Genomic DNA, 122,744 nt, shown 5'->3' with positions numbered 1-122,744 from the left:
GCTCATATTCATTTTCTTTATCATGTTCAACGTTCTTCCCCTGGTGCAATCTGTCCTTTACAGAGCCCCCTAGGGGACATGAAAAAAAAAAGATTGGTTAAAAAAAATTAAAATTGCGAGATATCGCAAAGTCAATGTACTTCTGCGGCAGTTCGGCAACCTACTGCAGCACTCTGAGGCAGCTTTTAACCGATGGAAGGGTCATGGAGGAGGATTTGGCAAGGTTTCTTCGCTCCAGAGAGGTCCCACAAGAGGACATCATGAAAATGCGAAGTGACAAGGTGGGCAGAACATTCAGTCAATTCACGCAATAAGTTACCGTAACAACACAGAGTCCGGAAAAGTCAAACACTTTATAAGTAATATGGAGCTAGCATGGCAGCTTAGTTAACCTTAATACAAACGTGACACAGTAAACTGTGTGTGTTTCTCATCATGTACCGTGCAGTTTAAAAAAAAAGACTTCAATAAAACATTTAAATTTCGGAATTTGGGAAACTAGTGTTAGGTGGGGAACGTTAGTACTAGTGTGTAGTTACTAGCTGGCTACCTAGCTAAACATGCTGATTTGTGGTGAAAAATAATGGTTGTTGGTAATATATTAGCGATTTTATTTTTGCAGGTTGACAAGGCAGTGCTAACCATCATGACTGATGAACAAATGGCAAAATATATCACTTCATATGGTGACCAAGTAGCTGTCCTCTCCTTCTGTCAACAAACAAAGTGCAGCACAGATAAAAGAGACTCTTCTACAGAAATTAAGAGATAAAATAGGAGCACGGAAAAGTAGATCAAAGACAACAGGAGCATTGTGTGGTGCATCAGGTGTGTTCCAAAAGGAAGGTGAAGGCATGTCAAGAAAAATGAAATAATGCAGCAGAAAAGACTTGCAGGAAATTGGATGGCTTCATTTTAACAACAAGGCATACCAACAAGTGAGGACCAGCAATGGCGGAGGAACAAGACATGCAACGGTGGAAAAAACAACAACTGTTGCTCAGCTTTTGGAAATGGGAAAGAAGCTATTTTTCCCAAATGGCCACTCAACAAATGGGCGAGTTGAAGACTTCACCTTTGATGTCTGGGATTTTAGAAGAAACCAGATCCCTTTAAATGACACTGTTGGCAGACTTTATGAACAAACCAAACTGAAGCTGCTTAGATTTTACATATCCACAAAAGAAGAACCCCACTCAACAGATCAATCCTCATCGGAGGTAGAAAAACATAGTGAAGATTCCTTATCTGTAGATGCATTAGCTGACATCAGGGAGCAGACTCACCGTTGACTACACATGGATCTGTTGATGCAGATGAATTGATTAGAGATCTGCCGGAGCGTGGATATTCATCTGACAGCAACAATATCGAACAGGTGTGTGGCAGTAGGAAATATAAAGTAACTTTAACTACAGGGACAGATGCAAAGAGATAGTGCTTGAAGATTAAACTTCAGGTAATAACTTAATAAAAAAGTAATACACATGGATTTCATAAAACAGAAGGTTCCATTGTGTGCCATCAGTCACCACAGTGTGTGTCACCAACGTTCTGTATATCTACATAGTTATAGTTATGGCAGGCCTATTTAGCACACGCTTTTGTCCAAGGCATTACCAACATACTTGCGCCTGTTTCCTTTTTTCCAGGACTTTGTTGTTGACGTGTGGTCAGGCGCATACATTTTTTTGTTGCATCTTTTTTTGCAATTTCATATTTATTTTGAATGTTTTGAAAAATATCACTTGCTGTATGTATATGTTTGCTGCCAATGTGTCTTAGAGACTCTGAGGAAAGATTGAAGAATATCTAAAAAATATTGCACAATGTCTTTTATTCTTAATAGGCTAATGTGGAGTTTCTTTGCACAGCGTTTAATATTAATTGTGAAACATGTTTTACTCCCTGCCATTATTACAAATGACTGCTGACAACAAAACATTTTCTATTTGTTGCAGAATCTGTATTTCCAGATACAACCAAGATCCAAAAAACAAAGAGCAACCTCTGAGACTGCAGAAGGTCCAAGAAAATCACATTGATCACATTCAACCCCAACAGACATGAACACAATTCACAATGGCCAGATGCAGGGCACCAACTGCCTTGAAATGATTGATCTGACCAGTGCAGTTTCTGATGACTCCCCACAAACAGAGCCTGAAACTGTTGAAGATGTTCCAGAATCAGACGATACAGTTGCATGGGATCCGGAAGAGGATCTATGCGGAGCAGATGGTGATGAGACAGTTGTGATAACATGGAATTACGTCAAAAATGAGGATGTCACTCAGGTAATGTGATCAGGAACGTTTTTGGGTAAGGGAGTAGAAATGCAAATATATGTATTAAAACCAGTAAACACAGAACAAATTGAGAAATGTATTGCTACTTCAATTCAATAAATGATATACTGTAGCTTTTGGTAGATTTCAATAGTCAGTAAATTCGATTCAATTAATTACAAAAGTCAAATGTGCAATTCCTACTTTTTTTTTCCATGTCCTTTTATTTTTATGGCATTTGTATTCTGTTCCCCCATTATTCTTTGGACACACAAATGAAATACCCTACAGTGCTGTGAAACGCTTACTGTACTTACTGAAATGTTAGCTCACCTCTTGTATATTTAGAGCTTAATTTTGCCACAGCATATTGATTAGCATTTAATTGTTTATGCTGCTTTAGAACCTTTTTCAATTTCAACAAACTAAACGCTGATTTGTGACTTTATTATACTCTTTCCGTTTGTCTTTTTTCCATTTTCTCAAAATCTAAGTGTACATTTTTACAGAGGTTTTAAATAGAAGATGTAGAAGACTAGTGCGGAAAACTTAAATTAACGGCCTGCAATAATGTCTAAGACTTCAAAGTGTCTGCTGTCAATTAATAACATACTTAATTCATCTTTCATAGTGAGGAGATGAATGGAGTACCACTGCAGGATTTACAGCTCCCCTCGTCTTCAGATTATGGCCTGACTTCGGCAGATGTACAGTCTATACATGAGGAAGCAGTGCAAACTGCACGGGTAAGATGCATCACTGCAAGAAACCCTGAACACATCCTTTAAACTACCGGTCCTGTAAGATTTCAAATAACTGTGGCCTGTAAAACATTTGTATAATGTCCTGAGAGGCTCTGGAGGAGCTTGTCAGGTATTAAAAAAAAGTAAGTTTGATGATGTCATACTGTTGTCAGTGTTACCTCGGCTTTGAATTGGAGACAACGGTCTGTTATAAACTGGAGGTGTGGTGGAGTTTGAAAGAAGGTCTTATAAAGAGATGCATTTGAGTTGCATTATGGGAAAACACATAGAATCCAATATTATATGGACCTTGATTCACACTCAACATAAACATTTTTTGGACATTTTGGCCTCTGCTTTATTCATTGACCGCTCTCGTGTGTGTGTGTTTGTGTGTGTGTGTGTGTGTGTGTGTGTTTTGTTCTTCTACTGCAGGATTTGCTTTTAAATTTGAGCAGCCAACTGTCCCCATAAACCTCAGCTGAAAGCTCAGGAAATCCAGAAAGCACGCGACATGCATCAATTCACAGGACAAAGGTGGTTGAAGATCTTTTGGCTGTATTTATGGACAGTAGCATCATTAATTTGACTCTAAAGATGGACTTTGTAAATAAAAAAGCTATTGATGATGCTGGAGTGTCAAGGGAGGTTTACACTGCATTCTGGGAGCAATTTCTTGAAACGTGTGAAGGGGAAGCAGAGCGAGTTCCAAGGCTGAGGCCAGATTTCTGTGAGGCTGAATGGCTAGCAGTTGGATGGATCTGGGTGAAAGGATTACTGGATCATGGTGTCATGCCAGTGAGGCTATCAAAGGCTTTCATTTTAGCCTGCATTCATGGAGACGACTCCGTTGATGTAGGAATCTTGATGGTATTGTTTCTCAACTACCTCTCTCCTGTTGAGAGATCAGCCATTGTGAAGGCTCTCCAGGGCACGGAGGAGACTGATGAAGAGGACTTGCTCGACCTTTTCACAAGGATGGGTTCCCATTTCCTACCTGCAAAGAACAACATGGAGCCTGCCATCGAAACAATGGCTCATAAAGCCATTCTCCAAGAGCCAAAGTATATCGTCGATGCTTCTTGACACCAATGGCACTGTACAGGTGAAACTGCCAGACAAGGACAGTGTTTTGTGTCTGTATCAGAAGAAGAGTGTTCCAACTGTTGAAAGTTGTCTGTTCTCTCTGAGACAGCACCTTGTTGGTTGTTTCAACCATCTTCAACGATATGTGAAAAATGCTGACCAAGACAAAGCTGAAAAAATCCTGCGTTTCTGCACTGGTGCTTCTGTCATATGTGTTGACAAAATTGGGTTGTGCTTTAATGCTGAAACTGGGCTCAACAGAAGGCCTATTGCTCATACCTGTGGAGCTACCCTTGAAGTACCATGTACCTACAGTTCTTTCCCTGAATTTCGCACTGTTTGACAATATCCTGTCCAGCAACTACTTAGAAATGGATATCCTTTGAACTTGAGTGCGCTCCTTATCAGCCCTTATAGTAACAGTATGGAATGTTACTTTTATTTGATATTTTTGTTGTTTGTTTTGTCATTGAAACAACTGATGCACTGAACCGTGTGCTGCGCAGTCTGCAATTCTATTTTCTGTTAGTGCAATAGAACATCACAGTAGTTTTAACAAGGATGTTACATTTTTTGACTGCAGTTTTCATTTGTGTCAGTTTGATCCAAACCCAGCGTAGAGGCTGAGGTTAATATTGTGGGGTTTTTTAAACTAAGAAAGCTAAACGATGTCGTCCGTCACTGGTAGAATTATTAATTGTTGATGTTATGGTGATAAAGAGTCAGACCTTTTCTGATAAAGCGTGTGCATGTGAATTTGCATATGAAGTGACTTATACATAATGTGCAATGTTTTATTTATTTTTATTTCTCAATTGGTCTTAATAAATTGACAAACCAAACTGATTAGGCACATTTAAAATTTAATCAGGGTTGCAGGCCAGGATTTCACACTAGATAACAATACAGAATACTTATTAATATTTCCACACTGTAAAAAGACCAGCTGTTATGTTCTACCCCTGTCTGACATTACAGTGCATGGCAACGCAGGCATCACTGTGTTTTCTGTCAATTACATGTAACTTGATGTTCGTACTACTTGGTTCTAGCATTAGTAAAATCCTATACATTTTCACACAGACTATTTTTGTTTCACAGTTCGAAAACACATGCCATCACATGTATATAAAAGGGAGGAGTGATGTTGACGAGGCAGTATTTGATCTTAAAGACCATAAAACCTTAACAGGACTGGTGTCTACAGAAACTAAAATATTCAACAGCTTAGACTTTACTTACAGATTCTAGATTGTTAGTCAATTTAAAGATTACATTTTAAATAAATTATATGAACTATGCACACACATGACCTACGTTCATCAAACAAACAGTGCGGTGACAGTAAGTTCCAATGTCATGGTGTATGTTTGTAAAAGGAAATATGGACATTTAATTGTGTACAAAATGCAGTTGGGACAAGGGGAGGCGCACTGCAGGTGAGTCCGTAGGATCAGGGGGAGGCGCACTGCAGTTGAATAAATATTGTACTAGAGAGATGCACTGATGGCCTCTCTTAGGTGCATATAGACGTTCACAGCCTGACATGGCTCTGTTGGTGGAGTCAGATGGGACTCGCCCATAAAGATGTGGCATAGTTTGTACACATCTGGATCACATGGTATGGCCAGCCGAAAGACACATTCATTTTTGCACAGTTGAAGGTGTTCGTCTTCAACAGGGGAAAGGTAGTCTCTTGTCCGGTAAAGGTCAGGCACAGCATACATCAAATTCGGCCGACCGCTGGGAACGTTCAGGTTTCTCGACGGCCTGTGCAGTGTCATCCAACTCATCCTGTTAAAAAGAACATATAATTACATTAAGGAAGAACTGTACATACCATCAACTTAAATAGAGAACAACATTATGGCATTCACACATGACCACCAACCCCGCCCTCTGTCTGTCTCCTTCACACTCTTCTGCTCTGTGTCTGTCTCCTTCACACTCTTCTGCTCTATGTCTGTCTCCTTTACACTCTTCTGCTCTGTGTCTGTCTCCTTCACACTCTTCTGCTCTGTGTCTGTCTCCTTCACACTCTTCTGCTCTGTGTCTGTCTCCTTCACACTCTTCTGCTCTATGTCTGTCTCCTTTACACTCTTCTGCTCTGTGTCTGTCTCCTTCACACTCTTCTGCTCTATGTCTGTCTCCTTTACACTCTTCTGCTCTGTGTCTGTCTCCTTCACACTCTTCTGCTCTGTGTCTGTCTCCTTCACCCCTCTTCCTATGTCTGTCTCCTTCACTCTCTCCTGTCTGTCTCCTTCACACTCTCCTCTCTTTCTCTTGCTTTTTTTCTCCTCCCTCTGTTTGTCGTCCTACCTCTATCTGAAGTCACATGCACAGCACACACTTATGAAAACATAATTAATTAACTCACCTGTATGTCCCATGTAACAAAATTGAAGGAGGCTTTTGTCAAGAAACCCACCATCAAATAGCCCGTTGTCTCTGAGTTCTGCAAACAATTACAACCAAAACTCTGCACACTCTCTGCGAAGAAAACCCCACCAATATTCGATTTGTTGATTGGCGGTGCTGGCTCCCTCCAAGTAGCTGTCAAGGGTGCCGTCTGGGTGAGTAGGGACGAGGAAACGCTGAATGCCTCGAACATAGCCATTTTCTGTTCCAAGATCGCCTCTCACACCTCTCATCTAGGGCAGCCCCCTAAACGCTGCACTGCTTCCATGTAGTAGGCCTACCCCCCAATCAACTTTGGGTCACTACTTGTTGTTAAGCCAGATTATTTTTCTTGAATACCCATCGATACATCCATTTACACAAATGCCTTATGGCTTCAGTTTATCATAGGAATCCAGGTGCCATATGAAGTTTGGCCCTTTTGAGAAGTAACGCCTTCGTCTGAGTCGTCCTGCTTACCTTAATGCCACTCCTCTGGGACTCAGCTCCTTCAGCACCAAGTGCACATCCTCTTCCCTTACAAGCAGTCCATGCTCTCTGCGTTTTGCGTAGATCCAGCGGTACCCATGAAGCTGCCCAGAGTACTGCAACTGGTTGTGAATTAAATCCACCAGGACCGCCAACTCAGAGTACGCTATGCGACGTGCATGTCCCCTCGCTCTGAGTATTTTCTTGAGGTGTCTTTCACTTATGTTAAACCCGTGCTTATTGCCAAGCACTGATGTTATGTCTTTATATTTTAGGCCAAGCTCAAAGTAAAATTTGATGAACCACTCCATTGTTGTGGTTTCTGTGTCGCCGAACTGACCCGGAAATACATTGAATCAAATGAAAAGGTTTTGCGATATCTCGCATTTGTGGCTTCTGTTTCTAGGGTCTCTGGTTATGTGATTATCACCACGTTCTGCAATGTTTTCTGCAGTCCCTTTTCCTGATCTGCAACCTTAATCTCAGACCTGGTGTCACCGTTTTCCATATCCTAATTTTTTCTGGGTCCTTCCCTACATTTTTTCCCCAAAGTGTCACTTTCCACTCTTACTCCACCGTCACTGTCCCTGTTATTGCTACTCTTTTACTTCTGCCTCAACAGTGCTCTTGTCCTGATACCCTTTCTGTCACAGTTCCATACAGTGTACAGCCACTTACTTTTATTAACAGCCTTGTCATCAAATATTTTCCCAGCCAAGGTTTCCCACATGGGGCTGTTCCAAGGGATTTTTAAAAAAGATTAACAAAAGATGACAGTACAGTAACTATCTTCCTCCTCTCCTGACTGTATCCATGAATGTGGACAGCCATGTCTTTGCCCTCTTCTTAACTTATCCATTCTTTAAACCTGACAAATCAAATAAACACATGAATTTCTTATGATAGCTTCCAGTAGTAATTAATGCTTGCACACAAACAGTTTCTTTTAGCAATAAATGAATCTGTAAATGTGTTTAATTAACCTTTTTTGTTGTTGTAAATAACAGTTGTCAGGGTTCGATTTGCAAGGGGGATGAGGGGGTCTTAATATCCCTGCCTCAGATTAATTATTTAAACGGCACGTTGTGCTATTTCCTATGTGTTTTGGCACGCCTGGCCAAAACGTGCTTTCCATGGTACTTAAACGGGCAAGACAGTCTGGCTGTAGACTTCCACTTTCAGGCTCTTCTGTATCAGGCTCCAGTGGCAGGCCGGAAAGTGCCGCAATAGCATTTGACCGTGCAGTTCTTTATTTCTGCCAATCAAGGGCTTCTCCGAGGCTGCAGCAGGATATTATTGAACGGATCGAGACGGACAGTGGAGTTCTACAGTCAGACCCATCTCGAAATGGGGATTATATTCTTACATGTTTAGCTAACATGCAATAATGTTGAATAGTATATGTCCCCATGAGGAAAGCACGATAAACCATAAGTAAGACCCAGCATAAAGTCAGAGCCAACCGTCTTACTTCCTCTTCTTTTAAGAGGATTTGTTCGAGAGTGGCAGACTTCACTGTATTAGCAGAGAACCTCAAAAAGAAGGTAGTGCAGACGAAGGCGATGAAGAGAGGCCTGGAGCTGGAGCCTGTTGCTGCGACTGAGTATCAAGCTCTCACTGGTTTTGAGCTCTTCCCCTGTGGTTTTGTCATCAACCCCCACGCCCCACACCTAGGTGCCTCACCTGACCGGAAGGTTATTGACCCCAGTGCCTCACCAACGCACAGCGTCCTGGAGATCAAGTGCCCCAACAAAGACAGCATGAGCGATTGTAAGTACTTGCGCTGCAAGGCTGATGGTACTCTTATCCTGAAGATCACACATTAATACTACTTCCAAGTGATGGGGCAGATGGGCATCACTGGGTTAGAGTGGTGTGACTTTTTTGTCAAGTGCAGAAATGACCATCACTTGGAGCGGGTGCACTTCCACCCAAAGGAGTGGGAGAACATGAAGTGTAAATTGGACACTATCTATTTCACTCACTTTCTGCCTGCTATGTGTAACAAAATCATATAATCACCGATAATCTGTTTATGTATATAGTTCTCTTTTGTTAATGTTTTTGAATGATTTGTTCCTAATGTAATTTCAAATGTTCTGACCTGTTCTGGTTCCTTTTCCATACGTACAGTATACAAGCAGGCCATTTTGACAACGTTTATGTACAAAGTTACCTTTACAAACCTAGACCAGTGTGCCCATCAATGTTTTTGAGTGGCCTGTCTTTTGATGTTCTGACCAGTTCTGGTTTCTGTATACAAAGTTATAACTTACAAAGGACATCATCCATGTGTAATAAAAAAACAAAAACTTTTATCAGTGTTTTAAGAGCTTTGTATGGGTTTGTAAACATAACCATGTCAGTTCAAGTATGTAGAAGAAAACACATTTTAGTTCGCATTTTAAATAGGCAAAAACAAACAATACAAGTTCACATATTGTCTAGATTCATAAAAAAATAAACAATATTAACAGTGAAAGTTTTGTATAGATTCGTAAAACAAACAATAATAAAGGTTAAGGTTTTGTATGGATTCGTAAAGATAAGATAAGTAGATATTTACACTAACATTACAATTTCAAAAGAGAGGACCTTGGATATTTGTTAAAATGGCACAAACGGCCCATAGTTATGGTTAACAGAGCCCACCAGTGTCATGGGTAAGACTTTATCAAAAATATGGTACTCTTTAATCCGTCTAATAGCGCGTTCCACATGAATCCGAAGTCTTGTTATTGCTTGTGTCTGTTGAACTTCATCTGCACTGAAATGTCCACTTGGGCCTTAAAAAAGAGGGATCACAAGGGAGACATTTTTTTCAGAGAGAAGGTCCTCGATGAGAAAGCCTTTATCGGCCATGACCACATCTCCCTCCTCAAGCAAAAACAGGATACCTGATTTTTTTGTCATCTCTTTGTCAGATATTGAACCTGTATATAAATCACTGACAGAAGTCACTTTGGCCAAATAGGGCCTTAAATGCGATGTTACCTTTGTAGTGTGAGTAAATCGCTGAGTTAAGGACCTTAGAGCTAGGTTTCTGTACATACATTTTTGTACAGTCCTATATATCTCTAGTGTCCGGGTAAGTGTTTTAAAAACAAGCAGGCATGAGCTCATTCACAGTTGTTCTTGAAGGCCAAATTTGAAGTGATCCCAACATATAGTATAGGAAGTTAACCCAGGTAACCCAGATCCTGCTTACTGTTGACTGTGATATAACGTGTTGCAAGGTCCTGCTCACGAAATCCCTGCCTCAATCTACAGAGAAAGAGGAAAAACTGGTCCATAAGGGACAATTTAGAAGTGCTAAAGCCTTGCCGAAAGACCTCTCCACCTGTGTGTTTTAGAAGCTGCGCCTGATTCCATCCCACCATAGTGTCTGCAGTAGGTTGCAGGGCCATAAACACAGCTTTAAAAGTTGGGAAGTCTGGGAACCCTGTATAAAAGGGGAAACCACAAACTGTTTTGTTTTTTTAGCTCTGCTATCAACATTTCTTGCTCACTGATTTTTCTTTGGGCTTCCTCAAGTTGATTGATTCGACTGGGGGAGGCAGTAGAGCATAGTCATGGTCTGGGTGCGGAGGGGGCGTCTGTTCACTGGAAGTATAAGAGAAACATTGATGGCCACATTAGGTCTTTTACAAGGGTTTTTATTCGTCACATACAGTGGGGCAAAAAAGTATTTAGTCAGCCACCAATTGTGCAAGTTCTCCCATTTAAAAAGATGAGAGAGGCCTGTAATTTTTATCATAGGTATACCTCAACTATGAGAGACAGAATGAGAAAAGAAAATCCAGGAAATCACATTGTAGGATTTTTAAAGAATTTATTTTCAAATGATTGTGGAAAATAAGTATTTGGTCAATAACAAAAGTTCATCTCAATACTTTGTTATATACCCTTTGTTGGCAATGACAGAGGTCAAACGTTTTCTGTAAGTCTTCACAAGGTTTTCACACACTGTTGCTGGTATTTTGGCCCATTCCTCCATGCAGATCTCCTCTAAAGCAGTGATGTTTTGGGGCTGTCGCTGGGCAACACGGACTTTCAACTCCCTCCAAAGATTTTCTATGGGGTTGAGATCTGGAGACTGGCTAGGCCACTCCAGGACCTTGAAATGCTTCTTACGAAGCCACTCCTTCGTTGCCCTGGCGGTGTGTTTGGGATCATTGTCATGCTGAAAGACCCAACCACGCTTCATCTTCAGTGCCCTTGCTGATGGAAGGAGGTTTTCACTCAAAATCTCACGATACATGGCCCCATTCATTCTTTCCTTTACACGGATCAGTCGTCCTGGTTCCTTTGCAGAAAAACAGCCCCAAAGCATGATGTTTCCACCCCCATGCTTCACAGTAGGTATGGTGTTCTTTGGATGCAACTCTGCATTCTTTCTCCTCCAAACACGACGAGTTGAGTTTTTACCAAAAAGTTCTATTTTGGTTTCATCTGACCATATGACATTCTCCCAATCCTCTTCTGGATCATCCAAATGCCCTCTAGCAAACTTCAGACGGGCCTGGACATGTTCTGAACTAATGTTGATGGCTACTAAAATAACGAAGGGAGACGTCCGTTCATTTCAGATGTTTACTAAAATAAAGAACTTAACATATTTACAGCGAGTGGTTGGCTTGAATTGTCAGCATCCTTAACAACATAGAACAATGGCCGCTGTACGACCTACAACACTGCGTATGTGACGTAACACGCACAATGTCCCATGGGTAATGAAGTCCATTTCAAGTCCATTTCCTAAGTATATCCCAACTTAAATGACCTAAAGTCCCTTTTTAATCTAATCCCATATCTGAAACATGAACTGTTATTCTTAACACTAACTTATAAATTGACTAACTTATTAAATGTTGCTTTTAACTATTCCTTTTAAATCATCTGTTCTAAATAAATTCTCTTCCTAACAAATAAATTCACAACATCCTCCCCCCCATAAACTACTGTTTATACTATTTCCAACGGATACAGAAGCTGGATGGGCCTCCGCAGAACAGTCCCTGTGCTAGTGCGAACTGCACATGACCTCACAAGGCCATCACGACCAGGAAACAGCTCTTCGATCTTCCAGCTCTGCCTTGGGGCGTTGTCTTCTCCGATGAGCGCAACATCGCCAACCTTCAGCGAAGAAGGCTGTGGGGTGTCACAGCGACGGGCCGACTTCAGATCCAACAGATATTCCTTCTGCCAGCGGTTCCAGAAGTTGGTCACGAGTCGTTGTCTGTAGCGCCACCTCTTGGTCATCTCCTCCTTGTTGGCTGTTGGACGGTTGATCTCAGCTGGAAATGACTTAGGAGGCAAGCAAGTCAGTCTCTGACCCACCAAGAAGTGGGCAGGGGTCAGTGGTTCTGGCTCATCCACATCATTGGACACATACGTGAGCGGCCTTGAGTTTATTACGGCTTCAGCTTCGGTCAGCATGGTGCACATCTCTTCAAAGTTGAGTTTAGCTTTGCCAAGCACCTTTCTGAGAATGATTTTGACTGATCTAACAAGCCGCTCCCAAAATCCGCCCCACCAGGCTGCTCTTTCAGCGATGAACCGCCAGGTGATGCCCTTCTCTGAGAAGAACTCTCGTAGTTGTGGATCTTTAATTCGTTGCCAGAGCTCCTTTAGATCTTGATCTGCCCTCTTGAACGTCTTGGCATAATCTGAATAGATCACCTTGCATAATCCTCTTCTGGAGATGAATCGTTTCAGAGCTAGTAAGAAGTGTTCCGTGGACATGTCTGAGACTAACTCTAAGTGGATCGCTCTGGTCACAGCACACGTGAAAAGTGCTATGTACGCCTTTGTCATTGAGCTCTGTATCTTCACATAGAGTGGCCCGGCAAAGTCCACACCGGTAACTTTGAATGGTGGTGATTCTGTTATCCTGTCCCTTGGCAATGGTGCAGTAGTCTGTTGCCCAGGCCTTGCTTTGAATTTCCTGCAAAGTACACATCCGGACACCACCTTCCTCACTATCTGCCTTGCCTTAAGAATCCAATATTTCTCTCTTGTCTGCACTAAAGTGTCTTGTACACCTGCATGGCATATTTGCTCATGTTGATTCTGCACCACCATCTCTGTGTATTTGTGTTTGCTGGGCAAAATCCAGGGGTGTTTTTCTCTCTAAGAGAGATCTGAATGCTGTAGCCGTCCTCCAACACTAAGCAATGCGTCTTCATCCAGAAATGGTTTGAGCTCCCGTATCCTGGAGTCAGTGTTGGGGCATTTCCCTGCTATCAGCAGATCCATTTCGGAGCAGAAACTTTCTCTTTGAGTCACCTTCGTCCAATATTTTTCTGCTTCATTCAGCTCTTCCGCTGTCAGTTCACCGCTCACCTTAGATCTTGAGCGTGCGTTGGTGATGAATCTCTTGATCCAGGCTGTCACTCGGAACACTTTTTTTAGTTTGCTGTACTTCTCTAGACATAAGACAGGACTTAGGAAGTCTGGCTCTTGCTGAACAGCCTGTACTGTAATCTGGTATTTGGATCGGAGTTCAGATCCGACCTCCTCTTCCTGAACATCTTCCTGAGTACTCTGTGAGTGATCAGCTGTCATTAGAACATAAGGTCCTTTCCACCACAATGTGCTCTGCTTCAGGTCCTGTACAGTTAGGCCTCTGGTGGGAAGGTCGGCTGGGTTAAGTTTCCCCTTGCAGTGAGACCAGGACTGTGGGTCGGTTAGGGTCTGGATTTCTGTGACTCTATTCGCTACGAACTGTTTCCACCTATGAGCAGAGCCGCAGATCCAGTGCAGAACTATCATTGAATCTGTCCACAGTCTGAGTTGTGTCTTGTCTAGCTGCAGCGCTTTCATGAGTGTGTCCCCCAACCTGGCTGCTATCACGGCACCCATCAGCTCCAGGCGTGGCAGAGTCATTCTTTTAAGCGGGGCCAGTCTTGACTTGGATGCAACCAGGCTTATGGTCACTTCTCCTTCCCTTGTTTTTCCTTCGACGTAAGCGACTGCACTGTAAGCTCTTTCGCTCGAATCACAGAATACATGCAGCTTTAGCTCTTGGTTGTTCTGCTGTGGCATATGCGTTTTGTACCATCGTGGGATTGACACCTCATGCAGTTGAGGGAGCTCTGAACACCACTGTTGCCACTTCTTTGTCATGTCGGGTGGCAGCTCCTCGTCCCACTGGAGCCCTCTCTCCCACATCTCTTGGAACATGATCTTGATCCTAATCGTGAAGGGTGTCAAGAATCCCAATGGGTCAAAGATTCGAGCAGAAGACTGCAGAACACTTCGTTTTGTGTTTTCTCTATCCTTCAGGATATCCAGCAGCCCTCTGAGGTCGAACACGAAGTCATCAGTGGCCGGTCTCCACACCAAGCCCAGCACCTTGAGAATGGACCTGTGTGGTTCTGGCTGAGCAACGCAATCCATCGAGCTCTCCTGCCATTTCTCTTTGAGCTCAGCAGAGCTCGTCATCCATTTGCATAGCTCCATGCCTGCTTCAGACATTATGTTCTTGGCCGTTTTTGTCACTGTATAGGCCTCTGTCACCTCACTTGAACTTGAAATAAAGTCATCGACATACAGTGAGGAGCTGATGATTCCTACCACCTTTGGGTGTTCTGATTCGTACTGTCTTAGATGCTTCCTAATGGTGGCTGCGAGTAGGAATGGGCTTGACGAAGCTCCAAACACCACCCTCGTCATTCTGAGCATGCGCAGCTTCATGTCCTTGTCCAGTGTTGGTGGACCTGTGAACCACAGGAATCTCACGGCGTCCCGATCTCTTTCTGTGAGTGAAATCTGCAGAAATGCTTTCTTGATGTCTGCCATATAAGCAACTTCATGCAGTCTAAACTTGATCAAAACACTCATCAGATCTGGATTCAGATTGGGGCCGGTTAAGAGACAGTCCTTCAGTGAGGGACTTCCATCTTCATGAGATGAAGCATCGAATACGACTCGCAGTTTTGTTGTCGCCTTGTCTTCCCTCAGTACAGCATGATGGGGTAAGTAGTATGTCTGAGTGTCTTGCGGTGATGCACGCTCCTTTGGCACATCCTCAGCCATTCCTTGCTTTAGGTAGTCTTCCACGACTTCGTTGTATCTGCTGTACAGAGTGACATCTTTGCTCAGTTTCCTTTTCAAACTCTCCAGTCTCTTTTTGGCTATGCGGTAGTTGTCTTTAAGTGGTGGATGATCTTGTCGCCATGGCAACTCCACTTGGTAACGCCCGTCCTTGAGAATGGAGGTTTCTTCAAACAGCTGCAATGCTTCCGCATCCTCTGGGCTCTCAGGCTTCTCACTTGTGATGCCCAGGGACTCGAGCTCCCAGAACGCATGCAGTTGTTTGTCCATCTGTGCATCGTTGCTGAGCAGTATGTTCATGCATGTTGACTCCGTCATGCTGGACACTGCCATTGGGCCTTGCACTGCCCATCCAAATGTGCTCTCTAGTGCCACTAGGCTCTTGGTCAGTCTTTCCACTCGGCCAGACACTATCTGCCAGTAATAATCAGAGCCAATTAGCACAGAAAGTTCTGGTTTGTAATCTCCATCACAGTCAGCTAATTGGAGACCTCTTCTTTTCATCTCTTTCTGTATGTGTTCACCTGGAACCCTCATCAGTGCTGTGCACACTTGTGGGGTCACAACAGCTTCTATTTCAATTCTCTGCTGCTTATCCCACACATTCTCCAAGCTGAGCTTCACTATGTTGCGACTCACCGTTGTTGGAGCAGAGGAGCCAAATGTGTGAAGAGTAAGCGTTCCTTGTCTAGTAACAGGTAGCTGTAGCTCCTTCACTACATTCTCATGCACAAAACTCCCCTGACTGCCTCCATCTAGCAGGCAGCGGACCATCTTCCTGCTTGTGGGCCCTACGGCCCATGCCTTGGTGGTCTGTAACAGCACTGTGTTCTCTGCTTTAGGAATTACTGAGCTTACAAGTGTGTCTGTGTTGGTTGACACATCAGGTGGGGGTGCCAGATTTTTCTCACACACGGCTGCATGATGCCTGCCACCACATGTGGCACATGACACACCCTTCGTCTTGCAAAACTTAGCAATGTGTTTGGATCCCAGACACACAAAGCACCTGCCTAGCCTTTTCAGTTTTTCTTTGCGTGCTGGCACATCGTGCTCTGGACATTTCTCGGATTTGTGTTCAGCACTATCACAAAACAAGCAATTGTTGACTTTCTGTTCAGTAATGTGTAGCGCAGCTGCAGATGTCATATTTGGTTTCTTTATTTTCATGTCACTAGCTGAATGTGATTTGCTGCTGAATTTATTAGTGAACTGGCTTTCTCTCTGATTAAATGATTTCATCATCTGTACAGTTCTCTCTCGGGTCTGAACCTCTGTCTGGAGGAATTTAAGCACATTGTCCACTTTCCACTCATCATTGTCACCTCTTTGACGGCTGTATTCAAGAGCCATGTCATCTGGCATCATCTGGAGCAATATTGGGCATAACATTCCACCATAGGTGTCTGATACCACTCCTAATGATTGTAGGCTTCTGGTTTGAACTTCACATTCATCATACAGCTGTCTTATAGTCTAGACGGATTTCAGAAAAAAGGCCTTTTATAAGAAGTAAGGAGCATTTATGGGTACAAGTCGGGAACCGCCTACCTTACATATTTCAAGGGTGCTGAGTCCAAAAAAACCGGTACCCGGGTGAAATTTTGAGGTTTTGACCTTCTAATTTGCATATTAAAATGGCCGCCAAATTGCCCATCTTGCACAGTTATTGGACCATTTCCTCCTAGTTTTTTTTGTAAGTAGGCAATCAAGATGAGGAAATTAAGTTTCTAGATCGATAGTCAAGGGTCAAACAAGGATATAGTGGAGGCTCAGTGCCTTTTTTATGTATATATATATGCAAAATACCAACTTTTAAGGTGAAATTAAGCATTATTTGTGTCATTTTTTAAGGCCGACATAAATATTAAATAAAAGTTACTCTGAAATTTTCCCTGTTGATATGACATATGATGTACACCATATTATATGATAACAAAGAAAAAAATCCATTGCAAGTTGTCTGAGATTTCATGTTTTTTTTTTTTTTTTTTTTTGCAAATTAAGCATTTGTTCTCTAAATTCTAAGACGGGAAAAACCCAGGTGAATAGGGAAAAATATTCAAAAAGAGACCACCATGAAACGTACCAAGTTGAATATTTAGATCAGTACATAGCATGGTCAGTCCCATCGCTGAGGACCCTTTGCCTGAGGTGAATTAACAGCAAAGAGGATCGTAACAGTTTCACACGCTTTGGTAAGTTTCCTGCTTTTTGATTTTTTTAGACAAAAAATGTCAATATTCCTTAGTTATTGATTGAGCTTGTTAACCCTATTTATCCAAAATGATACTTTTTCAACCATAGTGGGTCAAAATTGTGTATTTCAATGATATTGAGATGGCTAGCAACTGGGAGAAAACTAGCTAACAGTTAGCTAACAGTTTTGGAGGGGAAAAAAACAGCTAGCTAGTTTTTTTTTCTTCCAGTTGTGCCCTAAAGATGACCACCTCTGTTGATACAAGTTTATTTCTTATAATTCCAACCCAAACATAGCCCTGTGGCAGCATAAATCCCCCTACTTTCTAGCTAGCTAGCTAGCTAACAAGCTATCATAGGGCAATGGATGCTGGGGAGTGACTGCTGTGACAGGGCTAGATTTGGGGGGAGGAATTATCAAAAATACATGTGTCAACAGAGGTGGTATATCCTCAAAGGGCCATACCAGTTATGAAACATTCATGTAACATTAGGGGTGGGAGAAAAAATCGATTCACATATACATCACGATATCTTTTTTGACGATTTTTAAATAGATCTTTTTCTTCTTTATTGTGCAATGTGCATTTGTTCGCCTTTTTTACATACAGAGAGTACAGGTTTTGAAAAGGGTTTAAGTTCACTTTATAATGGAGTATGTTAATTTGGCTCCTACAGTATTTGTGTGCAGATAAATGTTAAAAATGCAGACTAAAAATCGAGAGAATCGGCAATATCGTAGAATCGTAATTTAAATCGAATCGCCATCCAAAAAAATCGTAGAAGAATCGAATCGGGAGAAAAGCATATCGTCCCAGCCCTATGTAACATTTCTTCATTTTCCAATCTACAGCTGGGATGGAGCCATTCAAAAGGAGGCTTTCACATGTCTGAAGCATTGGGAGTGTAAGCTGTGACTTTTATTGTCTTTAAGAGAACACATTTTCTTTAACATTTTAATTTAGATCTTCTAAAGTAAATTTAAAGTTATTTTTCTTTGATTTTGCTTTTCAGCTTCAAATGGATCCAATAACAAACCTGGGAACAGAAGATGTCTGCCTTTTTTGTTTAAGCAACAAGGGGAGTCTTAGTAATGCATCTGACCAAGGATTGGCAAAAGCTAGGCATGCTGCCAGAACCAGGAGAAATCTAAATGACTCAAAGAACAGTGTTTTGATTGATCGTGTTGAAGATGTATTGGACTCCACTGCAGCCCAGAGTGTTGTATGGCATAAAATGTGCTATTCCCACTTCACTGATAAAAGCAAATTAGAACGTTTGCAAAAGAGTGGGTTCTGAACATGCAGGTAGCAGCAGACAAACTGCACAAGAACATGCCTCTGAACTTGCAGGTAACAGCAGACAAACAGCACAAGCACATGACTCTGAACGTGCAGGTAGCAGCAGACAAACGGCAGAAGCACAGCCTTGCAGTAGCAGGCGTTCACTGCGAATGCAAATGGATCCAGTAGATTGGAGTTTATGCCTGTTCTGCCAAACAGATGTTTTGAAGAAACCATTGAGATCAGTAATGACAACAAAACTGAGTGATCAAATTATTCAAGCTTCTTCTTTAGACCATAACATTTATGTTCGGCTGGCTGGAGTGATTGATCTAATTGCAGCTGAGGCAAAATATCACTTACCATGTTTAAGAGCATTCATCAGATCTACGGACAAGACAAAGCAGGCAATACAAGAACACTCTGGAAACTCAGACTACCCAGACCTTGCGATGACATGGCTATGCAAAGAGCTGCAAGGGGCAGCAGATAAAGGACATGTACTTCTTCTCGATGATGTCTGGGAACGGTATAAGGTACTCAGTGAAAAATCATCAACCACAATTCCACTCTCTTACTGCAGTAGAAGGGCAACATTTCGTGAAAAGTTGCAGTCACAGCTGGGTGACATCTTCAACTTTTTTCAACCTCTTGATAGGTGTCCATCCGAGCGAAAAACCATACTAATTCCGACAAGTACGATACGGGCAAATACAGCAGTGTTGGAAATGATGGATGAGGATGAGAGTGAGAAAACATTGCCTCAGTATGTGCCTACAGATGACAGTTTCTTATCACTTGTATATGTAGCGCTGAAAATTCATCAAGAGTTGATAGAAACCCCAGGCCATAAAGGTTTCTCTGTAAGTGAGGATGACGCTATTGCATGTGTCCCAGATAGTTTATATATGCTACTGAGACTAATCGTTGGTGGTCAAGAGGCATTTGAAAATGACAATTCTGAAAAGAATGAAGACCTTCTCCGTAGAAAAGTGCTGAGCATAGCACAGGACCTGATCTACTGTGTCAGTCGCGGCAGAAAATGGACACCTAAACATATCGGACTGGCTACTACACTACATCAGGCTACACGATCAAAACAGCTGGTAGAGTTATTCAACAAGGCCGGCCACTGTTTGAACTATGAGCAGGTGATGAAGGTAGACAATGCCTTAGCTGAGAGTACCTTAAAATCTATGGACCCAGCAACCGGTGCCATTATTCCACCAAACATGGTAGCAAATCGATTCATCCACTTCACTGCTGACAACATTGACATCCTTGATGAGTCCTTAGATGGAAAGAACACCTTTCATGCAACCCAAATGGCAGCCTGGCAACGGGGAAAAAAAGATATAGAACTTGACATGCTGAAGCCCTCCACTAGCCGTACACTGGTTGTGCCAGATGTCCTGGAGAACCTGCACCACGTCAATGTACATTCTGCCACAAGCAAGCCAGTATTCACATCACATGTTAACAAGACCTGGTTTACCAGACCTAAAGGAGACAGTGAGTGTGTGAAACAAGCACAAGCAACAGACATGGCTTTCTTCCTGCGACGTCAGGATTCTGAACCCAAACCTTCTTGGACCGTTTTCAATCAGTCAGTCTCGTCAAAGGAACCAGAGCAGACAGCAGTAGGATATTTGCCAATAGTCCTTGCTCCAGCTCATGAGTATGATACGCTCAATACAGTTGTGAAGAGGTGCATGGCAATATCATCACATTTTGGCCAGGAGCATACAGTCATAACAGTGGACCAAGCTCTTTACTGCAAGCTCATGGAACTGAAGTGGTGTGTTGAGGAATATCAGGGCAAGTTAATCCCTCGGCTTGGTGGACTTCATATTGCAATGAACTTCCTAAAGACTATCGGAGATCACATGGCTGGGTCTGGTCTAGCTGAAGTGTGGCTGGAGAGTGGATTGCTGGGGGAGGGTGCTGTCATGCTTGTCATGTCAGGGAAAGCATACAACAAGGGTATGAGAGCTCACAAACTGACCTTGCAGGCCCTATGGCAGCTTTTGTTGCCAACATTCCTCGCGTTTGCTGCAGAATCAAACAAGGAATGCCATGATGAGATCTCTGCTATGGCTGCTGATGAAAATCCTGAAATGATTCCTCAGTTGATAACATATCTGAAGCAGGAACAGTTTGACAGTCTCCTCAAAGATTTCATCGCAAGTAAATCTGAAGATGTCAACTTTGTCTTCTGGTGGAACTACATGGATATGGTCTCAACACTGTTGCAGTTTACACGAGCTCAGCGTGATGGACTCTGGGAGCTTCATCTTCACTCCTTCAGCTGGATGTTGCCGTACTTCATGCGATATGACCACCTGAACTATGCAAGATGGGGGCCAGTGTATATTGCTGAGATGCACCAACTCCCAGAACCTGTACTATCTGAGTTCCAAAGAGGCAACTTTGTTGTGAAGCGGTCCGATCAACGATTCAACCAGGTCGATCCAGACCAAGCAATGGAGTGGATCAACGGAACAGGGAAAAAAGGAGGGGGGATCATTGGCATTACTAAGACACCTTCAGCCCTTTCCAGATGGACACTCTCCTACAACATGAGGTCCCATGTAGCAGAAGAGACACATTTGATGTTCAGCAACACACCTGAGAAAACCTACGTCCACAATGAAGCTACCAAATCCCGTGAAAAGAGAGACAACAGAGACGAAATGGCATTGGTTTTAGTCTTCAAAGGGTTCAAGGTGTTTGATTCAGTCTCCTCAGGCTCATTGCAAAATCTCGCCACGAAAGACGTTGCCACAGAGGCTATCCAAAGCTCATTACTTTCTGCCAAAGACCTAGGACAAGAAAAAGTGAATTCATTCATTGAGAAAAGGATGATTGTTCCTGAGGACAAAGATAAACCAGAGGTCCCAATCCATGCAACCCTACATAAGAGCAAAGCTAAAACATTTGCATCTCTGTATGAAGTGGCCAAAAATCCTAAAATCAAAGACAACAGAACTGTCATAAAGGCTGACCGAAACATTCTCAAACGCCTTGTTACGGCCTATGAGGCAGGTCGTCCAGTTGACTTACCAGCTGTCCTAAAACACGAGCTTCTGCCAGTTCCCATATCCCTTGCTGAAATGAATGGGACACTTCGCACTGGAAACAAGTCTGTATTAGTAAATAAGTTAACTGAAGACATAGTCTGTCCTGAGGCTATTGAACTTCCCGACATGTCATCTTGTCTCATCATAGATGGACAGGCACTTGTGGTTGCCCTTGGAAAGCCAGACAAAGCAGTAACATTTGGGGATCTGGCCGACACATTTGTCAGAGCAGTGTTGAAAGCAGGATGTTACTATAAAAGGATAGACGTTGTGTTTGACAGATACAGAGAAGAGACCATCAAGGGTGCTACCAGGACACGACGCACAAAAGCAGCTCAACCAATCAGACGACTTGTTGAGGGTCGTGATGTGCCTCTTCCAAAAAACTGGACCAATTTCCTGTCCCTCCCTGACAACAAAGCTGATCTTGCCAATCTACTCTCTGAAGAACTATGTGCTCAGGCACCGGATGATAAAGAGATAGTAGTTGCTGGTGGGTTCAGAGACGAAGAGACGGAGGTTAGGTCATCAAAAGCAACAACCAACCTGACTCATCTGAGAGCCACACACGAAGAGGCAGATACCCGATTGGTATTACATGCAGTGCACTGCCAGTCAGACACAGTAGTCGTGTCATCTAGAGACACTGATGTACTTGTGATTCTCGTTTCCCATTTCCCACACGTAGCATGTAAAAAACTCTGGCTGTTGTCTGGTACCACAAGGAAGCCACAATATATACCAATTGATGCTGTTTTTAACAAACTGCCAAAGGATTCAGCACCAAGCCTTGTAGCATTTCATGCACTAACTGGTTGTGATACCACATCATACATTGCAAGTCACACCAAAAGTACATCATGGAAAGTCTGGAAAATGCACCATCAATTGCTCAGCAACCTCGGAATTGGTGATCTCACGGAGGAGACTCAAAGATCTTCAGAGGCTTTTGTCTGCAGAATATATGATGTGCATAAAACAGACTCTGTTGATGCAGCAAGGCATATACTTTTCTCCAGGACAGGTAAACCAGAAGCAATGCCGCCTACAAGCGATGCGCTCCACTTCCATCTGCTGAGAGTACACTACCAGGCAATGGTTTGGAGAAATGCTCACTATGCCACACCTGAGCTTCCTTCACCCTTGGACATGGGATGGAAAGATGGTGATTCAGGACTACAGCCCATTCTTATGTCACAGAACCCAATACCTGAAAGTTGCCTGGAAATGATCAGGTGTGCCTGTAAAAAACAATGCACAACACGCCAGTGCAAATGCCGAAAATCGGGGCTGTTATGCACTGCAATGTGTACATGTCAGAGTGATGACCAATGTCCTTGTTTAAATGTGGAGTTGTAGTCCTCAAGCATACCAAGGCAATGGGTAACCAAAGAACTTGGAAAAGGACTGCAGAAAGAAATACTAATCAAAATGAAATTCCAAAGACAAATGGCACACAAGCAAACTAGAAAGGTATAAAAACAATTTACCAAAACAAGTGACCTATGGAACTTACAGAAGACAGATGAAAGCAAAGCAATTCAGCTAGAAACATGAAAGAAAATATACAGAAACAAGATGTGATCTGTAGAACTGTTCAAGGGAAGTTTCATGTTTTTTTTTTCCCTATTCACTTGGGTTTTTCGATGTTTGAATTAAGAGCATTATGCTTTGTTTGCATAAAAAAATGAATTCTCAGACAACTTGCAATGGTGTTTTTCTTAGTTATTATGTAATATGGAATACATCACATATCATATATACACTGGGAACATTTAAGAGTGATATTGACTGAATATTTATGTCGGCCTTAAAAAATGACACAAATAATGCTTAATTTCACCTTAAAAGTTGGTATTTTGCATATATATATATACATAAAAAAGGCACTGAGCCTCCACTATATCCTTGCTCTGACCCCAGACTATAGATCTAGACACTTAATTCATCATCTTTGATTGCCTACTTACAAAAAAACTTGGGGAAAATGGTCCAACGACTGAGCAAGATAGGGAGTTTGGCGGCCATTTTGATATGCAAATTAGAAGGTCAAAAACTCAAAATTTCGCTCGGGTACCGGTTTTTTTGGATTCAGCACCCTTGAAATATGTAAAGTAGGCCGGTTCCCAACTTGTACCCATAAATGCTCCTTACATTCACTTTTTGGGTACATCCCGTCTAGTCTATTAAGGCAGTGACATCAGATGATCTCTTTACAGGAGTGAGATTCAGTAGCTTTGACATATGTGCATTTACAATGAGATCTTTCCTTCCAAATCTTTTTTGAAGTAATTCGATTGCAGCATCATAATTACTGTCTGTCAGTGTGAGCCCTGCTACTGACTTTGCAGCTGTTCCAGTAAGATACGTTTTCAGGTAGGTAAACTTCTCTTTCTTGCAGAGTGCACTGTTGTTATGAATAGCAGTCTCATACTGGCTCCAAAATTCCTGCCATAAGCTTACATCTCCGTTGAACTTGTCAATTTGTAATTTTGGCAGTCTCACTGTCTGTCTATTTGCAGTACTAGCATCACTTTGCCGAGTAGGCGGGGGGTTACTCACAGTCTCGCTGATCACTCGGTGAGCAAGCGTCTTTACCTCAATGAGGCGGTCTCTGTAATCTTCTGCGAGTTCAATCTCCGCCTCCACATCTTCCAGTGAAGTGTGTTCCTCCACTATGTTGTCAAGCTCGCGCAAAGTGTCCTCCTTTGTCGACAATACAGCTAACATCTCCCGCACACGGTTGAGATCCCTCTGTTGGTCTTCCTTTCGCAGTTCAACATCAATCTGGTTGATCACTCGCGTAGTGGAGCTACGAATCGTCCGACGTTTCCTTCTCGCCCTTTCTCCTTGCTCCGCTACAAGTGGTCTCTCTTCAGCCGGGTCGTCAGCCATCTCGTTCTAATTCCCGGGTTTCGGCACCAAAAATGTTCTGAACTAATGTTGATGGCTACTAAAATAACGAAGGGAGACGTCCGTTCATTTCAGATGTTTACTAAAATAAAGAACTTAACATATTTACAGCGAGTGGTTGGCTTGAATTGTCAGCATCCTTAACAACATAAAACAATGGCCGCTGTACGACCTACAACACTGCGTATGTGACGTAACACGCACAATGTCCCATGGGTAATGAAGTCCATTTCAAGTCCATTTCCTAAGTATATCCCAACTTAAATGACCTAAAGTCCCTTTTTAATCTAATCCCATATCTGAAACATGAACTGTTATTCTTAACACTTACTTATAAATTGACTAACTTATTAAATGTTGCTTTTAACTATTCCTTTTAAATCATCTGTTCTAAATAAATTCTCTTCCTAACAAATAAATTCACAACAGGACATGTACTGGCTTAAGCAGGGGGACACGTCTGGAACTGCAGGATTTAAGTCCCTGGCGGCGTAGTGTGTTACTGATGGTAGCCTCTGTTACTTTGGTCCCAGCTCTCTGCAGGTCATTCACTAGGTCCCCCCGTGTGGTTCTGGGATTTTTGCTCACCGTTCTTGTGATCATTTTGACCCCACGGGGAGAGATCTTGCGTGGAGCCCCAGATCGAGGGAGATTAGCAGTGGCCTTGTATGTCTTCCATTTTCTAATAATTGCTCCCACAGTTGATTTCTTCACACCAAGCTGCTTACCTATTGCAGATTCAGTTTTCCCAGCCTGGTGCAGGTCTACAATTTAGTCTCTGGTCTCCTTTGACAGCTCTTTGGTCTTGGCCATAGTGGAGTTTGGAGTATGACTGTTTGAGGTTGTGGACAGGTGTCTTTTATACTGATAACGAGTTCAAAAAGGTGCCATTAATACAGGTAACGAGTGGAGGACAGAGGAGCCTCTTAAAGAAGAAGTTACAGGTCTGTGAGAGCCAGAAATCTTGCTTGTTTGTAGGTGACCAAATACTTATTTTACCGAGGAATTTACCAATTAATTCATTAAAAATCAGACAATTTGATTTTCTGGATTGTTTCCCCCATTCTGTCTCTCATAGTTGAAGTGTACCTATGATGAAAATTACAGGCCTCTCTCATCTTTTTAAATGGGAGAACTTGCACAATTGGTGGCTGACTAAATACTTTTTTGCCCCACTGTACATACTACTGCAAAACTTAGTGAAATAGCATTTTGCTGTTCATTTTTAAAAGAGAGAAAGATCCAGAAAGAAGTGAATAAATAGCATGAGAGAGGAGTAAAAGTGCAATTTGCAATGCATGTACTGTATGCAATGACACCTTTTACTTACCTCAACACATTCGCACCATGTTGATCATCGAGGTCTGTGGAAACATTACTGGAAATCATCAGGGAAATAATTTCACCACACAGTTAATGAATGCATTATGAACAGGTAACTTCACTCATCTAACTAAATACTACCTTGCAGTTCTCGCAACCATCATCCTCTCTGGCTTTGAAGAACTCCATGCAAACACAGTTGGCACTGCACCCTTTTCCAGTTTAGTGATGCCAGCCTGGGTTTTCACAAAGCAGTCTGGGAGGAAATGTTCCGAGCACACTTTTGTGTATGCAACTATCTGGACCAGTAAAAACAATGTAATCATATAACCATTTTTACCTTCATAATTTGATATATCAGACTCGATGTGATTCCTATAGCAGCATCCTAGCATAGCTAGAAAAGGAAAGTCAACACAGGTGTCTGGTTCCTAGGCTAACGGGTGATATTACTGATAAACTCGTCTTAAAACCCATTTCTATTCCTTGGCTTTTAACCCAGCATGAGACTATGTTTCTGTATTTGTTTCATTGGTCTTGTTGTTTTCATATTGTTATTGATTTTTTATTGTTTTTTTTATATTGTTTTTGTGTTTTGTGCTACGTGTTTTTATCCATGTGCAGCACTTTGTTTCAGCTGCGGCTGTTTTTAAAGGGCTTTATAAATAAAGTTGATTGATTGATTGATTGATTGATTGATAAGAAGCCAATGCAAACAAGGTCCCTCACATACAGTGGGGAGAACAAGTATTTGATACACTGCCGATTTTGCAGGTCTTCCCACTTACAAATCATGCAGAGGTCTGTAATTTTTATCATAGGTACTCTTCAACTGTGAATGACGGAATCTAAATCAAAAATCCAGAAAATCACATTGTATGATTTTTAAATAATTAATTTGCATTTTATTGCATGACATACATATTTGATCACCTACCAACCAGTAAGAATTCCGAATCTCACAGACCTGTTAGTATTTCTTTAAGAAGCCCTCCTGTTCTCCACTCATTACCTGTATTAACTGCACCTGTTTGAACTCGTTACCTGTATAAAAGAGACCTGTCCACACACTCAATCAAACAGACTCCAACCTCTCCACAATGGCCAAGACCAGAGAGCTGTGTCAGGACATCAGGGATAAAATTGTAGACCTGCACAAGGCTGGGATGGGCTACAGGACAATAGGCAAGCAGCTTGGTGAGAAGGCAACAACTGTTGGCGCAATTATTAGAAAATGGAAGAAGTTCAAGATGACGGTCAATCTCCCTCGGTCTGGGGCTCCATGCAAGATCTCACCTCGTGGGGCATCAATGATCATGAGGAAGCTGAGGGATCAGCCCAGAACTACACGGCAGGACCTGGTCAATGACCTGAAGAGAGCTGGGACCACAGTCTCAAATAAAACCATTAGTAACACACTACGCCGTCATGGATTAAAATCCTGCAGCACACGCAAGGTCCCCCTGCTCAAGCCAGCGCATGTCCTGGCCCGTCTGAAGTTTGCCAATGACTATCTGGATGATCAAGAGGAGGAATGGGAGAAGGTCATGTGGTCTGATGAGACAAAAATAGAGCTTTTTGGTCTAAACTCCACTCACCGTGTTTGGAGGAAGAACAAGGATGAGTACAACCCCAAGAACACCATCCCAACCGTGAAGCATGGAGGTGGAAACATCATTCTTTGGGGATGCTTTTCTGCAAAGGGGACAGGACGGCTGCACCGTATTGAGGGGAGGATGGATGGGGCCATGTATCGCGAGATCTTGGCCAACAACCTCGTTCCCTCAGTAAGAGCATTGAAGATGGGTCGTGGCTGGGTCTTCCAGCATGACAACGACCCAAAACAAACAGCCAGGGCAACTAAGAAGTGGCTCCGTAAGAAGCATCTCAAGGTCCTGGAGTGGCCTAGCCAGTCTCCAGACCTGAACCCAATAGAAAAAATTGGAGGGAGCTGAAAGTCCGTATTGCCCAGTGACAGCCCCGAAACCTGAAGGATATGGAGAAGATCAGTGGGCCAAATCCCTGCTGCAGTGTATGCAAACCTGGTCAAGAACTACAGGAAACGTCTGCTCTGTCATTGCAAACAAAGGTTTCTGTACCAAATATTAAGTTCTGTTTTTCTGATGTATCAAATACTTATGTCATGCAATACAATGCAAAATAATTACTTTAAAATCATACGATGTGATTTTCTGGATTTTAGTTTTAGATTCCGTCACTCACAATTGAAGAGTACCTATGATAAAAAAAATACAGAGTTCTACATGCTTTGTAAGTGGGAAATCCTGCAAAATCGGCAGTGTATCAAATACTTGTTCTCCCCACTGTATGTATACCAGTGAATCTGTGGAGGTAGATACTACTAATTTCGTTCGGCCAAGGCGGTAGATGTCAAAAACCTGGCTCTTTGACTTTATCTACTGAAACTTGCTAACCAGCCTGGCTAGGGATACGAGCTAGCTATGGACTCTAGTTGACAACACCGCCAGACATATCGGGACAATTACCTTAAAATGGCGACCAGGATCTCTTCTTATGTTCTTTCTCCACTGTTGGCGTATTCCCTGATCATTTGGGAAGCGGTGAAAGGTTTGTCCTCTGTAAGACTTTTTCCTGTGTGATGAAGTGCATTGGGGCACACAGCAGTGAGGCGCAGTCTCGCATGTAAATGTGTGATTTTCAAATGTAAAACAGATTTTCAAATAAGCAAAAATATTTCTCTGAAAAAACATCTGTGAATACTATAATTACATTTGTGAATCTCTCTCTAACATTTTCAGGCATTTGTGAACAGGGACGCTGGAAGTAGGGGTGCTGAGGGTGCTGCAGCACCCCCTGGTGAAGGACTATTGCGACACTGCAACACTGACGTAGTAAATTAATCATTTTTATTTTCAACTTTTTACTTTTCAAAATAAAAACATTAATTTCCTACTTTTACATAATCGTGATATTTTTAGTTTCTCGTCTCATTTGTTATCACACCATTTTAACAAATGTAGTTGGCTAATTGCTTATGTCTTGTTTTACTTTGTAGTTCTTTGAATGAGCGCAAGAGGATGGCTGTTCATGCTGCAGCTTCAGCTGCTGTTGTGTGTGTGAGTGTGTGTGAGTGAGTGAGAGAGACGAGAGAGAATGTTGCGTATAACGACAGACGACTGACGTCACTCAGCACCCCCAACTCTGAATGACTTTCAGCGTCACTGTTTGTGAATCAATTTCGTGTTTGTCGACCGAAAATGCGCTCATTTAACTCAATTCTCTGCTTGAAAATCTCGATTCTGTGACTGCGGTCAAGCCAGCCCCGTCTTCAGAAAACATAGTCAAGCCAGCCCCCTCGTTGTTTTGCGGTGCGCGTATATCCTATGCATTACGGTAACAGCGTACAGGAACAGATTTCAAAATAAAGCTGGTGAATGTAAATAAAAATGCAAATATAATAACAATAATAAATCAAACTAAATGAATAAATATTAAATCATAAATGAAATAATTGCAAATAGCTTCCGCCTGCAAACTGTATTTCGGAAAACATTTTAATTCTAATTGTGTGTACAATAAATCAAAATTAAGAATGAGGAATACATTGTCAAAGTCCATTCTGACATCAAAATGACAGACCAAGTGTCACAGGTCATTCAGGACATTTTGATGTGGAATTTCAAAATAAAAGCCCTTCAAAATGTCTTGTTAAAGCAATATTTTTACACATTTTCATATTAGGATTAAGAGGAAACGGTATGTTGCTTGGAACTCATTTAATTTCAGATTGATAGCAGACCAGCTCAGAGTGTCAATAAAACATTATCAGGACATTCTGATGTGGAATTTCTAAATAAAAGTCCTTCAAAGTTTCTTGTTAGAGTAATATTTTTACTCATTTTCAGATTAGGATTAAGAGGAAACGGTGTGTTGCCAGGAATTCATTTCACATCACAGTGATAGAAGACCACCTCAGAATGTCACTCAGAAAGTATCAGGACATTCTGACTCTGATTTTTCATGAAACATGTATACTGTCTGGCAGCCCATGTATAAAAGCTAGGTTTTCTCTAACCGAAGACTTTCTTACACAAATAAAAAACATCACAGTGTTGTGTATAATGCGATGGTTGTGTAGTGACATCTTAGCAGGAGTGTTCACTGTCTGAATGATTCCCTGACACATAAATCCTACACAATATTACAGCTTAGTAGAGCAAATATAATTAATTAAAAAGAAGACAAAGTTTTCCTATGACACTGGAAGCAGTCCTGACTCAGTTGAGGAAGCTCTGGGGTCAGCTGCTGCAGGTCAGACATCTGTAGATTTGCTACGTTTCATTTCACTGAAATAAAAACAGAAACACACTCAATTAGAAAAAGGAGAAAGGCCACACTACTGTATCACAGTGAGACTGAAGATGTTGAACAAGTGCTTCACTATTTTCCATCTGGTTAAATGATGTTTAGTCTTATAGTTGTGGTTATTAATGTTTTGAAAAGCAAACAGCAGTTAGAATTTTTTATTTGATACCAGACGCCTTTGTCTCACAGCTTAAAATGTGTTCCCATCATGAGCTTTAGGTTCATGTGTTGACCGTTGCTCTCTGGCACGCTGCCTACCGTAGCTCCTCTTTCAGACGGGCCAGTTTGTCATGCAGTCGGTCATTCTTCACCTGAATGGGGTTGTTGGGAACGAACCAGGCAGCAATGAACTTACACACCACCACGACATGCTACAGGAAAAACAAAAGAAAAAAAAACACAGAAGCTATTTCACTGCCTTCTTCAGTTCAAATGGACAGCACTGACGAAGACAATATGGAGTACACACCTCAAACAAGATGACGAAGGCAAAGCGCACTGCCAAAACTAACCAGAACTGAGAAGTCAGAGTGTAGTCTGCAGCACTCCTGTAGTCTCTATAGCTGCAGAAACACACCACACAGACAGTCCTGTTTATCACATCTGTGACATATTTGTCTTTAATAAATGGACCAAATCTCCTCACCTGCACTGTGTGACGTTAAAGCCGTCTGTGATCATCTGGTTTGGAGTAAAGTCAGTTCTAACTGCCTGGTCTCTTACAAAAGCCGTGGAGAGTGTGTCATTTATGTAGCCCTGCATGCAGCTGCAACAAGATCACAAACCATCATGGTGACACTATACAATTTGCTGAAATGTAAACATATATTAATCCCAGCTGTTACAGAACTCACTGTGTGGAAGTGCTTCCATTGGCACAGGGGCCATAACGATAATGGTAAACAAGGCGTGGAATGAAGTCTGATGAGACTCCAATAACTAAACCGTTAGCAATCACTGCTAACACACCAATGGCCTCCAACACCTTTGTCCAAACACCTGCAGACAGAGGACAGTGCTGTTACACTCACACACATACACACAACATAAACAACGGCAGACTAAAGGACCTAACAGAGGTAAAAATAGACAATCAGATTGTCACAAGTTATAGAAAAAAAAAAAGAGTAACTTTGTATCATCATAGAAAAAACTCATCAAAATATGATTCATACATTATATAAGATAGAGGGGTGAACAAATTATTTCTACGTGAGTAGCGTTCAGGAGTCTTCAGATCACATGGTGGCAATGTCCGCACCAAAAATATTATATCTGGGATTTTTTTACCTTCCAAACAATTATTTTCCATAATTTCAATCTGTGAGTTGTTGAGATGTCTTGCTAACTGACAGACAAACAGGACATACTAAATACATTTATTAGATGCTGTACATGTTTCAGTACAGGTGAATGTCATTGCAGCAGGATGTGGAAGGTTTCTTTTATTTAAGGCTGTTCTCAAACTTCAGAGGGCTACTGCTCTCATGTATTGTTACAATAACAGACTCACCGATGTCGTTGGTCTTTCTAGGGACCAGCCGGCGCTCCAGGCGGACCATTTTGATGGCGTCAAGACGGATCTCGAAAATGTTGTTGATGAGAGCAAGCAGGGGGGCCAGGGGGAATGCTGCCACGAATATGGTGGTGAAACTGAACTGGACCACTGGAGGGGATGGACAATAAGTAAGAAAGATGGAAAGGTAATGAATAAGTTCAAAAAGTTCTGAGTAAGTAACACATATTAAATTATATTCCCATATGTCACTAAATTCTGAAGTTGCTGTACTTACCTACTTACATGTATTTGCCTTTATTTCATTCTAGTATAACTAATGTGTGCTTTTCTTCTACATATGAATATGTGAGCTTATTCTGTGTGATTGAATGCCTTTTCTTTACCTGCAATGCCTCTTTAGCTGTGACAATGTAAATGTCCCCACTGTGGAACTAATAAAGGATTTCTGATCCGGATTCTGATTGAATTGTTTAACCCCATAATGCCAAAGCCAAAACCGAATGAAGGGCAATGTCTACATTACCAGCATTTTTTTTTTTAAGTCTTGAATTTTAAGAGAAAAGTCTTTCAGTGCGGATGTTCTGAGCACTTTAAGATGAAATGATTTACTGTAGAAATTGGAGGAAAATCTGATTTGAAATGCAAAACGATCATAATAGTTGCTGCAGTTGAGTGTTGTACTTTAATATGTAAGACATTTACTTTCATATGTATGACATGAGTGTTGTATTTTTATCACCGCACGCAGATCTTCCTCCTCGCTGTAAGGCCGTCATAACATCATTCAAACAAAGTGTAGGAGAAACAATCCTCCTCAGATAGCCTTTATTTGATAATGAAGTTGATAATTCCTTGTTGTTGAAAGTGTCAATTATTTGTGAAAAAGTGAAGAGAGTATTCTGAAGAGTCTTCTTAACAACAAATCCTTTTCATCTCTGAAGAGGAAATGTTTTTTTCTACTTCTACCCTTGGGTGGGATTTTCTTTTCCTTCTTATCTTTTAATAAAATAAAGCACTTATCATCATATTAGGCCCATGCACAAACAATCTCTTAAAATCAACATCACTTTCAGATAGTGTCAGGACTTCACCAAAATGTCTCACGGGGATACAATCGCTCGTTGAACTAAAGAGCTGGGTTTTTGGTTGTGAGTATCAGCGGCGCAGACTGTGGACATACCCATTTCCAGGAACTCATTGAACAGACTGAAGGCATCCGTGTGGGCCAGGTGGTAATTAGACAGCCAGTGGCGAAGTTTGCAGACATCACATGGCTCAATACTTCCATGTTCGTCACGGCAGGTCTTCCTGTAACAGTGACCGCACTTCCTCTCCAGCTTCTTTGCAGTTTTTCTTTTCACACAGCTCTTTAACCAACTGGAAAACACAACATTTTGACATTGATTTAAAGTCTGAGCGCTTTGCACTTTGATTTTCAATGAACACTATGACCATCGATGCGTTATAGAAGATGCTTAATAAAAAACAGCATACTCACGGCACAATGAACTCAAAAATGTTGTTGAGAGTCTGTTTGAGCAGCATGATGACAGCCATCTGGATGAAGAGGTCTGTCAAACAACCACTAGGATGGCACTACAACACACACAGCATATATCATAGTATAAGTAATGTGGTGCAAAAATGCTGTATGAAAGACAAAAAAAAAATAAAACCCTAAACTAAAATTTCTTCACCTCCTCCAGTCTCCATCCAGCGATACGCACATAGTTCCCTGGATGGCCGTTTATCCTGTGAAACAAAACCTTAGTTTCAGATCAACAAAGAGCTTTTTGAAACTGGCTACAGTCCACCTGTAATAAGTGGGAGAGCAGTACATGCTGAGGAAAAAGGAACAGTAAGAATAAAATACAAGACAATAATTACAAAGCTGACAGCGACTTTGTCAATGTGTTATAGTATATGCTGGACTTAATGATGAGAAATAGTCCAAACTAAGCTGATATGTTGTAATATCTAACCAGTCCGTCAGTGGCACTTCCTTATTACAACACCACACATGTACTTGGTTAACCCCCCTCCCAAAATATAAATAAATATAAGTATTTTAAATTTGATTTATTGACTGTGGACAGGTGTCTTTTATCCAGGTAATGAGTTGACATCAGGAGTCCTTTTCAAAGCGAGAGGACTTATTTAACCGGTCTGTTGTAGCCAGAAATCTTGTTGGTTGCAAGGGGATCAAATACTTATTTCCCCCAATTAAACACAAATCAATTTATATCTTTTTTTATGTACATTTCTGGATTAAAACAAATATATATTCTGTCTCTCACTGTTAAAATAAACCTACCATTAAAAGAATAGACTTTTAATTTCTTCTTAAGTGGGCAAACTTACAAAATCGGCAAGGGATCAAATACTTATTTCCTTCACTGTATGTGATTTTTTAGCTACTCACATGATTTATTTAAAAACAAGATGTTATAAGTAGGAAATCATAGTGTCATTTAAAGTGTCTTCAGAGAAGTGGACTATGCTCACATCTCCAATGTGAGTTAGGGCATTGTGCGTAAATAAAAACAGAATACAATGATTTGTTAATTCTTTTAGACCTATATTCAATTGAATACACTACAAAGACAAAATATGTAATGCTCAAACTGATAAACTTTATGTTATTTGCAAATATTGACTTCTTTTGAATTGGATGCCTGCAACACTTGCACAACTGTGAAGGCACCATTAATTCTAAAAGGTACCTACAGGTTTTGGAGAAACATATGCTGCCCTCGGAGCGACATCTGTCTCAGGGAGGTCCCTGCTTATTTCAGCAAGACAATGCCAAGCATTATGAAGTGCAAAATACGACAACGGAGACCCCGGACTGCTCCCAAACGCTTATTGAGTGTTGTTGAAAGGAAGGTGATGTCACACAGTGGTTAACATGCCTCTGTCCCAGCTTTATTGGAACGTGTTGCAGGCATCAAATTCAAAATGAGTCAATATTTTTTAAATAACATAAAATGTATCAGTTTGAACATTACATATCTTGTCTTTTTACTGCATTCATTGGAATATAGGTTGTAGAGGATTTGCAAATCATTGTATTCTGTTTTTATGTAGGTTTTACACAACGACGCAACTTCATCTGAATTGGGGTTTGTAGTTCACACATTCATGCTATCAGTCCAGAAATGCAATTAAAAATAAAATGAGTTCAATATCAATTCATTGAAAGTGACCATGAAGCACTTGGCGGCTTACTGTAGCTGTTTCTATCTTGGATGTGTTGTTTCTGTTTTTTTTATCCGCTGTAAGGACGGCCAATACGCACAGCAAATAGCTAAGCTAGGTCACTTAGTGCTGCGGGCATTCAAACAAATAAGCAGTCGAAGGATATCAACACAAAGGCTTAGGTAAACGCTCTGCCGATGAAATGTACATGCAGGGGGCCTGCATGAGCTTCAAAAACATACGAACAAATCCAGACACAGACAGTGACAGTACCTGCCCAGGAAGAAGGCCACATAGAAGAGTGAGGAGAAGAGAGTAAAGAACTGGAAGGTGAACATCTTCACTGTAAAGTTCCTCTCTGTAGCCGCAAATGAGTTTGTCTTCTCTGAAACACACACACACACACACACACACACACACACACACACACACACACACACACACACACACACACACACACACACACACACACACACACACACACACACACACACACACACACACACACACACACACACACACACACACACACACACACACACACACACACACACACACACACACACACACACACACACACACACACACACATTATTTCTCATATGTTAATATTGTTTATTTGTTATAATAGTCTTTTTTAAATAGCTAAATTTTATTTTGCTATGTGTTGTTCGTTCTGTGTGTTTGTATGCACCACATATACTAAAGCAGATTCCTGGTATGTGTTGTAATAAAAGCGAGGCTGATTCTGATTCATAGCAGTAATGTATGATGATTTGGTCTTACCTATGTCACATAGTTTAAGCGAAACCCATCTGTTTACCTACAGGTGAGAGAGAAGCACACAAAAGATTTGATGGTTCCTCTGCTGGCAGTTAGACCTACAGTTCATAAATACGGCTGAAAGATGTTCCTATTTCTCAACTGTTTCTCAGGGGCTTCCAACACAGCCGTTTCCGTTGTGATTTCTGAATGTTTGTGTCACTTCAAACACCACCTACTAAGCTCACTGTCAGATAAATCAATATGTAGAGCTGTTTGTGTGCATGAAATACAAATATACCAGATTAAATCTGTAATTCGGAGGTTTGGTTTTTCCAGCAGGACAGTGCTCGATACCACAGTGCATCGTCAATCAAATAAAAAAACTATAAGTAGTAAAACTAGAGAAACTACAGTTTTTGCAGTGGTCACTTATTTTATTCGATGGCTGTAAATATGTTTAGGAATAATTATTGATTAATATGATTGTTTATACAATTGGGCAGCACAATTTATAATAATATATAAGGCTTATATGATTATAAAAAAAACAAGATATGAACTATCTACAGTTCTGTCTGGTGGGGGTTTAAGAAACAATCTGCAAGAAGTTAGTGCTTTACCCTAAAAAGTGCATTCCTTTTCAGTTGTACATGTCTGAATGCATCGTCACTCTTGCTACTGTTATTCATTAAAAGCTTGGATGGATACATAACTTTAAAGGTAAAAATGATGATAAATTGAGTCCAAATGACATTTTATTCAAATTAAACTCTGCTTAGAAGTGGTATTAAATCTTATATTGTTTCTGGTCATCAGTTTGAAATTGGTGGGAAGTATTTTGGTTGAAAAGTTTTAGAATACAAATAACTTCATGGCATCTTAGAGTACAAATGGTAACAAGCGCAATCTCTGTTATAGTGAGTACAGTACTAAATTACATTTCACATCTGTACATCCGGGTTAATGCTGTTTAAATATGTGATTGTTATTGAGAATAGGGGAAACAAACATTATCAAAATTCAAGCAACTAATGTTTGTGTGGGAAACATACTGTGCAGACTGTGGCTCTCAGTGCACTCAGCTGGTTTAAGGGTAAAGGAAACTCCACCTCATGGTGAAACTCTGCAACTGGTCTACAAGAGTTCTGACATGACATGAGTTCTCATGTCAGTCAATAACCTGAAGTTTCAATGTTTCAACAAATATGTCAGAAAAGGTTTTATTCTATTTAGATAATTATGCACATACAGTGTCATTATGTAGTTTACATTTTCTTACAGAATAAGCAATGATGTGTTGAATGATGTGCTAAATCTTAGCTAAACCAATTTGTCCTGTTCTTCATGTGAGTGTGAATGCAACATGAAGATGAGGAGATGTGTCGATGTATACGTACCCGAGTCATTATCTGAATGGTGACATAGTGCAGCACAGCTCCGAGCATCACAGCCACAGTGTTGGCATGATCCCTGATGAACTCCCAGCTGCCCTCAGACATTAAGGGTGCGGCCACCACTCGAAACACCACCAGAGCATGAGCCAGGCCAATGATCAGCATGAGCTAGAATACAAATACACACAGACACACAGACACACACACACACACACACACACACACACACACACACACACACACACACACACACACACACACACACACACACACACACACACACACACACACACACACACACACACACACACACACACACACACACACACACTCACTATCACATCTTCTACTGTGCTCATTTAACTTTAAATGCTGTTCCGTCAGGCTGCAATCTGCCTTTACATTTGCTTTGTTAGAGTCACGTGGGTGCGGCGAAAAAATTATGCCTGTAAGGGGCTCTCTCTATTCCAAAATGTGAAGTTATAAATTATTCTGAGGAATAGGCATTTCTCAAAGATGTATGTCTGTCTTGTAGAGCAAACGCTGGATATTGTTTTGAAAATTTAGGGAAGACTTAAATTAAGATGTCGGCATTGAAGTATTTCAAAGCCATAGGCCGCATGTCCACTCAGAGAAGCCCTTACCAGAGCTTCATAGAAATTAATAAAATGAATGCCATGCTGCAGATTGCAGCGACAGAGGTCTTTGATTTTAAACAGAAGACAGTCGAGTTGAAAACTACAGTAATTACAGTAGCGACCATGCAGGAGAGATTTGAGAAGGCCGAAACACGTGGTCTACACCTGGAGGAGACCACGGAGAGGCTGCACATAATGAAGGCAATAAAAAATAAAACTAATGGATGCAATTTGGGACTGTACTCAACCCCTGGAATATGATAACGATATGCAGTCTTACAACAGCAACATGGCAGCAAACATTGGTGTTTTTTTTGTTTTTGTTTAAGCTGCATGAAAGCGACTTCCGGTTTGATGGCGAAGTGAGCTGGAGCCGGTCGGATCAAATAACCCTACAAAATGAGTCTACTCAACAATAAAAAAGTAAGCTATGACTGGGGGGAACAATCGAAAAAGCCACAAATCCAGCAATCAGCAAAATAAAGTGAAGGAAGAGCCTGAAATGGAAGAGATCTCTAAAGTTAGCGAACACAAGAAAGAGTTGGGGGTGAGGTGATGATTCCAATTTTTTTTCTTTTTGTTGAACATTGAAAGTACAGCAGAAAAAAGAAGAGTGTAGAGGGGTTCTAATGCATACATGAGGGGAAAACTGAAATCAAGGCTTTCTCCATAAAGAACTAAGGCATGTTTTGCAAGGAGATCAAATACTTATTTCCCACAATTAAACGCACATCATTTTATGTCTTTTTTTAATGTAAATTTCTGAATTTTTGATATTCTGTCTCTCACTGTGAAAATAAACCTACCATTAAAAGTATAGACTGTTCAATTCTTTGTAAGTGGGCAAACTAACTAAATCGGCAGGGGATCAAATACTTATTTCCTTCACTGTATATTATAAGAAACAAAGTCTATAGTGATAACCAACAGGATTAGTTCACCCTTCAGCTTGTCTAGTTGGACTCGTCAAGGTTGTCGTTTGAGCCCCTTAATGTCCATCAATGTAATTAAGGGAGTGAACAAGGAACACAAGCTACTAATGTACGCAGATGACATTAAATGTGGCGACTCATCCTGTGACGTCCGTACAATATTTAATAGACACTATTGAGTCATACTTTACTTGTTCTGCCAGTATTTTACAGTTGAAAAATATCAAATGTTTTTTGTGATATGAGTTTGTGTGTGTGTGCGTGTGCGTGTGTGTGTGTGTGTCTCTCACCATGACGGTTACCAAGATGAGGACCAAGGTGCTCCGCAGATAGGAATGACTGAACTGTTTGGGTGTGCAGTTTGGGTCATTGACTATTTCAAGAATGAGTTCTTCCTGTCCCCACACACACACACACACACACACACACACACACACACACACACACACACACACACACACACACACACACACACACACACACACACACACACACACACACACACACACACACACACACACACACACACACACACACAGTTAAGAGATTGAACATAACACCCACAAATAATAATTTACACAAAATGGAGTTAACTATGACTTGTCTAAAATAACAATAAATCAATCAACACTTTTTCAGACGACATTATTTAAACAAGTTAATATTTTCATACAGTAAGTGAAGATTTTGCTCTGCTGATTGTTTCCTAAAGTAAATAGTTGGTGTCTGTTGTATGTCCTTGTATGTTAATTATATTGGTTGGATGAGGGTAAAGGTACACTGTACTGTTTTACTGCATATTATGCTCTATATGTTGGATAAACTTTATCAAATGTGCGTCTTTTTGCCATTGTCTTCGGGAAACATTTCATCTTATCTTATCTTATCTGATCTAATATTGTCTATACTATCCACTGCATATTAGCTGTGTAGTCTTCAAAGAATTATTCTTTCTACCTAAAGTTTTGGATTTCTGTTTATGAGTTTTTTGTTAATGTTGGTCAAGCGTTATCTACCAAACTACCAGCTTCTCATTGCAGTCCTCCAGAGTTTATTCCAAGAAATGTTCTGATAATTTATTCTCTCAAGCCCCCTAATGTGACAAAATAGATTTACTAAAACCATCTTCAGCTGGTCAGGACGATATTTCAGCATCCCTTGTCAAACAGGTGAACCGGTCAGTTTTGCAGCCACTTGCTCACATCTAGCGATTCCATGGTCTAAAAGTGATGATCCATGTTGCTGCAATGACTTTTGACCTATATCTGGTTGGCCATGTTTTTCAACCACATAAAAACATTCAAAAAGGATTGTGTTTCCAATTCAATTTACACACACCCAACAGTTGCGTAAATATGGTTTCCAGAATACTACGTACAAATGGCTGAAATATTGTGTTTGCCACAGAAAACAATTTGTTTGTGTTAAGGATTTCAATTCCAGCAAAGCCAGGCCACTGTAGGGGGTCCTGCAGGGGTCCTTTTAGGGTCCAATATTATTTGGTATTTATGTTTATGATTTGTCAAATGTTTCAAACATTCTTTCTCCAATAACGTCTGCAGATGACACAACCCTAGTTCTCTTCTTGTTAAAGGGATTTCCTAATTCTGAAAGCTAATTCTGTTTTAATTGCCTATGCTAATTGGTTTAGATGAAATAAGCTATTGTTTATAAACATTTAAAAAACATTTAAATATATGATTATATGTAACAGAACACTGCAGACAACAAGACAGGATCTAGATTTAAATTTGACTTGAGTACCTCCTCCTCACACCAGTCATAGACCTTCCACTTAGAGACATGTCTGGCTCTGTGTCTCTTCCACAGCTCGAGGAACAGAGTGGCTGAAAAGAGTTAACCAGTTAAAGAGTATACACATTGCATAACACTTTAAAATACAACACGTTAGATAGATTTTAGAGTACAACATGTAAAATAGACTTTAGAGTGAAAACACATTGGATTAGATATCATAATACATTGAATTAAATCATATTAGAAACTCACCCCAGATCGCCATGCACATCGCAAAAGCCACAGTTCCTTCATTGTCGAACAGGTGGCTGACCTGTGTGGATATGAACACGTCGCTATTAGGGCTAGCCCCAATTAGTCGACAAAAAATTAGTAGGCTAAAAAAGTTAAGTCGTCTCATTTTTCATTAGCCAAAAAAAAACTCAACGTGTAAAGGACGAGCTCCCGGGGTGACATACAAACTCCACGGGCAAAAAGTTGCATCCATATTAATGACATCAGAGCATAGCTTCGCAAATGCCGGCTTCATTACATCTTAATAATAATCTGAATTGTCCCTGACAACTGGAATCAGACTCGGAGGAAAACAGCAGCAGTGAGTCTGATGTATAAACATATATAGACCTATAATATATAATCATTATGACCTCAAAACAATAAACTAAAGCTTTCATTTCCTGATGAGGGCGTAATGTGTGGAGGTATTTTTGCCGATGCGCATATATGTCTGTGTTACCGCTCCCTGTGTAGTACTTATTGGATGCTTATCTTCAGATATGAATTATAGAAACTAGAAGTAAATGCTCAGTGTGTGTGCTCGCTGCTTGTTCACACAAACATTAAGAATCCTTCCCGGAGTTTCTGCTGTTAATGTAAAGGTTCATTATTACAGTTTTATTTTATATTAGCACAACGTACCATGCTTTTATAATAACGTTCTTTAAAGTGAAACCTTTTTGGGAAAAATAAATAAATATATATAATATTAATAATCAGAATATAAAGTCAGGCCCATAAATATTTGGACATTGACACAATTTCTCATCATTTTGGCTCTGTACACCACCCCAATGGACTTGAAATTAAATGTTCAATATGTGCTTTAAGTGCAGACTCTCAGCTCTAATTTTATGATATTTACATCCAAACCTGATGAATGGTGTAGGAATTACAAAACATTTTATACGTGGTATCCTCCGCTACTGCAGATGTCTTCAGTTCCTTCTTGTTCTCTGAGCAGTTTCCCTTCAGCTTTATCTTCAGCTAGTGAAGTGCATGCTCAATTGGATTCAGGTCAGGTGAATGACTTGGCCATTGCAGAACATTCCATTTCTTTGCCTTAAAAAAACTCTCTGGTTGCTTTTGCAGTATGCGTCGGGTCATTGTCGATCTGCACTGTGAAGCACCGCACAATGAGTTCTGAAGCATTTGGATGAATATGAGCAGATAATATTGCCCGAAACACTTCAGCGTTTATCCTGCTGTATGCTTTGGATCAGGAGCAGTTCTTTCCCTTCTCCATACTCATCTCTTCCTATTGTTCTGGAACTAGTTGATCTTTGTCTCATCTGTCCATAGCATTTTGTTCCAGAACTGTACAGGCTTTTTTATAGATGTGTTTTTGCAAACTCTAATCTTGTGCTTCTGTGTTTGAGGCTCACTAAAGGTTTACAATGTGTGGTGAACCCTCTGTATTTACTCTGGTGAGGTGTTCTCTTGATTTTTGACATTGGTGTTTTTTTTTAGTCTTGTTATTTAAATTAGTTAAATTTCTTTCTCCGTTTTTATTTTGAAGGCGTATTAGGGCACCTGGTGTAATTGCGTATATATTGGAGACAGGTGGTGGTGGGAGCAGAGCACCAGAAGGAACATAGTTTTTTACCAGTCGGATAGATTCAAGCTAGCAGGAGAGTTGTAGGAAAGGATCTAGAAAGGCAAGATTGGAAACTGTGTTCTTTGTTAATGATATTACAAATACCCGAACAAATGGTGACTTGTCTGGACTTGGATCATTTTTCCCTGCGTAAGATTCGCTATCGAGTGCCTCAGCGGCCAGTTCAGTTTTAAGTACATTTTCTTTTATAGATTATAGGATTTGGGCCGCTACAGTGTTCTTCCAGGTCTTTTGGTTCACCGGTGTGTTCTTTCTTTCTAAGGCGTACCAAACAGTTGATTTGGGCACACCTAATGTTTTTGCTATTTCTCTGATGGTTTTTTTTCTTTCTTAAATGTTTCAGCCTAATTGTGGCTGACTTCTTTTGGGCTTCATATTGAGAGTTGACAACAACACATTTCAAATACAAATACCACAATTGAAATTAACTCTAGTCCTTTTATCACTGGTACACTGGTGCTCCCCAAGGAACTGTGCTGTCACCATTCCTGTTCACCCTCTACACCTCTGAGTTCCGCTTCAACTCCGGCTCATGCCACCTAGAAGTTCTTCGATGACTCCTCCATTGTCAGCTGCATCACAGATGAAGACGAGGAGGAGTACAGGGCCCTGGTGGAGAACTTTGTAGACTGGTGTGACAACAACCACCTCCAGCTCAACATCAGCAAGACTAAGGAGCTGGTGGTGGACTTCAGGCAGACCACGAAGAGGTCTCTAACCCCCATCACCATCAGGGGGGAGGACGTGGAGGTGGTGAACAACTACAAGTTCCTATGAGTGCACTTGAAAAATAAACTGGACTGGAGTGACAACACTGATGCTCTCTTCAGGAAGGGAGAGAGCAAGCTGTTCTTCCTGAGGAGGCTCAGGTCCTTCAACGTGTGCACGAGGCTGCTGCAGACGTTCTACCAGTCTGTGGGGGCCTGTGTGCTCCTGTTTGCCGTGGTGTGCTGGGGGGGAAACACCAGTTAAACTGGACAATCTGGAGGAGGATAACTCCTCCCACCCCTCCATGCAGAGCTAGTGAAGATGAGGAGTACGTTCAGCATCAGACTCATCCCACCTCGGCACAGCACTAAGCGACTGGGAAACTCCTTTGTGCCTGTAGCCATCAGGCTGCACACCAAGGGGTTAACCAAGTAACTCACTGACAATAACCCGGACTGCACATAAAGACTGCACTCTTGCACTTTTGCACAATAACTTTGACCTGCACTCTCTTTCTGAACACACATGTGTATATTTTTAACAATACTCTCGTTACTTAAATGTATATATATATAGATATATATATATCTATATATATATATTCTTTTTTTTATTTGTGTTTCATATCCCTGTGTGAACCTGTACTGTTTTTCCTCTTCTCTGTTGCTGCTTAAATACTCAAATTAAACATAATAAACATACATCTTATCTTATCTTATCTCATCAGCTCCTTGTAAATGAACTAACGAGGAAATAACACACACCTGGCCATGCAACAACTGAGCAGCCAATTGTCCAATTACTTTTGGTCAATTTTTAAAAGTGGGTACCCTGTATACCCTGTATTGCCACGGAGCCCGGCCGGGCACAGCCCGAAAAAGCAACTTGGGCAACACCTCCGCTTCCCCCGTCCCCCGGGCCCACCACCTACGGGAAACAGCGATGGGGTCGGGTGCGCTGCCATAAGGGTGGCAGTGAAAGCAGAGGGTCTTGACGGACCAGACCCAGGCGACAGAAGCTGGCTTTGGGGACGTGGAATGTAAAATCTCTGGGGGGGAAGGAGCCGGAGCTTGTGCGGGAGGTGGAGCGTTACCAGTTGGATCTGGTGGGGCTCACCTCTACGCACAGCGTCGGCTCTGGAACCTTACTTCTTGATAGGGGTTGGACTCTATTCTTCTCCGGAGTTGCCCAAGGTGTGAGGCGCCGAGCGGGTGTGGGGATACTCACAAGCCCCCGGTTGAGTGCCGCTTTGTTGGAGTTTACCCCAGTGGACGAGAGGGTCACCTCCCTACGCCTGCGGGTTATGGGGTGGAAAACTCTGACTGTTGTGTGTGCTTATGCACCAAACAGCAGTTCAGAGTATTCGGCCTTCTTGGAGACCCTGAAAGAAGTCCTGTATGGGGCTCCTGAAGGGGACTCCTTAGTCTTGCTGGGAGACTTTAACGCACACGTGGGCAATGATGGAGACACTTGGAGGGGCGTGATTGGGAGGAACGGCCCCCTGATATGAACCGGAGTGGTGGTTTGTTACTGGACTTCTGTGCTAGTCATGGATTGGCCATAACAAACACCATGTTCGAACATAAGGATGCTCATAAGTGTACGTGGTACGAGAGCACCCTAGGCAGAAGGTCCATGATTGGGTTATCGTATCATCGGACCTGAGGCCGCATGATTGGGACACTTGGGTGAAGAGAGGGGCGGAGTTGTCAACTGATCATCATCTGGTGGTGAGTTGGGTCGAGTGGCAGGGGAAGCCTCTGGACAGACCTGGTAAGCCCAAACGTGTAGTGCAGGTGAACTGGGAACGTCTGGAATCCTAAGTCCAGGAGGCCTTCAACTCACACCTCCGGCGGAGCTTTTCAGGCATCCCTGTGGAGGCTGGGGACATTGAACCAGAGTGGGCGGTGTTCAAAGCCTCTATTGCGGAAGCTGCGGCTTCCTGGTGGACACGACAACTCCGCTCTCTATGTTAGAAATGGAGCTGGAGTATGAAAGGGGATCAACTCCAATCTCACGGGGGGAAGTCACTGAGGTGGTTAAACAGATTCACAGTGGCAAAGCCCCGGGGGTGGATGAGATCCGCCCAGAAATACTGAAGGCTCTGGGTGTTGAGGGACTGTCATGGTTGACACGTCTCATCAACATTGCGTGGAAGTCGGAAACAGTACCGAAGGAGTGGCAGACCGGGGTGGTGGTTCCTCTTTTTAAAAAGGGGGATCAGAGGGTGTGTGCCAATTACAGAGGCAACACATTACTCAGCCTCCCGGGAAAGTTAACTCTAAGGTGCTGGAAAGGAGGGTCCAGCCGATTGTTGAACCTCAGATTGAGGAGGATCAATGCGTTTTTCGTCCTGGTCGTGGAACGACAGACCAGCTTTTCACTCTCGCAAGGATCCTGGTGGGGCCTGGGAGTACGCTCATCCGGTCTACATGTGCTTTGTGGATTTGGAGAAGGCGTATGACCGGGTTCCCAGGGAGATACTGTGGGAGGTGCTGCAGGAGTTTTGGGTGAGGGGGTCTCTACTCAGGGCCATCCCATCTCTGTACTCCCAAAGCGAGAGCTGTGTCCGGGTCCTCGGTGGCACATCGGACCGATTTCCGGTGAGGGTTGACCTCCGCCAGGGCTGCGCTTTGTCACCAATCCTGTTTGTGATATTCATGAACAGGATTTCGAGGCGTAATCGTGGGGGAAGGGGTCTGCAGCTTGGTGGGCTAAGGATTGCACCTCGGCTTTTTGCAGATGATGTGGTCCTAATGGCTTCATCGGTCTGTAACATTCAGCACTCACTGGATCGGTTCGCGGCCGAGTGTCAAGCGGCTGGGATGAGGATCAGCACCTCCAAATCTGAGGCCATGGTTCTCAGCAGGAAACCGATGGACTGTCCACTCCAGGTAGGGAATGAAGCCTTACCCCAAGTGAAGGAGTTCAAGTATCTTGGGGTCTTGTTCTCGAGTGAGGGAACAATGGAGCCTGAGATGGGCCGGAGAATCGGAGCAGCGGGAGCGGTACTGCAGTTGCTTTACCGCACCGTTGTGACAAAAAGAGAGCTGAGCCAGAAGGCAAAGCTCTCAGTCTACCGGGCCATCTTCGTTCCTAACCTCACCTATGGTCATGAAGGATGGGTCATGACCGAAAGAACGAGATCGCGGATACAAGCGGCCGGAATGGAATTTCTCCGCAGGGTGGCTGGCATCTCTCTTAGGGATAAGGTGAGAAGTTCAGTCATCCGGGAGGGACTCGGTGTAGAACTGCTGCTCTTTCGCGTTGAAAGGAGCCAGTTGAGGTGGTTCAGGCACCTAGTGAGGAGGCCACCTGGAACACCTCCCTAGGGAGGCGCCAGGCACATCCAGCTGGGAAGAGACCGAGGGGTAGACCTAGGACCAGGTGGAGGGATTATATCTCTTCGCTAGCCTGGGAGCGCCTTGGAATCCCCCAGTCAGAGCTGGTTGATGTGGCCAGGGAAAGAGAAGCTTGGGGCTCTCTGCTGGAGCTGTTACCTCTGCGACCCTGACGGAAAAGCAGGAGAAGATGGATGGATGGATGGACCCTGTATAAAATGTGTTGTAATTCCAACACCATTCACAAGATTTGGATGAAAATACAAATAAAATTTGCTAAATAAATAAAGCTGAGAGTCTGACATATTGAGTGTATCATTTCAAGTCCGTTGTGGTGGTGTACAGAGCCAAAAATATTAAAATTGTGTCAATGTCCAAATATTTATGAACCTGACTGTATCATATGTACAACAATAAGTCGACTAATCACCGGTATTGACGACTAATGATCGGCGAGAAAAGTCTTTAGTTGACGGCAGCCCTAATCAGGATATCTCTCAAAAAGCAAGGGAATAAATATGGTATAAAAAATAACGATATAAAAGCACAAGTAAGTGTAGTCCTGACAAACCTCGTCATCAAAAAGCAATAGCTCAACACTCATTACACAACACTGACAAGCGGAAGACAGCCGGCTTGATGAAACCGCTGTTACCCAGTCTCCAAAGTAATCATGAGGACACAAGAAGGAACAGGTTACATATACGCAATACATACACACTGAAGACAAGACGCAGGACACACTTTTATCCACATGTTGGATCTATTTGTGGAAACCTAATGTATAGTGCAACTAATCTGCCTGTCTTCCTGTAGAATGTGCCTCACGTCACATGAATACAATTCAATATCATCTTGACACATACAAATTTCAGTAGAAAAACAACACACTTTGTTGTATATCTAGCATTGGGTTATATTTCCCCCGATTATTCTGCTTACAAGATTTCCATCACACCAATCATCAATTATTTTGGTGAAGTGAATTGTCTGCGCAGAGCCAACTAAAAAGACACCAAACCCCGCCCACCGGCAACCTACTGTTCAGCATGCTATACCATCTGGCATAAAACACACCCACCATTAAATCATTTATGATGTATAGTTGTCTAGCATAAAAGGGACTACAACATGCAATGTGAACAATGGATACAGTTGGGAGGTCCTTACCACTGCTCACTCCAATGTGAGTGATCAAATCAACAGAATAATATGACATAAGAAGAGTTTACCTTAGCGTAGGTACACGTGTCTGACAGCTGCCACACAAGACAACTCTTATCACAGCGAGGACACATAATGATGCTGGACTGACACACCTCCTTACTAAGGACACAGAGACACAAAGGGATTTGATAATAAAATGTCATTCAGATGCTTTTTTTTTTTCAGAACAAACTTAGGTAACAGAAACTCATCACATAGACTTTGGACCTCATGTAACAACTGGTCGTACAATCACATTAGTTCCAATGGCCAATAAACATTTATAATAGAACCTGTGGAATTAACCATTTTAAAAAATTTTAGATTTGAAATCGGTAAGGAATTTTATGAGACCTACCCAAACCCTCTCACTGTTCACACAATCAACCTTGAACTTGGGTAGGGCATCGAAATGGAATTCGTCAGCCAGACCACACAGATGTCTTTTGTTTCCACACTAAGCTGGTTTAAGTCCTATTTATCTGTACTGTCTCAGTTTGTATGTATCAACGAATAATGATAACCAAAACTTACCAGTGTTTTCCATGTTTAAGTTCATATACCATATAATATTACCTTCTCAGCTTCAGACTTACATTAGAGGGTTGGTGTTGAAAAAGGCAAGTCCATAAAGGAAAACTACAACACCAAGAGCAGCGGCTGGAACCAGCAGTTTGGTATACCAGCCCAGCCACAGATAGTACAAAGCCACTTTCTCGCCGAAGTAACTCCTGCAGGGAGGAAACACACAGGCAGACATCAAGTAAGAAAACATTAGTTACTATATAAAGCGTTCAGTCACTTTGGACTTATTCATGTTTTATTGTTTCACAGTGTTTTTATCACAGAAAATGTTTTTGAAACAAAAAATATCTTGGGTAAGGTTTGTTAACAGGTCTCTTGTCAGATAAGACCAAAACGTTTTCTAAACAAGTAGTACAGGTAAACTGGGAATATCTGATTGAGTCCCCAATTTACAAGATTATAAAACTCAAATCTCCGAAAGAATGTTCCATGACTCATGGCATGGAAGTGCACAGATAGGCCTAAGAGGGGGCTCTAGCCCGTGCCCTTTTGCCCTCCTATTAGAGGAGTGCCCTCTCTTGATTTTCACACGTTACGAATCAATAACATTATCTTACTTAAAACAGCAAAAAAAATGTGCCTCTGTCCAAATCACCTTATCTAAAGCTTATGCATTGCTTTTTATAATTGTGTGCCTTATTATTATTATTATTATTATTATTATTATTATTATTATTATTATTATTATATGATATGTGAACTACAAACCCCAAAATCCAATGAAGTTAGGACGTTGTGCGTAAATAAAAACAGAATACAATGATTTGCAAATCCTTTTCGACATATATTCAATTGAATAGACTACAAACCTAAGATGTGTAATGTTCAATAAATAAACTTTAGTTTTTTTTGCAACTATTCACTCATTTTGAATTTGATGCCTGCAACACTTCCCTATAAAGCTGGGACAGGGGCAACAAAAGACTGGGAAAGTTCAGGAATGCTCAAAAAACACCTATTTGGAACATTCCGAAAGTGAACAGGTTAGTTTCAAATAGGTGTATTGATTGGGTATAAAAAGGAGCAACCCTGAAAGGCTCAGTTGATCACAAGCCAGGATGGGACGGTGTTCACCAATTTGTGAACAAGTGAATCAGAATCAGAACACCTTTAATAGTCCCACAGAGGGGAAATTTTTACAGCAGAAAGAGCCAAAGACAGCTTAATATTACACCCAAGATACAATAGCAGTATAGCAGCCAGATATATATTGCACAGTTATTAACACAACAGGGGGTGTTATAGTCAGTGATGTTATATGTGAGGGGTCTACCTGGGGCCATGATGGTTATAGAGTCTGACCGCTACAGGAAGGAAGGACCTGTGGTATCTCTCCGTGAGATAGCGTGGGTGCAGCAGCCTGTCGCTGAAGGAGCTGCACAGTGCGGACAGGGTGTCCTGGAGGGGGTGGGACACATTGTACAGCAGGGAGGACAGCTTGGCTGCCATTCTCCTGTCTCCCACCACCTCCACAGTGTCCAGAGGACTCCCCAGGACAGAGCTGGCCTTCCTTATCAGTCTGTTCAGTCTCTTCCTGTCAGCAGCCGAGATGCTGTTGCCCCAGCAGACCACACCATAGAATATGGCTGATGCCACCACAGAGTGTTGGCGCCAGGGACGGACTGGGGCTAAAAAAAAGGCCCTGGACTTTTTCAACAATTTAGGCCCACAGCCCATACGCGATTTTGTGTTTAACTAACCACTTGCCAGCATTTCAAGATACTATACCAAAAGCCTTATAGACTGAAGATGTTCACAGATAAAAACATAACACAATCAATGATAATTTCTGAGGTATTTATTTATAACAAAACATCAATAAAACCACAATAAAGCAAAAGTATTTCAGAACACTCACAAAGAAGGTAGCCCTAACCTATATTAACTTGAACTTGGAGGATAGAAACTTTATTTATAGGTTGCTAATGAAAATGTTGTCAGTACTGTGGCAGTAAAAGCTTACTCAACAGGGCACTGGTCTCTGCAACTCTATCTATAATGAGCTCACTGCCCAATGACATTACGATGTCCTTCTCTATGGCCATAAGCATAAATGCTTCGAGATGTTCCTGGGAATTAGTGCTCCTCAACCTACTCTTTATATATTTGAGGACAGAGAAACTTCTCTCACAGGCTACTTGGGTCACAGGAAGAGTGAGGAGAAATTTGTAGCCTAGGCCAAGGATGTGATAGGCATCTGTTAACAGGTTGTACCTTGTCAGAATCTGGTAACAACATGCTGGGCAGTTTTTACAAGCTTTCAGGTGCTCAGTTTAAGTTCCTCCTCTTCCTCTTTTGTGTCTTTGTTCTCTTCTGTGTCTTCTTCCACCACTGTCCAAACTTTGTATTCATCCAATACAGACTGTTTCAGACGTGGCCATTGTGCTGCCAAACACTTAAGCTCACTTTGCAAATTAGCAGCAGTCGCATTGCTGTCAAACTTGAGTAAGCATTTGATCAACCCTTGAAAAGCAGTATCAGGCAGACCTGAAACTTGGGTAAAGTTTCTTGGGTCAAAGAGAGCCATGTCTGCATAGAGGGAACCATGGGATAGAAAATGCCTTTGGAGGCTCCCTATAACTGTGTCCATCACCTGGTTATGGACCTCTGCTTCATAGGCACTGTTAACATTTCCAAAGCTCTCATCCCTTGCCATTTCACCATCCATCATCTTTGTTCTCCTCATCCTTTTCTCTGGAAGAGCTTCTTCCACTTCCCTATCACATTCCTCCTCAGACAATTTTGTATTTGCCCACTGAACAAAGACATCAGCAGCTTTCTTCACTGACTCAAAAATCGTGTGACATGTTCTTGAGGGCATTTTCAGTGGTCAGAACCATTCGGTGAGCAGTCAAGATGTCTAAACCATGCGTCTGCAAGTATTTAGAGAGTGGTGTTGTGATTTCAAAGATCCTGAGGAAAAGCTGAGCAGTCAGAACAAACCTCAAACCTCATTAAACCCTCCAAATACCCTTTTGCTTTGACACGCGCTGATGTCTTCAGGTTAAACTGGCCTTCAATATTTTTCAGTGCCCTGATGACATCAGTGTAGACACACTGGCCTGGCTTCCCAAAGGACCCACAAATCTTCCTCAAGGCAACATCCTTGGCCCACCACTTTGTTTCTCCAATCATGGAAAGATGCTTATGTCGACTGTCTTGACTTCCCTGCTCCCACACATTCATCCTCTGGTATGACTCACAAAAGAAGACAGCTATATCGCTCATTAGTGACCACAAGGATCCACTGGCAATAGCCACTTCAGTTGTGTCAGCCAGAACCAGGTTTAACACATGTGCATAACACCAGACATGCATTTGGTTTGGCGCTTTCGAGGACAACAGAGCGGAAAAACCTTTGTATTGGCCTTGCATATTGGATGCACCATCAGTGGCATTAATGATGCAGTTGCTGATCTCCAATTCACATTTCTCAAGGACATCTGCAAGGACCGTGACAAAGTATTGGCCAGTTGATGCTTCACACTTCACCGCTGCAATAAGCCTTTCCTGAACTGTGTCTTTGACATACCTTAAGACTACAGAGCACTGGTCTTGGGATATAATGACTTGGGTTGTGTTGATCTGCACTGAAAACATCTGAGCCTCTCTAACCTCTTTTGCAATGGTTGCAACCAATGGTTGTACAAGTTTCTGCAATGTAGAGATGACTTTATTCATAGTGGTTTTGGACAAAAATGTCACAAGAGAGCCTCGACCCTGATCTCCTGTTTGATGCACCTTCTTACTTTTTCCTCAATGCACTCAGTGAGATGTTCCTTCAGACATACATCCTATTTCCCAAGAAGAATTACAAGCTCCAAAAAGTTCCCATGGTCAATACTCAGGTCATCCAATGTGTGAGCTGCTTCAGATTGTGTCCCTCTATAGCTAAGTCCTCTCTTACCAATGACTTTAACTATTTCAACAACTCGTTCCAACACTTGATGTTCCTTATTTGGTCTCTGTGGGACACTATTTGGGGACCATGTAGCAGACTGGCTATATCAGCTTTTGATGCATGTAAGAAATATGCTTCAGCACACACCCTATGCATGGCCCCCCTTTCATGCTCCTCTACTCTTTGATTGACATGCTTCCAGTCCTGCATTCCACGTATGAAGGGATTTGTTTCATATGGCTTGGAAAATGCCAAACACAATGTACAATATAACGTGTGACTCTCCTCACAGTATGGGAGCCATTTGCGATTTGTGCCATCTTTACAAATGAACACTCTCTGCAGAGACAGATTTTTGGGCTTTTGCTGGGGGTGATAAGCAAAAAATTGTTCCAGTTCCAATTGTTTTGACATTTTGATGCGCACGCCTCCAATGATTTGGCCTTCTTCTCCTTCGCCTTCTCCCAGCCACTTTTCTCTTTACGCTTCCTACCTGACATTTTCTTTAGGCTTATACCTCTTCTTTCTGTGTTTTTTTGTTTTGTTTTGTTTCAAGTTTGGTACCTTTCCCCACGTAATCGGCCGGCAATATCGTATTGGTGCCCTCTATTGTTTTGACTTAATATCGCTAATCTTTTTATTTTCTTTTTCTGATGAGCCATAGGCCACATAAAGGGACGGCTGTTCTGGACTTTGACAGAACGTCCTACTGGTCAGTCCGCCTCTGGTTGTCGCCGTCTGAAATCCACTACCAGCTCCTTGGTCTTCCCTGCGTTGAGCTGGAGGTGGTTCCTCTGGCATCAGAGGATGAAGTCCTCCCCTATCATCCTCGTTGGAGATAAGCCGATGATGGCGGAATCGTCAGAGAACTTCAGCAGGTGACAGGTCGGCGTGTAGAGGGTGAAACGGTGCCAGCATTGTCCCCTGGGGGGCCCCGTACTGCAGATGATGGCGTCCGATTGACACTCCCTGGTCCTCACGTACTGTGGACGGTTGGTGAGGTAGTCCAGGATCCAGGAGGTGAGGTGATGATTCAACCCTGAGAGCTGCAGCTTGTTTCCCAGGAGCAGGAGCTGGATGGTGTTGAAGGCACTGGAGAAATCTAAGAACATGATCCTCACAGTTCCCCCAGCCTTTTCCAGGTGGGAGAGGGACCTCAGCAGCAGGTAGATAACAGCGTCATCCACCCCGATTTTTAGGCCTCTCCAGACTCCGCTTACGTTCCTCTCCTGTAGTCGTTTTTCCCCTCTCTGATCTTCCACCTCAGTTCCCTTTGTACTACCTTCAGCTCCTCTCTGTTGCCTGATTGAAAGGCCCTCTTTTTGTCCTTCAGGAGAGCCTTTATCTCTGGGGTAATCCAGGGTTTGTTGTTTGGCAAACACCATACAGTCCTGGTGGGTACGACGTTTACCTCACAGAAGTTGATACAGTCCATTATGCAGTCAGTCAGGCTGTTGATGTCCTCCCCGTGAGAGTCAGTGAACACATCCCACGTAGTATTGTCGAAACAGTCTTTAGGGTGCTCTTCAGATGCCTCAGACCACTTCTTCCTGCTGCGTGTGGGCACCGGCTGAGGAGGTGGACCAGGTTGTAGTCAGATCTGCCCAGGGGAGGAAGGGGTGATGAGCTGTACGCCTCCTTGGATTTGGCGTACAGTAAGTCCAGTCTTTTATTGTCTCTGGTGGTGCAGGTGACATATTGTTTGAATGTGGGCAGAGTTTTTGAGAGAAAGGCATAATTGTCCCCAGAGATCAGGATGAGGGCAGTTGGGTGCTGTGTTTGTGCATTAGTGTCCAGGGTTAGCTCCGTTAGCCACGTCTCTTTAAACACCATGATGTTGCTCTCCCGATATTTGCTCTGATGCCGGGGTCAACGCCGCTAGCTCGTCCATCTTGTTAGGGAGAGATCTTAAGTTCCCCATGATGATGGAAGGAAAGACAGGTCTGTAAAGTCTCCTCCTTGCTCGCAGCTTTACCCCGGCACGGCGTCCCCGTCTCTTTCTTCTCAGCTCGCGGGGAATCACAGGTCTATCGCCGGTTAGCATAGCCATGCTACGGGAGGCTAACAGCTGTTCACGAGTATAAACAATTGGATGTTCACTGCACAATGAAACCCTGGACACTGTAGTGAACAGAAAAAGTAGCCAAAGCAGCGCAAAAATGATGAACTTGGCATCCATAGTGCAACTGTATGTTGACAAATGAGCTATATACAATAAATAAAAACAAAAGAGAGAAAAAAAGTACGTTAAATAAAGTAAATATAAGGAAATTACTCAGTGTGAGTAGGAGCTGCTGTAACAGGCTGCCATTCCGTGGGGCGCCGAATCAATCTGTTTTGTTCAATTGCAAGGAATTTAGGGATTTCCTCATCAACAGTCCATAATATCATCAAAAGATTCAAAGAAAATGAATAAATCTCTGCACATAAGCGGCAAGGCCGAAAACGTTGTTGAAAGGAAGGTGATCACACTGTCCCAGCTTTATTGGAACGTGTTGCAGACATCAAATTGAAAATGAGTCAATATTTTCAAAATAACAAAGTTTATCAGTTTGAAGATTACATATCTTGTCTTTGTAGTGTATTCGATTGAATATAGGTCGAAAAGAATTTGCAAATCATTGTATTCTGTTTTTATTGAGGTTTTACACAGCGACCCAACTTCATCTGAATTGCTGTTAGTATATTAAAACACATTTTTTGGCGCATAGTGGTAATAGCATAGCCATACATTATTAGCATCTTCTTATTACCCGCCGCCTTGCGAATAGTTCTTTCTCTGGAAAAAGGCAACCTTATTTTCAGTGTGAGGATGAGATTATTACCCATAGATTTCAGAAGAGGGCTACAGGTCTGCTTGTAAAACTAAAGTTGCATATACACCTGTGCCCATGTCCTGATCACTTAGAAAGTTTGCCTTAACATATGAAAGAGTAAGTACAACATGCTTTATTTAATTTAAACTGAAAAGAAACAAACAGACAGACAGACAGATAGATAGACAGACAGACAGACACTGACTTGACTTCGTCGACTGGTTGGCCCGTAAACAGACCCGACCATCGAGCCCAGTTCTTCCTCAGGTCTTTTTGCGTCTTTCTCTGTGAACCATGGTGAAACATCAGCACATACATCAGGTGTTCATCCTAATATGAGATAGACATTTTTGTCTCAGTAAAAATAACTAAGATGTTGCTTTGCTACATCACCCTTTTCCTGAGTGATATATGGAGTAACCATGTGACCACGTTAAGTGACATGTTGGTGTTTGTTAAACTCTTTAAAGGTGCCATAGAATGGAAAACTGTATTTACCTTGGCATAGTTCAATAAGGTTTGCTCCTTCACGTGCGAATCATGAATATGCATATCACAGCGGTAAAACGGGCGAATTACAACAATCCCTGTGTGTGACGTAACACAAGGTAGTCCAGCCCCAACATTTGCATACACCAGCTGCTGGAAACACTAACACTAACACTAACACTTACAACTCCGTAACGTTGCTCTCCAATTTCCGACCAACTGGCTGTTCTTTAAATTCATCGGTTTCCTCCTCCAATAAAGTCTCAAACATGTAAGGTTGGATGCCAATAGCCTCCATGGTTCATCTCTCACTGTTTTGGGAACTTCACTTACTTCTGTGGGCTCTAAAGCAGTGGGTTGCTCCTTGTAAACCAGCCAATCAGAGCAGAGCTTGTCATCACTATTTAAATGAGCCCCCAAATAAGGCAATTCAGCTTGTTTCGTTCTAGGACCAAATGATAGGGTTATAAATGGGCCTGTAAAAAATTGTTTTTCTTAAATACCAGATAGATGCATTCTATGGCACCTTTAAGAAACACCAACAAACCTCAGCTATGGATTTTCTCTTCATAGTTTTATATTATGTTCAACTAGAGAGCATCAGGTCATTGAGCCTTTTACATGGTAATCATCACAGACCCAAACAGAAGCTGCTGAATGCTCCTTTAGTTACTCTGAGTAAAAAAGGTGGTGTTAGTCCAGACATACTCAAACTGTTGCTATCAGCTAAAATAAATCAGATGAAATGTTGATCCTTTCTTTACAATCTTTGTTGTTATCCACCTTTGTTGTTATCCACCACTGTCTGCTTCAGTGAAGCATCTCACTGGGTGAATCTGAAAAATTATTTTGGGGCACGTGTAACTGACCAATTACAACTTTCTTCTGTCATAAATATGATTTATTTTTTGCTTCCGGGAAACATCTGCTCACTACCTCTCAGGAAACACATTCTGCCAGTAAGACCTTCTTATAATATCAAATATTTATTCATTTTTTCAATCAGAACATTTAATATCTGGATTCATGGGGAAACAAGTTTATATATAGATATAGTTATATATGTTATGATATCGTTTTTCTATATATACTGAGCATGTTTGGCACATGTTCAGGTGGTAGTTAAGTGTGCAGTGTGCAGATGTGTCTTTCCAGTCAATATAACCATTAGATGGTACCAGCAGGTGATCAATCTTGAAGGACTAAAAACATGATTATGCAATTTTCCCAGAAAAATAATAAGATTGAAAGATCACTTACTTCATGGAGGCAGAACATGGTTTCAAACACACCCTTCTTCATCAGTTCCTCCAGGTTTTCTGATCAATAACCATATCAAAACGGGACAAATCAGCATCAGTGATCTCAAAATATCAAAACATCGTCAATAATGAACTTGCATAGATGCCTGTGAATAGTCAGAATAGAGCTACAAGTGATAGTATAGAGTTCTTTGAAATGAATCACACCCACCTCCTGTATTGATGAAGGTCTGATGAAGGATGAAATGGACAATTCGAATTCTGGAGGAATAATAAATGTTGCAGTAAGAGAAAAAACCCCAAGCAGGATCAGAATGAGCAGGTTTATACAGCATGAATAATGTCGACTGCAAAGGTGTTCGTATGCACCACCCACAGACCCCCCTGGCTCCCACACATTACACCACTTCTTGACATAATACATTTGGGTTGACTCCAAATTTCCCAGCTCTTACAGGAGCCCAGATATTGTGCATGAGTCACCAGGGCTTTGAAAGTAAAGATTCTGAGTACATGTATTGCATATGAACACTTTCATTCACACAGACAGTGAGGTGACTGGTGATGGATCTTCATCAGTTGTCTGTGAGAGCAGCAGGTGGAGCTCCCACACAGTCTGAGCACGCATGGGCTTCAAAAATTCAAATATGTTTGCCACAACAACCACTAGAGCTTATGAATAACTTTGCAACAACTCATGAAATTAAAGGAACAGTTTGACAATTTGTGAAATCAGCTAGTCTGACTGAAGGTAAGATTATGACACCACTTTGCACAGTAAATAAGAAACTCACGCCAGCAGGCAGTTAGTTAGCATCAAGTCCGGAAGCTTGGGAAACATCTGTATCCAAAATGCTTTGAATAAAACCTCACTGATAATCAAGTTGTATTTGGCTTGTTGCATTATTGCATGGTAAGCTACACAGAGCAGTACTATTTATTTAAACAAGGACATCTGTCGGAACAGTGATCATATCAAATATATATGTACATGTGTATATTACCTGGTAGCCTGGGTGACAGAGCCCCTTACGTCTCCACACCAGTTGCAGGAGTCAGAGACTTTGAGCAGGTACTTGTAGTTTTTGAACATCTCATTGGGAGCACGGATGCCAAAAAAAACTTTGTCTTCATGATCAATCCTCTAAACACACAAAAACACACATAATAAAGGACACTCTGTCTGCTTTGATTCATACAATCCTTGTGTGTGAGTGTATGCAAGTCGCTCGGGGCAAAAGCCTCAGATAATGATATGTAATGTGTAACGGAGGCAGACTCACTTTAACTGTGATGTTTTTCTCTTCCAGCTTCTGGATGAAGCCTCTCTGTCTCTGAGCCTTCTGGTCCGTGTCATCCTCCACCCTAGGGGCCACCAGTACATAGTCATATATCCTCTGGGTGGGCTGTTCAAAAACACAACATATTTTAAAATATTGTTAAGCAGCTCAGAATAAGTATGAGACTCAGTTTTGTCCAGCTTAAAGAAAGAGAAAAATAAAACCAATGATGGTACTGTGCTCGTTACATCGTTACACACCACTCAGCAGTTTCATTCAGCTCAAGATTTTCGGGCGTTGGTAAGCCTTTTTTTTTATAATGTCCATTTTTTCACTGAATGGTCGTCTTGAAAAGAGCACTAACAGCAATTCCGCAACAACATCATCTTCACCTGTTGCCATTTCGACGTAACATAAAAATTACGTAAACTCACTACGTGAATTGCTATGTAGCTAGATCCTCTGTCTCGAGCCAGTGAACTAACGGATCTTCAAGAATACCTTGGAACCGTGGGAAAATCTGAAAAAATACGCCCATTGGCTACAAATCAATATTTGATTGGTTGATCAAATTGTCAATCCAAACGTACGCTCTCATTCGTTTAAGGGCCACGGCATTCTATCAAGGAAATACAATACACTGGTTGAAGGATATTCTTCCCAGAGACCCAGAGAAATATCTGATTGGTTGCACAAAACCACCCAAATGCATGGACCAAGTAAGACAAACAAATCAATGTAACACTGTAATATTACAGATCAACAACACAGATACGATTCTCATTTATTCAGTTTATTTACATTTTAAAAAGATATAGTTTAATAATTAATAAGATGTTCCAGGGTATTCTCTGAATACCTTGAAGGCCCTGATGGTCTCTGCATGCTTAATTGATTAGTCAAGTCTGATTGGTCCATTTGGTCATTCTATGGGCTGCATAGCATTCTCGGTGCAGCGGACTGTTCCTAGTGACGCTGTAGTTGCTGAAATTTGGTAAATGTAACGTTTCATAAAAATAAACTAATGTTAACATTTGAAGATATTATGATATCTTTATCTTTACTGAGGGGGCTTGAAGGCATCAAAATGTAACGCAAAATAACTTCCAGCAGTGTTAGCTGGTATCAGCTAAAAGTGAACATTAACCAAGTCTCCTCTAGCCATAAATAGTCCTAATGGGATTCAACAAAATCGCTGCTAAATTGTGGCGTTTGAACAAAACATGCCACAGCTACTTACTACTCACGTTTAGTGTGCACATCTACGCAGCAGTAACACAGCACTAAGAGGGGGGGGGGGGGGGGTGGGTGAACGCCTGTAGTTGTTGATCTGTCTCGGTATCTTCCAGACAGAACAGAGTCATATGTAGAGAAATGCTGTTAGACTTTCTGAGAGTAGTGACAGTTGTTTTCACTTTGTGAACGTGTCGCTGCCCACACTCCTGGACAGCTGTAATTCTCCTCAAAGAAGCCCATTAGGACATCACAGCCTCTGTATTCCTTCAGACTGTTAATATTAATCCTGAAAATTCCCAGTCAGACCAGTGCAGACAGTCCCGGGACCCTCCAAAAGCTGCATTTTTCCGTGTTTCCACTGAATCAGCTCTCGCTCTCTGTCCCCAAAATAGGCTTAACTCAGGCAACTATTGGCCCTGCAGACTCCTGATATGAATGATGAATAACTAATATGATATACATGTACCAGGATAAGGTTCCAGGAGTTTTATATAATGTGTGATAGAAAGTATTGTTTCATGTCTGTTGTTCATTCGATAGACTGGCTGAAACACGGCCAGCTTCAGATTGTTTCGCCTGGTTAGGTATGGCTGTCAGTGCAGGTCTATGTTTCAGATTTGGGGTCTGTCAGGTTTTACTCAACACAGAAAAAGTCACACCTTGATACAACAGAGATATAAAGACAGGTGCCCGGTTGTAATGCATGATGACGGAAGGGCCTTTAGGATAACACTTTCTGTTTGCCTGACAGCACCACACGCAGGTTTATCTGTCCATGCCGGGTCAAAGAATCCTTTCATACGAGCAGATATATTCTCTCTTTGCATGTTACTGATGACGCTGATCTTGTTAATGTAGGAAAAGTTCAGACGAGAGAGACCTGAATACTTACCAATGAGGGAACTAAAGGCTCAGTGCTGTAGCCGTCCCTCTGTCTGTCCAACAGCTCGAAGCTTTCCTGACACACACACACACACACACACACACACACACACACACACACACACACACACACACACACACACACACACACACACACACACACACACACAATTCATTATATTTGAAGCACACTGCTCTGGTGTGACCAGTGAGCTTATAATGGCTAACTGTAGGTTGCATTGCTCCATAACACACATTACCGACTACTCTTTCTAACTTTATGACTCCTCTCCACTTGTGCTTTTGCTCAATTAGGTAAGACTGTGAGCCCTGGATCTCACAATTAAGAATGTTATTCTATATTCTCTTCTATAGACACTTTTTTTACACTAACATATGACTGGTCACAACCATCTTTCAGAAGAAATACTAGTGAGTTTGACTTTTCAAGAAACTTTCTAAACATACAAATCTCTACAAAGATCTGGGAAAGTAGTTATGAGCCTGCGCCTGAGATGTATACATATATATAAACAGTTTATATATAATATAACGAGGTGCACACTGGGTATTTGCATATTTTCACTTACTGTCAATACGATTAAGGAGTGAAATAAATCTTTAATTGAACATTTTATCAGTTTAACTGTAAAATCTTAAATAATCTTTTGGGTTGGTCACAGGGTTTGTGGGGATTCATTTGAAACAGTTTCAATTTGAATATTGATATACACAGCTGTCCTCCTCTAAAGCAGCTGCAGGTCCATACCTGCCCAACATGCTCAGCTATTCTCACACACACAGAACAGAAACTGCAGGAACCTTCAGGGTGTGACGTCACCTGCTCCCGCTGATAAACAGGTTTCAGATCTGACCCACTGCGCGCGCACGCACACACAATTGCTCGTTTCTGAGTATTCCCTGGTTTAGTTTCTGTTTTCAGTCGGAGTAAAGTGGATGAAAGGAGAATGGATCAGCAGACAGGAGATTCAGGTGTGAAGCAGAGAGGATGATCTGATGCTCACAACAACAGAAGCTTTCTCTGTTTGCATGTCATGTACTTCCCCAAAAAAAGTTATTACAAGAGAGGCCACTTAGTTTGACAACGTTTGGTGTTTTTATGGACAAACCGGGTTAATTCAACAAGAAGATGTAATATGTTTTCTTGTTATTTTAACAAGATTTCTGGTTGAAAATAAACAGAAGTTCCAGGGTGATAGTGATTCAAATATTCTACAGTGTTCCTCTTTGTAATTCTTAAACCGGTATGACTCGTCTGTGCTTCTCTGTTGGACAGAGGATGACATCCACGTCCTTTTAATCAGAACGTTTTGAATGATAGTCCCTTTCGATGCCAGACAGTGAAACGCAGTGGTCAGTAGTAACTGTGTAACTGCAACGTCCCAATAAAGTATAAGCAGCAGTTTCCCGGGTCAGGGCTTACCTCCGCCGTCTTGAAGAACATGTTGTATCCCGGAGTTGAAAAGCATTTATTCTCCCTCACATCTTCCCCATCCCGCAGCGCGTCGGAAACATCCACTCACTGCTGAACTTTAACACGGAGCTCTGACTCCCTGTTGTCGCTTCACTTCCGCATGTCCACACGTAACGGCTGTTTGTGAGCGCGCACACAGGTAAAGGTGAGCCGAGTCGCTGACGTCACATTTGTCGACGACGAGTCCATTATAATGTCGCGTTCAATGTCCCACGGCAAAAATAGTAAGCATGGCCATTTTGGTTGTAAAATACACAGGTAATACATACACTAAACGTGCACAGAGATGAAAAAGGTACTCCGATATTTTAAGTAAAAGTATAAGTACCAGAGAGTAGAAAAACTCTGCTACAACTAAAATCACCAAAGTATAAGCATCAAATATACCAAAAGTACCAACAATAACTCAATATAAAGGTGGGAGGGACTGGTCTAAGGGGTTTTCTGTTTTTGTCTTAACATGTCATTTTGCATTTTTTATTTGTGTACTTATTGATTATTATTATTATAATATTATTATTATTATTATTATTGTTATTATTACTGTTATGGTCTTTTTACGTAACTATCATTTATTTTTTGTCTTTCACAGCACCTGCATTTATACTGTATTTTCTCCTGTTATTGTGTAAAAAAACCCAATAAATGAAGTGATCGAAGAAAAAAAAAGGTAGGCTACTCAATCTGCAGATTGGCTCATGTTTTGATTATAATCATTGATGCATTACAGTGTTATCAAAGTTTGGTGAAGGTGGAAAGTAACTAAAGGTATTAATCAAATTTATTATGAGTAAAAGTACCCCATTTTCCTTGGGGTAGAAATACAAAGTAGCAAAAAATTCAAATACTCAAGTAAAGTAGCTACAAGTATTTAAAATGTTTACTTAAGTTCAGTATTTGAGTAAATCTACTTCATTACTTTACACTGCATATTATGTACTGACTATGTCTTGATAAGATTGTTAAGTGTTTGGATTTGTTTTAAAATTCCGTCCTCAGTGGAATCTCCCTCTCTGAGAGAACACTGAGAATCAGAGGAAAGCTAGTTTTTAATATCACTTAACCCTCGGAGGAAAAATAGTTTGAAGACATTCAATATAAAAGAACTCCTGAATGTCAAACCAGCATCAAGAAAGTAAACCTAACCTACCACACGACATTTAACACGAGAAGCATTGCTAATTTAAACTGTAATTGTATGATTGATGCTTTCAAGGACATCAAGAAAGATGGAGGGACCAGTGGAAGACAGCACAGCCATGCTGCATTGTTACATTTCCGAAAGGTATTGCCCCGAAAGCTGTGGACCACCCTCAAACGCTTGAGAACCGGTGTCGGAAATGATGTTGCAGCAGTTAAGAGGTGGATTCTCATATAGTAAAGTGCACTGGTCCACTGGAAGAATTTTCTTTAATAGCTTTTTTTTTTGTCCTGTCTCAGAAATATATTAAAAGTTAGAATTCGATAATTGCTCATTTTACATATTCAAACACAACATTTGAGAAATATTTAATGGTGATATCACACCCTATTCACCTCTAGTGTGTGAACATGTATGCATTTGTCAAAATATGTATTTAAAATCCTTTTTCTGAAAATGTGTTTTGCGTGTGTGTGTGTGTGTGTGTGTGTGTGTGTGTGTGTGTGTGTGTGTGTGTGTGTGTGTGAGAGAGAGTGTGTTTACAGGAAAGCTTTGAACTGAGCCTAACTCCCTGCAGCTGTGAGAATCCTCCTCTCTTCTGAAATGTTAATACATTAACAAGATAAGGGTAATCAGTCACATGCAAACAGCTCTGTCTGCTCATATCAAAGGATTCTTTGACTCTGCATGGACAGATCATCCTGCATGCCATGATGTCAGACATGGACAGACAGAGTGTTAACATTAACGCCATATTAGATTAAACCGTGCACCTGTCTCATTTGCAATTTATTGATTGCGCTCACTGCTGTCAGTTTGCTTTATATGTAATGTGACAGAGCATTATAGGCCCATGACTGAGGTTAGTCAAAACTATATGTAGTGCTGTAGTGACTCTAATATACATAATTCACCTCCTTCTTAAGTGTGGTTCTACACACTGTTGTTTCATGCCTGTAAGTATGACCGTTGGTTTATGCTTAAAAGTACAACTGTAAAAAGGGATCGTGGTCCCTTTAATTAATCTGTGTTTACGATGACGAAGAGCCCCATGCTTGTTGGTTTACAGGACAGCGCCATCTTGTTTTGTTTTAACTTTGACTGTGTGATTAAACGAGACACGCATTCGTGTGCTCAACTTTAATGAACGTCTCCTGCGTTTCAATACGATCTCCACACTGGTGACCCTGACGTTTGTTTGCTGGACGTATCCAGAGACACAACACGACACGACACGAAAATGACGGTGAACGCTGTTACCCTCAAACTCCCCGAATTCTGGGAATCATCTGCGTCAGCATGGTTTGCCCAGACTGAAGCGCAGTTCGCGTTGCGTGAAATCACCGTTGATACTACACGTTACTACTACGTTGTATCAGCTCTTGGAAATTCAACAGCATCCAGAGTGGTGAGCCTCCTTAAAAATCCTCCCGCAGCTGAAAAGTATGCAACACTTAAAGCCCACCTGTTGAAAACTTTTGAACTGTCAGATGCTGAGAGAGCCAGCAGGCTTTTCTCCCTTCAGGGACTGGGTGACAGCAAACCGTCTGAGCTCATGGACCGTATGCTGGATCTCCTAGGTGAGCACAGACCCGATTTTCTTTTCATGCAACTTTTTCTGCGTCAGCTGCCTTCCCAAGTCAGAGCTGCATTAGCAAACACCACAATCACTGATTGTCGGAGACTGGCTGAAGAGGCTGATAAATTTTTCCTGGCGAGTCAAGGGCACTCTGTCATGGCGGCGCTCCTTCCCGCGCACGTCGTTCCTGTGCCACAGGACGATTCCGCACTCATTGCTGCAACATCTTCTCGTCGGCAGCAGTTTTCAGGCCGGCAGCAGTCTACAGGTCGGCAGCAGTTTTCAGGCCCCCAGCAGTTTTCGGGTATGTGTTTTTACCATGAGAAGTTTGGACCGAAGGCTCTTAAATGCCGTCCTCCATGCAGTTTCGGCGGGTCGGGAAACGCCAGGGCCGGCGCTCAGTAGTGGCCATGAGCGTTGGCCGCGTAGGCAGGCTGCTTTTCATCCGTGACAGCATCTCCGGACGACGTTTCCTGTGCGACACGGGTGCACAGAGGAGCGTCCTGCCTGCATCCCGTTTGGACATTGCGACAGACAGCCATGGCCCCCCTATGGAAGCTGCTAATGGGACCCCCATCCGCACATATGGAAAGAGATATGTTGAGTTGTGTTTCGGAGGGCATCGGTTTGGCTGGGATTTTGTTACAGCCAACATTGCTTTTCCCCTCCTTGGTGCCGATTTTTTGTGTGCACACGGACTGTTAGTGGATGTCAAGAACCGCCGTTTGATTGACGCTGTCACGTTTTGTCCATATAGGTGCACGCTCAGCAGGGCTGACTCCATACAACTGTCTAGTATGCTCTCATCCTCAGATGACTTCCAACGTCTACTGGCTGGTTTCTCGGCCCTCACTCAGCCCACTTTCTCGGCGTCTGCCGTGAAGCATGGTGTGGAGCACCATCTCGCCACTACTGGTCCTCCCGTTTACGCCCGTGCTCGGCGCCTCGACCCGACCAAGCTTGCCGTTGCAAAGGCTGAGTTTGCTAACATGGAGCGCCTGGGCATAGTCCGCCGATCCGAAAGCCCGTGGGCGTCACCCCTCCACATCGTCCCCAAACCCGGTGGCGGCTGGCGCCCGTGTGGCGACTACCGGCGGCTTAATGAGGCAACAACACCTGACCGATACCCAGTCCCGAACATACAGGATTTTTCATCACACCTGGCTGGTATGGTGATTTTTTCCAAGGTTGACCTCGTCCGGGGTTATCATCAGGTGCCGGTACACTCACTGGACATTCCCAAAACAGCAGTTATCACGCCATTTGGCCTGTTTGAGTTTTTGAGAATGCCGTTCGGCCTTAAAAATGCTGCTCAATCTTTTCAACGCCTCATGGACTCTGTCCTACGAGACCTGCCTTTTCTTTTTGTGTACTTGGACGACATCCTGGTAGCAAGCACTTCCAAAGCTCAGCATCTGGCGCACCTCAGAACACTTTTTGAGCGCCTCAGCCAACATGGGCTAATTGTTAACCCCGCCAAGTGCCAATTCGGTCTCTCCACCATCGATTTCCTGGGACACAGAGTCACCAAGGATGGTGCAGTCCCTCTCCCATCAAAGGTGGAGGCGGTGACACAGTTTCCACGCCCGCTCACTGTCAAGGCCCTGCAGGAGTTCCTGGGCATGGTGAATTTTTACCACCGGTTCATTCCTCGAGCCGCCCAGTTCATGCGGCCCTTGCACGAGGCCTTGAAAGGTAAGCCCAAGCACGGTGTAGACTGGACTGAAAGCAGGGTCAAAGCTTTTGCTGACACAAAGACAGCCCTGGCGAACGCCGCCATGCTGGCACATCCTTCTCCCTCAGCCTCCATCGCCATCACCTCGGACGCCTCAGACTACGCTGTCGGTGCCGTCTACGAGCAGTGGGTAGGCGGGGCCTGGCAGCCGCTTGCTTTCTTCAGCCGTCAGTTGCGCCCCAGTGAACGGAAGTACAGCACCTTCGACCGGGAGCTGCTTGGCCTCTACCTCGCCATCAGACACTTTCGTTCCCTGCTGGAAGGGCGACACTTCACCGCTTTTGTCGACCACAAGCCGCTGACTTTCGCCATGGCCAAGGTGGCTGAGCCGTGGTCCGCCCGCCAGCAACGTCATCTGTGCTACATTTCCGAGTTCACCACGGATTTACAGCATGTTGCAGGTAAGGACAACCAGGTGGCTGACTGCCTGTCACGGGCTGTGGCAGGGGCAGTCCATCTTGGTTTGGATTACAGCCGAATGGCAGCGGACCAGACCACAGACCCAGACGTGCAACACCTTAAGAGCTCAACTACTGGGCTGATGATGGAGGATGTGGTTTTTGGCGATACCAGCACCACGCTCCTGTGTGACGTCTCCACAGGCTCCCCTCGGCCAATCATTCCCATGGCTTGGCGACGACAAGTTTTTGATGCTGTCCATGGTCTCTCCCACCCTGGTTCTAAAGCGTCACAGAGGCTGGTTGCGGCAAAATTTGTTTGGCACGGCCTCAAGAAGGACGTTCGGGACTGGGCTAACACCTGTGTTGAGTGCCAACGGGCCAAAGTACACCGCCACACTAAAGCCCCGTTAGAGTTGTTCCCAGTGCCAGAGAGACGGTTTGACCATGTTAACATTGATCTGGTCGGCCCTCTGCCCTCCTCACAGGGTTTCACCTACCTGTTGACCATGGTTGACAGGACCACCCGTTGGCCTGAGGCTGTGCCACTGACATCGCTGGCATCTGTGGAGATGACACGTGCATTTATCGGCACCTGGGTTGCCCGTTTCGGCACTCCATCAGACATATCCTCTGACCGGGGCGCGCAGTTTACGTCTGAGCTGTGGAACGCTGTTGCCCAGAGCCTAGGAGTGAAACTCCACCGCACTACTGCATATCACCCGCAGGCGAACGGACTCTGTGAGCGATTTCATAGGTCGATGAAGGCTGCTCTTCGTGCCAGCCTCAAAGACTGCAACTGGGTCGACAAGCTCCCGTGGGTAATGCTGGGCATCAGAACTGCACCAAAGGAGGACCTACAGTCCTCATCCGCAGAGCTTGTTTATGGCCAGCCGTTGCGGGTTCCAGGGGATTTTGTCCCTAGCACCACTGCCCCTTGGTCTGCAGCTCTCCAGCAAGCCACGCTACTGGACAATGCGAGGCTTTTCGCTCCTATCCCTACTTCCCGTCACGGCCTCCCTCAGTCGCACATCCCCGCTGGGCTTCAGACGGCTGATTATGTTTTCATTCGCCACGATGCCCACAGGGGACCGCTACGCCCGCCCTACGAAGGTCCATTCCGTGTGTTGGAGACAGGGGATAAACATTTTGTGGTGGACATGGGTGGCAAACCGGAGCGACTCTCTGTTGACCGCCTCAAACCCGCTCATTTGGATGTGGCTAGGCCCATTGAATTGGCCCAGCCCCCAAGACGCGGGCGACCTCCAGGTCTGCCCCCACCCCCTGCTCCCCTCCCTCCCAAAACCCCCACACTGCATGCCCCACACCCGTGTCATGGTGAGACACCTGCCGCAGTAGTGCCTCCTCTGCCTCCTGTACGGCACAGCCGTTGTGGCCGTTTAATACGACCACCTCACCGATGACTGTTTTTTTGTTTTTCTTCTTATATGGTGAATTCTGGGGGGACGTGTGTAGTGACTCTAATATACATAATTCACCTCCTTCTTAAGTGTGGTTCTACACACTGTTGTTTCATGCCTGTAAGTATGACCGTTGGTTTATGCTTAAAAGTACAACTGTAAAAAGGGATCGTGGTCCCTTTAATTAATCTGTGTTTACGATGACGAAGAGCCCCATGCTTGTTGGTTTACAGGACAGCGCCATCTTGTTTTGTTTTAACTTTGACTGTGTGATTAAACGAGACACGCATTCGTGTGCTCAACTTTAATGAACGTCTCCTGCGTTTCAATACGATCTCCACAGTGCCATACTAATTTCTGTTTACATTTTTCATTTATAAAGAAATGAAAAGGGTTATACGTATGCAGGGTGCGATTTGACAAAAAAACAGAGGGGGGGATGTTTTTTTTTAATTTATTCATAGACAAGAACATTGGACTTTTAACTTGCATAACTAGGGAGAAAAAAACGCAAAAAGTAGACAGGCCCTTTTTTCGGGTCCGTGGATTAGTCCCCATCACAACATGGCAAAACTTTTAATAACCCATACATGGATTTCTATTCAACGTCACAAAAACATGCGTACGCACTAACAGGCAGAAAGCACCATAGAAAAGCATCAATGCTCTCCATGAAAAGACCCTCCAATTAACTTAAATCAAACACTCAAAATAATTCACTAAATAGCACAACGTGCTGTCAACACTCAGGGACAGGTCTGGAAAACTAGACAAAGTAAACAGTCGGCTCTGGTGACAAATTTGTGGTGGCTTTTTCGTTTTTCCTATCGGGGCATTGTCTGCAGCATTTCGGCCCTCTTCTATCCACAATTCTGCAAATGGGTCCTGTAAAGTAAGATGATATGCTGCTCTGAACGCGTTTCATGTTTGGTTCAGCGCTGTTTTTCCTGCGAAGTTCCCGCACAAAAATGTTACAATGTTTTTGTGTTCGATGACGTTCAGAAATATGCACCGTCTGCCAGAAGGCTGCTGAATAGCCTACTCTGATGTAAAGACACTGAAGATCGTTAGATTTCAAGAGTTTAAGTAGGCTAGCAGTTAAGTTGCATTCATCGCTATCAAGGGGGGGAAATCCTTGTCCCCACCGGAGATAAAAATAATTTAGCAGAGGTAGGGATAGGAAAACCAGAGGGGGGGAAATCCTCACCATCCCCCCCTACAAATCGCACCCTGTACGTATGTGTATTGACATGTCGTTTTGTTTCGTCACCACTAAATTACAAGAAGAGTACATTCAGTGTCAGTTATTTGTTAAATTGTCATATTTCCTGTGTTTTAGAAGTCCTTGGATTTTACATTTGTATTGGCTGGTAGAGGTGTCAGTTATATAGCAAACAAATCAGAGTTCAGTGTTCTAACCTACCGTGTTTGAGAAGAGGGGGGGCTTATGTCGGAGAAGCGCGAAAAGGAGCGAGAGGCAAAGCACGGAGAAGTTGCGACCGGAGGAAAACGTCTTTATTTATTTTGGGGTTACCAATGTTAAAATAAGATGGAAGTACTGTTGTGTGTTCGAGTGCCTGGGAGAAAAGCGTGGAACCCATTTGGTGACAAACTCACAAGACTATGCAAAACTGCGAGACTGTATGCTAACTGTAGCAACGGCTAAGTTAGTCTCATGTTTAGCTGCGTTGTCCGGAGTCCGGGTATATTGTTTTAGTAGTTGAACAGTGTGTTGCCATTAAGGCAAAAATGTTTAAGGGGCTTTTATTTTGACAAGCTGTAGCGGAGTTTGGGGTAAGAAACGGCCATTTTCCTGTAAAGTGGAAAGTAAACAGACAGAATCTATACACGTCAAATACATCGGTTGTTAGCACTAGAAGCAATGTCGTAAGTACAAATTCATTGTTATGTTAATAAGTTAATGTTAAAATACTGTTTAAAAAGGAAAGACTACACATAGGTACAACGTTTTATTTACATATATTTACAACTATATTCCATTTATGCTAAAACAGTCGAACATTATTCCTTTGTTACAGTTTTCACTGTCATGTAAGATGATGTTGGAAGCCACAGTAAACAGCAAGTAAACGTTCACTACGACTTGTTGTCATTTTGCATCAGAGTTAGCTAGTTGTATAGCTACAGTTGCTACACTGCAGTGAGGACAACAGAGGTGGCTGGCCCATAGGGGGCGCTGGGGCTCTGCCCCACCAGCTGTTGAGGGGAAAAAATATTTTTTGCATATTTTTTTTTAAATCAATGTCAGTTTTACTTAATAGAATGTGTGCCTACATGCAATTTAAATCATTTAAACAACATTTCCACCAACTAACACTCATTAAACAGTGAATATCCACTGACAGACAGTGTATCATTCTCTCATGGGGCGATCGGCAAAGTGCCCCTGACCGGCAGCTAAACAGCCAATCCGGTTATGGTTGCTAGGGGGAAATTATGAATAATTGGCCTATCAACATCGCCAAATTTAACGCCGGTGGGGCGCTGGAAATTTAGCCCCAACTGCTACGTAAAATGCGTGAAGGTTTAGGATTGCTGTAGCTATATAAGGAGCCAGCGATAGTTTTTTTTCGTAGTGCGACTCCCAGACTCTGTCCTACGCTACGTGGGGAAAAAATACGCGCGACGACGAAGAGAGATGATGGCGATGGCGGTGACAACTGGAGTTCAAGAGCAGCTTCCACCAAATTCGGTGAAATCGTTAATAATATACCCTTTTGCGAGAAGGATGACGGAGGAAAAACTTCTCGTTAAGGAGCTGGGACCCGACAAGCCTGAAATCAGCATTTCCCAGCAAATCAAGCTGAAAGATAAACCTTACAAACTGAGTTTTTGTCGGAGCTGGTTCAACCGTAAGACGTGGCTGGCAGGTTGTGGAGCAGCCAATGCACTTTTCTGTTTCCCCTGTATCCTCTTCAGAAGTGACAAATGTGATTCGACTTGGACAAAGACTGGACTAACTGACTTAAAACACCTCTCTGAACGGATCAAGAAGCACGATCGATCCAAAGTTCACATGGAAAACTGCGTAAAGCTAGCTGTGTTCGGAAAGATTAGCATAGCAACGCAGCTCGATGATGGGCACCGCATCGCTGTAAGAAGGCACAATGAAGAGGTAGATAAAAACCGCAATATTTTTATCTAAGATCATCGATTGTGTAAATTTTTGTGGTGCTTTTGAATTAGCAATGCGGGGACATGATGAAAGGGATTCCTCAGACAACGCTGGAATATTCAGAGGTTTAGTCAACCTAATGGCATCCATTGATCGGGACTTGAGGGAGCACCTTGAAAATGCGACCGTATTTAAAGGCACCTCGAAGACCGTTCAGAACGAGCTCCTGGACTGTATGCTGGCAGTTCTAAGAGAAAAGATCGTGGATGAAGTGAAGACAGCTGAGTTTTTAGCTATCCAAGCGGATGAAACTACCGACATTTCCACACACTGTCAGCTAGTCCTGGTCCTAAGATACATCGATGGATGCAACAACATACAGGAGCGCTTCTATGAATTCATCAAGCTACCCAACAGCTGTGCGGATTCAATAGCCGGTGCCACACAGAGGGGAACAGACACACAGAGACACACAGACACAGAGAGGAACAGACACACAGAGACACACAGACACACAGAGAGGAACAGAGACACAGAGAGGAACAGAGACACACAGAGAGGAACAGACACACAGAGAGGAACAGAGACACACAGACACACAGAGAGGAACAGAGACACACAGAGAGACACAGAGAGGAACAGAGACACAGAGAGACACAGAGAGACACAGAGACACAGAGAGGACACAGACACACAGAGAGGAACAGACACACAGACACACAGAGAGGAACAGACACACAGAGAGGAACAGAGACATTATCAAATCTAATGAATGCTCGCCACTTGATATAGTAGTCCAGACTCAAATGTATCTTGTCATTTGACGATATCTATGAATAATTACAGTTAACCATTTTGGTTTATTACACAATATAGGCTAGCTATTCAGAACATTGATTGTAGTGAGACATGTGAAGACCTAATTCTTTCCCTTTTTTAAAATTGTATATTATCGCATAGGTATGTGACACCATCATGAGCCATTCCAAGGAGAGGTTTTCTTTCACCAAGCACCTCATCAGCGCCACACTCTTGCAAGGAGACTTGTTCCAACAACACAGCAGAAAGTTCCCAGATTCAGCACTGGAAACCACGGTGGAAGCCTATCCCTCATTGGACAAGGCCAGACTTAAAACAGAACTGTCCCTGATCTACGAGAATGAGGAGTTCCAGAGTTGCAAAGGTGCACTGGCTCTCTATCAGGTTTTGATGGAAAACAACCTTGGAGAAACATTCACTGAAACTGTAAGACTTCTCAACATCATCATCACAACACCAATGACAACATCAGAGTCTGAGAGGTGCTTCTCTACCTTAAAGAGGATAAAAACTTTCCTAAGGAACACTATGTCACAAGATCGGCTCAACGCTCTGGCTGTGCTCTCCATCGAAAAGAAAATGACAAAAGACATTCCTGATTTCAACACCAGGGTCATTGAAAAATTTGCCTCCCAAAAACAAAGACGAGCGAAATTCTTGTACAAATAAAACCTAGAAAGAGAGAGAGACAAACACGCACACAAAGACAGGAACAGACACACAGAGACACAGATGAACAGAGAGGAACAGACACACAGAGGAACAGAGACACACAGGAACAGAGAGGAACAGACACACAGAGGAACAGAGACACAGAGGAACAGACACACAGAGGAACATACACACAGAGGAACAGACACACAGAGGAACATACACACAGAGGAACAGACACACAGAGGAACAGAGACACAGAGGAACAGACACACAGAGGAACAGAGACACAGAGGAACAGACACACAGAGGAACAGAGACACAGAGGAACAGACACACAGAGGAACATACACACAGAGGAACAGAGACACAGAGAGGAACAGAGAGGAACAGACACACAGAGGAACAGACACAGAGAGGAACAGACACACAGAGGAACAGAGACACAGAGAGGAACAGAGACACAGAGGAACAGAGACACACAGGAACAGAGAGGAACAGAGACACAGAGGAACAGAGACACACAGGAACAGAGAGGAACAGACACACAGAGAGGAACAGACACACACAGGAACAGAGACACAGAGAGGAACAGAGACACACAGAGGAACAGAGACACACAGAGGAACAGAGACACACAGGAACAGAGAGGAACAGACACACAGAGGAACAGAGAGGAACAGAGACACAGAGGAACAGAGACACAGAGGAACAGACACACAGAGGAACAGACACACACAGAGGAACAGAGACACACAGAGGAACAGAGACACACAGAGGAACAGACACACAGAGGAACAGACACACAGAGGAACAGACACACACAGAGGAACAGACACACTCAGAGGAACAGAGAGGAACAGACACACACAGGAACAGAGACACAGAGAGGAACAGACACACAGAGGAACAGACACACAGAGGAACAGAGAGAAACAGAGACACAGAGGAACAGACACACAGAGGAACAGAGACACAGAGAGGAACAGAGAGGAACAGACACACAGAGGAACAGAGACACAGAGAGGAACAGACACACAGAGGAACAGACACACAGAGGAACAGACACACAGAGGAACAGAGACACAGAGGAACAGAGACACACAGAGGAACAGAGAGGAACAGACACACTCAGAGGAACAGACAGGAACTGACACACTCAGAGGAACAGACAGGAACAAACACACAGAGGAACAGACAGAGAGGAACAGACACACTCAGAGGAACAGAGAGGAACAGACACACTCAGAGGAACAGACAGGAACAAACACACAGAGGAACAGACAGAGAGGAACAGACACACAGAGGAACAGACACACTCAGAGGAACAGACAGGAACTGACACACTCAGAGGAGCAGACAGGAACAAACACACAGAGGAACAGACAGAGAGGAACAGACACACTCAGAGGAACAGACAGGAACTGACACACTCAGAGGAGCAGACAGGAACAAACACACAGAGGAACAGACAGAGAGGAACAGACACACTCAGAGGAACAGAGAGGAACAGACACACACAGGAACAGACACACAGAGGAACAGAGAGGAACAGACACACACAGGAACAGACACACAGAGAGGAACAGACACACTCAGAGGAACAGACAGGAACAAACACACAGAGGAACAGACACACAGAGGAACAGACACACACAGGAACAAACACACAGAGGAACAGACACAGAGGAACAGAGAGGAACAGACACACACAGGAACAGAGAGGAACAGAGACACAGAGGAACAGACACACAGAGGAACAGAGAGGAACAGACACACACAGGAACAGAGAGGAACAGAGACACAGAGGAACAGACACACAGAGGAACAGACACACACAGGAACAGAGAGGAACAGAGACACAGAGGAACAGAGACACAGAGGAACAGACACACAGGAACAGAGAGGAACAGAGACACAGAGGAACAGAGACACAGAGGAACAGACACAGAGAGTGTCTTTTATGTTTATTTTACATTCAATGGGCAATATGTAATAATATTATAGTATGTAATTGTAATATAGTTGTGGAGAATGCTTTGTTGTTTCTCTCAGGCTGTGACATGCAATGACAACTGTATGGCACTGATGCTGTTTTCTCCAAGTAAATGCATTTTTCCTTGAGAGAGGGTATTAAAATAATCTGTTTATGTAAAAATGTTTGAAAATAACTTGGTGCTAAATTCTTTGTACTATATGTTACATTTTAATAGGAAAGTTCTGTTTCATTCTCTCTTCTCAACCCACACTCACTCATTCACTCACTCACTGTTGATTTGTATAGATCATACCTGCAAACTAGTCACCTTTCGGCGAAATTCGCCGTTTTCAACTCAAAATATGTCATTGACGTGAATCGTGTAGATCCGAAGAGTTTTTTTTTTTAGGGGGGGGGGGGGCCTGACCGACGACTGACCGACCAACCTTAGACTGTATAACCGACTGTATAATGAGCAAGAAACAAGTTTGCTATCTTCACAATAAATAAAATCTTTGTTCAAATGACTCGCGTTCCACGACCACCGACCAATCATAAGCAAGATAAACCACAGCGAGCGCTTTTTTTACCCATCGGTCCTCTTGGAGTGGAGTGCTCAGTCGTCAGCGAGTGGTTCTTCTGGACAATTTTCGGGATACCTTACAGATACAAGTTTTGAGGTAAGTCTAGTAGCAGCTAATCTGGCAAAAACATTGTATGCTGTATCATTTTAACGTTGCTGAAGTAAAATGATTTTAGCCAAATAAAGTGTATTAACATGGTTAAGCTTATCAGCTTGTTAGGTTGCTAGCTAACCTCAGTGAATTGTGTTAAAGTTAGCCTAGCTAGACCAGTTCTACGTCACCTCATTCAATGCGAACAGAATGTGTTTGTGAAGGCTGATCTCCACAGCATCCGTCCTGTTATCTATTACTGGCGGCTATGTCATTGTGGTCAGATATGAGAGGGATGAAAACGAACACGTAATGAACAAATACACATCCTGTGGTTAATGAGTAGCTAGTAGTGGTGCTACGGATGATCATTGATCCGTGATCCGTTCGGATCAATTATTTCGGTTTCGCATTCATCAACTTTTTAGTAGCTACGAAAAGTTTGGAGTTACGAACAAAATCTACAAACGCTGGCGACCGTGTGTAGAGTTAGTTTACAGTAAGCACATATAACGCTTCACTGTTGGAAATGACAGTATTCATATTGCGCTGTGTTATGTACACAAGACGCAGATGCCTTTGAAACACGCGATCTAAAAACGAAAACATATTTTATATGTAGTAACAATTGTTGGCAATTGGCAGGTTTAAGATCCAGATTAGGTTCATGGTTGTGAATTATCTATGTAAATCGACTCTATAGATTACACGTTCATTCTACATGTTGAATGATGATAGCGTAATACAAATATAGGCTATACATACAATGACAGAACTGCCGCTATATGTTATCCGTATCCTTTGTTAAAGTTAATGTTCAATAGCTCTATGCCAATGGGAACAACAGAACGTGCGCATTACATATGGACCAATGCGACACGTTCATTACGGCCGTGGACCGATAAACACTCAGTACCGTACGCACACCAACCGGCATTTGCGTGTTTAACACCGTGTTTAACACCTTGTTTAACACCTTGTTTAACACCGTGTTTAACACTGGCGTTACCGCCGCTTAACTTAAATAATGAAGAACTGCTTTTAATTACGACTTGGCCGAGATCTTAACGTGCTGTTCATGCGTTTCCCATGAATAGCCTACTACTATAACTCGGAGCGGAGCAGGATATAATGCGCATGCGCAGCGTTGCTAGGCAACGTGTACAAAGCGAGAGTACAGGTCGTTTTGGTCAGAGCTATGAAGAGAATATATTTGAGGAAGCTCATACATATGATGGGTCACCTGCTGCCACCAGATGCTGACACAGACCAAGAAATTCTGCGTTTCAATGTTGACCAGGCGCTTCCCAGTTTTCAGCACGGAGAGGATGTTGTCAAGTGGTGGGCCGTTGACTTCAATACAGGGAAGTACCCTGCACTGTGTCAGGCAGTAAAGGCTGCCCTCTCAATTTTCCATGGTGCCCTGGTTGAGTCTTCCTTCAGTGTCATGGGGACCATCATTGATCAACGATCAACGTCAATGAAGATCTCCACCCTCAGTGCTGTTAAATACACTTTGCAGACCAGGAACCAGACTGGGGTGGAAATGTTCAGAAGGGATGATTTGAAGTTTGGGGAGGTAGATAGGAGGTACCGTTCTAACATTAGTGCAGCTGGAACTAGGGACAAAGCCCAACGACAGGAAAATCAGCTTGTAATCAGAGAAAGGAGGGTTGAGTTTGGCTGCCAGCCATCTACCAGTGCTGCTAGTAATAGGGCAGAGGTGGTGGAGAACGATAGTGTGGCCCGAAAGAGGCACATTGCCAAGCAGCGAAAACGGGCCCTTGAAAGGCTTGTCCAGGCCAAAAGGATGAAAAAATGAAAATAATATTAAGTCAAATTTGGCCAATGGGATTTACTGTTGACCTGTCCTGAATGCTTTTCACATTTAAAATGTTTTTAACTGACCAGTTTATGGGTCAATAAATGTGCCATTGTTACCATAAGAAAATGTTGTCTTTTCCCTTTATTTTCTTATGGGAGTACACCAGAATGCTTAATTTACATGTTAAAATAGCAACATTTGGCTGGGGGGGGGATGCCCCCAGACCCCCCTACAACAGTTTAGTTTGTCACCTTTTTCATCCCTTCTGAGTTTGCAGGTATGATAGATTCAGCTGAAATCATACCCTTGTTGTTAATTTATCCCTTGATTGTATTGTAAAGTATTTGATAGCATAAAGTCTAATATAGCTGTAAATTGTTACTTTTTCTGTGAAGCTGGAAACTGTGAAATTAAATTATTATTGTGGAACTGTAGTCATTTTCCGACTGTTCATTTGAATGCTTATGCTAGATTAGGCAGGGAAATCTGTTGGCACACTAGCCCCACCAAGATTTTTTTTCACCAGCCGCCACTGGAGGACAACACAGTGAAAAGACAGAGAAGTTAGTGTTGAACTTCGTGGCAAGATGGACACAAAAAGTGCTAGGGCTTCTGTAGCAAGTGGAAGAAGTTCTCGTTCATCTGCATCTAATCCATGCACGTGCAAAGCAGCAGCTGCTAAAGTACGCGCTACATATGCGGAGCAAGAAGCTAAAGCTAAAATGGATAAAGCAGCTAAAGAAGCTGAATCACAGTTAGAGAGAGTAAGAAGAGAGACTGAGCTTGAGACACTCACCATGTGCCGTGAAGCAGCGGCTGCTGAGGCTGAAGTAGCCGTTTGGGAATCAGCTCACACAATGGAGAGGTCAGGTGTATTCTGTTGGATGAAACGGGCCCATCAGAAGAAATTAAAATGGAGCGGACAAGCGAATACATCCAAGCTCATTTTGCCCCAACTAGCTCCCCAGAGCGAGCAGCTACAAAGGCTAGCCCTCAGACTTTACAGCCTGCTACAGCTGCCACTCTATGTTTCAGTCCAAACAACCCTTTTTCTTCATACCAGCAGGTTCCTGTTTATTCACATGAGCCACCACAGGCTAATAACACTGGTAATGTGGACTTAGTAGAGGATGGCCCAGACTATGCGTATGTTCCAACGGTAGTCAAACTGTCAGACATATATGACAGAGAGGATGTTCAGATAAATTCAAAGACATTTCACACTGACTTGAATGTTTCTGCTCTGCACATTTTCCCTCAGCTGAAAACTGACTAAAGTGTGCGCACAACGGAACATCTTGCACAATATTTAGCTCGACGTGACCTGGTGAGTGCAAGCTTGTATGAGTTTGATGATCAACCTGAAAATTACCGTGCTTGGCAGTCTTCATATAAAAGTGCTACCCAAGGCCTGGGTCTCACTGCTACCGAGGAGCTGAACTTAATGACTCGATGCCTTGGCAAAGAATCCAGCAACCATGTGAAACGCTTACGTTCAGTGCACATAGCAAGTCCAGACATAGCACTCAGGAAAGCCTGGGAACGTCTTCAGGAATGCTACGCAGCACCAGAGGTAGTTGAAAAGGCCCTCTTCACTCGTCTGGACAAATTCCCTAGGCTTTCGGTGAAAGAAAATCTGAAGCTAAGGGAGCTAGCAGATCTGCTGATGGAAGTGCAGTGTGCTAAGGAAGACGGCTACCTCCCAGGTTTGTGTTACCTAGATACTGCACGCGGCATTGAACCTATGGTAGCCAAGCTGCCTTATGGACTTCAAGAAAAATGGATCTCTGCGGGTTCAAGGTACAAAGAAGGAAATGGAGGACGGTTTCCACCATTTGATTTCTTTACTAGGTTCATGTGCTATGAGGCAAAGAAGAGGAATGATCCCAGCTTTGCCTTTTTAAATGCTAGTGGGCCTTCTTTGAAGGCTGAAAGTTCCCATTTTAAAAGCACCAAGAACCCCATTGCAGTTCATAAGACCAATGTCTCCCCAGCAGAGTCAAGCACTTCCAGTGATCCAAATAAGAGCTGCCCAATACACGCAAAGCCACATCCACTGAACAAATGCAAAGCCTTTAGAGCCAAAGATCTTCAAGACAGGAGAGACTTTCTGAAAGAGAGAGGATTCTGCTTTAAGTGCTGTGGCTCAAATAGTCATGTGGCAAAGGACTGCACCGCATCAGTGAAATGTTCTGAGTGTGACAGCACAAAACATGTATCAGCTATGCATCCGGGCCCTGCACCTCAAAACACGGCTCCTGTACCCTCATCACAGAATGGTGGGGAGGGAGAAGAGGATGACGACAGCACGGAAGTCTTCAGCTCAAATTGCACTGAAGAATGTGGTGCAGGACAAGTTGGGCGGTCATGCTCCAAGATATGTCTAGGAAAGGTGTATCACAAGAGCTGTCCAGATAAAACCATCAAAGCATACATTGTTTTAGATGACCAAAGCAACCGGTCATTGGCTAGGTCCAGTTTCTTTGACCTGTACAACATTCAGTGCGAATCCTATCCTTACCTACTGAGAACATGTTCCGGCACAGTAGAAACGTTTGGCAGAAGGGCTGAAGATTTCATGGTCGAAGCACTCAATGGGAAAGTTACAATCCCTCTCCCCCCGCTTATTGAATGTAACGACTTACCTGACAACCGGGCTGAAATCCCCACGCCGATCGCCGCTCTTCATCAACCTCACCTCGTCAAAGTAGCAGAACACATCCCGGAGTTGGACCCCACTGCTGAGATCCTCCTGCTGCTTGGTAGAGACATAATTAGAGCGCATAAGGTAAGGGAGCAAATCAACGGCCCTCTCAACGCCCCCTTTGCTCAACGCCTTGACCTAGGATGGGTGTTAGTTGGAGAGGTCTGTCTAGGGAATGCACACAAACCAAATGTCAGCACTTACAGGACAACAGTGTTTGATTGTCGTCGGCCTTCTCTCCTCCAACCTTGCACAAGCTTTTTGCATGTCAGAGAAGAGATTCATGGCAAAGAGCCTAGGAACGGTGTCTTAGGGCCCAGCAGGGCTAAAGGAGATCGGCTGGGTCAAAATGCATTTGACCACACCGAACAAGACAACAGGCTGGCACCTTCAGTTGAAGATGAGATCTTCTTGAGAATAATGGACAAAGAAGTCTACAGAAATGATTCACTCAGTTGAGTCGCTCCGTTACCGTTCAGGCAGCCTAGACAACGGTTGCCTAACAACCGTGATCAAGTGCTTAGACGGTTTAAATCACTTCAACGCAACCTGAGGAGGAGGCCAGAGGTAGAACATCAATATGTGGCATTCATGGGTAAACTGCTGGAAAATGACCATGCTGAGCTGGCGCCAGGACTAGGGGAAGACGAAGAGTGCTGGTACTTACCAAGCTTTGCAGTATTTCATCCACAAAAACCTGGTCAAATCAGGGTGGTGTTCGATTCGAGTGCCCAACACTCCGGAATCTCCTTAAATGATGTGCTCTTGACTGGCCCTGATCTTAACTCCCTTCTCGGAGTACTTATGCGGTTCCGAAAGGAAAAGTTATGAGACATGATGATGTTAAGATTCAGATTCAGCTCTGCCCAAACTTGAAAACGGCTTGTTCAACACAAATGATGCAAGGGGACAACTCTGCTCCGTTCTGGGGATTTATTTTCTTTTAGATTGATGGTACAAAGTGAAATTCCAGAGGAAGAATAGGTTGATAACCTTTAAGAAACAAAAAGGCAAATTACATTCCACATCAGTATGCATCAATCCTGATCATTAACTAACATCTCATTTAAATTCAAAACAGATCAAAATCAAACAGAAAACAGCAAACAAATGATTCTTTCAAAGTCCATACCAGTTGCGTCTGTGGTTGAACATGAGCTGTCAGTAGGCTGAGGAGACCGAGCAAAGAGGGCTTGCCGAGCTAACTCCAAACATTTTATACTCATGCTTGATTAGAGGTGCGCAGGTGAAATCGTTCCCTCCAGAAACATGGGTTGCATCCTGTCTGTTGGGTGTCTGGGTGAGCTCTCTCTGCCCTCTTCAGGCCTGGAGTTCCTCCACAGATGCTGGTCCTATGCTCACACTTGTTTGACGCCACAGCTATATCAGCTGGCTGATATACAGCAGATGTTTTACTGCTTCCTCGTAGAGGAAAAGCACAGGAACTATCTGAGATTTCTATGGTTCAAGGACAATGATGTGACGAATGAAGTCATAAACTACAGGATGAAGGTCCATGTTTTTGGAAATAGCCCATCTCCAGCAGTGGCTATCTACGGGCTTAGATGAGCCATCAGAGAGGGTGTGCAAAGACATGGAGCAGACACTGTCACCCTCGTTGAGCGCCACTTTTATGTTGATGACGGTCTTTGTTCTTTCCCAACTGATGCTGAAGCCATTGACTTGCTGCATAGGACTCAGGCTTCACTTGCTGGGTCCAACCTCAGGCTTCACAAGTTTGCATCGAACAGTCAGGCTGTCTTGGCGGCCTTCCCAAGTGAGGACTGTGTGGCAGCTAGGAAAGATGTAGACCTCAGTGGAGATGAGTCGCCAACTCAACGCAGCTTAGGCCTCCTGTGGGAGATAGCGAGTGACACATTCACCTTCTCTGTGTCAACTGACAGTAAGCCATTCACCCGCCGTGGAGTTCTCTCCATGGTGAACAGTGTTTTTGACCCCTTGGGTTTTTTGGCTCCGGTCACGATCCAAGGAAGAGCCTTTCTCAGAGAGCTGAATTCTGAGACATCAGAGTGGGACACCCCATTACCTGAAGATAAATTAGGCAAGTGGGAGGCTTGGCGAAACTCCCTTCAAGAGTTGAAGCATTTCCATATACCGAGGATGTACACAGGCATCTCTCTAATCAAGGCCGAACAAGTGGAACTCTGTGTGGTCTGTGATGCTTCTACTAAGGCCATTGGTGCTGTAGCCTATTTGAAGACCATCCAAGAAGACATTGTTGACATTGGATTTGTCATGGGGAAGTCTAAACTTGCTCCTCAATCTGAGCCAACCATACCGCGTCACGAGCTTTGTGCAGCGGTTTTGGCTGTTGAAATGGCTGAACTGATTCAGGATGAATTGGACTTGAAGCTAGATTCCACTAAGTTCTACACGGATAGCAAAGTGGTCCTCGGATACATTAACAACCAATTAACCAGTTATTGCGGACAGCTTGGTTGTCTTTGAGAAGGACAACGTCTCCTTCTTGCAGATTTTGGTGGGACTTAGTCCATTTTTTCCGGCTGTGCAAAGTTGACAAGTATACTTTTCTCCAACGGCTCCAGAACACTCGGGGTGAAGACATTTTTTGTTGACAAAACTAAACTCCCCATGTCTTAGTTGAGTTCCATCACAACGGATGGTGCGCCTGCAATGGTGGGCCGTTGCAATGGCTTCATCCCAAAATGCAGAGAGGATGACACATTCCCTGACTTTCTTAATTATCACAGCATAGTACACCAGCACGCACTGTGTGTCGATTGTATCAATACCAGCGTTGGTATCAGTATCAAACAATACTCCTGCGGTGATATCGATACCTAAGTTTCAGTTGCTCTACTCTGGATTCAGTACACTACTCCCTCTTTATAATAGTGGTTGTGCATGTGCGAACACCGCTCCTCTCACTCTGCCTCTCCCCTGCTATACTGTGAGTGTTGCCACCGTGCAGTTGCGTGACACAGCAGTGCACTGATTTGATGGCTGAATGATGGCAGAGAGGAAGAGGAGCGCTGTTTGGATATATTATACAGTTGCATACCAAAACACTGCAAGCTACAATGTGTGCAGAAAAAAATATACGATACTGTGGCAACACCACAAATTTAACCAAACACATAAAACCTCACCAAAAAGAGAACTCCGAGCTGCAAAGCAAACAGAGGGAGGAGGAGGGGAATCCCCCAACAACCCAACCATAAAAAGGCTTTTCAGCATGGCCAACAATACCCAGGTAGCTGAGTTATAGAAGTGGAAGTAAAATTTAGTCACCTCCAACATTAGTAAATGTTATTTTCCAAATGTAATTGGTCATCGTAGTTGTAATTTTAACAGACTGATTAAATATAGACTATCCAGACAGTCATATATATTCAGCCAGTTGAAATACATCTAAATTAATTATTTTACTGGAACTGAAAAATATATACCTATATAAACATATACATCAAACCTGAAATATGAATATGGCTGAATATAATAACCCTTTTGTGTTAACTGTCAAAGGAACATTAGTATCTCTAGGCTGTATGCAGATAGGCTAGAGCAGGGGTGCCCAACCTTTTTTGAACCAAGATCTACTTTTAAAGTTGATAGTGTGTCGAGATCTACCAAGCCATATCGAAAGCCATAGCGTAGCCACAATTAATTGTGCATTTATATAATAACACAATGTTCTGACACAAAGATCAAGTTTTAACAATAATAATACATTTATTGAAGTAAATGTACGTCGTGCAAAGAATAAGCACTAGTAGGCCTGGGACTGGCCCGTAACAACACAACAACATACAACCCATTTAATACAATGCCTAGTTTAAGTTGGAAAAGTGGTTCTCTACCTTAGTGGGACTTCTGGCACTGAGAGGAGGAAGCTAGTCTCTCATAGTCCGGAAAGTAGGAGCTGAGTGCCAGCCGTAACCAGGCCGCAAGGTGGTCATCAGTCATGGTGGATCTGTATTTTGACTTAATGATTTTCATATGTGAAAAGGCAGACTTACACAAATATGTTGATCCAAAAAGTGCAGTCAAATTCTTTGCAGTTGGTCTGAGGTTGGGGTACTTCTCTTTCTGCATTAGATTCCAGAATTGGACATTTGTGTCAGGTGTAGCTCTTGATTTGAGCTCAATGTCATTATTTAGTGTGAGGATCTCATTCTCAATAGCACCGCTATGCCGGTTGAAGAGTGATGCCACTTTGGACGTTATACAATCCACATCTATATTTTCCCCAAATGGAAAACTGAGAAAACTGACAACAGGCTCAATGGATGCAAAGTCAGTAAAGCGCCTATCATTCTGACAAGATGCTTTGCACTTGATCATCATAACGTGCACTCTCAAGCTCCGCACAGTCTTTGCCCTGACGCTTAAGTTCTGTGTCCATGTGTGGAAAGTTCCGTAGATCACACTGTTGCAACGTGCTTGATAGCAGCTCTAACTTGCTTTTAAAAGGTGTTCACGGAGCTGATCATGTTGATGATGTGTTGGTTCTTACCCTGCAGCTCTAGATTCAAGTTATTGAGCTTGTCAGTCAGATCAGTAAGAAAGGCTAAATCCAAGAGCCACTGACTGTCTTCTAGCTGTGCATATTCAGCATGGTTTGAACGTTTCAGAAAGTCTTTAATTTCAGGCAACAATTCAGAAAACCGTTCCAGAAATGTACCTCTGCTGAGCCACCTTACGTCTGTGTGCAGCAGCAGATCTGTGTGTTCTGCACCGGTCTCCTCCAGTTGCGCACGGAATAATCGCCTCTGCAGACTCCTGGCCCCAACAGAACAGGCAATCTTGTTAGCCACATCCATCACGTCTTTCATATTTCAAATCTTCCCGCACAACCCCTGCTGGTGAATTATACAATGGTAATTCAAAAAATCTGGGAAAGATTCAGACTGTTTGCACAATCCAATGAACCCAGCAGTACATCCAATCATTGCTGGAGCCCCATCGGTTGTAATGGAGATGAGTTTGATTAGGGGCAACTTGCTCTTACTAACAAATTCCATAAAATCCTGAAAAATATCTGTGCCTCTTGTGTGCCCTTTCAAAGGCAAAATGGTCATTCTAATTCTAATGAACACACATAGCTGAGCCACATCCACAGCATCAGTGGATTTATCGAATTGCAGAGAAAAACACTCACATTTGTCAATATCATTCCTCAATTGCTGTTCAACATCCTCCGCCATTCCCTCGCATCGCCGTGTAACAGAATTTCTTGATAGCTGCACATCCTGAATAGCAGACACAATCTCCTTTCCATTTTTAAAATCGGCAAAAAGCGCATCTGCGGCTTCCATGAACGCTTCTTTCACAATCTCACCATCCTTGAAAGATTTCTTTCCTTTTGCAAGAACACGACAGACACGATAAGAAGCTATGGTTGCAGCCTTACTCGTGATATTGGGCCTGGTAAAAATGGACTGTTGTGCTGCTAGCTGACTTTTCAATTCCTTGACTTTTCGGGCGCGCAGTGGTGATTTAGCTGGGAAGCTTGTGTCGTAGCTCTTGTGGACCGTCTTGAAATGCCCCTCCAAATTCCCTTTCTTTGGTAAAGCCACATTTGCATTGCAGATAAGACAGATGGACTTGGCATTCGAATACACGAAAAAATAATCCTCCTCCCACTCTGAATGAAAATGATAAGTTTTAGATGTTTTAGCTTCTGCCGCCATGGTAGTATCCACTCGCTCTAGTCAAGCTTCTCGCACACTTCCGAGTCCTTAGTTAGAACCTAGCAACCATACCATGCCGCGCAGATAGAAAGAAGCGCGTGAGATTTTTTCTTTGATTATGACTGATCTACCTTACTAAAGCTGTACAAATCTACACACTGCTTCACGCGGTCAGCAGTTCATTGTGCCTATTTAAGATGTTTAAAGTTGGAAGTTTTACTGTAGGTCTATTTTACACAACAGTAGAGGATAGTCTACACACAACATTTTCTCGCGATCGACTGGAACTCAGCCCGCGATCGACTGGTAGACCGCGATCGACTGGTTGGGCACTCCTGCTGCAGTGTGTTTTATAATTCAGCTATACTAGCTATTTATTTCTTGAGTATATAGAATTTCACGACCATATTTCTATGTTAAATAGAAACTACTACTATGGGGCCGATTTGTACAAAGCTGCATGCCATTGTTCTATGGAAATGTAGTTAAAAAAAAACATTTGTGTTCTTTTCTAGAAGTTGTAAACACTTAATAAATTAAACTAATAAACTGAGTACAATTAGGAGTGTAAATGAGGGGTTAACTTATCTGCAAGATCAGATTGTCAATATGTAATTGTTATATTGATGAAAACTATAATTACATTATATTATAGCAATTATTTTATCATGTCTGTAGCCCCTTTTATTGCTGAATTATTGGCCTTCAAACATGTACTGATGTCAAGGATCAAAGGTCGACATTTCAAAGCAGGGGCCATGTAGAGTCTTCATACTGACATATGGTACTATTCAGGTTGAGGCCTTTACCACAATGTATTTAGTCTACCTAAAAGTTTACATTTTCTCATGTCACAGGCACAAGATATCCCAAGTGTAGTTTTGGAGAGAGCTTTGAAGGCCCAAAACACAACATATGCAATTGATGTTCTTTTTTTTGTAAAATATTGACCTTAGGATGTAATAAGTGCATTAGGTCGTCATCTCACCAGCTTTTGACATGTGTTTTGTTGTTACAGCAATCCTAGAGAGAAAGGCATTAACCTGTTCCACCTCTTCTCCGAGTTTTAGGCCAGCCCCACCTTGATATGCCCCTCTCCATTTCACCTGGTTAAATTATTTTTATTTTTTTCAAATTCACAAAAAAATGTGTAGGTGTACAGAAAAGAAGGAACTTTATTAATTGGTTATGTTTCCTTACCACGATTTGAAATTATGGGCTTTAGCATGAAATACCGAAAGGAAGGGTTTCATGTTAAGAAGGTGCAGGAGCTCTGGACAGCTCTTTGCAAACTTCTGGAGGTACGGCCGATATTTACATGTGACAAACTTGCAAAAATAAGTGATTTGCCTACTCGACAGCTTTTCTTGCAAGTTGTTACAGCAATCCACTCCATGCCGACAAACGGCAACCTCCAATCCCTCTTCGTCGACTTTGCTGGTGGATTTTTGGGAAGTCTCTCTGGCTGCTGACAACCCCTCTCCACAAACACCTCTTCCAGAGACCTAAAATATTGAAAATGGTTGATAAAAGCAGTGATGGTAACTATGAATGAACCTACTTGAATATAGTCAAAAAGCAGGTGTAAAAAGAGTTGTGGACAAGAACTGCACTGGCCTGGATTCAGACTGGATTGGTGCTGCACCCTCTGTAGTCAGCAATCCTCAGTCCATATCGTATCCTGGCCAGGTTTGCACGTCCTCTGCAGCCCCCTATCTGCGTTTCAGCTCCCTCACATACAGCTGATAGGGAGGAAGAAGGAGCCCCCCCTTTCCCAACCAAACTCCAACAGAATAAAATAGAAAAGGAAATTGAAGTTGCAGGTCTTTGTTTGGCAAAGACAAACTCAATAGATAACCAGTGTTTGTATATTACTTCAAAAAGTTACTTTATAGTCTTGCGTATGCATATAAATATCTCTAATGATCTCTCCACTTTTCTTCAAAATCATAAACGTCTTTTCTGGGGGCTCATACACTTTAACCAATTTAAAATGTTCCCTTAAAAGAGACTCATCATTTGTAGCAGATTCTAAAATGTTCCCCAGAAAGCTCATCAGTTTTAGCCAAATAGAAGTCCTCTGAGAAAAAGTTCATATATATACTTACATATATTTTTTACTGTTTCCAAATGTCCTCTTCTTGGAGGCTCATATATTTTACTAGTACGAAGTCAAAACATCTTCTTCAAAGAGGCTCATATGTTTTAAAAGTACACAGAATCATTTTCCTGGATTTTACTGAATCTCTTCTCTCCTCCGTATCTCTCCCTCAAACGTTGGGCTATTTTTAGCCCTTCACACACACAGATGCAGCAGAACCCAGCTCCGTCCAGCACGCTATTTTTAGCCCTTCACACACACAGATGCAGCAGAACCCAGCTCCGTCCAGCACCTTCCAAGCATTCTTCCAAACACACAGTAGGCATTCAATCCTAACTTTCACCAAGAGCTCTCATTCATACATTTCCCTATAGCATGCTTTTCCTTGCCGCTCCTATTATCCCTTTATTTCTAAATTTCTGCTACCTTAATAGGTGTAAAATACTCAAGTGACTAATCCCAACATTTGTTCGTCAGCAAATGCCAAATAGAAACCAATGAATTTCTTATTCTACACCCAGTTCCCAGAACAGACCCAAAAAATCAACCTAGTAACTTTTTTAAGGATTTTTAGGCCCATCTAACATCGCCTCTTCTGAGGGCTTTATCCAAATCCGCGGCTCCTTTTTCCTTTTATTTCCTTTATCCTTATTCCTTTCTATATTTTTACCGTTGACCAACTGCCCTGGGCCCAGGGTTATTTACCTTACCTTCCAAATCTGACTATCTTTCAAAGTCAATTTTCACGAAGTGTCTACTTTACAAATGTCTTACCGTTAAGAAGCTCGGGGGCCCATCTTCGTTAATGTTGCACCGTTGTGTAGCTCCCTTTTTCGTTACTAATTAGGCTTATTCTACCCTTTTGCTTTTAACTTCACATCCTTTATTTATACCTATATTCCTTCCTATTCCTGTTTCCCTATTTCTTTTACTTCTATACCCCCCGCCCTATTGCGTTGCACTACGCAATAAATCCCCAATTTAGAACGGAGTCTCACTCCAACATCAACACAAACATGGCATATCCCCACACATCAGTTCGCCCGGTGCGAGCCAGAGCAACACACACACACACACACACACACACACACACGCACATCTGATGGCTACTTGTTTTCAAAAAACTTTCCCTTTCTTTCGCGTGAGCACGAGAAACATTTCTTTTTTTTTTATTTCCCCACGCCTTTACGGATAAAACGAGCACCAAAAAGACATAAACGCCCCCCTTTCAAACATATCCGCCGCCGCCCCCCGGCGTTCTCCGAACGCCTCCGTTGAGAACCCCTCCCTGCTCTACCTATTCCTCACACTGCTATTTTGCTGCCATCATAGTAAGGTGTTTCGACTGATGGCACGTGTATTTGCTAACTGGAGTGTAGCATTTTCAATGGCAAGCTTTTGAAATGGACAACAAGTGAATATGTCAGATTTCTGTGTCTGAAAGAGAGAACCATGTGCAGTGTGTCTCAAAAAGTGCCATGTTGAATTTAAAATTGTGTGCAGAGCTGAACATGTGTTTAGAATTTTGGAGAATTTTTTGCATTTTGAGTATGGGTTGTATAATTGCACTTTTTTGTGTCATTAAAGTCTGTTAGCAGCTGAGAAACGTTTTTTTATATCAAACATGTTATTATTTCAAAGATAGATAACCCATAACCTAGAAACTAATCATTGACCAACTATAATTATGTATCTATGTTTATAGATGCTTTCAAAACTACTTATTAAAGTATTAAACTAAAACATCATCAGAGTTGGGTGTAACGCGTTACAAAAGTAATGTATTACGTTTTGCTGTAACGCAGTAATATAACGCGTTACATCTGAAATTTGGGTAAAATAATACCCGTTCCAATTCTCAGTAACGCAGTTACAACATGTTTTAATCCGAAATGATGTGGTGTTTTGTTTTTAAGAGATCACAAACATCGCGAGACATTCCGACACCAGAGAAATAATTGTGAATAGTAACTCAGTAAGCCTGTTTACTATTGGTTAAGAGGGCTGCAGGAACAGATTCACGATGCTGAGCTGCAGCTCAGAGAAAAGAAAAGACAGGAGTGCGCGCAGGCCTAAGCAACAGAAGGTCACTTTCTCTGGGTCTGCTGCTTGAACCCCGAGAAGTTGAGAGACTCGTGGCAGAGTGTTGAAGATCTGCAGCCTCTGTCCTCTGTGGAATCGCCAGCTTTTAGAAAGCTTGTCAGCCAAATCCCCGTTAACACACCAATGACAAGGTGAGCTGACGTTGAATAGAGACTCGTTCATATACAGCAGGTTACAGGGCCGTGCAGAGGCTCCACTAACATGTTATTAATAACACACAGAGACGTCATGTTACCTGCAGCACATATTATTCAGCCCCCTTAAACGGAGCATGAGTTTAATTTCAGCATACTGCCATAGATAGCTTTAATTAATGAGCTGCAATAAACTACATTTTAGCATTTAAAGTCATACTTTAGAGGTTATTTTGGTGAAAGTAACTCAAAGTAATGCAAAAGTAGTGTAACGCATTACAGTTCAGAGACAGTAATAATAAATGTAACTTATTACTTTAAAAAGACAGTAATAAGTAATATGTACTGTATTACATTTTGGAAGTAACTTGCCCATCACTGAACATCATAATGAGCTATTTCTCATATTAGTAATTCCCAAGGGATCAATAAGATAGTCAAAACCACTATTGCTGAAGTATCATTTTATTAATAATCATCCAAAAAACTTTACATCCCAGTAGTATGTAGTGAAAATGGAGAGCACATTTTTAGCTATAAATAATACACCTGACAAGAATAAGTAGGTTAAGTCTTGCTCAGTGTTTCTAAGGCTTCAGTCGGGTGGACAGCACTGTAGATCAGCGTCTCCTGCGTTGAAGTGGTTCTGATGTGGTCCCAGGCTCACATTCTGACTTTCTGCAGCTGCACGTCTCAACTGCAGTGTAGCTGTGGTTCATCTTTAAGCCATTAGCACAAGTCAGCTCCACACTCTTTTTACTTACGCTGGCCTCTTGGCAACACTCACACTGGCGCATCATCATGTTAGCTGCTGCCGAATACCTGCAGACACACACACACACACACAGACAACAGTTTTCACCTTTTGCACCGGAAATAACAGCTGCTTCAACATGACTGGATCAGAAATTATATATATAATCAAATACTGTTGGCCTGTCTTAATATTGGATACTTGTTGTAAGTTCCTCATTATTGTAATTAGTATTGTGCTGACATGGTGTTTATTTCTATTTACACTTTTTTCTGACAGGGAAATTCTCCCTTTGGCTTTCATAACACATTAATCTAGCAACAATTGTCAAAACTTGTGAACCAGGTCAAGATCATTCATGTTGAATGAGGCCTTTCTGGTTCCCCCCATAATTGGGCCCTTTGACAGGAGATTGTGAGTCCAGTGAGGCAGCCACTGCGGACAGCCACCCTTCACACAAACTGATATAAATCAATTTCTTATGACACCAGAAAGTGCTGCCCTTCAAATTTCCGTGAAACTTGGTGGATTTTTCGATTAAGTAAACATTCAAATGAAGCACTAAAAATACTCACATGGACGAGCTTCCACAGTGTCCAGCGCAGGATGTAATGTTGACCGGCTGTGCGCTCTTACAGCCGTTCACTTCCACGAGTGTTAGCTTACTCTTTATCTCACAGACACTCTTCCGCTTGCCTGGAACACACAGCAACTGTTAGGCTCTAACAATGGCACATGATTCACAGATATGTCCTTTGATGCTTCCCATCCTTAAATCCAAATGATCATTTCGCATTTAGTAGACATAATTCAAATACTTTGACTCCACTAACTTACAGGTTTGGCAGCATCCAGTAGCGTCAGTAGTCTCGGTGCCCTGCATGAAAAAGATACGTCATGTTTGGGGTTGGACAGTTGGGTTGTGGTGTTAATGGTAAGATAAACTCACAGGTTCACAGTCCAAGGGGTTAAAGGGAGAACAGGTCGTCTTGGTCTCCTTGGTAATAAGCTGTCCATTTATCTTCTCACAGGTATATTTCACACACTTGTCATTATTGGGAACAAAGGTGTTGTTGAGCTGTATCAATGGCAAAAGCAGAAACTCAGTCAGATATTCAACAAGGGTGGTTCATTTGCCTCGCTCACAAACACTGCTCAACTGCTACTGTATTAGAGAAAGGCTACCACTACTTTGAAAACTTTTTCAATACAAGTTTAGTAATAGTTTTAGCTTTTTAATTATACAAATTGTTTTTTTCTTTGACTAACTGTAATTAACAACTATCTTAATGTTCAGGTCTTACACGTCTGCTACGAGTGTCATTCATTTTCTCATACTACTGGTCAGCAAAAATGTGAGGAAACATTGGCACAGCTGTGGGACCAACCTCAAGAATATGTGTGGTGTTCCCATGTGTGGTGAAAATGCAGCTCTTCTGAACACATTTCCCACAGCACTTTCCATGTACGGTCTGATATTCATAACCCTGGAAACAGAGACGGAAAGAGTGAGTCCTTCGGCCTTGTAAGACTAGGCTACAATATGTCTGAAGTTGTGGTTGTGCACTTAAGTGTCCATGTGTAGGTAGGTTTTGTGATAAGCATTTCAAATGAACTGAGCATCTATGGGAACTTGATATTATAGTTGGAAAACTTAACTGGGATTTTTGAATAGATATTCATCACTCTATCAATGGACAGTAGATAAATCATGTAAAACGTACCTTTACTAAGGAAAAAGTGTGTGTGTCTGTGTGTGTATTTATATCCTGTGAATTAGCTTACTTTGGAGCATTCTGTGTTGCAGACAACAGGTCTGCAGTTAATGATGTTCAACCTAGTGATGGGATCCATGTTGCGGCCACAGAAACACTCTTGGCAGGGTTTTGGTTTGTAAGGTCCCGATGGTCCTGATAGGGATGTTGTGGTTCCGGATGGTAGCCCAGCTCCTGATGACGCCGTTGTGGTTCCTGATGGTTGCCCAGCTCCTGATTGTACTGTGGTTCCTGATGGTTGCCCAGCTCCTGATGGTGCTATTGTAGTTCCTGATGGTTGCCCAGCTCCTGATTGTGCTGTTGTAGTTCCTGATGGTTGCCCAGCTCCTAATTGTGCTGTTGTAGTTCCTGATGGTTGTCCCTGCTCCTGATGGTGCTGTGGTTCCTGATGGTTGCCCAGCTCCTGATTGTGCTGTTGTAGTTCCTGATGGTTGCCCAGCTCCTAATTGTGCTGTTGTAGTTCCTGATGGTTGCCCAGCTCCTAATTGTGCTGTTGTAGTTCCTGATGGTTGTCCTGCTCCTAATTGTGCTGTTGTAGTTCCTGATGGTTGCCCAGCTCCTAATTGTGCTGTTGTAGTTCCTGATGGTTGTCCTGCTCCTGATGGTGCTGTGGTTCCTGATTGTTGTCCTGCTCCTGATGGTGCTGTTGTAGTTCCTGATGGTTGCCCAGCTCTTGGTTGTGCTGTTGTAGTTCCTGATGGTTGCCCAGCTCTTGGTTGTGCTGTTGTAGTTCCTGATGGTTGCCCAGCTCCTGATTGTGCTGTTGTAGTTCCTGATGGTTGTCCTGCTCCTGATGGTGCTGTGGTTCCTGATTGTTGTTCTGTTGTTGGTGGTGATGAAGGTGATTCTAATGGTGGTTCTGGTGTGGTTTCTGTTGGTATCTTTTCATCAGGCTATAGATATAGAGTAAACATTGATTATTTACTCTCAAACACCTGTTCATTATTCTATGGAAGATATCCCGACTGTGCTTATTTCAATTGTCAAGGACTAAGGACTAAATGATCCATTGTTGCCTTTCAGAACTGGTATGTTTCATGTACATTCTGACTAATTAAAAAAAACATAGGATTCCATAAGTCATAACGATGGACAGGTACATTTCGATGGGTAGTGATTCCAATACTGCATCATCATTTTTTTATGGAGTCAACAGTGAAAAAAAGTGTTTCTGGTTAGTGGCAGCAGGTCAGACCTACTGCGCCTCTTGTGTTTATGTAATATCTCACAAATAGCTGATGATGAAATCAGTGTAACAGGCTGTGGTTCAATACAACTAATGGAAGTCTTGCATTTTTCTGCTATTTCAGGCAACCACACAATGATGTAGTTATATTGTTATATGGAGTTTGGACTTACCTTATACTCATTCATGTCATAGACACATACACCCTTAGGAACTGCAAAAACAAAGAGCTATGAGTTAGTTGGGCTGTGTACCTTTTTACTGAATGCATATTGATCTATTTATGTTAATGGGTAACTGTTAAAAAGCCCTAAAAGTGAACATCAATTATTTCAGATGTACTTTTTTAACAATACATTGTGAACAAATATTAAATTTGTTAATTCATGTTATTTCATTCCAACACTGAATAGCCGGATTGAAGCCTGGAAAGCATTTTTCTGCCTTCACAGAATTTTTAAATGCATCTTAAAATCTGATGTCGAAAAATATTTTAAACTCTTTAAACGCTTTTGGACCACAATTACTTCAGGACAACAAAAGTATATAGAAGGCTTTGATTGTGTTGGATTGCATTAAAGTTTTAAACTAACAACTTAAGGCTTCTATCCACAGGAGAGCTCATTGCTGTTTTTGTGTTTTACACCGGCATATAATCCTGTGTTGATAAAATAAGTCACATACCACACTCGTAGGACTGGCAGCAGTCGCCGCTGGTAATGTTGAGTTGGAAACCCAATGGGCAGTTGATTGGTCCTGGACACAGGTTTACATTACAATCTGTTTCGGACGAAAGGATTGGATGATTATATGTAAGTGCTGAAATCAGTTTCAATGTACCTTTTATAACAATAACTTAAAGAACCTTAACAGCAGTCCTGCATGTTTCAATGGTTCATTACAAGTTAGTGGGAGAATCTACTGAGAGAAAGGCACTAAATCAGTTTGACACACTCACACCTGATGGCTGTATGATATGCTCAACACTTAGCAGCTTTATCGAAGACCTGTCTCATGACTTTCAGCAACAACAGGAGAATGAACATTGTGATTGAATAAGATGGGATTTCCAAGCTCAACAAAAAAATAATCTTTCAACCTGTTGACATAAGGACAGAATAAACTATACACATGTGTCTTTGCAGAATAAAAACTGACTACACCTTTGCTTGAATAAGACTTCTTTGCATTATTCCTACTCTTATAGGGGTTGTACATGGTTGGATGTACTTACTGTGAGTTGTCTTGGATCAAAGTGTCAGCTAAATTAATGCTATGTAGTTTACCTAATGCATTTCAGTGTGTATATCAGTAAGCAATGGCTTCAAAGTTGTTGTTTGACTATGCTGCAAAAAAAACAGGCCTATTAGCAATGTTAATAAGATTAGGAAATCTACAACCACCAAGCGTTCTGTTACATTCTTACATATTCATACTATAAGTGAGCTGACAGTGGTAGTTTCTCTCAAGGGGGAGGGAAGCTTCTGCAAGAGGTTTAGGTCAACAGCCGTGATAATTCAGTCTTAAAAAATAATTTGAATATGCAATAAACACCTAATAAATTGCACAAGGGATAGACATCTATATCATGTCAGTATGTCAGGATTGTTGAAGTCAGCATATTTCCAAATTATTTCAGAATGTGGCAGAGATCAGTCAGATTTTTCACCGATTCCATAAAAAGAAAGCATGCAGGTCTGTCTTTGTCGGAGACAGATGTTCCTGCCATTCATTTGTTGACAACACAAAGTCACAGAATGAAATCTAACTATGTGATACTTCAACTGACCGCAGGACTGTGTTGTGCAGCAGCCGTCTGTGTTGTTGACCAGCTGCTGGCCCGGTCCGCTGCAGACAGGGCTCTGCACTGTGGGGCAGGGTGCAGGCTCACACTGGATGCTCATGGAATCTTTGTCACACTTACATGTGTTGCAGCCACTTATCCATGTATCACCAGGCTGTTTACGAGACAGGAACCAGTTGAGACAGAGCTCATGCTTTGTGTACCTGATTATATGAAATATATATGTGACATATTATCTATATTACATTTACATATTACCTTTTTGGGTTTACCATCAGGTCCAACGCAATCTGAAATTCAAAAAGGAACAAGTCGGTGTTCTTCAGGTTTTTTAGAAACATATATTTTCTGACGATTTTCCAAAGGATCTGCTCTTACCACAGGAGGCAACACATATGTCATAGACGGTGTTGAATAAGATGGTGCCAGGAGGACAGAAGCAGCCCTCCGTGGTGTTGTTCGTGGATGCATTAGTATCTGTGTCGAACTTTTTGTTGTATCTGATTTTAGAAATTGAATAACCGGTAAATACAGTGATGAAAGGACTGTGTGCACAATTATTAGGCAAGTGAGTATTTTTACCATATCATATTTTCATGCATATTGTCCAACCCAAGCTATATAAATGCGTGTTGGATTCAAGCATATCAAGGTGATGTGTATTTGTATAATGAGGGGGGGGTGTGGCCTAAAGAGACCAACACCCTATATCAAGGTGTACGTAATTATTAGGCAGCTACTTTTCCTCAGGCAAAATGTGCCAAAAAAGAGATGCCAAGAAATATCTGAAGACAGATTTTCAAAGGCTTTATGGACTGATAAGAGGAAACTCTTGATGGACCAGATGGATGAGCTCGGGGCTGGAGCAGTAACGCGCACCAGAGCTCCCCTCGACTCAGACGACAGCAAGGTTGGGCTGGAATTATTAAAGATCAGCTAGTTTGACCTTTTTTGGTTGAAGATGGACTCAAAAATCTAATCGACTCCTGAACCGTATGCCAGTTTTTAGAAGACCCTTTCTTCCATCAGTGGCACAGGAAGAAGTCTGCATCTTTCAAAAGGACCATGATTTGATACAGGACAACGCTCCATTGCATGCCTCAAAGTACTCCTCTGTGTGGCTAGCCAGTAAAGGCCTTAAAGATGAAAGAATAAGAACATGGCCCCCTTCCTCACCTGACCTAAACCCTACTGAGAATGTGTGGGCCCTTCTTAAACAGGGAGACATAACCCTCTCTGAACAGAGTCTGGGAGGCTGTGGTTGATGGTCAACAGATCAAGAAACTGACAGACTCCATGAATGGAAGGCTTTGGACTGTCATTGAAGAGAAGGGAGGCAATATATGTATATTGCCTGGTGTTATTCTTGTTATCTCAGAAATGTTTATTTGTACATTTTGATTTTGAATACATTTTGAATTCATTCTTGATAAGGAAACAGGGAAAATGTTAAGATCTCTAAAGATATAAAACAATCAGCAAAGATCACATTTGTTACCTGTTATTGCATGTCGGCTCCACGCTGCTGCCACAGGCCTTGTACACTTTGTTGCTTGGACAGGTTTGCTCTGTAAAATGTAAACACGTTTATAAACACATTTTATCAAAACTCCATGCAACCCCTTAGCCCTTTCTCATTTCTCGAATACACATCGAGGATCGAGAAGGCTCTCCGGAAGAGATACAACTGAGGACACACTGATGTATCCTCCTGGGATTGTATTTCCGGCAACAGTGATGTTTAACAGAGGCGTGACACACGGCTGGGCTTATCTGAACCAATGACAGCTCTGCAAACTGTTTGTAAAGTTATTTAAGAGGCTCAAATGCGCATCAAACTTTCTGCCCTTCACCGTTTGTTACTCACTGATCACACGCCCCCTGGATATTAGGCTACTTATGTTTTTAATAAAACTGCTTTAATCGTGAGGCGATGTTTACAGTGAGAACAGCTGTGAGGTCCGTGCAGAAAGCAGAGCAGTGTGTATACTATATATCACTCAGTAATATATATAACAGACCTACAATATAGGCTACTTATTAAACAGGAGATATATTTCATAAATCCATATAGTGCTTCACATAATGAAATAAACAGCGGCTGTAGCCTGATATATTATATGCTGTGTGTAGGTGCATGATGTACAGTGTATAGGTGTTTGTGTTTGCGTATATGCGGCAGACAGATGGGACAGGTCTCAGTTGGTCTGGTTGCAACTGCTTACTTTTAATAACTGTAAATAAAACCTTTTGGCCAGTAATTTCATTTCCCCAGACCAGAGAGAGAAGAGGAACATATATCCAGTCTCTGATGGTGTTACGTTATTATGAGAGTGCTCTGATACTTGTTTGATCCTGAAATCGTATATATATAATTAAGCATGTCCACAGGATATTCCATTGTTAAATCCGTTCATTTCATGTTATGAAGAATATTTCCCCCTCAGTCAAATCATCCCAGTGGCTGTCTGCATCAGTAGCCTGTTTTCATGTCATTGTTAATGAATTTAAAATAAATGTATACACAATTATGCCCATCAGACAAAATGCTGCTGTGCCTCCTGTCATAATTAATGGACATCGCTTCAGAATGAATGCTCAGAGGAGAGGATTTCTCATTTCTCCAAACACCTGTTGCTTCCCCTCCTCTCTCCTCGGTTCCCCTCCTCGACTCCTCCGCTCGCATCTCCTGTGGGCGGGGCTAAGACGCGAAGCTAGGAGTCGAGGAGGGCTCTTTACTTATACACCCTATTGACTTTAAAGTCAAAGTCAGCTTTATTGTCAATCTCTCCACATGTACCAGACATACAAAGGAATTGAAAAAACGTTTCTCTCTATCCCACAGTGAAGAGGTAAAGTGCACAGGCACTACAGATAAGACAAGACATTTCCTAACACTAAAGTAAACAATAAGTGCACGGGCACAACAGATGAGACAGACATATCCTGACATTGAGTAACAATAAATAATAAAGTGCACAGCAGATGCAGACATTTGCTAATGCTAAATAAACAATAAAATAAGGATAAGAGAGTTCACAGTGTATCCGTAAGAAAGTAGCAGCAATATGTATGGTTAGAAGTTGTAATAGTGCAAATAGTAAATAGTTTATCTTACCACAGCGCCCATTGGTCGCATTCCTCCAATCGATACAGACCCCTTCATTAGAGCACTCAGTGGCATAGGCCTCCAGGCTGGTGCAGGTTTTATTGCCAAGGTTGCAATTGTCAAACACACAGCCAGTCACAAATGGTCCCGGAGGTACGACTTTGTGGCATGCTTTAAAGACACTAGAAGGAACAGACAAGCCAGGAAAGTAATAAGAAAACTATAAACATCCTCTAAGAGGTGATGGAAGGCAATAAAATAAACCTGCATTCAACATGCATTTCAATAAAGATCTCAACCCTTATCCTCTTACTTTATATTGTTCCCTTGTTTTTATCATCAAGTAACTATTACTGGTTGGTTGGTTGGTTGGTTAGACTTTAAAATGGGATAGTCTGATAAAAATGTCCATAGTCTTGGGGTGCTGTGGCTAAGTAGGTATGTGTGTATTGTTCCTCGTCAACTTTGTTTGAGTTAAATAGTTTTAGTTAAATAAGGGTCTGGACTTCTGAGTCTCGTATTAGTCGAAGAAAATCCGTTAATACTTTGGCATAGTTTATGCCAATAGGAAATGTTGATATATGACTCTTTTTTAATCTTCACATTATGTGAAGAATTGAGCTATAATTTCACCTTGTTTCTTTCTACCAAGCCCTGAAGATGTCATTGTTACATAGTTAAATAAATGACTGTATATATTTTCATTTAATTCATTTTTTGTTCTAACAGTTTGTTTTAAACAGTTACTTACCTGTACATCATGTTTTAGTTTATTCTTTTATTATCCTTTTGTGAATCTGTACTGTTTTTCTTTCTCACTCTGTTGCTGCTTAAACTCCTGAACTCCTTTCCCCACAGGGATTAATAAAGGTACATCTTATCTTATTAAAGATGGTGGTTCCTCTCACCTGCTTGTTAGGATATTACAAATTGGAGGTTTGCAAGGGGGCTGCGTTGTGGTTGGTGGTTTTGAGCTGGTGGTGGGTGATGTTGTAATAGTTGGGGTTGTAGGGGTAACACACGGTGTGCCTGGGACTTGCCACTGGCCTGCAGAGTCCGAGCAGCTGTCCACCTGGCCGTTTGGAGAGCGACAGTCATTGTTCTGTGAGTTATCACAGGTCCCTGGAAAAAGAGACAGGAGGATGAAGACAACGTTTTGGGGCTCACACAAGAACTAGCTGTTATGATAATGGTTAGGGTTGAATTGAGTTGCAATAGACATGGAACGCCCTAGACACATTGCCAGGTAATCACATGCAACAGCCATTCATGCTCACGTTCACACCAGCAGGCAATGAGCTTCCCCTGCACCTCACTTACCCACAATAATACTTTGTAAATCTATTTTTCACCATATTGAGGAGAGGTCAACTTGGCTTATTAATTTACTGACTTTTTCTGGTTTTTAGGTTCATAATTTTAATTGGCCTATTTTGACACAACGATCCACAGCTAAGTATTTCTGGAAAATGTTCCCGCAGCCAGCGAGTCTCAGTAGAGTCTCCGCCTCTTATTCTAGTCATTGAATACTTTGACTTAGAAAGACACACGCTTTGTGCGCTGATCTGCCCATGCCAAAGTTTTCCTCTAATATTACTGCTGACATCACTAGTCTTGTCTGCTTATTCCAGATAGCTGGACTTGAAGTTCCAACACGATGAAATCCTCCTTTTTACATTTTTGAGAATGATCTTAGCCACACAAGACAGAAAACATATGGGATGCTAATTACTCTTATGGTCAAATCTCACTAATGTGCACATTCTTGTTATTTTGTAGCAACAAAAGACAAATTAAGAAGTGTATATAAAATAATACATTTTATTTGAACCTAAAAGTGTTCTGCCCATGGTTTCTTTTAGCAGTGTTAAATTGTTGCATTTACTGTTCTTCTATCAACACTAAAAGCCATCTTACAGTAACTGCCAGCTGCCATTGACAGTGCAGTTTCAGTGCAACAAGCAGCTCTCGGGTGCACTGTGATTGTGGGCCGCATTGAAATGTTTATTATTTCCTTAATGCAATGAGTAAAGGTGTCACTCACCACACTGTCCCTCAGTGTTCCCGCCAAATAGGGTATAAGGTAGGTCAATGCTGATTGAGGAGCTCCTATAGACCACTTTTGTGTTGATCTCTGGTATCGTCAATGTTATCACCATATCTGTGCTAGTGATGAATAGAACAGAATTTTCGAAGGCGGGATAGATACGTTTCCTATTCACATACACCTGTGGGACAAGGACACAAAACACATTAGAGAAGACTGTAGCATTTCGAACAATAACATGAAACCCACAACTTTGGTTATCACAATAACCGCTCATTCAGTACTCTCAAAAATAATGAAAGACATGAGAGAGTAACAAAAGAAAGAAAAAAAACATTTGACAATTTGAAAGTGTGATTACCGCATTAGTCACTGTTCCTCCAGTCTTCAACTGAGACAAAACAACTGTGTAGGATCGGTAGGTTATAGTGAGAGTCTGGGGACAGAATGTGACGTCTGAAGGCTCACAGTCATGGTTGTTTACAATAACAGTCAGGTTATGTCTCGTAATAATTTCTTTGACCAGGTAGTAAGAGCAGCTCTCGTTGAAATTGAATGATTTTCCATCAAAGGTTTTGTAGTGGTTTTGGGCCCAGACACTGCATACACCTGCAGAAAAACAAAAATATTTAATGAAAATGATGTGTATGAACTGAACCAAGCAGAAAACATAATTATTATATTTGCTACACAATCCATTGAGTGAAACTTAAGAGGTACTACTGAAGCAGTTTTGATGTAATTAAGTCAATAATCGTAAAATGGCCCAAGAAACAAATTACTATTATTTGATCTGTATCTGGATGCATTAGTGAAATAATGTTGAAACAGTCTATTTCTAAGACTGTTCCTACCATTTTTATCCAATCTGAATCACATATTCTACATAACTTTTGGGTTAAGCAATTTTGATTTGTAATATGCCATTCCAATGTCCTCTATTTTGTCGATTATTTCTTATACAGTATGAATGACTTTTACATGTATTGAATCAAAAAGACTTGGTAGAATAGCATTTCACAGGACTGTGTATTTTTAATGCAGATCAAATTAAACATTTTCCAAATTTTCAATTTTATATGGATACATTTATCTTGTTATATGTGATTCAGTGGAAGAGGTATGCACATCTATAGAGATAGCATTTGTGTTGCATTATCTATGAAACGAATAGACTAGATTGGAGTTGCAAATTGCATGTCATTCAAGCAAGTGTTTGCTAAGTGTGTCTCACTCATCATTGTCATGCACATAACAGGAAGATAGTTTAGGATGATTCCATATTTTGCTATGTTTAGTCAGGTCAGATTTACACCATACTAAAGGCAGGTTGTAGCAATGAAAATAAATCTACGTTTGATACTGGCTAAGTACATATTAGAATATACATATACTATTTTATGATTATGAGAAAGAAAAGCATGAACCAATTAGGCTTTAGTTATGAATTTTTAAATGTTTTTATTTACTCACAGAATGAGTGTGGAGCGCTGTATCAGGATCAGTTCAGCTAACTATGTGATTAGTTGCTGCCTTAATAAATCTGCCTCTCAGTGCTTTCTAGTTTATAGTGCCAATGCTTTGAAAGAATGTCAGGTGAGAACACTGACACAAGAATATTTACTGCATACTATATAAAGTAAAAAATGGTCAACTGTACTGCAAAGTTAAAAATGCTACTTACATTCACATTCATGGTGGAAGCAGCATCCTTTATCATCGTAGACTTTGACAGCTTGCCGTCCATTGGCACATATGGGCTCTTGTGATTTGGGACAATTAGTAGGTGTCTTTGTGATTGTGCCTTGGTTGCAGGTAGCTGTGGTGCAGTTGCTGACCTTCCAGGACTCTCCATTCTGTATGGGTATTGCGAGTAAGTCATAACATTGAGTGTAATTCAAATAATTTTATCCATTGTTTTAAATGGACACACTAGGACATGAAATGGCTACCGTTTCAGCAAAATGTTTAAAATCTTTTAAAAACACCATCATGACTCCGAAAACATTTTACTTTTATCCCACCTTTCTTGGTGGATAAACATCATTGCAGTCCAGTAGGGTTGTTGGTGGAGTAGATGAAGGGATAGTAACAGTTGTGGTGGAAGAAACTGCAGCCTTTGTAGTGGTGCCAGACGAAACAGTGCTAGACTGTGCGGTTGTGCTGGGTATCGGTGTAGTGGGACATGAAGCGAATTGGATATCAACTTTACAGGATGCATTGCAATATGCAACGTAACACCAACCTATGCCATCAGTGACATTGTACAGCAAGTCCCCTGTGAAATTCAGAGTGGAGATAAAGGTTAAACATACAAGTATTTCTGATTTAAAAAAAATAGTTTGCACCAAAAACAAAAATGTATCTAATATTAAAAAAAGTATGCAGAGGAGTTGTAACTCCTCTGCTAATGTGACCACAATATATCTTGTTTATCTAAACCCCCTTTGTACAAATAAAGTGCACTAATCCGTAGTATATGTTATCAACATGTAGTTCAATTATTGAGATGAAACATATCATTAAACAACTTTGAGTGGAATATAAACAGTAAGACCTCAACCAGGTAATTTTTTGTATTATTAAACAATCTTGACCCACTTTGTAATGATGTCTTTATCAAAATGGAATTGAAATAATACTGGTTTCTCATTCTATTAGAAACTAAATGTATGACATAATTACATACTTTTGTGCATAATTGTACAAATAATTTTAGAGGATTAGGGTTAGGTAAAAGAATAGATTAAGGCAGGCGTAGACGTTTTAATGTACAAACCAATCATTTTCTTTAAGACATAGAGTTGAGATAAAAATATTGAACAAAGAAAATAAAACCCGGAAAAGGAAAAAAAAAAAAGGTCTTCTCTGCACCTTGTGTAAAGAGAATACATGATACAAAAAACAAGATAATGGTATAATGGAAATTAATGTAAACTTACCAGGCTGGTGTGAGGTCCCATTGACAATGCACACACATGAATTTGTTGTTGTTGTTAACAGAGATGGTGTGGAAAAAACGGTGGTTCGAATTGGCCCAGTAGTGTAAACAGTTCTAGTGCCTGGAAGTGTCTGTGTTATTGGGCCAATGGAAGTTGTAGCTTTAGAAGTTTCTCCTGTAGTTATATTTGAAGCCACAACAGTTGAGGGTTGTGGCTTTCCTGTGACTAAGCTGATTGTTGTGGCACCCGACACTGAAGTCGTAGTTTGAAAAACAGCTGTGGTTACCGGCACAGTGGTGACTTCTTTAGGTGGTTTAGTTGTAGCAACGTTTACTGTTGTTCCTGCTGAGGTTGTTGTTTCTAAAGGTGTGGCAGTGGTCCCCTCTGTTTCTGTTACAGGAACTTCAGTAGTTTTGGTTACAACCGAGGGTGTTGATGTTACAACTGTAGTTTCTGGACTTTCTGTCGTAACACCTGTCGTTGTTGTAGTTTCCACAACAGCTGTGGTAGAGGTTGTAACTGGGCCAGTGGGGACTTCTTTAGGTGGTTTAGTTGTAGCAACGATTACTGTTGTTCCTGCTGAGGTTGTTGTTTCTGAAAGTTTGGCAGTGATTCCCTCTGTTGCTGTAACAGGAATTTCAGTAGTTTTGGTTACAACCGAGGGTGTTGATGTTACAACTGTAGTTTCTGGACTTTCTGTCGTAACACCTGTCGTTGTTGTAGTTTCCACAACAGCTGTGGTAGAAGTTGTAACTGGGCCAGTGGTGACTTCTTTAGGTGGTTTAGTTGTAGCAACGATTACTGTTGTTCCTGCTGAGGTTGTTGTTTCTGAAGGTTTGGCAGTGGTTCCCTCTGTTGCTGTAACAGGAACTTCAGTAGTTTTGGTTACAACCGAGGGTGTTGATGTTACAACTGTAGTTTCTGGACTTTCTGTCGTAACACCTGTCGTTGTTGTAGTTTCCACAACAGCTGTGGTAGAGGTTGTAACTGGGCCACTGGTGACTTCTTTAGGTGGTTTAGTTGTAGCAACGATTACTGTTGTTCCTGCTGAGGTTGTTGTTTCTGAAGGTTTGGCAGTGGTTCCCTCTGTTGCTGTAACAGGAACTTCAGTAGTTTTGGTTACAACCGAGGGTGTTGATGTTACAACTGTAGTTTCTGGACTTTCTGTCGTAACACCTGTCGTTGTTGTAGTTTTCACAACAGCTGTGGTAGAGGTTGTAACTGGGCCAGTGGTGACTTCTTTAGGTGGTTTAGTTGTAGCAACGATTACTGTTGTTCCTGCTGAGGTTGTTGTTTCTAAAGGTGTGGCAGTGGTCCCCTCTGTTTCTGTTACAGGAACTTCAGTAGTTTTGGTTACAACCGAGGGTGTTGATGTTACAACTGTAGTTTCTGGACTTTCTGTCGTAAACCCTGTCGTTGTTGTAGTTTCCACAACAGCTGTGGTAGAGGTTGTAACTGGGCCAGTGGTGACTTCTTTAGGTGGTTTAGTTGTAGCAATCTTTACTGTTGTTCCTGCTGATGTTGTTGATTCTGAAGGTTTGGCAGTGGTTCCCTCTGTTGCTGTAAGAGGAACTTCAGTAGTTTTGGTTACAACCGAGGGTGTTGATGTTACAACTGTAGTTTCTGGACTTTCTGTCGTAACACCTGTCGTTGTTGTAGTTTCCACAACAGCTGTGGTAGAGGTTGTAACTGGGCCAGTGGTGACTTCTTTAGGTGGTTTAGTTGTAGCAACGTTTACTGTTGTTCCTGCTGAGGTTGTTGTTTCTAAAGGTGTGGCAGTGGTCCCCTCTGTTTCTGTTACAGGAACTTCAGTAGTTTTGGTTGCAACAGAGGGTGTTGATGTTACAACTGTAGTTTCTGGACTTTCTGTCGTAACACCTGTCGTTGTTGTAGTTTCCACAACAGCTGTGGTAGAGGTTGTAACTGGGCCACTGGTGACTTCTTTAGGTGGTTTAGTTGTAGCAACGATTACTGTTGTTCCTGCTGAGGTTGTTGTTTCTAAAGGTTTGGCAGTGGTTCCCTCTGTTGCTATAACAGGAACTTCAGTAGTTTTGGTTACAACCGAGGGTGTTGATGTTACAACTGTAGTTTCAGGGCTTTCTGTCGTAACACCTGGCGGCGTTGTTGTAGTTTCCACAACAGCTGTGGTAGAGGTTGTAACTGGGCCACTGGTGACTTCTTTAGGTGGTTTAGTTGTTGCAACATTTACTGTTGTTCCTGCTGAGGTTGTTGTTTCTAAAGGTGTGGCAGTGGTACCCTCTGTTTCTGTTACAGGAACTTCAGTAGTTTTGGTTACAACCGAGGGTGTTGATGTTACAACTGTAGTTTCTGGACTTTCTGTCGTAACACCTGTCGTTGTTGTAGTTTCCACAACAGCTGTGGTAGAGGTTGTAACTGGGCCAGTGGGGACTTCTTTAGGTGGTTTAGTTGTAGCAACGATTACTGTTGTTCCTGCTGAGGTTGTTGTTTCTGAAAGTTTGGCAGTGATTCCCTCTGTTGCTGTAACAGGAATTTCTGTAGTTTTGGTTACAACCGAGGGTGTTGATGTTACAACTGTAGTTTCTGGACTTTCTGTTGTAACACCTGTCGTTGTTGTAGTTTCCACAACAGCTGTGGTAGAGGTTGTAACTGGAACAGTGGTGACTTCTTTAGGTGGTTTAGTTGTAGCAACGATTACTGTTGTTCCTGCTGAGGTTGTTGTTTCTGAAGGTTTGGCAGTGGTTCCCTCTGTTGCTGTAACAGGAACTTCAGTAGTTTTGGTTACAACCGAGGGTGTTGATGTTACAACTGTAGTTTCTGGACTTTCTGTCGTAACACCTGTCGTTGTTGTAGTTTCCACAACAGCTGTGGTAGAGGTTGTAACTGGGCCAGTGGTGACTTCTTTAGGTGGTTTAGTTGTAGCAACGATTACTGTTGTTCCTGCTGAGGTTGTTGTTTCTGAAGGTTTGGCAGTGGTTCCCTCTGTTGCTGTAACAGGAACTTCAGTAGTTTTGGTTACAACCGAGGGTGTTGATGTTACAACTGTAGTTTCTGGACTTTCTGTCGTAACACCTGTCGTTGTTGTAGTTTCCACAACAGCTGTGGTAGAGGTTGTAACTGGGCCACTGGTGACCTCTTTAGGTGGTTTAGTTGTAGCAACGATTACTGTTGTTCCTGCTGAGGTTGTTGTTTCTAAAGGTGTGGCAGTGGTCCCCTCTGTTTCTGTTACAGGAACTTCAGTAGTTTTGGTTGCAACCGAGGGTGTTGATGTTACAACTGTAGTTTCTGGACTTTCTGTCGTAACACCTGTCGTTGTTGTAGTTTCCACAACAGCTGTGGTAGAGGTTGTAACTGGGCCAGTGGTGACTTCTTTAGGTGGTTTAGTTGTAGCAACGATTACTGTTGTTCCTGCTGAGGTTGTTGTTTCTGAAGGTTTGGCAGTGGTTCCCTCTGTTGCTGTAACAGGAACTTCAGTAGTTTTGGTTACAACCGAGGGTGTTGATGTTACAACTGTAGTTTCTGGACTTTCTGTCGTAACACCTGTCGTTGTTGTAGTTTTCACAACAGCTGTGGTAGAGGTTGTAACTGGGCCAGTGGTGACTTCTTTAGGTGGTTTAGTTGTAGCAACGATTACTGTTGTTCCTGCTGAGGTTGTTGTTTCTAAAGGTGTGGCAGTGGTCCCCTCTGTTTCTGTTACAGGAACTTCAGTAGTTTTGGTTACAACCGAGGGTGTTGATGTTACAACTGTAGTTTCTGGACTTTCTGTCGTAAACCCTGTCGTTGTTGTAGTTTCCACAACAGCTGTGGTAGAGGTTGTAACTGGGCCAGTGGTGACTTCTTTAGGTGGTTTAGTTGTAGCAACGTTTACTGTTGTTCCTGCTGAGGTTGTTGTTTCTAAAGGTGTGGCAGTGGTCCCCTCTGTTTCTGTTACAGGAACTTCAGTAGTTTTGGTTGCAACAGAGGGTGTTGATGTTACAACTGTAGTTTCTGGACTTTCTGTCGTAACACCTGTCGTTGTTGTAGTTTCCACAACAGCTGTGGTAGAGGTTGTAACTGGGCCACTGGTGACTTCTTTAGGTGGTTTAGTTGTAGCAACGATTACTGTTGTTCCTGCTGAGGTTGTTGTTTCTAAAGGTTTGGCAGTGGTTCCCTCTGTTGCTATAACAGGAACTTCAGTAGTTTTGGTTACAACCGAGGGTGTTGATGTTACAACTGTAGTTTCAGTGCTTTCTGTCGTAACACCTGGCGGCGTTGTTGTAGTTTCCACAACAGCTGTGGTAGAGGTTGTAACTGGGCCACTGGTGACTTCTTTAGGTGGTTTAGTTGTTGCAACATTTACTGTTGTTCCTGCTGAGGTTGTTGTTTCTAAAGGTGTGGCAGTGGTACCCTCTGTTTCTGTTACAGGAACTTCAGTAGTTTTGGTTACAACCGAGGGTGTTGATGTTACAACTGTAGTTTCTGGACTTTCTGTCGTAACACCTGTCGTTGTTGTAGTTTCCACAACAGCTGTGGTAGAGGTTGTAACTGGGCCAGTGGGGACTTCTTTAGGTGGTTTAGTTGTAGCAACGATTACTGTTGTTCCTGCTGAGGTTGTTGTTTCTGAAAGTTTGGCAGTGATTCCCTCTGTTGCTGTAACAGGAATTTCTGTAGTTTTGGTTACAACCGAGGGTGTTGATGTTACAACTGTAGTTTCTGGACTTTCTGTTGTAACACCTGTCGTTGTTGTAGTTTCCACAACAGCTGTGGTAGAGGTTGTAACTGGGCCAGTGGTGACTTCTTTAGGTGGTTTAGTTGTAGCAACGATTACTGTTGTTCCTGCTGAGGTTGTTGTTTCTGAAGGTTTGGCAGTGGTTCCCTCTGTTGCTGTAACAGGAACTTCAGTAGTTTTGGTTACAACCGAGGGTGTTGATGTTACAACTGTAGTTTCTGGACTTTCTGTCGTAACTCCTGTCGTTGTTGTAGTTTCCACAACAGCTGTGGTAGAGGTTGTAACTGGGCCAGTGGTGACTTCTTTAGGTGGTTTAGTTGTAGCAACGATTACTGTTGTTCCTGCTGAGGTTGTTGTTTCTGAAGGTTTGGCAGTGGTTCCCTCTGTTGCTGTAACAGGAACTTCAGTAGTTTTGGTTACAACCGAGGGTGTTGATGTTACAACTGTAGTTTCTGGACTTTCTGTCGTAACACCTGTCGTTGTTGTAGTTTCCACAACAGCTGTGGTAGAGGTTGTAACTGGGCCACTGGTGACCTCTTTAGGTGGTTTAGTTGTAGCAACGATTACTGTTGTTCCTGCTGAGGATGTTGTTTCTAAAGGTGTGGCAGTGGTCCCCTCTGTTTCTGTTACAGGAACTTCAGTAGTTTTGGTTACAACCGAGGGTGTTGATGTTACAACTGTAGTTTCTGGACTTTCTGTCGTAAACCCTGTCGTTGTTGTAGTTTCCACAACAGCTGTGGTAGAGGTTGTAACTGGGCCAGTGGGGACTTCTTTAGGTGGTTTAGTTGTAGCAATATTTACTGTTGTTCCTGCTGATGTTGTTGATTCTGAAGGTTTGGCAGTGGTTCCCTCTGTTGCTGTAACAGGAACTTCAGTAGTTTTGGTTACAACCGAGGGTGTTGATGTTACAACTGTAGTTTCTGGACTTTCTGTCGTAACACCTGTCGTTGTTGTAGTTTCCACAACAGCTGTGGTAGAGGTTGTAACTGGGCCAGTGGTGACTTCTTTAGGTGGTTTAGTTGTAGCAACGATTACTGTTGTTCCTGCTGAGGATGTTGTTTCTAAAGGTGTGGCAGTGGTCCCCTCTGTTTCTGTTACAGGAACTTCACTAGTTTTGGTTACAACCGAGGGTGTTGATGTTACAACTGTAGTTTCTGGACTTTCTGTCGTAAACCCTGTCGTTGTTGTAGTTTCCACAACAGCTGTGGTAGAGGTTGTAACTGGGCCAGTGGTGACTTCTTTAGGTGGTTTAGTTGTAGCAATCTTTACTGTTGTTCCTGCTGATGTTGTTGATTCTGAAGGTTTGGCAGTGGTTCCCTCTGTTGCTGTAACAGGAACTTCAGTAGTTTTGGTTACAACCGAGGGTGTTGATGTTACAACTGTAGTTTCTGGACTTTCTGTCGTAACACCTGTCGTTGTTGTAGTTTCCACAACAGCTGTGGTAGAGGTTGTAACTGGGCCAGTGGTGACTTCTTTAGGTGGTTTAGTTGTAGCAACGTTTACTGTTGTTCCTGCTGAGGTTGTTGTTTCTGAAGGTTTGGCAGTGGTTCCCTCTGTTGCTGTTACAGGAACTTCAGTAGTTTTGGTTACAACCGAGGGTGTTGATGTTACAACTGTAGTTTCTGGACTTTCTGTCGTAACACCTGTCGTTGTTGTAGTTTCCACAACAGCTGTGGTAGAGGTTGTAACTGGGCCAGTGGTGACTTCTTTAGGTGGTTTAGTTGTAGCAACGTTTACTGTTGTTCCTGCTGAGGTTGTTGTTTCTGAAGGTTTGGCAGTGGTTCCCTCTGTTGCTGTTACAGGAACTTCAGTAGTTTTGGTTACAACCGAGGGTGTTGATGTTACAACTGTAGTTTCTGGACTTTCTGTCGTAACACCTGTCGTTGTTGTAGTTTCCACAACAGCTGTGGTAGAGGTTGTAACTGGGCCAGTGGTGACTTCTTTAGGTGGTTTAGTTGTAGCAACGTTTACTGTTGTTCCTGCTGAGGTTGTTGTTTCTAAAGGTGTGGCAGTGGTCCCCTCTGTTTCTGTTACAGGAACTTCAGTAGTTTTGGTTACAACCGAGGGTGTTGATGTTACAACTGTAGTTTCTGGACTTTCTGTCGTAACACCTGTCGTTGTTGTAGTTTCCACAACAGCTGTGGTAGAGGTTGTAACTGGGCCAGTGGTGACTTCTTTAGGTGGTTTAGTTGTAGCAATCGTTTACTGTTGTTCCTGCTGATGTTGTTGATTCTGAAGGTTTGGCAGTGGTTCCCTCTGTTGCTGTAACAGGAACTTCAGTAGTTTTGGTTACAACCGAGGGTGTTGATGTTACAACTGTAGTTTCTGGACTTTCTGTCGTAACACCTGTCGTTGTTGTAGTTTCCACAACAGCTGTGGTAGAGGTTGTAACTGGGCCAGTGGTGACTTCTTTAGGTGGTTTAGTTGTAGCAATCTTTACTGTTGTTCCTGCTGATGTTGTTGTTTCTGAAGGTTTGGCAGTGGTTCCCTCTGTTGCTGTAACAGGAACTTCAGTAGTTTTGGTTACAACCGAGGGTGTTGATGTTACAACTGTAGTTTCTGGACTTTCTGTTGTAACACCTGGCGTTGTTGTAGTTTCCACAACAGCTGTGGTAGAGGTTGTAACTGGGCCAGTGGTGACTTCTTTAGGTGGTTTAGTTGTAGCAACGTTTAGCGTTGTTCCTGCTGAGGTTGTTGTTTCTAAAGGTGTGGCAGTGGTCCCCTCTGTTTCTGTTACAGGAACTTCAGTAGTTTTGGTTACAACCGAGGGTGTTGATGTTACAACTGTAGTTTCTGGACTTTCTGTCGTAACACCTGGAGTTGTTGTAGTTTCCACAACAGCTGTGGTAGAGGTTGTAACTGGGCCAGTGGTGACTTCTTTAGGTGGTTTAGTTGTAGCAACGTTTACTGTTGTTCCTGCTGAGGTTGTTGTTTCTAAAGGTGTGGCAGTGGTCCCCTCTGTTTCTGTTACAGGAACTTCAGTAGTTTTGGTTACAACCGAGGGTGTTGATGTTACAACTGTAGTTTCTGGACTTTCTGTCGTAACACCTGTCGTTGTTGTAGTTTCCACAACAGCTGTGGTAGAGGTTGTAACTGGGCCAGTGGTGACTTCTTTAGGTGGTTTAGTTGTAGCAACGATTACTGTTGTTCCTGCTGAGGTTGTTGTTTCTAAAGGTGTGGCAGTGGTCCCCTCTGTTTCTGTTACAGGAACTTCAGTAGTTTTGGTTACAACCGAGGGTGTTGATGTTACAACTGTAGTTTCTGGACTTTCTGTCGTAACACCTGGCGTTGTTGTAGTTTCCACAACAGCTGTGGTAGAGGTTGTAACTGGGCCAGTGGTGACTTCTTTAGGTGGTTTAGTTGTAGCAACGTTTACTGTTGTTCCTGCTGAGGTTGTTGTTTCTAAAGGTGTGGCAGTGGTCCCCTCTGTTTCTGTGACAGGAATTTCAGTAGTTTTGGTTGCAACCGAGGGTGTTGATGTTACAACTGTAGTTTCTGGACTTTCTGTCGTAACACCTGTCGTTGTTGTAGTTTCCACAACAGCTGTGGTAGAGGTTGTAACTGGGCCAGTGGTGACTTCTTTAGGTGGTTTAGTTGTAGCAATCTTTAGTGTTGTTCCTGCTGAGGTTGTTGATTCAGAAGGTTTGGCAGTGGTTCCCTCTGTTGCTGTAACAGGAACTTCAGTAGTTTTGGTTACAACCGAGGGTGTTGATGTTACAACTGTAGTTTCTGGACTTTCTGTCGTAACACCTGGAGTAGTTGTAGTTTCCACAACAGCTGTGGTAGAGGTTGTAACTGGGCCAGTGGTGACTTCTTTAGGTGGTTTAGTTGTAGCAACGATTACTGTTGTTCCTGCTGAGGTTGTTGTTTCTAAAGGTGTGGCAGTGGTCCCTCTGTTTCTGTTACAGGAACTTCAGTAGTTTTGGTTACAACCGAGGGTGTTGATGTTACAACTGTAGTTTCTGGACTTTCTGTCGTAAACCCTGTCGTTGTTGTAGTTTCCACAACAGCTGTGGTAGAGGTTGTAACTGGGCCAGTGGTGACTTCTTTAGGTGGTTTAGTTGTAGCAAACTTTACTGTTGTTCCTGCTGAGGTTGTTGTTTCTGAAGGTTTGGCAGTGGTTAACTCTGTTGCTGTAACAGGAACTTCAGTAGTTTTGGTTACAACAGAGGGTGTTGATGTTACAACTGTAGTTTCTGGACTTTCTGTTGTAACACCTGGCGTTGTTGTAGTTTCCACAACAGCTGTGGTAGAGGTTGTAACTGGGCCACTGGTGACTTCTTTAGGTGGTTTAGTTGTTGCAACATTTAGCGTTGTTCCTGCTGATGTTGTTGTTTCTAAAGGTGTGGCAGTGGTCCCCTCTGTTTCTGTGACAGGAATTTCAGTAGTTTTGGTTACAACCGAGGGTGTTGATGTTACAACTGTAGTTTCTGGACTTTCTGTCGTAACACCTGTCTTTGTTGTAGTTTCCACAACAGCTGTGGTAGAGGTTGTAACTGGGCCAGTGGTGACTTCTTTAGGTGGTTTAGTTGTAGCAACTTTTACTGTTGTTCCTGCTGAGGTTGTTGATTCAGAAGGTTTGGCAGTGGTTCCCTCTGTTGCTGTAAGAGGAACTTCAGTAGTTTTGGTTACAACCGAGGGTGTTGATGTTACAACTGTAGTTTCTGGACTTTCTGTCGTAAAACCTGGAGTTGTTGTAGTTTCCACAACAGCTGTGGTAGAGGTTGTAACTGGGCCAGTGGTGACTTCTTTAGGTGGTTTAGTTGTAGCAACGTTTACTGATGTTCCTGCTGAGGTTGTTGTTTCTGAAAGTTTGGCAGTGGTCCCCTCTGTTGCTGTTACAGGAACTTCCGTAGTTTTTGTAACGACAAACGGTGTTGATGTTACAACTGTACTTTCAGGACTTTCTGTCGTAACACCTGGCGAAGATGTTGTAGTTTCCACAACAGCTGTGGTAGAGGTTGTAACTGGGCCAGTGGTGACTTCTTTAGGTGGTTTAGTTGTAGCAACGTTTACTGTTTTTCCTGCTGAGGTTGTTGTTTCTAAAGGTGTGGCAGTGGTCCCCTCTGTTTCTGTTACAGGAACTTCAGTAGTTTTGGTTGCAACCGAGGGTGTTGATGTAACAACTGTAGTTTCTGGACTTTCTGTTGTAACACCTGTCGTTGTTGTAGTTTCCACAACAGCTGTGGTAGAGGTTGTAACTGGGCCAGTGGTGACTTCTTTAGGTGGTTTAGTTGTAGCAATCTTTACTGTTGTTCCTGCTGATGTTGTTGTTTCTGAAGGTTTGGCAGTGGTTCCCTCTGTTGCTGTAACAGGAACTTCAGTAGTTTTGGTTACAACAGAGGGTGTTGATGTTACAACTGTAGTTTCTGGACTTTCTGTTGTAACACCTGGCGTTGTTGTAGTTTCCACAACAGCTGTGGTAGAGGTTGTAACTGGGCCACTGGTGACTTCTTTAGGTGGTTTAGTTGTTGCAACATTTAGCGTTGTTCCTGCTGATGTTGTTGTTTCTAAAGGTGTGGCAGTGGTCCCCTCTGTTTCTGTGACAGGAATTTCAGTAGTTTTGGTTGCAACCGAGGGTGTTGATGTTACAACTGTAGTTTCTGGACTTTCTGTCGTAACACCTGTCTTTGTTGTAGTTTCCACAACAGCTGTGGTAGAGGTTGTAACTGGGCCAGTGGTGACTTCTTTAGGTGGTTTAGTTGTAGCAACGCTTACTGTTGTTCCTGCTGAGGTTGTTGATTCAGAAGGTTTGGCAGTGGTTCCCTCTGTTGCTGTAAGAGGAACTTCAGTAGTTTTGGTTACAACCGAGGGTCTTGATGTTACAACTGTAGTTTCTGGACTTTCTGTCGTAAAACCTGGAGTTGTTGTAGTTTCCACAACAGCTGTGGTAGAGGTTGTAACTGGGCCAGTGGTGACTTCTTTAGGTGGTTTAGTTGTAGCAACGTTTACTGATGTTCCTGCTGAGGTTGTTGTTTCTGAAAGTTTGGCAGTGGTCCCCTCTGTTGCTGTTACAGGAACTTCCGTAGTTTTTGTAACGACAAACGGTGTTGATGTTACAACTGTACTTTCAGGACTTTCTGTCGTAACACCTGGCGAAGATGTTGTAGTTTCCACAACAGCTGTGGTAGAGGTTGTAACTGGGCCAGTGGTGACTTCTTTAGGTGGTTTAGTTGTAGCAACGATTACTGTTGTTCCTGCTGAGGTTGTTGTTTCTAAAGGTGTGGCAGTGGTCCCCTCTGTTTCTGTTACAGGAACTTCAGTAGTTTTGGTTACAACCGAGGGTGTTGATGTTACAACTGTAGTTTCTGGACTTTCTGTCGTAAACCCTGTCGTTGTTGTAGTTTCCACAACAGCTGTGGTAGAGGTTGTAACTGGGCCAGTGGTGACTTCTTTAGGTGGTTTAGTTGTAGCAATCTTTACTGTTGTTCCTGCTGATGTTGTTGTTTCTGAAGGTTTGGCAGTGGTTAACTCTGTTGCTGTAACAGGAACTTCAGTAGTTTTGGTTACAACAGAGGGTGTTGATGTTACAACTGTAGTTTCTGGACTTTCTGTTGTAACACCTGGCGTTGTTGTAGTTTCCACAACAGCTGTGGTAGAGGTTGTAACTGGGCCACTGGTGACTTCTTTAGGTGGTTTAGTTGTTGCAACATTTAGCGTTGTTCCTGCTGATGTTGTTGTTTCTAAAGGTGTGGCAGTGGTCCCCTCTGTTTCTGTGACAGGAATTTCAGTAGTTTTGGTTACAACCGAGGGTGTTGATGTTACAACTGTAGTTTCTGGACTTTCTGTCGTAACACCTGTCTTTGTTGTAGTTTCCACAACAGCTGTGGTAGAGGTTGTAACTGGGCCAGTGGTGACTTCTTTAGGTGGTTTAGTTGTAGCAACTTTTACTGTTGTTCCTGCTGAGGTTGTTGATTCAGAAGGTTTGGCAGTGGTTCCCTCTGTTGCTGTAAGAGGAACTTCAGTAGTTTTGGTTACAACCGAGGGTGTTGATGTTACAACTGTAGTTTCTGGACTTTCTGTCGTAAAACCTGGAGTTGTTGTAGTTTCCACAACAGCTGTGGTAGAGGTTGTAACTGGGCCAGTGGTGACTTCTTTAGGTGGTTTAGTTGTAGCAACGTTTACTGATGTTCCTGCTGAGGTTGTTGTTTCTGAAAGTTTGGCAGTGGTCCCCTCTGTTGCTGTTACAGGAACTTCCGTAGTTTTTGTAACGACAAACGGTGTTGATGTTACAACTGTACTTTCAGGACTTTCTGTCGTAACACCTGGCGAAGATGTTGTAGTTTCCACAACAGCTGTGGTAGAGGTTGTAACTGGGCCAGTGGTGACTTCTTTAGGTGGTTTAGTTGTAGCAACGTTTACTGTTTTTCCTGCTGAGGTTGTTGTTTCTAAAGGTGTGGCAGTGGTCCCCTCTGTTTCTGTTACAGGAACTTCAGTAGTTTTGGTTGCAACCGAGGGTGTTGATGTAACAACTGTAGTTTCTGGACTTTCTGTTGTAACACCTGTCGTTGTTGTAGTTTCCACAACAGCTGTGGTAGAGGTTGTAACTGGGCCAGTGGTGACTTCTTTAGGTGGTTTAGTTGTAGCAATCTTTACTGTTGTTCCTGCTGATGTTGTTGTTTCTGAAGGTTTGGCAGTGGTTCCCTCTGTTGCTGTAACAGGAACTTCAGTAGTTTTGGTTACAACAGAGGGTGTTGATGTTACAACTGTAGTTTCTGGACTTTCTGTTGTAACACCTGGCGTTGTTGTAGTTTCCACAACAGCTGTGGTAGATGTTGTAACTGGGCCACTGGTGACTTCTTTAGGTGGTTTAGTTGTTGCAACATTTAGCGTTGTTCCTGCTGATGTTGTTGTTTCTAAAGGTGTGGCAGTGGTCCCCTCTGTTTCTGTGACAGGAATTTCAGTAGTTTTGGTTGCAACCGAGGGTGTTGATGTTACAACTGTAGTTTCTGGACTTTCTGTCGTAACACCTGTCTTTGTTGTAGTTTCCACAACAGCTGTGGTAGAGGTTGTAACTGGGCCAGTGGTGACTTCTTTAGGTGGTTTAGTTGTAGCAACGTTTACTGTTGTTCCTGCTGAGGTTGTTGATTCAGAAGGTTTGGCAGTGGTTCCCTCTGTTGCTGTAAGAGGAACTTCAGTAGTTTTGGTTACAACCGAGGGTCTTGATGTTACAACTGTAGTTTCTGGACTTTCTGTCGTAAAACCTGGAGTTGTTGTAGTTTCCACAACAGCTGTGGTAGATGTTGTAACTGGGCCACTGGTGACTTCTTTAGGTGGTTTAGTTGTTGCAACATTTAGCGTTGTTCCTGCTGATGTTGTTGTTTCTAAAGGTGTGGCAGTGGTCCCCTCTGTTTCTGTGACAGGAATTTCAGTAGTTTTGGTTGCAACCGAGGGTGTTGATGTTACAACTGTAGTTTCTGGACTTTCTGTCGTAACACCTGTCTTTGTTGTAGTTTCCACAACAGCTGTGGTAGAGGTTGTAACTGGGCCAGTGGTGACTTCTTTAGGTGGTTTAGTTGTAGCAACGTTTACTGTTGTTCCTGCTGAGGTTGTTGATTCAGAAGGTTTGGCAGTGGTTCCCTCTGTTGCTGTAAGAGGAACTTCAGTAGTTTTGGTTACAACCGAGGGTCTTGATGTTACAACTGTACTTTCAGGACTTTCTGTCGTAACACCTGGCGAAGATGTTGTAGTTTCCACAACAGCTGTGGTAGAGGTTGTAACTGGGCCAGTGGTGACTTCTTTAGGTGGTTTAGTTGTAGCAACGTTTACTGTTGTTCCTGCTGAGGTTGTTGTTTCTAAAGGTGTGGCAGTGGTCCCCTCTGTTTCTGTTACAGGAACTTCAGTAGTTTTGGTTGCAACCGAGGGTGTTGATGTAACAACTGTAGTTTCTGGACTTTCTGTTGTAACACCTGTCGTTGTTGTAGTTTCCACAACAGCTGTGGTAGAGGTTGTAACTGGGCCAGTGGTGACTTCTTTAGGTGGTTTAGTTGTAGCAATCTTTACTGTTGTTCCTGCTGATGTTGTTGTTTCTGAAGGTTTGGCAGTGGTTAACTCTGTTGCTGTAACAGGAACTTCAGTAGTTTTGGTTACAACAGAGGGTGTTGATGTTACAACTGTAGTTTCTGGACTTTCTGTTGTAACACCTGGCGTTGTTGTAGTTTCCACAACAGCTGTGGTAGAGGTTGTAACTGGGCCAGTGGTGACTTCTTTAGGTGGTTTAGTTGTTGCAACATTTAGCGTTGTTCCTGCTGATGTTGTTGTTTCTAAAAGTGTGGCAGTGGTCCCCTCTGTTTCTGTGACAGGAATTTCAGTAGTTTTGGTTGCAACCGAGGGTGTTGATGTTACAACTGTAGTTTCTGGACTTTCTGTCGTAACACCTGTCTTTGTTGTAGTTTCCACAACAGCTGTTGTAGAAGTTGTAACTGGGCCAGTGGTGACTTCTTTAGGTGGTTTAGTTGTAGCAACGTTTACTGTTGTTCCTGCTGAGGTTGTTGATTCAGAAGGTTTGGCAGTGGTTCCCTCTGTTGCTGTAAGAGGAACTTCAGTAGTTTTGGTTACAACCGAGGGTGTTGATGTTACAACTGTAGTTTCTGGACTTTCTGTCGTAAAACCTGGAGTTGTTGTAGTTTCCACAACAGCTGTGGTAGAGGTTGTAACTGGGCCAGTGGTGACTTCTTTAGGTGGTTTAGTTGTAGCAACGTTTACTGATGTTCCTGCTGAGGTTGTTGTTTCTGAAAGTTTGGCAGTGGTCCCCTCTGTTGCTGTTACAGGAACTTCCGTAGTTTTTGTAACGACAAACGGTGTTGATGTTACAACTGTACTTTCAGGACTTTCTGTCGTAACACCTGGCGAAGATGTTGTAGTTTCCACAACAGCTGTGGTAGAGGTTGTAACTGGGCCAGTGGTGACTTCTTTAGGTGGTTTAGTTGTAGCAACGTTTACTGTTGTTCCTGCTGAGGTTGTTGTTTCTAAAGGTGTGGCAGTGGTCCCCTCTGTTTCTGTTACAGGAACTTCAGTAGTTTTGGTTGCAACCGAGGATGTTGATGTTACAACTGTACTTTCAGGACTTTCTGTCGTAACACCTGGCGACGTCGTTGTAGTTTCCACAACAGCTGTGGTAGAGGTTGTAACTGGGCCAGTGGTGACTTGTTTAGGTGGTTTAGTTGTAGCAACCTTTACTGTTGTTCCTGCTGAGGATGTTTTTTCTAAAGGTGTGGCAGTTGTCCCCTCTGTTGTTGTTACAGGAACTTCCGTAGTTTTGGTTACAACCGAGGGTGTTGATGTTACAACTGTAGTTTCTGGACTTTCTGTCGTAACACCTGTCGTTGTTGTAGTTTCCACAACAGCTGTGGTAGAGGTTGTAACTCGGCCAGTGGTGACTTCTTTAGGTGGTTTAGTTGTAGCAACGTTTACTGTTGTTCCTGCTGAGGTTGTTGTTTCTAAAGGTGTGGCAGTGGTCCCCTCTGTTTCTGTTACAGGAACTTCAGTAGTTTTGGTTACAACCGAGGGTGTTGATGTTACAACTGTAGTTTCTGGACTTTCTGTTGTAACACCTGTCGTTGTTGTAGTTTCCACAACAGCTGTGGTAGAGGTTGTAACTGGGCCACTGGTGACTTCTTTAGGTGGTTTAGTTGTAGCAACGTTTACTGTTGTTCCTGCTGAGGTTGTTGTTTCTAAAGGTGTGGCAGTGGTCCCCTCTGTTTCTGTTACAGGAACTTCAGTAGTTTTGGTTACAACCGAGGGTGTTGATGTTACAACTGTAGTTTCTGGACTTTCTGTCGTAACACCTGTCGTTGTTGTAGTTTCCACAACAGCTGTGGTAGAGGTTGTAACTGGGCCAGTGGGGACTTCTTTAGGTGGTTTAGTTGTAGCAACGTTTACTGTTGTTCCTGCTGATGTTGTTGATTCTGAAGGTTTGGCAGTGGTTCCCTCTGTTTCTGTTACAGGAACTTCAGTAGTTTTGGTTACAACCGAGGGTGTTGATGTTACAACTGTAGTTTCTGGCCTTTCTGTCGTAACACCTGTTGTTGTTGTAGTTTCCACAACAGCTGTGGTAGAGGTTGTAACTGGGCCAGTGGTGACTTCTTTTGGTGGTTTAGTTGTAGCAATCTTTACTGTTGTTCCTGCTGATGTTGTTGATTCTGAAGGTTTGGCAGTGGTTCCCTCTGTTGCTGTAACAGGAACTTCAGTAGTTTTGGTTACAACCGAGGGTGTTGATGTTACAACTGTAGTTTCTGGACTTTCTGTCGTAACACCTGTCGTTGTTGTAGTTTCCACAACAGCTGTGGTAGAGGTTGTAACTGGGCCAGTGGTGACTTCTTTAGGTGGTTTAGTTGTAGCAATCTTTACTGTTGTTCCTGCTGATGTTGTTGATTCTGAAGGTTTGGCAGTGGTTCCCTCTGTTTCTGTTACAGGAACTTCAGTAGTTTTGGTTACAACCGAGGGTGTTGATGTTACAACTGTAGTTTCAGGGCTTTCTGTCGTAACACCTGTTGTTGTTGTAGTTTCCACAACAGCTGTGGTAGAGGTTGTAACTGGGCCAGTGGTGACTTCTTTAGGTGGTTTAGTTGTAGCAATCTTTACTGTTGTTCCTGCTGATGTTGTTGATTCTGAAGGTTTGGCAGTGGTTCCCTCTGTTTCTGTTACAGGAACTTCAGTAGTTTTGGTTACAACCGAGGGTGTTGATGTTACAACTGTAGTTTCTGGACTTTCTGTTGTAACACCTGTCGTTGTTGTAGTTTCCACAACAGCTGTGGTAGAGGTTGTAACTGGGCCAGTGGTGACTTCTTTAGGTGGTTTAGTTGTAGCAACGTTTACTGTTGTTCCTGCTGAGGTTGTTGTTTCTAAAGGTGTGGCAGTTGTCCCCTCTGTTGCTGTTACAGGAACTTCCGTAGTTTTGGTTACAACCGAGGGTGTTGATGTTACAACTGTAGTTTCTGGACTTTCTGTCGTAACACCTATCGTTGTTGTAGTTTCCACAACAGCTGTGGTAGAGGTTGTAACTGGGCCAGTGGTGACTTCTTTAGGTGGTTTAGTTGTAGCAACGTTTACTGTTGTTCCTGCTGAGGTTGTTGTTTCTAAAGGTGTGGCAGTGGTCCCCTCTGTTTCTGTTACAGGAACTTTAGTAGTTTTGGTTACAACCGAGGGTGTTGATGTTACAACTGTAGTTTCTGGACTTTCTGTTGTAACACCTGTCGTTGTTGTAGTTTCCACAACAGCTGTGGTAGAGGTTGTAACTGGGCCAGTGGTGACTTCTTTAGGTGGTTTAGTTGTAGCAACGTTTACTGTTGTTCCTGCTGAGGTTGTTGTTTCTAAAGGTTTGGCAGTGGTTCCCTCTGTTGCTGTTACAGGAACTTCCGTAGTTTTGGTTACAACCGAGGGTGTTGATGTTACAACTGTAGTTTCTGGACTTTCTGTCGTAACACCTGTCGTTGTTGTGGTTTCCACAACAGCTGTGGTAGAGGTTGTAACTTGGCCAGTGGTGACTTCTTTAGGTGGTTTAGTTGTAGCAACGTTTACTGTTGTTCCTGCTGAGGTTGTTGTTTCTAAAGGTGTGGCAGTTGTCCCCTCTGTTGCTGTTACAGGAACTTCCGTAGTTTTGGTTACAACCGAGGGTGTTGATGTTACAACTGTAGTTTCTGGACTTTCTGTTGTAACACCTGTCGTTGTTGTGGTTTCCACAACAGCTGTGGTAGAGGTTGTAACTTGGCCAGTGGTGACTTCTTTAGGTGGTTTAGTTGTAGCAACGTTTACTGTTGTTCCTGCTGAGGTTGTTGTTTCTGAAGGTTTGGCAGTGGTTCCCTCTGTTGCTGTAACAGGAATTTCAGTAGTTTTGGTTACAACCGAGGGTGTTGATGTTACAACTGTAGTTTCTGGATTTTCTGTTGTAACACCTGTCGTTGTTGTAGTTTCCACAACAGCTGTGGTAGAGGTTGTAACTGGGCCAGTGGTGACTTCTTTAGGTGGTTTAGTTGTAGCAACGTTTACTGTTGTTCCTGCTGAGGTTGTTGTTTCTAAAGGTGTGGCAGTGGTCCCCTCTGTTGCTGTTACAGGAACTTCCGTAGTTTTGGTTACAACCGAGGGTGTTGATGTTACAACTGTAGTTTCTGGACTTTCTGTCGTAACACCTGTCGTTGTTGTAGTTTCCACAACAGCTGTGGTAGAGGTTGTAACTGGGCCAGTGGTGACTTCTTTAGGTGGTTTAGTTGTAGCAACGTTTACTGTTGTTCCTGCTGAGGTTGTTGTTTCTAAAGGTGTGGCAGTGGTCCCCTCTGTTTCTGTTACAGGAACTTCAGTAGTTTTGGTTACAACCGAGGGTGTTGATGTTACAACTGTAGTTTCTGTACTTTCTGTCGTAACACCTGTTGTTGTTGTTGTAGTTTCCACAACAGCTGTGGTAGAGGTTGTAACTGGGCCAGTGGTGACTTCTTTAGGTGGTTTAGTTGTAGCAACGTTTACTGTTGTTCCTGCTGAGGTTGTTGTTTCTAAAGGTGTGGCAGTTGTCCCCTCTGTTGCTGTTACAGGAACTTCCGTAGTTTTGGTTACAACCGAGGGTGTTGATGTTACAACTGTAGTTTCTGGACTTTCTGTCGTAACACCTGTTGTTGTTGTTGTAGTTTCCACAACAGCTGTGGTAGAGGTTGTAACTGGGCCAGTGGTGACTTCTTTAGGTGGTTTAGTTGTAGCAACGTTTACTGTTGTTCCTGCTGAGGTTGTTGTTTCTAAAGGTGTGGCAGTGGTCCCCTCTGTTTCTGTTACAGGAACTTTAGTAGTTTTGGTTACAACCGAGGGTGTTGATGTTACAACTGTAGTTTCTGGACTTTCTGTTGTAACACCTGTCGTTGTTGTAGTTTCCACAACAGCTGTGGTAGAGGTTGTAACTGGGCCAGTGGTGACTTCTTTAGGTGGTTTAGTTGTAGCAACGTTTACTGTTGTTCCTGTTGAGGTTGTTGTTTCTGAAGGTGTGGCAGTGGTCCCCTCTGTTGCTGTTACAGGAACTTCTGTAGTTTTGGTTACAACCGAGGGTGTTGATGTTACAACTGTAGTTTCTGGACTTTCTGTCGTAACACCTGTCGTTGTTGTAGTTTCCACAACAGCTGTGGTAGAGGTTGTAACTGGGCCAGTGGTGACTTCTTTAGGTGGTTTAGTTGTAGCAGCGTTTACTGTTGTTCCTGCTGAGGTTGTTGTTTCTAAAGGTGTGGCAGTGGTCCCCTCTGTTTCTGTTACAGGAACTTCAGTAGTTTTGGTTACAACAGAGGGTGTTGATGTTACAACTGTAGTTTCTGGACTTTCTGTTGTAACACCTGTCGTTGTTGTAGTTTCCACAACAGCTGTGGTAGAGGTTGTAACTGGGCCACTGGTGACTTCTTTTGGTGGTTTAGTTGTAGCAACGTTTACTGTTGTTCCTGCTGAGGTTGTTGTTTCTAAAGGTGTGGCAGTGGTTCCCTCTGTTTCTGTTAGAGGAGTTTCAGTGGTTTTGGTTACAACCGAGGGTGTTAATGTTACAACTGTAGTTTCAGGACTTGTAGACACAATAGTTGAAATGATAATAGATGGTAGAGTAATTAATGTGGTTGTGTTTTGCTCTCCTGTGACTACACCAACTGTTGTTTCAGTAATTGTTGGCAATGTAATAATGGTTTCCAATGTTGTTGCTTGTGAAGTGGACACTTCAGCAGATGTGGTTCCAAATGTCGTGTTGGCTTGTAACGTAGTTGCAGCAACTGTGAGGAAATTAGAAATGTTTCGAACAATGCAAAATGTGTTTATTTTAGAGAATATTATCCGAATGTAAAATTTATTGAAGTATTTATTTTCTTTTTATAGTTTTTGAGTTAAATATTTACCACATAATCAATGTT

At 42.5% G+C, this 122,744-nt stretch overlaps 2 protein-coding genes and 1 long non-coding RNA gene across 6 annotated transcripts in view; 1 reads left to right on the top strand and 2 right to left on the bottom strand.

The window, feature by feature from the left end:
- Nucleotides 1–2,065: 2,065 nt before the first annotated feature.
- LOC134862596 (uncharacterized) lies at nucleotides 2,066–4,231 on the top strand. The gene is made up of 3 exons (XR_010165534.1): nucleotides 2,066–2,297; nucleotides 2,920–3,034; nucleotides 3,467–4,231. It is a non-coding gene; the product is annotated as an uncharacterized LOC134862596 (long non-coding RNA).
- Nucleotides 4,232–29,381: 25,150 nt separating this feature from the next.
- LOC134862970 (anoctamin-9-like) lies at nucleotides 29,382–61,616 on the bottom strand. 4 transcript variants are annotated; one of them, XM_063881144.1, is made up of 24 exons: nucleotides 61,455–61,616; nucleotides 60,021–60,086; nucleotides 57,896–58,018; nucleotides 57,617–57,756; nucleotides 56,824–56,873; nucleotides 56,611–56,669; nucleotides 55,067–55,191; nucleotides 48,156–48,290; nucleotides 47,586–47,679; nucleotides 40,663–40,723; nucleotides 40,417–40,499; nucleotides 38,943–39,047; nucleotides 37,086–37,250; nucleotides 35,710–35,746; nucleotides 35,197–35,308; nucleotides 33,423–33,477; nucleotides 33,224–33,321; nucleotides 32,906–33,102; nucleotides 31,720–31,872; nucleotides 31,061–31,205; nucleotides 30,853–30,972; nucleotides 30,676–30,769; nucleotides 30,465–30,577; nucleotides 29,382–30,187 (listed from the first exon to the last, which is right to left on the bottom strand). In XM_063881144.1, the coding sequence occupies exons 1-24, from the start codon at nucleotides 61,473–61,475 to the stop codon at nucleotides 30,154–30,156; spliced, it is 2,385 nt and encodes a 794-aa protein (XP_063737214.1). In that variant the 5' UTR covers nucleotides 61,476–61,616; the 3' UTR covers nucleotides 29,382–30,153. The 4 variants fall into 4 exon arrangements, with proteins under 4 accessions (XP_063737214.1, XP_063737215.1, XP_063737216.1 ...); XM_063881145.1 differs by having other exon boundaries at nucleotides 55,067–55,146; XM_063881146.1 differs by lacking the exon at nucleotides 60,021–60,086.
- Nucleotides 61,617–90,028: 28,412 nt separating this feature from the next.
- Nucleotides 90,029–122,744, bottom strand: part of LOC134863104 (mucin-5AC-like) — a 53,192-nt gene continuing 20,476 nt past the window's right edge. The window contains exons 30-54 of the mRNA XM_063881371.1: nucleotides 119,841–121,883; nucleotides 117,714–118,013; nucleotides 111,852–116,075; nucleotides 110,114–110,451; nucleotides 109,278–109,602; nucleotides 103,197–103,367; nucleotides 102,279–102,532; nucleotides 101,939–102,110; nucleotides 100,616–100,863; nucleotides 100,252–100,435; nucleotides 99,116–99,329; nucleotides 98,217–98,389; nucleotides 96,597–96,666; nucleotides 95,477–95,598; nucleotides 95,357–95,388; nucleotides 95,084–95,252; nucleotides 93,979–94,074; nucleotides 93,468–93,508; nucleotides 92,863–93,001; nucleotides 92,119–92,231; nucleotides 91,722–91,820; nucleotides 91,283–91,411; nucleotides 91,171–91,210; nucleotides 90,909–91,029; nucleotides 90,029–90,401 (exon numbers count right to left, since the gene is read on the bottom strand). Of these exons, the coding sequence (XP_063737441.1) occupies nucleotides 90,200–90,401; nucleotides 90,909–91,029; nucleotides 91,171–91,210; nucleotides 91,283–91,411; nucleotides 91,722–91,820; nucleotides 92,119–92,231; nucleotides 92,863–93,001; nucleotides 93,468–93,508; nucleotides 93,979–94,074; nucleotides 95,084–95,252; nucleotides 95,357–95,388; nucleotides 95,477–95,598; nucleotides 96,597–96,666; nucleotides 98,217–98,389; nucleotides 99,116–99,329; nucleotides 100,252–100,435; nucleotides 100,616–100,863; nucleotides 101,939–102,110; nucleotides 102,279–102,532; nucleotides 103,197–103,367; nucleotides 109,278–109,602; nucleotides 110,114–110,451; nucleotides 111,852–116,075; nucleotides 117,714–118,013; nucleotides 119,841–121,883 (10,019 nt within the window). The 3' untranslated portion in view covers nucleotides 90,029–90,199. The remainder of the gene's footprint in view (nucleotides 90,402–90,908; nucleotides 91,030–91,170; nucleotides 91,211–91,282; nucleotides 91,412–91,721; nucleotides 91,821–92,118; nucleotides 92,232–92,862; nucleotides 93,002–93,467; nucleotides 93,509–93,978; nucleotides 94,075–95,083; nucleotides 95,253–95,356; nucleotides 95,389–95,476; nucleotides 95,599–96,596; nucleotides 96,667–98,216; nucleotides 98,390–99,115; nucleotides 99,330–100,251; nucleotides 100,436–100,615; nucleotides 100,864–101,938; nucleotides 102,111–102,278; nucleotides 102,533–103,196; nucleotides 103,368–109,277; nucleotides 109,603–110,113; nucleotides 110,452–111,851; nucleotides 116,076–117,713; nucleotides 118,014–119,840; nucleotides 121,884–122,744) is intronic.

Source organism: Eleginops maclovinus, chromosome 4, assembly GCF_036324505.1.
Source record: "Eleginops maclovinus isolate JMC-PN-2008 ecotype Puerto Natales chromosome 4, JC_Emac_rtc_rv5, whole genome shotgun sequence".
NCBI classification, from domain to species: domain Eukaryota; kingdom Metazoa; phylum Chordata; class Actinopteri; order Perciformes; family Eleginopidae; genus Eleginops; species Eleginops maclovinus.
Note: the sequence above shows the minus strand (reverse complement) of the source record. Positions and strands in the feature narration are given on the sequence as shown.

What these genes read in the sequence shown, in the direction of transcription:
- LOC134862970 (XM_063881144.1), bottom strand. Translation starts at nt 61,475, where the DNA reads ATGTTCTTCAAGACGGCGGAG. An exon ending in GATGTGCATGGCGATCTGGG is followed by an intron (nt 40,500 to 40,662) that starts GTGAGTTTCTAA and finishes AACTCTTTTCAG; the next exon opens with CCACTCTGTTCCTCGAGCTG. An exon ending in TCATCTTGGTAACCGTCATG is followed by an intron (nt 37,251 to 38,942) that starts GTGAGAGACACA and finishes TTTGTATTCTAG; the next exon opens with CTCATGCTGATCATTGGCCT.